Raw genomic sequence first — 131,714 nt, 5'->3', positions numbered from 1 at the left:
CAGAGCCATCCACTCTTTTTTGACTGTAGTCCATGTTTTATCACACACACACACACACACACACACACACAACCCTCCCTGAGATAAAAGCTTCAAGAAATAATACTTCCCCTCATGTTAACTGATATTTGTCAGTATTTAGTTCTTTTCTATTTCTCAGCCTGAACTCAGTTCTGTTTTATTGTTTAATTATCTTTTAAAATAGTAAAAACTATTTCAAAACTTGGTCAGTGAGCCCTGACCGGTACGGCTCAGTTGGTTGGACATCGTCCTGCACAGCGAAAGACCACCGGTCTGATTCCTGGTCAGGCAACATGCTCAGGTGGTAGGATTCTCTCCCTTTCGTTCTCCCTTCCCTTCTCTCTAAAAATAAATTAATTTAATTATTTAAAAAGTTAATCAGTGAAATACCTTGCTCCTAGCCGTATTCCACACCCCCATTCCCGAATTCTCTTCTCTTCTAGGAACTATAATTGTAGGTGTGTCTATTTCTCTTTTCATTCTGTCACAGTTGCGTATGTATTTTGATGATCTGCTCTCAGGTGCTTAACATTTAGCTCATTTATATCTTCTTGATGAAGGGACCCATTTATTCCTAATGAAATGGTACTTTTTTGTGACTGGTGATATTTTTGCTCTGAAATTTATTTTGTCTAATATTAATATTGCCACTCCCATTCTTAAAAAATATAGTGTTATCATGGTAAATCTTTTTTCTATTCTTTTATTTTTAACATATTTGTGTCTTTATATTTAAAGTGGTTTTCTTGTAGGTAGCATGTAATTGGGTCTTTTTTTTCTTGTCTGAAAATCTCTTGCTTTTATTTAGTATATTTAGGCCATTTACATTTAATGTGATTATTGATGTGGTTAGGTGTGAGGCTATCACCTTGTTATTTGTATCATCTGTTTTTTGTCTCATTCTTTTTCTGCTTCCTTCTGCATTGAATATTTTTGGTGATTCGATTTTATAATTTTTGTTGGATTTTTAGCTACAACTCTCTGTGGGGCTGTTTGAGTGGTTGACCCTGCATTTGTAACATACATATTTAACATGGCAGTCTACCTTCAAGTGACGGTATAGGACTGCATGTGTAGTACCAGAACACTGCAACACGCCCTCGCGCATCTTCCCCCCTGGGCTTTGTGCTATTGTTGCCATTTTACTTCTACATGCTACCATTTTTATTTTAGACAGCCAATTACCTTTTAAGAAGATTTAAATGAGAAGAAAAAAATCTAATATTCACCCACATTACATTTTTGTTGCTCTTCGTTCCCATGTGTAAATCCTTGTTTCCATCTGGTGTCATTTGCCTTCTGCTTGAAGGACTTCTCTGCACGTTTCTTGTAGTGCAAGTCTTTCCGATTTTTTCTGTGTGTCAGAAAAAGTCTTTATTCCATCTTTGTTTTTGAAAAGATATTTTCACTAAGTAGAATCTAGGTTGACAGTTGAAGTATTTTAAACAGGTTATTTTACTCTTCTGGCTTGCATAGTTTCTTCCTTCCTTTCTTTCTTTTTGCCTTTTCTTCCACTTTATTTCATATTCCCACCACAAAAATGACTCCTTTAATTTAAACTAAAAACCACGGAGGGTTCCTGAAAGGGTGGCAGCAAAGGAATGGAGGCGTCAAAGACTGAGGGGCCGGGGGTGGGGAATCTGTGAATCCTCTTGACTAGGCTCTTGAAGTTGCTGGGGGCTTGGAGCTACAGCTGGTAGGCCGTCGGGTGGATCTTGAAACCGTAGAGCCTGGGCACAAACTGGGTACTCAGGGTGCACCATGAACAGCATGTGGGGGAAACCAGTGCCGAGGTAGGCGTGGTCCGTGTGGTGGTGCCTTGATGACTTAGGTGTGTACACGTCCGTGCACTTGGGGCAGTCGAGCTTCACCACAGCCTCACCTGGGATGTCCGGAAGGCTGATGGGAGGCATGGGCTGGTTCTCACAGTACACACGCAGACAGTGGCCAAAGTCTCCCTGCTGGTATTTTTCCAACATCTGGGCAATGCCACGGTTGGTGAGGATATAGTGGGTGTGAATCAATCTATAAAGCATCTCAGCTGCCTGCTCCATCAGGTCACTCTGGTTCAAGTTGTCTTCTAGCTCTTCATCAGACTCCAGGCCCAAGATCATGTCTAGGGCTTGTCCATGGTGAGGCACCTGCTCACTGAGTCCAGTGAGGTTGAATTTGTCCTGGATGTAATCTTCATCCACTTCTCAGAAGAATTCATTGCCAGGGAGCCCACGGAACAGGAAATCCAGGACACCTCCTCTGAGCTGCTCATCTTCACGTCAGTGCTTGGACTGGGGGCCGGGACTGGGGTGAGGGAGGGGAGTTGCCACTTCCAAGGAAGAGCAGCTACGAGTAGAGGGCTAAAGCCCAGGCCATGGACTGGATCGCGGGAGGCAAAGTTGGCGTAGGAAGCGGGGAGGGTTGAGTAGAAAAGGGAGCTGGCTTGCATAGATTCTAAAGTGAAATCTGCTGTCGTCTTTTTCTTGTTTTTCTGTATACAATGTGTCTTTTATCTCTGGCTGCTTTCAAGATTTGCCTTTTTTTTTTTTTCTTAAAGAATTACCAGAACTGTTCTTTTGGCTTAGTCTTATTAAGGATTGCTCTTTATTACTGGTTTTAAGTAAAATGATTATAATGTACTTTGGTGTAGTTTCTTCTGCTTGGGGTTCACTGAGGTTCTTGGGTCTTGTGGCTTATAGTATTTATCAAATTTGTAAAAGTTTTGGCCATTCTTCTTCAAATATTTATCTTTCCCTCTCCCTTCTCTTTCAGGAACTCTACTTACATGCATACGAGCCCACTTGAACTTGTCCCACAGCAAACTGACACTCTCAGCTTTCTTTTCCCTTTCTCTTTTTATTTTCCTTCATCTTTCTTTTTGTGTTTTATTTTGGGTAGCTTCTGCAGCTACATCTTCAGGTTCACTGATTCTTCTTCCTCTACAGTGTCTAAGTCAGCTGTTGATTCCATCCAGGAATTTTTTCCATCTCAGACATTATTGTTTTCTTTTCCAGAAGTTGAATTTTTGTCTTTTTTACATCTCCCCTACATAACATGTTCAACATTTCCTATAATTTCTTAAATATATGGAATACAGTTAAAGTTGTTTTAATGTTCTTTTTTAGTAATTCTATCATCAGCCCTGACTGATGTGGCTCAGTGGATTGAGCACCAGCCTGTGAACCAAAGGGTCATCAGTTTGATTCCCAGTCAAGGCACAGGCCTGGGTTGCAGGTCAGGTTTGGGGTCTTGCAAGAGACAACCACACATTGATGTTTTTCTCCCTCTCTTTTTCCCTCCCTTCTCCTCTCTAAAAATAAATAAATAAAATCTTTTAAAAAAGAATAATTTCTATCATCAATGTACTTTCTGGGCCAATTTCAATTGGTTGATTTTTCTTCTCATTAAGGGTCATATTTTTCTGCTTCTTTGCATACTTGTTAACTTTTATTGGACACTAGATCAATCATGCTAGGTATTGTAAATTTTATCTTGTTGGGGATGGGATACAATTGTATTCCTATAAACATTCTTGAGCTTTGTTATGGGGTATGGCTCAATTATCAGGAAACAGTTTGACCACTTCAGGTGTTATTTTTATGCTTTGTTAGGTGCGGAGAGAGCAGCATTTAATCCAGAGCTAATTCTTCCCCAAAACTGAAGCAGAAATTTTCTACATATTCTACTCAGTGCTCTGGAAACTGGGCTTAACATAGTCAAAGAAGCCTCATGCTTTAATTAAGTTTGCATTATTTTATAAATCTGCGAATGAAGACTTTTTTGCACTTGTCATACATATTTGTTAAAATAAAGCTTTTCATTATGAGAATACTTGTTCTTTAATAGAAATCTATGAAATATAAAAAATCAGGAGGAAAACGAATCTCCTGATTTTCGCTCCCTAGAGATAAACCCTGTTAACATTCTGGGTGCTTCCTTTGCTCTCCTGGAAGCCACGAGTTTTTGTCGTCACAAAGGAGGGATTCTCCCCTCCCAGAGTTACAGAAACTTTTAACATTTCAGCAAACTTGGGGTGTTTTGATTAAATCAAAGAGAAAATAACCCATCCTAACATGAACTTCTTGTTCTCAAGGAGATTAAAATAACCTGGGAAGCCCTGCCAGCAGCCCACACCCGGCCCCAGACTTCTAGGCAGCTCCCAGGCCTACAAGTTTGTTTCTAGCATCGTTTCTTCAGATGTAATAACGTTAAGGAACTGCCAGAGAAACCCCCACCCTCTTCGGTTTTTTAGGGAGCCTTGGTTCATGGCTACACTTCCGGCCTCAGGGAAGGCTGTCCTCAGCCAAGCTGTGAAGTCAGCAGTTTACCTCCAGATTTTTCCACTTGAGGGACATTCGAGTGCTTGCCTTGTGCTGAGCCCTGTGCTTATCTGAGATTTTACAGAATGACTCCCTGCTCTAAAGGAAATCATAGGCTGGAGGGGGAGAAAGCACATAACCCAAGGACTATAATGCTGACTACACTGATCCTGTGTTGTTTCAAGACCTTGCAGGACTTGGAGGGACAGAAGGTAGGCAGAACTCTACCACGCCCTCTGCTGGGGGCATCAAGAAAGGTTTTTAGCTTTTTTTTTTTTTTACAAGAACACCAAACATACTTTATTAGCACAAACAAGCAGCCATAACAAGACACAGCAAGCAGAAACACACGTCAGCAGTAAAAGGGTTAGTGTTGCATACAAATATAGCTTTTCTTTTTTGTAGTCTTGGTAATAACCGTAGAGAGGTGAAATAACATTCTATAGCAGCAGAAACTAAGGAGCACTGACCAGTGGTTCCGAGCACATTAACACAAAAACACAAGAATGAATTTAACTGCTTTACTGCAAAATGCCTACGACAGGACTGTAAATTCAGTTTAATACTAAGAAGCAAACACTAGAAGTTGCTATTACTTCCAAAATAGCTCACCCAAGTAGTATTGCATACTATTGTAAGTGACAAAAAGGTGCTAAATAAAGTTTTTTTTACAGATACAATCATTGTACAGTAGCTTTTAAATCGGCAATTTAGGTTTCAGATTTTCTAAAAAAATGAACTGCACTGAAATTCTGTAATTGTGCTTAAGTAACTCAGCTGAGTTCACAACAAAGAGGCAAATACTGCCATCCGAATTACTAATTACAGTCTAAAAAGAATCTCAACACCAGCAACCACTGTAGTTACTATTATCTGACTTACTTGGGCATCTTCTAGTCTCATTTTCTTCATGGTTCACAAATTCATCGTGGGCAGACAAAAAGATCCAACTTCAATGAACTGACGATTAGACTATATCTGTCAACTTTTAAAAAAGCCCTGGCAGGTATGGCTCAGCGGGTTGAGCGCTGGCCTGCAAACCAATGGGTCACTGATTCAATTCCCAGTCAGGGCCCATGCCTGGGTTGCGGGCCAGGTCCCCAGTAGGGGGCGTATGAGAGGCAACCACACATTGATATTGCTCTCCCTCTCTCCCTCCCTTCCTTCTCTAAAAATAAATAAATAAAATCTTTTTAAAAATTCATACACAGGACTACATTACAGCACCTATTCTAAATGTTTAAGTAAAAGCACTCATTAAAGAAATAATACCTGAGGCCTTTATTTTTTATTTTTAAAGAGACTTTATTTATTTATTTTGAGAGAGAGGGGAAGGGAGGGAGAAAGAGGAGAGAAACATCAATGTGTGGTTGCCTCTCACACGCCCCCCACTGTGGACCCAGCCCAGAACCCAGGTATGTGCCCTGACTGGGAATCAAACCAGTAACCCTTTGGTTTGCAGGCTGGCACTCAATCCACTGAGTCACACCAGCCAGGGCAATACCTAAGGCCTTTAAATAAAATTCTATTACCAATTGTATAAATCTGAAACTTTAAGAACTATTATTTAGAAAACTTGGTTTACTCAAGAATAAACTATATCAGTACTTATATGCACTGCTCTAAGTGGCCAGAAAATTGAATTTTTTTCCAAAGAGGAAGGATGTCTTTAATTTTCGGACTTCCAAAGCTTGATTTATAGTAACTACAAACATGGCTACTTTTGGAAGTTAACAGAAAATTTCCGAAAAATAATTTCAAACATTAGTCACACTGCTGAAATACTCATTCAAGACTGATAATTTATTCTCCAGTAGGAAATAAAGTTCTTCACAGCAAATGCCCCAGAGTTGCCTCACTCAATAACTACAGCCATTAAAAACTAAACAGCTGGCCCTGGCCGGGTAGCTCAGTTGCTCAGAGGGTCGCCCTGGTACACCAAGGTTGTGCGTTCAATCTCTGCTCAGGACACATATAAGAATCAACCAATGAAAGCATAAATAAGTGGAACAACAAATTGATCTCTCTCTCTCTCTCTCTCTCTGAAACAAAAACCCCAATAAATTAAATAAAAATAAAAATAACAAATAACCAAACAGCTAAATTGGCAAAATGTTGTCTCTCTCTGTTGTCTCAGGGGGCACCGCCTTTATCTAACAGCACAGCACATCTGCTGGGTGCTGACACTAAGCCCGCACACGGCACCGAACAGCAGCACAGACGCGTGTACTTGCTAGAGGTGCACTGGCTGGGGCACACAGGGCAGATCTGGTTAATGCCCTTTGGAGACAGGATGGTTCACCTCGCCTTGACTGGCTCTCATTTTAATGTGAGAATGCTAACTTATTGTTTATAATGATACTCTGATATAATGATACTGGACTTTTAAATCCAGTAACACTGATGGTAAAGGAAACTCACAGGCAGTGCATCTGCAGCTTTACTGCACCACAGACAAACTGCGGGCTAAGAGGGAGAGTCCTAGTTAGTGACGTAGCAAGTTGGTTCAAAAACATTCAAGAACTGGGATCTGTATAATGTTCCAGAAGTCCTGTTACAGTGGAGGAGTGAAATTCACACGAGTGATGAACACCACGACTAAAGTTGTGATTCTACTGTTCAATTCAGGCAGGCGGGGATCTGTTGTAGTGTGGGAGCTCACAGAGAGGAGGACTTTTGCACAGTCCAGGAGCAAAGATGTACCTTCAGGTTTGCCTCTGAGAAGAGCTTCTGCTTGGCCCTGGCTGGTAGCTCAGTCGGTTAGAACGTTGTCCCGATACACCAAGGTTGCGGTTTGCTCCCTGGTCAGAAAACGTACAAGAATCAGACAAAGAATGAATGCATAAATAAGTGGAACAACAAATCCCAATCTCTCTCTCTCTCTTTCTCATACAAAGACACACACACACAAATCAATAATAAAAAATAAAATTTAAAGAAAAAAGAAGGGCCTCTGTTTGTAACCATCCGTCACTCTCCAGCAACAGAAATTACTGTAATCCGATGCAAACTGGCACGAGGCAGTGAGTGTGATCAACCTGTGTGCAGACTTTCCAAGCTCTGTGTCTGCTGGCACAGACACGGCTCTCTGCAGACACCTGCAGGTGCTTCTCCCTACGTGACTGCAGATACAATATGCCTGTGTCCTCTTCTGAGTCACAATTAGCTTGTGGAATTGCATAATTGTCCCTACCTATCTCAGTCATTCCAGGAGCCAAACTTTGGTCCTAGTTTACATAACAAATGAACCTGTGCAGTGGATTCAAATGTATGCGTTTGTCATTGGGAGGAGGTCAACCCCTTTTTCAATACTAAGCCATCTTCTCTCTCTAAGCTTATCTTCTTCATCTTCTGTAGAAGCCAAGGATGGAACAAATGTACCAAAAAATGTTGAATGTAGGCTCACAAGAACTGAATGCTGTTTTAATCACCTGCCATTTGGGGCCTAAACCTGAGCCGACAGGAAAAGGACATTTCTCAAGCATTTTTCAGAAAGGTGCATTTTTATTGGAAAAGAAGAGCTTTGGTCGCTTGTAAGTTTTCACAGGAAAACACAGGTCCACACTCCCCTGCACCTTTGTCTCAGAGAGCAACTTCTATGGGCGTGCGGGAAATGCTGTCCCTACTGCGCACGGAGCTTATACCATATTGCCTCTCTCTCCTCACTTTGACACCCGCTTTGAGTTCTACTGAACTTTTTATAAGAATCTCGTGAACTTTGTGTCTTTGTAGAACAGGAATGTTTTTTCTTCCCACCCCACAGAGCATGTCAAAAGTAGCAATCTCTTCTTGTAAGTCTTGCTCCCAGCTTGACATGTGATTCATTACCTGTTTCAACACTTATTTCAACAATCTCAGGAATTTCTGTGGCACAATTTTGGTTTCTCCTTGAAGAAGTCTTTGAAGGCTTTAACCCCTTTGGAAAGCAACATTTACTATAATGGGACTGCTTTCCTGATGAGGAGCCGAGTCTCCCACACCAATGTTTTTGTCTTTGACAAACATAAGTTGGGGTTCACCATGGCTTCCTCCCTTATGACTGAAGACATTCTGACACCTGTATTTGAAGTTATTCTACATTTCCCCCACTTTATCCATTGATTAGAAGATCATGACCAACAGCAGGAGGGGCGTTGGAAGGACAGGAGCCTTGAAGGAAACGTGTGGTTCCTCTGGTGCCCTTAACCTGCTACCCCCACTGAAACTTGTCCACTGGTTTTCATTCTTCTGGTAGAACCTAACTGTCTGTGACATCTTGATCAGTCCTAGAGATAGTGCATGGGAGACAGAACAAGACCTCCACTCTCCCATCCCACTCCTACCCTGGGCTGCCCTTCTCCTCTAGGAAACAGGGGTATTTTTATCAGTGGCCTGCAGGCAGGCCAAGACAGTGGCACTCATTTGTTAACCCTTTCTTGTGTGCCAGGCTGTCTTCCACACACTTCACAAAAGTTAAACACATCTTTCTGCACAACAACCTGTGAGGCAGAGCTGTTACTACTCTTGTTTTCTAGGTGAGGAAACTGTAGGACAGGAAATCGCTCTCCCCTGGATTCCACCTAAGATCCCTAACTACCATCTGTCTACTGCTTAGCATCTGCAACGGTGGAGTTTCAGGGTGACTCCAATTTCCAGCCTAGTAAGAGAGAAGGGTGGTGCCCCCCAAAAGGAAAAGAAGCAGGGCTCAGATGAAGGGCAGTCCTGTTTCCTGAGTGTATGAGATGGTGCAGATACTCTACAGGCATTACCATATTTCATCGTCACTTCCCCCCATGCCTCTTTTTATCCTCAAATTATCCTTTTTATCCAGGGTAAGACCAAGAGTTTGCTCGAAGTCACAGCTATTCAATGTCAGTGTCAGAATTCAAACCCAGGTTGGAAGCTAAAGAGTAGACCTTTCCTCTCCTCGGCGCAGCTTCGATTGGGGAAAGGTGGACTTCTGGTGTCTTTGAACTAAAAACCCCCGAATCAGTGCACGGGGTGCCCCTGTGTCTCTGCCTCCTCTCCTGCCCGCCTATACACACACCCTGACACCCCCAGGTTTTCATTCTCTCATTACATCCCACAGATACTCACTGAGCGCCTGCTGTGTATCTGACACTTCTCTACGCCCTGGGGATAGAGTAGTGAACAGAAGTCACTATCATTCCCAGGAAGAGTAGGGCAGCAGGACAGACAGACAGACAGAAACAAAAACAAAGGCCTCTCTCCCTCCCCAAAGAATCATTCTCAGATGCACTGCTGGGGGGCACAGGAACCTCACAGGGGTCCAAACAAAGGGAACACCGGGTGTGTCCGCATTGACAAAGTAAACAACTTTAGTGACTGGGTAACTTTTCGAAAGTCAGATGCTTTCCAATCACTTGCTTTCAATAAAATTAAATAAGGACCTCCTGATGGATCATTACAATAAGTTTTGATGATGATTACTATGTAATTGTTGGCACATTATTTGGAAGGAGTTTTTTTTTAAAAAAAAAAAAAAAACCTGAATGCTATTGGTATAGCCAAACACTTTACATTCCCATTTATTTATTTTGTGTGAACAAGTCTTCTTAGGCACTGCAAAAAAAAAGAAGAAGAAGAAGAAGAATAGAAACACACAGGACATATTGGGGAAAATCACCTACCACTGCACTGAGACACATCTGCAATAAAATTCCCTTTATCAAAAAGGGATGCTATCCGTTATTTTTATTAACCATGCAATAATAATACTTGCAATGACAGGTAAAAAAGGTTTTAGAGGGTCATGATCTCAGGAAATTCTTATAAATTAAATTTTAATGTGGAGAAATATTACAGACTTTCAAGGAAAAATTATATTACCTGAGGATAAACTTCTGTGGGAGGAAAGTAGAATAGAAATACAAGTTCAAAGAGAAAAGGGAGTAATACAAAATTTCTTGTAGTTAACAAAGTAATATTACTTTTTTTTCACATATAAATGGATGATGGCAGGTATCGAATTGCTATTGTATTTAAATTCCATTGGATGGCATTCAAAATTGTGATGTAACACTTTTATTTTAAAACGTCAATTTCCTTTCCAATTCATATGCATTTTATATAATTGTCAAGGCTACTGACCCTGGCTGGAACTCCAGTACAACCCGGAATGGAAGTGGTGAGAATGGACATCCCGTCTTGCTCCTGACCCTGGGACTGAAGACGTCCAGTCTTTCGCCGCTGACTATGCTGTTAGCTGTGCTTTTTTCACAGATGCCCCTTATGAGGTTGCGGAAGTCCCCTTCTACTTCTAGTTTGTTGAGTATTTTGAATGGGGAAAGATTCAAAAAGTTACTTTAGTGAGTAAGAAAGCACAATGCTTGATAGCTCAAGTTCAAGTTCCTTAGATGCCCTGTCCCTGCGATACCCCCAGCACCAATCACGGTGCCTGCACACAAAAGGGACCCAATAAGCATTTTTGGAGCAAACTCTCTCCCACCTCCCCCTTGATTTTTATACTCCAGTGATACTGAGCTGTTTATGGTTCCCCCCACACACACCATGCGGTCTTCTCTGGCTGGAGTTGTCTTTCCTCCCTTCTGTTCCCAGCTGATTCCTTTTCATGCTTTCAAAGGCTGCTCGGGTGTCATCTCATTCAGGCCTCTCTCCTCTCCCCTCCTCAAGTGCTGAGCTGAGCGGGCCTCTTTTTTCGAGCTCCTGTGGTCCCCTCTGCATCTACCACTGTGCACTGCATTCAATTACTCATGTGGCCACCCCCCAACCCCCACTAGACAGGTGATACAGTGTTCAGTTAAGAGTATGAATTTGAGAGCCTGGCTGCCCAGTTGCAAAACCTTGCCTCTTAATAGTTTGTGTGACTTTGATTGTGCCTCAGTTTCCTCATCTGTGAAACATGATAATAATAGTACCTATCTCGCAGGGCTGTTTGAGGGTTGAGAGACAACAGTGTCTAGTAAATAGTAATTATCATGTAAGACTTAGCTATTAAGTCCTACAGAGCAAGGCCTGTGATTATTTTTTCTTCTCCACTTTTCACAGCCCTCAGTCTAAGGCCTGGCCTGCAGTGGGCACTCAATAAACGTTTGTCCTGAGGGTGAGCATGGTGCAAAGTATCGCAAAAAAAAAGGATGTTGCCCATGTCGGTGTATTTCCCAAATTGCCTTCCCTCTGGCCCTAAGATTGCCAAGCTGGAGAAATGAAATCCCAGTCAGTACGGTGCTCTTCTCCTTAGGGCGACGTTAGAGACCTGGAGGTTTACCCACTGCTCAAAATAGGGAAAGGACTGCTGATTTTCAGTCCATTATTTGTATCGTCCAAGCCTGCATGATCCTTGAACAAGTCAAATATAGCAGAGGGTCTCTCCTGGCCTGGCGGCCACCTAGACTACCATGTCTCACGACGTTTGTAATTTACCTTAAAGTACTTTGGCCTTTATCCTTGGAATCGAGGCAGGAGAAGCATATTCTGGGTGAGGACTGTTCAGAAAGCGCCTCTGGGACTTCCAGACCTCAGATGCACTCCCAAACGCCCGTCTCGGCATCTCACACAGACACACTGTGAAACTTTCTTAACCATTCCCCCAGTGTAACACGCCCACATTGCTTCTTTTTTAACTGGCATTTTCAAAAACATCTACTTTTTCAAAAACAAATTACTTGGGCATCTTAAAACTTCCGGCAAAGGCAGGACCATGTTCGTAGCTGTCAGTGACTGGAAGTTACACCCAGGTGTAGCTTGTGTTCTAATCAGCAATTCCCTTGCCAGGAGAGGTTAGCGACCATTCTAATCAGGTGGCTTTGATAAAGTGGGTCAGAGTAAATGAATACCAACATTTTTGCCAATGATGGCTCTTTTTATTACAGCCATGACACGAATTAACGAACAACTCATTTCAGCAGTGAAATCCTGTTTTCAATAACACATCTGGCATTGATCGGGATTGGAAAAGGGTAACACAGTATAAGGGAACCTCCCTCTCTAGTTGCCTGATGACAACTACGTGGGTGACAGAGTCCTGCCCCTGGGATACCACTGTCCCTGCCTTGGGTAAACTTTCATTCAAGCTGTGGCCAGAGCATCCAAAAATAGATCCCAGAAGAATGTAGAGGTCATAAAAGCTCTTTTGTGTGTGCCTACTAATGAATGTTTAACAAAGGTTACTTTGTTTTCTTTATATCCCATGAATGATGATGTGGGGCAGGCAAATCCTCATCACTTCAAATTTCTCTGGCAGGTATTGTTCCCTGTGAAAAGGAACTAGGTGTGAGACCTGACCAGCTTAGGTCAGTTTGCAAAACCTTGCCGCTTTACCAGAGCCCTTCCAGGGAGCAGAGCAAGGGCCCTACCTGCCTCTGGAAACACCAATCTCTGTAACCTCCTCATTGCTAGAGAATATCCTCCCCTCTTCCAACTTTCATGCACAGCCAGAGCATCCAAAAGGACAAAGGTGAGACTTCAAAGACCTTACATGTTTCCTACCCATCCAAGCCAAAGCTTCTACTCTCTTATCTCCTCCACCCACTCCCCCCAACCTTTCACTCCAGCAGTTTCCTTGTGAACCTTAAGCTTTTATAGAACAAAGCCAGAAAGGGAGGTACCTCTAAGTAGCTTCTGTTCTCAAGCCTCTCCAGGGACCATGGAGGCCAAGAAGCTGGCTTGCTTGCTTGTAAAGTGCTAGCTGATTTGGGTGTACACTATAGACTGGCCAGACAGGCTTGTGCTAGGTATTGTTTGCCCTTCCATAATCACCCTCCGCCCTTCTCCACCCTGCTCTGTACCCGAGGAGGCTGGCTTGCATGGACTGTACCACCCAGGTACCCTTCTGACTTCCAGTTGGTTTTGTCGATGGGAGGCATTAGGCTGAGAGGATGAGGAGAGAAAGAAGTCGGGTATTTACTTCCCTGCTGGGCCATAGCTATACCCCTTTATCAAAGGGCACAGCTGCTGCCAGGCAGTCCTTTCCTCCCACTACAGCTCTCACGGGCCGAACTGTGTCCCTGCACAAAAGATACATTACAGTCCAACACGCAATAAGTACCTCAGGAAGTGGCCTTATTTGGAGACGCAGTCTTTGCAGGTAATCAAGTTAAAATGAGGTCACCGGGGTGAGCCCTTTTCCAATAGGACTGATGTCACTATGAAAAGGAGAAAATAGGACACAGACTGAGACACACATAGAGGGAAGACAACAGGAAGAGACACAGAGAAGACCGTCATCTACAAGCCAAGGAAAGAGTCCTCAGAAGGAACCAGCCCTGCTGACACCTACTGGCCTCCAGAACTGTGAGACAATGCATTTCTGTTGTTTAAGCCACCCAGTTTGTGGCACTTTGTGATGGCAACCCTAGCAGTCTCATACAAGCTGTTGCTATGTTCTGGTAACACCTCCACCCTTTGCCCCTTCAAGCGTAGAGGTGGTAAAGACTCCTGCTGTTCACCCCTGGATGCCGCATCATCCCTGTGGGTTTCCCTGAACCCTACCCACACCTCGACCCCTTCACTCAATTCTGTTTAATTATTCTGTTGAATGTGCACTGTGTTTCCTGATCCTCAAGTCTAGACTATAATTATTTCCCAATATACTTCACAAAACTGTCTCACAAGGGCAAGATAAAGTTCTGTTGGTGTTCTCCAATTATGCAGACATCTACTGGGAAACTTCTATCATTCAAAATAAAGTATGTGATATATTTGCACTTTCTTCTGTTATCCATTTCATCTCTCAGGACACTGGGGAAGCCAGAAGGGGAAGTGATACTTTGGATTTAATTCAAATCAGGACTTTGGACCAGGTGTAAGAGTTTGTGGTAACCAAGACAGGGAACATTGGGTGTAATGAAACATATCCTACACAGATTTCAAAAATTTCAAAGCATTAGTGAAGATCCCAGGGCAGTCTTTTTTTTTTTTTAATTGATTTTAAGAGAGAGAGAGAAACATCGATTGATTCTTGTTCGTGCCCTGACCAGGGATTGAACCTGCAACCTTGGCATATTGGGATGACATTCTAACCAACTGAAATACTAGGCCAGGACCCCAGAGCAGTCTTAAAAAGTAAGTAGTTCAAGGGGAATGGGATATTTTCAGGAATTAAATTCTGACACGGCCCACAAGCAGCGAAAAGTATGCTCTCTGGTTCATGTTCTCTGAATAATTCTGCTTTTAAAAGGACTTGCAGAAAAATAGTCGTGGGAGAGGATATTCATGTAACTGATAACGAATACCAAAAATGGCCACTACTTTTGAATAACTTTTGGAAGGGTAAAGTCCAGAATAGGACAAGCCCTGTGAAATTGGGGGTGGGAGGAGAAAGTGATATTTAAAGTTACCTTTAAAGCAAGAAGTACAAAACAAGGTATAGGCTTTAGAATAGGGGAAAAATAAATACCAACCAGCTTATATTAACAATTACGGAGATTTTAGAACAGGTGTGGAGAACTGAAGCATGCTGGAAGAATAAGGGGAAAAAACACGTAAAAAAAAAAAAAAGACAAATGGTCAATTTTGAGAACTTAGTCCAGTGAATTTAACATTGACTCTGGAAAAAACTTCAAGTGAGTTCTTATACAAAGGACTAGTAAATCCTGAGAGAGAAGCAATAGTCACTCAGAGTCAGAACAGGTATGACGGACTCATGCCAAACTAAACTTACTTCCTTTTTGATGGACCCGCAATGACCCATTCGGGTTTCCGAACAGCTTTCACGCTGTCCCTCTCGGTGTTGCCTCTTGTCCAGGCACTTGTCATAAACTGCACATCATTTATTGTTAGTGTTGGACACTGTGCTGGGCACTGAGATTACATAAAGAAAAACCCAAACGGGGTTCCTACCCTCACAGACTTTGCTTCCTGGTGGGGAATAATTTCCCAACTCTGGGATTTTTTTCTCAGCCTCCAGCTCTCTCCTGTTTTTCCTAAACCACATGTGGTTTTCCTGAGCTGGCAGAACCCTCAGACTCCAGGGCTTCGGCGTCTGCTCCAACTCTCCTTTTGTGCTCACGTAGAGAGTGGGGAGGAAACTGGGCTGCAGTTTTCCTTGGCCAACAGGTGTTGCCCTCTTTTGCAATATGCCCAGAAATGCTACAATTCAGGTTCCAAGCAACAGATACTAATCAGCTAATTTTCGAATTTGGCAAACCTACATTTCCAGCCTCACATTCCACTTCATCCCTTTAGTCATTACCAGCCCCAGCCCCTGCCTGTAAGTTTCCAAGTCTGTGCCTTTTTGCTCAATTGATTTTCTCATTCAGGAATGCCAGACATCTCCTTCTCCACCAATGGAAGTCCTACACATTTCCCAAGATCCAGCTCAAAAGCTGTCTCCTCCCAGACTGGACTGAGTTACTTTGCTCAATAAAATCCCACCCAAGCCCCCACGCTTGACTTGTGCAACACTATTGTACTGTCATCTTCCTTTCTCAGTCGATTAGTTGCTTGTCTGTCTTGCCCACTGGGGTCCTTGACTTCTTTGAGGGCAAGGGTCTTCCGAACTCCCATCCTGTCCAGCCACAGCACTTACAACTGGAGTTGGTAAACTAAGGCCTGAGCCAAAAATGGTTAAAATAATTGAAAAAAGATCAACAGAATAATGTTTTGTCAAAATTACATGAAATTCAAATTTCAGGGACCAAAAATATAGCTTTGTTGTAACACACAGCTCCTCCTTTCTATGACTGCTTTCGAGTTCCTGAGGCAGAGCTGAGCAGTTGAAAAAGAGATCTTAGGCCCACATGCCCTAAGATATACTATATGGCCCTTCACAGAAAATCCGTACTTTACAATAAGTAAAGATTTTACAATAAGGGTTTTATGATTGAGTCACTGGGTCCAGACACCAAGATTCTAAGTACATGTCCCCTCCAAGTTTTCCTTTCTTTGTGTAGTGAAGAGAATAACTATCTTGCCTTGAAGTTGCCATGAACATCAAATGAAATAACGCACTTAGGAAAGTATAAAAGCATCCTATAAAGATGATTGTGTTTATCATGTACTAAAAAGATGATACAGTGATAAAATGAAAGAAAAAACCCAAAACACTATTTTTATTCTCCCCTTCCTTCATAGCCTTCATTCAAACTTGAAATCATAAGAAAAATTCAATTTTTATTCTTTTTTAAGTTTATTTACTTATTTTTAGAGAGAGGGGAAGGGAAAGAGAAAGGGGGAAAGAAATACTGATGTGTGGTTACCTATCGCACGCTCCCAGCTGGGGACCGGCCTGCAACCCAGGCATGTGCCCCAACTGGGAACGGAACCAGGACCCTTGGGTTCGCAGGCCGGCACTCAATCCACTGAACCACACCAGCCAGGGCTAATTTTTTTTTTACATTCAATACCGTATTAGTTTCAGGTTTTGTATTAGTAACAGAAGAGTGGTTAGACAATCATATAGTTTACAGTGTACCCCCTGTATTTCCAGGACCCACCTGGCACAAGGTGGTCATTACAACATTACTGACTACATTCCCTATTTAAGAGACAACAGGGTTACAGGTTCCTTCCTTCCAATCTTCCTTTTGTGTTGCTCCCACTTCCTTTACTTCCTCAGTTGTAACTTCTGCCCTCATTTTCTTTATATAGTATCTCAACTGGTCCTCAGAGGTCTGCGAAAGCAGTGGGACACGCCTGATTAATCCATTTTACTGACCAGAAAACTGAGGCCAATCCTAGTTGGCTGCGGAGCTCTGACTCAGCACACAGGGGGCTCTCAAAGCCGCGCTTTTCGCCGTTCCTAAGGGGCAACCGCCCAGCAAACAGAACAAACCTCACCCAGTAGGGCTTCCAAGCTTCGTTCTCAAGTTCCTCTTCAGCGTTCACGTTCCATATTCTTTTCTCCCGGCTCCCCGCGACCCCATTCTTTACTGCGCCCCCCCTTTCCGGAGAGCAGGTGGTAGGCTCCGGCCTTAACGCGCAGGCGCGCGCCGTGTAGGCGGGGCGGGGCGGGAACTTGGGGGGTGGGGTGTGCGCGGGCTTGCTTTTGGGTCGCGGCGGGAGCGGGAGGCACCGCCACTCCAGTGCGCAGGCGCCTGGCGGTTACCGGTCTCGCCATGGAGCGGAAAGGTGAGCGGTGAAGCGGCCTTCGCCACGAGGGGCAACGGCCGCCGGGGCGAGGCCCGGGTCAGCGCCGGGAGCTTGGCCTAACCGTCGCAGTCCTGTACCCGGGTGTGCGGCGCCCCTCCACTGAGGTGGCGCCCCGCCTCTGGGCTGCTGGTCCGCGCCCCTCTGCCCAGGCGTCCTTCCACACCGACAGCCCTCGCCCCTTGTTCCCCACCAGGCCGGCCCGCGTCTTGAGGCCTCCGCAGAGCCCTGCTCTCCGCTGGCGAGGCAGATACCCGGCCGCCGACCCCCTGACCTGGACCGAGCCCCCTCCGGTGCACCCCGCCTGGGTGTGCTTTGCGCCCCGTGGGCCGCCAGCCCCCTGGCCGGCTGTCTCGCCGAAGCCGCGGCGCTCGCCCCGGAGCCGCCCCTTAGGCCGGCCCAGCACCCGGGCCTCGCGCCCCTGCTAGGTCTCCACCCTCACCTTGGTCGCCTCCTTTCCTCCACATTCGCCCTTCATCCATCCCTCTCTCCTGCAGTGCTTGCGCTCCAGGCCCGAAAGAAAAGGACCAAGGCCAAGAAGGACAAAGCCCAAAGGAAGTGAGTCTTGAACCCCAACATCCCGTTCGTTGGATTTCCTCCCACACCTCGTGTTTCACGGGCACCGGTTCGGGCCCCCTGCGGCCCGGCCACATGGCCTCCGGGCGGCCTTGGAGGGTCGCTCTCCGTGAACCCAGTGGAAGGGAGCGTCTGTTGCCGGAGGCCAGGCCTGGGTCCCAGCAGCTCCATCCCCGCTGGAAAGGGCCGTTGGAGGAGGACCAGTCAGAGCTCGTGCAGTCACTGCCTCCCCAACTCCGGAGGAGGCACCGCAGCCGCCTCTGGTTTGGGCCTCCCAGCGGAGCTGGTGGCTCGTTCCCAGCGTGTCCGTGAACTCTGGTCTCTTTTCCATACCTGCTTCCCCGCGTCTTAACTTGCCTCCCACGTCTGCACGGTAGGCCGTCAGGGGATTCTGAGTGAAGTCGCCGTTTGGTCTGCCAGGCACAGAGGAGGGCAAGGAGCTTTCCCCTGGGTTGGTCAGCTTCCTGAGCGTGCGGGCGCGTGGCCCTCGCCTGCGGGAAGTGTGCGGGCAGAGCGCCGTATTCGCGGCTGGTTTCTCTTACTGCTCACCCTCACGTCCTCCCCCAGAATTCGGCTGTTGGGCCCGCGCGGTGGGGCGTTCGGGTTGGGGTGTGCCACACGTCCGGGTTTCTCGGCGGGACGCCCAGCCCCTGCGCTGCTGTGGGCAACGTGCAAGTGGAGCCCGGCCCGCAGCAGCGCCCGGTAGAGGCTTCTGCGAGTGCGGCTCCGTCTCGAGAAGTTTTCTCCTGTCCTCACGTTTAAGTGCACAGGGTCTGGGAAATCGGAATTTAGACGGTTCGTATTCAGGAAAAAAAATCATTGTTTTCATAACACTTTCCCATTTACTTGGTGTTATGTGGAGATGTGTACCCTCTGGTTCTTTCCGAGCTGATGAAACGCATGTCAGAGGCTTTCCTGGGTCGCTCCTCCGAATGGCAGTGCCAGGTAGGGGGGTGTGGTTTGGGTGGCTTCTGATGTTTGAGGAGAGCACGTAATCCATAGAGTTAAGTGGTAGGTGGCCTCACCTCTTGCTCCATTTCTGTCATCTGTCTTATGAAATTCTTTATTTTGTAAAGTGCTTGGTAACCAACACATTTAAATGTGGGCTTGTGTGTGTTTGCCTCTTGGTTATCCATGTGTGGATTAGTCGAAAAGCGGTTTTTAATCCCAGGTCGGTTTGATGGAAACAGCAAGGGGCTAACCTGGTTCTAGCCTGCAGCGGGAACTTCAGTGTTACTCATTTTCTTTTTGTACCTTATTTTTGTTATTCCCTACGGAGCTGATACTGTGTTTTAAGTTATGTTTTATAGGCATTTTTGGACGATATAGGGAGATGGTGATTTTAGTATTTACTGTATTATTTAGCAGTCCTCTGTCCTGGTATCTCCACATGGAAATTAATTTTGATATTTTCCTGAATCAACCTATAATTTGGGAGGTGTATGTATAGGTGATCATGTACTTTGTTTTAACATGTATGTGTGTGTGTGTGTATATGTGTATACACACACACACACACATTTGGATTACCTATATAGACCATATGTCTTATTTCTAAAGCTGAATTATATGTACTTTGGATGATCTGTTACTCATTTATTACTGTGAATAACCTACTTATTTCTGTTCTTAATTATTTCTGTAATTATACAAAAGCAAGCAAATAGTACAGATAATCTATCAGTTATTTTGCTGAGTATTTAATCCTTTGCAAACTTTGACCCCTGAAATATATGTGAATGAACTGACCCCGTTTACTTGTAGTGTCAAAGGTGCTTTATTTTTTTGTCTTCAGTTAATACCTTTTCTTGATAACTTTTTTCCCCCTTCCTTTTAAGTAGCTGGAATGTCTTAATTAACTGACTTGGTTAGCATACTGTGTCAGAAGGTCAGCCCCATGTGATTCAGGTAACTCAACTCTGTTCGGTAACTCCAGACCTGCAGTCATTTTGCAAAGGCGGGATGTTAGTTACCAGGAGATCGATCAGGGAGAAGGTCCGACAAGGAAGCCTGCCGTCGAGTTTGGTTACAGTCAGATCTGGTTTGAATTTTGATTTTGCCTCTTTTTAGCAGTCTGACCTTGGATAACTTAGTTAAGGAAGTAGTCTTACATGTTCTTAATGTCTGCTAGCTCCGTCATAATGAAAACCGATCAGGATCTGAAGTTACGAAAACCAAGTACTTAAGTGAAAAGTTGTAGAAACGTGAAAGTACAACAGTAATAGCATCCTGGTAGTTTTTTCCAGACACTGTACTCTCACTAACATTAACTTGGTGGTCATCCGTATTTGCTTTACAGGTAAGGAAGTCGAGATTTGTAGGTCACTCACTCTCTTATGAAATTGTAAAGTCAGGGTTCCAACCAGGGTCTGACATACCCAAAGCCCTAGGTGCTAACCACTGCTGTCAACCAAGTGACAATTTCTTTTAGTGTCTCTGAGGACAGATAAGAGAGAGGCTGGGTGAACAGAGACTCCTGAATAAGGGACCTCTGGGTGCCTTAGGTCGCCTTTCATGGCCCACTGCTGACGCCTCCAAAGGGCAGAACACTCCGTCTCCTTTGAGCCTTCAGTGTTCAGTATGTGCACCAATAGCTGGGCCTTTATCCGTTCGTCCTAAGGTTTTATAATTTAACACAGTTGCATTGCTTTTAAAATTGTTTTATGGAACATAATTCCAGGGTGAATTTCATATCTAATAATTTTATTACTTAGGAAGTTAATATGGATGGTACTTTTTCACTGTAGTTGCAGTTGAAGAACTTCGTGGATTTAGGATAAATTTGGTGGTAAAGTTATTTGAGCTGGAGAAGAGCTTTTGCTTATTCTAGTACTTAACTGCTCTATTGAGGCAGAGGGGAGATGGTTTTATTTCTTAATTTTCCAAAAAATGTGATGTTACATTAAAAGTTTAGAGGGAAAAATACAAATTTCCAACATTTTAATCTGGTAGTGAGTAGAGTACATAAACTTGAACCAATTTTTAAAAATTAAATGTTTTTAAAAAATTACTAGATACTTTTCAACACTGAATAGTGTACCTTGGAAATTGGTTCTACATCAGTTCCATATAGTGCAGCCTTATTTTTTTTTTAAGGTCTCTTTTTTTTTCAGTCTTTTTTTAAAAAAATATATCTTATTGCTTATGCTATTACAGTTGTCCCAATTTCCCCCCCCCCATTGTCCCCCTCCACCAAGTGCCCCCCATTCCCTCCAGCAATACCACCCCTCCCTTAGTTCATGTCCATGGGTCATGCATATACCTTCTTTGGCTTCTCTATTTCCTGTACAGTTCTTGACATCTCCTTGCCTTAACTACCTATTTGTACTTCTATTATCCCTATACCTTTTCCCCTACTTTCCCCCTTCCCCTTCCAACTGGTAACCATCCAAATGATCTCCCTATCTATAATTCTGTTTCTGTTCTGCTTGTTTGCTTAGTCTGGTGTTTTGGTTTTGGGTGGGTTTTTTTTTTTTTTTTTTTTTTTGGTTTTTTGGTTTTGTTTTTTTTAGATTCAGTTGCTGATAGTTGTGAATTTGTTGCCATTTTAATGTTCATAGTTTCGATCTTACGTTTCTTAGATAAGTCCATTTAACATTTCAGGTAGTAATGGCTTGGTGATGATGAATTCCTTTAGCTTTACCTTGTCTGGGAAGCATTTTATCTGCCCTTTGACTCTAAACAATAGCTTTGGTGGGAAGAATAATCTAGGTTGTGGGTCTTTGCTTTTCATCACTTTGGATACTTCTTGCCAGTCCCTTCTTGCCTGCAAAGTTCCTTTTGAGAAATCTGCTGACAGTCTTATGGGAACTCCTTTGTAGATAACTCTCCTTTTCTCTTGCTGCTTTAAGATTCTCTTTATCTTTAACCTTTGGTATTTTAATTATGATGTGTCTTGGTGTGGTTCTCTTTGGGTCCATCTTGTCTGGGACTCTGTGCTTCCTGGACTTGTACATCTATTTCCTTCTCCAGATTGGGGAAGTTTCCTTCCACCATTTTTTAAAATAAGTTTTCAATTTCTTGCTCTTTCTCTTCCTCCAGCACCCCTGTGATTTGAATGTTGGTACCTTTAAAGTTGTCCCTGAGGCTCCTTACCCTATCCTTGGGTTTTTTTTTATTCTTCTTTTTCTTCTTGCCTTTCTGAATATTTTTTCTTTCTTGCGTTCCAAATCATTGATTTGATTCTTGGCTTCATCCCCTCCAGTGTTGTTTCCCTGTAATTTTTTTCTTTATTTCACTTAGTGTAAGCTTTATTTCTGCCTGGGTCTTTTTTTATCCTTTTGAAGAATCAAATGAGTTCCCTGAGCATCCTCATACCCAGTGTTTTGAACTGTGCATCTGATAGATTGCTTATCCCCATTGCATTTAGCTCTTTTTCTAGTGTTTTGTTCTGTTTTCATTTGGACCATGTTTCTTCGTCTCCTCGTTTTGGCAGCCTCCCTGTGTTTGTTTCTATGTATTAAGTAGAGTTGTTTTGATTCCATGTCTTGGTAGTGTGGCCTAATGTAGTAGATGTGCTGTAGGGTCCAGTGGCATAGGCTCCCCTATCCCAGGCTATGAGTATTTGAGGTACACCCTTTATGTGAGCTGAGTACACCCTCCTCTTGTAGTTGAGCCTTGTTAGCTGTTGGCAGATGAATGGGAGGGATTTACCCAGGCCAGTCAGCTTGCAAGGACTGGCTGTGACCACTGACCACCAACCTCTGCCCTCCATGGGTGATCAGCTATTTAGGGTCAGGGTGGTGATGCTCTGAAGTGGTCTGTAGCTGTCCACTGGGGGTGTTGACCCTGGGGTTTCCTGGGTGGTGTAGGTCAAGATTGGCCTCCACCTGTGTTTTGCCCCAGGGCACCCAGCCTGAGCCGTAAAGCAATATGAAATGTCTACTACTTGTGCTGGGCTTGGAGAGTCCCAGACAAAGCCAAACTTTGACTTTAACCTGGCTGGCTGCTGCTCCTCCTGGCCTGGGGCTCACTGAAGCCAGCTGTTGCTGCTTTGTTAGGATTTAGGAAATTGTGAGGCATGAGCCAAGACCAACCATTCATATGGAAAAGCAGCTTGGGTGGGCCTGTAAGTTCAGTGGAACATAGTCTCTGGGGATCTCCAAGGTAAGTCAAACAGTGTTAGCCAGGTTGGTGGAGTCTCAGATGTGGCACTAGCTTGCTGGCTTTTGAGGGGGGTGGGGCAGTTAGAAAAGGGATAATGGTTTCTGCTCACCTTGATAGCAGACACTTCAGTTTCTGCCTGTATACCACTAGTGCCTTTCAAACTGCTACCTGGCGCTGGAGCTCAGAGGGAGTCTGAGTAAGTGAGTCTGTGTGTGGGATCTTTAAGAGGAGCTGCCTGGGGCTCCAGCAGTTTCTTCCACTGACTCAATCCCTGCTGCTTTTTGCAGCAGAAGTTTTGGGGACGTAGCTGTATTTTGCCATGTATAATGTGCTCCCGTGCACAATGCGCACCCATGTTTTGGCTCAGACTTTCAGGAAAAGAAATCTTTCATTTTAATTGTTTAATTCAATTTTTTATTTATATTTAGAAACAAAACCAATTATCATATTCCAGGGTATTATTTTGCATATGGATCTCGTTATTGCTTTCTAGAGTTACACTCTTAATACATAAGCATAAGTAAAAGAATTAAAAACATTTATGTATTTATGGAATTAGTGCTACCCATGTATAATGCACATCCTTATTTTCCCCTCAAAAATTTGGGCAAAAAAGTGCACGTTATACACGGCAAAATATGGAATCTTCCTGGCACTGGCACCCTGGGCTGGGGGTCTTGGTGTGGGGCCAGGACCCTACTCCCAAGATACCCCTCCTGAATTTTTAGCCACCACACATGGGTGTGGGGCCAGCCCATTCCACATCTGTGCCCCTCCTACCAGTCTGCATGGATGTGGTTTCTTCAACTCTGTTGTTGTCAGGCTTCCATTCAACTCGATTTTTGATGATTCTAAGTGATGGTTTTTCTACATTTTAGTTGTAATTTTGGTTCGCATCCCGCACTCAATTCACTGAGCTTTTAGTTGTAATTTTGATGTTGTGTGAAGAGTTGAGCTGTGGCTGCCTACGCCACCATCTTGACCAGAAGTCCCTGAAATTCTCAATGTCAACTCTCATGTCTTTTAAAAACTTGCGTTTTTAATTGTGTAATTACATTAGAGTAGGCCCTTGGCAAAACTGCATTTCTAGGTTTGCCCTTTTCAGAAATACTTTCTTGTCCTCTCTTGTTCCTCAGCAAGTTTATATATGCTAATAAGTCTTGTTATAGAGACATATCTGTTTGATTTTTTGAAATTTATTAATTCCAATGATCCATAGAATTAGAATTATCGTCTTTTTTTTTTTAAGCTTTATTGTGGAGTTTTTCAAATATATGCAAAATGAGAGAAAATGGCAAAATACGCTTTGTGTGACCATCTCAACTTTAGCAGGGACCAGCTGTGGCTAACGTTGCATCTACAAGGTCTCCCTGCTCCCCTCCATGTTATTTTAAAGCAAACCTCAGACAACATAGCATTTTGTAAGGTACGGACTCTTAATTTTAAAAAAATACAACTACAGCATTATTATCACACCTAAAAAATTTAGACAAGTCCTTAATAGTCAATATCCAAACAGTGATCAGATTTTCCTGCTAATTTTATGTTGGCTTGAATCAGGACTCATAAGGTGCTTACATTGCCATTGTTGGAAAAGTCTTTAATCTCTAGGTTCTCCATGGGTTTTGCTTTTGCCAGACTTCATAGGTGGCGGTGTGTACCTCTATTAGACGGCACCTACTGTCAGGTTGACTTCTGGGTGTGTGTGATATTAGCAGCCAGTGATAGTGTGATGTTAGTGTGATTGAGCTAGAAAACTGTCTAGGTGGATTATTTTATTTAGGGTTGCAGAATGGTGATCTGTTATTCTTGGATTTATTAACTGTCATTCTTCTGTACAGAGAAACTTCACCTCATCTTTTTGGTTACCTAAAGATATGCTTTGTATGTCTGAGAGACAGGAGAAATACTTGGTACTTTGCAGTTTTCAAAATAATAGGTTGGATTCCTAGTATCCTCCAAAATAACCAATAAAACTTTATTTTGAGTATAAGCTCGTATTTGTGGTTCACTCATTCGCATTTGTTTTTTTTGTGTTCAGCTTTATGGAGCTGTAACTTACATAAAATTCACCTGTTTAAAGTACACAGTTCAGTAATTTTTAGTGTGTTCACAGAGTTGTGCAACCATCATCAAGATCTAATGAGCTGTAGCCACTTCCATCACCCCAGACAGAAACCCTGGACGCACAGGGCTACCCCCCTTCTAGCCCCAGGCAACCACCAATCTGCTTTCTGTCTCAATGGGTTTTCCCAGTCTGGGCATTTCATATAAGTGGAATCATAGATACGAAGTCTTTTGTGATCACCTTTTACTTTGCATGATGTTTTCAATATTCATGGATTTTGTAGCATGTGTACTTACTTTTATTGATTGTCTGTTATTGATTTTATTGTCCTGTCTTTGGCCAGTGGAGTCCATTCATAATGGCCCACTGAGTCCATTTGACTTAATTTGAGGCATTTTTGGTAGCTTTGTGCATCTAATATGACAGTTTGTCCGAACTTATTTTGTACTTTTTGGGTTTTTTTTTTTGTTTTTTGTTTTTTGTTTTTTTTTTTTTGCCACAGGAAATAGCCCTTTGTCTAAGAAGCTTTCTGGGAACTTAAGATGCTTATCCCTACTGAGTTAGTCATTGTTTATAAGCCTTTTCTGTGATTAGAGCTGGGAAATAAATTGTGTTTTCTCTTTAAAAAAAAATCATGCGTTTACGTTATACTTGAACGTCAAGTGACCCAGGGACTTTTCTTACCCTTGATTTTATGTCTCTGTCTCCTTTTGCTTAGACTGAAACCCCAGTTCTCAACAGCACCAGCGTGGTCACTCATTTTCTTTTTCCCACGGGATAAATACCAAGTAGTCTCCGAATGATGGTGCCAGTACTGCCACCGCCAGTATGATTGCTGAAGAAAGTTTATGACTTTTGTTATTGTCCTCATCCTTATGGTACATACTTCACTGTGGTTGTAGAGTCAAATTACTGAGTTTTAAAGTTACATAGGCTAGTTCCTTGCTGAGTATTTATGTTACCACCTAGTTACACACATTTATTTGTTTCATTTTATATAATCTTTGGTCTCCTGAAAGATACCTAACCTTGCAGAATTTGGGTCATTTGTATTATTATTTTAAAGTGAATAACATGTCGTTTGTGGTTGTGTTGATATATTCTTAAAACGTGGCTTATGAAGCAGACTGTGAGTAAGCGACAGGGAGCATTGACCTTTAGAGTGTGCTGAGTGGGCCTCCTCTTTCATATCTAAAGAAGAACAGACTTCTTAGCTCTTAGTGGTTGTCTAGTGGGAAGATCAGTCCAGTGTTACCAGGTCATCAGAATTTTTGAGAGTCTCCAGATTGTCATATGAATGACAACTACTTAAATTTTTTTTCATCCATTGTAAACAAAAGTTTAGGTGCAAGATTTGGCTTAGAGCCTACACTCTGTCATTTCTGCCATAGAGTCTTCAGGGTGAGTGAGGGTCAGGCATTAATAGGCTTAATACTGTCTCAAGCACCCTCTCCTGAAATGACAGAAAGCACAGTAGTAGAAGAGCCCTGTGCTTCCCATGAAAGGATTAACTTTGGGAATTTGAAAAAGACCACAGGAGATCAACTATGAAGATCAGAGTATCCAGTTTTCAACTACTTTAGCAACAAATGACTTCAGAAAGTTACCAGAAACCACAAAATAAGTTAAATCTACTTTGTTCATTTTCAGAGAAGCATGGTAGCACTGGACACCAAAGTCAGTTGGCAGGAGCTAGGTAAATAAAAATCATGTTGATTTGCCACGACATGCCTCTAGTTGTGCCGATGAAGATTAAGGCCAATGTCATTGGTTACTATTGGGTATTAACACTTTTGGTGGCGTAAGTGCTTTGGCCAATATTGATATGTATTTCTAGGATAGCTTATCGAGGAATTTGAGAACACTTAATATATATTTTAACTACTTTATATAAAAATTGTCACCTATAGTGGTGAACAAACATTAGTGTTATAAAGTTTGACGCTAGTACCATGAATCACATTGATGATTTTTTTTTAAGATTTTATTTATTTATTTTTAGAGAGAGGGGAAGGGAAGAAGACAGAGAGGGAGAGAAACGTCAATGTGTGGTTGCCTTTCACATGCCCCCTACTGGGGACCTGGCCTGCAACCCAGGCATGTGCTCTGACTCAAAATGGAACCAACAACCCTTTGGTTCACAGGCCAGCACTCAATCCACTGAGCCACACCAGCCAGGGCATGTTGGTGATCTTTACATATTATTTAATTTACTCAAATTCTAAATTCCTTTTTCTGAGTGAGTAGCCATTTTAAACAAGGCTTCCAGTCCTTGTAAACTTTTCTTTCCGAAAATACTGGTGTAGGCTCATTTTGTAACTGATTATAAGTGTAATTTATGGGCAACAGTATTGTATCTTCTCATTCACTTTACTCTTAATCCCATTGCTGCTCTTCAGCCTGTGAATGTTCTCGAATGTCCTTCCTTTCAACGAAGTGGTTTGACCAAAGATGTCAGGTTCTGTCTACACTTGAGCTTGCTCCCTCGACTCTCCTACACTCCCTTTCTCTCTGCCTATGCCTTTGAGAGTAGATTTAACAGGGATTGCATTTTGCATTTGTCTTTGCCATGTTAACAATGTAATGGGGTAAATTAGGTAACCCATGCTCAGGCTTCTAGGCAGAAGGATGACACACTGTAGGTGTATCCTCGTGTGCTGTTTACCAGAGAGAGGTTTCTTTGCATCACACAGTCCTAGGTTCCAGTTTGCTTCCCACACTGCAGATGGTTGGACTTGGGCACCGCCATTTGACCTTCCCGCGTTGGAGCTTCCTTCTCTGCAAACAGTGAGGTTCTGAGGATGAGCTGGAGTACAGTACTCTGGTGACTACACCCTTCCACGTGCTTCTTCCTCACCTTCGGTAGGGTCACCTTTGAGTTTTGTGTGGCATTTCTTACTATTAGTGGTGTATCAAACCAATGGTTTTAACTTACCTGTTGGTATTATCTATTTATGTATCGGTATCAGGTCTAGTTTGGAGTATAGTCACCTAAAGATCAGGGATAGTTTATATTCAATTATTTGTATATAACACCTAATAAACTTAGGCATTCAGATTTTTATTTTGATGTTCCCAAACCCTAGCTCCAGTTTAAGATTACTAAATTGAGGTTATTATTTGAGCATGTCTCAGAAGTTAAATTCAGCCCTGGCTGGTGTGGCTCAGTGGATTGAGTGCCGGCCTGCAAGTCAAAGGGTGGCTGGTTCAATTCCCAGTTGAGGCACATGCCTGGGTTGCGGGCCAGGTCCCCAGTAGGGGGCATGTGAGAGGCAACCACACACTGATGTTTCCTTTCCTCTCTTTCTCCTTCCCTTCCCCTCTCTCTAAAAATAAATAAATGAAATCTTTCTAAAAATTACTTTAAAAAAAGAGATTAAATTCAGTTTGTCAGTTTGCAAAAGAAAGAAATTATCCATCGGGAAAAAGTATGTATGGGAAAGGTAGTAGGGATATGTTTAGCCTTTACTGAGCTCCACTGTCTGTGGGTACTGGAACTTAAAATAATATCTTACTAGATTATTGCATGAGATCAGGTGTTCCAGAAGGGACACAAAGATGACTTAAAACAGTCCTTCCCCTTAAGGGGTTTATGGTTTCTTAAGGAAGGTAAGTATACAGGTCTGCTTTTCTTCCGGTCTTATTTCATTTGCTAGGGTTACTGTAACAAAGTCCCACAAATGGCTTAAAAACAACAGAAATGCATTGTCTCACAGTTCTGGAGGTCAGCAGGGGTGGTTCCTTCTGAGGACGGTGAGGGAAGGATCTGTTTCTCTCCTTGACTTTAAGATGGCTGTCTTTTTACCTCCCTCTGTGTGTGTCTCAATCTGCGTCCAAACTTCCCCCTTTTCATTAAGACACTAGTCATAATTGGATTAGGGCCCATCCTAATGGATTTATCTTAATTTGAAGATCCTGTCTTCAAGTCACCTTCTGTACGTTAGAACTCCAATATATCTTTTGGGGGGGCACAGTTCAACTCTTCACACAGCCCCTAGAAGACAGTTCTCTACATTAGGAGACCCTACAATTCTTCACTCCTCAAGGCAGAAGGAAACAGAAGACTGACTTTACATGTAAACAAACTAGTTTATAAAAATAAGTTGCATAAATGAACAATTACTTGGGTGTTCCTTTTCCCATATTTACTACATGCAGTGCTAAAATTTGTGTATCAGGCACTGTACTAAGCATAGGATAAACATAACCTTTATAGTCCCTATGACGTAGATCTTTTCCCTGCCCTTATTTTACACACTAGGCAAAGAGTCTCTTGAATTAACAGTTTATTTAAAGGCGAGGGGCTCTGGTGAGCTGTGGAGCCACAGTCAAACCTGAGTCTCCTGACACCAGAGACCTTGGCTGGAACCACCTCTGCAGGGTCTTTTGTATCTGAAATGTCCTGCTACATTTTACCACCTCCTTGCCAGAGGAATTTTTCTAAAGTACTGCTTTTGGAGGGTCACTTTACTGCTTAAATCTCTTGATGACTTCCTTTCACATAAAATACTTCAGTCATTTAAAAGTCTTCACAGTCTAGTTCCAGTCGGGCACTGGTGGGGGTCGGGGTGGGGGGGCTGTAGTGGACTTCAACTGAAGAATGGGGAGTAATAGTGAAAGATGGAGGGGCAGATGGCCTGCCTTGCGTGTATCCCTTTTCCAGGCGTTTGTGCTACCACGGTGAGCAAAATAAAGTCTGTCCTTGTGAAACTTACATTCTGGGAGCACGGGGAGGAAGACGATAACGTGTCAAGTGCTGAAGAAAAGTAAAGCAGGGTGAAGGAGGTAGGGGAGCCATGCAGCCAACTGCTCTTTTAGATACCGGGGTCAGGGAAGTTTTCTGAAAAGTTAACACTAACCTACACCTAGAGAGAGAAAAGGTCAAAGGTGGGTTTAGGTGGCAATGAAAAGTCAGGTCATGTAAGGCCTTGTAGGCTATGGGGAAAACATCTGTTTTGAATTTAGCGATTGCCTAATATTGGTGCTTTATTAAAGATCACCAATTTTTGATTCAAGTGAGTCTAAAGTGTTCCCTGTGGAAACCTAGGCTGCTGGGATTAGATCACAGAGTGCCATCTAGTGGCTGTTTACCGTACATGTGGGTGAGCCTGCTAGAAAGTAAGCAGGCTGTACAGGAGTTTGCGTGGCCCCCTCGGTCGGATGTAGTAAATGGAAAATGTGGGTGCCTGACAGAAACCTTCATTTATTAACTATTTGAAAGCAGGTTGCAGACATTATGCCTCTTTACCCCTAAGTACCCTGTGAATTCCCTTAGAACAAGGACATTCACTTATATAATCACAATATAATTATCAACATAGAAACAGATTGTTTCCAGATCTGCTGCTGTGGCTGCCTCATCCCAGGACCCTTTGTTATGAAGAGCTACTAGTTTGCTGTGGGTCAGATGTCAAGAACTTGAAGTAAGCAAGGAGATTCTTAATTCCTTATCTTTGGATTAATCGAGGGATAGCTTTAATTCTTAAAAATAGAAGGAAGGGAATACAGCAGTCCCCCTTATTTGCAGTTTAGCTTTCTGCGATTTCAGTTTCCTGCAATCGACCATGGACTGAAAATACTTAATGGGAAATCCCAGAAATAAACAATTTTTACGTTTTAAATCGGGTGCTATTCTAAGTAGCAGGATGAAATCTCACACCGTCCTGCTACATCCAGCCCGCTGCCCAGCGTATCCAGGCCATACACCTACCTGCCCCAGGAGTCACCTAGCAGCCTTCTCGGTATCAGGTCACTGCTGTGCTGTCGCAGTGCTTGTGTTAAAGCCACCTGTATTTTACGTAATAATGACCCAAAAGCCATTCACATAACTTCTATTACAGTATACTGTTACAATTGTTCTACTTTATTTTTAGTTATTGTTGTTAATCTCACTGTGTCTAATTTGTAAGCTTTGTCTTAGGTAGGTATGTGTAGGGAAAAACATAGTATACAGCGTTCTGTACTATCCACCGTTTCAGGCATCCACGGGAGCTCTTGAACATATCCCGATGGGTAAAGGTGGACAACTGTACCTTATTTTCAAATCAACTCTATTGAGGTGTAATTTACAAACAAGGTAGTGAGCTCACTTTAAGAGTGCAGTTTAGTATATTTTGACAAATGTGTGCATTCTTATGAGCAGCACCCCAGTCAAGGCTAGGCCGTTTTTATCACTGCAGGAACCCCACTGTGTGTGTTCTGTCTCACTCTCCCCATCCTGGCCCTAGGCAGCTGCTGCTTCTGTCAAGGATTCGTTTGGCTGCTCAACAATTTCATATAAGTAGAATTGTCCTATATGTACTCTTTGGTGTCTGGCTTCTGTTCAGCATAATGATTTTGAGATTCGTTTGTGCAGGTTACATGAGTTAGTAGTTTATCCCTTTTATTGCTGAATGCTAATCAATTGCAAGAATATATCTCAGTTCGTTAATGTCTTTTCCATTGGTTGACATCTGTGTTTTGTTTTTTTTTTCCTTCTCTTTGGGCCATTATCAATGAAGTTTGTATTAATTCTTGTGGCAATCTGTGAGTGTACATATCTCTCATTTCTCTAGGATTAGAAGTGCTGGAATGTGGTTGAGGTCTATTTAATTTCATATAAAACTGCCAAAGTTTTCTAAAATTACTGCTATTTAACATTACTACTAACAGTGTATGAGAATTTCAGTTACTCCACTTTTGATTTTAATTTTTACTTAAATTATTTTTCCTTGATGACTAAATGCTGGAAGCAACAAGTCCTTTATCAGATATATGTGTTGTATTTTCCGTATCCTAAGGATATCTTTTTTAAAACAGAGATTTTTAAATTTTGACAAAGTACAGTTTTTTTTTTTAAATTTTTTCTTCCATCAGTACGTTTTTTGTGTTTTAGGAAATACTTGCCTCCTCTAAGGTTGTGAGGGTATTTTCTTAAGTTTTGGTCTCGAAGTTTTAGAGTTATAGCTTTTACATTCATTTCTGGGGCAAGAGAGGTAAGTATATCTTTTTTGTTATGTTTTCCTATAAAATACAGAGAAGTATATTAAGATTAAAATCTTCAGCCCCCATGCACATGCCCTTGAGAAATCATAGGCATTATATAAACTCTGTTTTAACATATTTATTATAGATGTTTCCTGAGTCTACATGTAAATCTTTCCCAGTTGACTTAATTTTATTTTGGTATACTTTAATAAAATATTGACATTTAAGTTACCTTCAATTTTATAGTATTACAGATGGAGTTAAACTAAATATTCTTGAATATATTTTTACTTACATTTTACTTTTATGCAGATACTTCTGTGGGATAGATTTCTAGTAATAAAATTTCTAGTCAAATGTTTTACCTATTTAATATCTTGCCTTTTGATCTAAACGGTGAAATGCCCTCAAAATATTAAACTTGTTTACTCATATACTGTGGGTGTTAGTATTTGCTAAAACTTCATATTGTTAGCAGTTTTAATGTCATCTTTAATTTTTGTCAAATGTCAGAAGGGAAAATTGTCTCAGTTTCTCATTTCCTATAGAGCTTTTTTTCCCCCTCTTGTTAGCCATTTTAATACTATTAAAACAACTACCTCTAAGGTGAGGGTTTTAATTTTGAACAAAAATTTAAAAGTTAACTTTTAGATCTGAATTCTGAGTACTAAATCAGACTGAGAACATTTTAAAGGCCTCTGATGCCCTTCCTCATGCTGTTTGTATGTTAGTTGCTATTCCTCTGGCCAGGAAAACGGGGCCCAGATAATGGGAAGTGGCTGCAGGAATGACCAGCTTGCAACAGTGGTGGCCAGCACTGGGAGGCAGCCTCCAAGGCTGAAGCACCCGTTCATTTGGCGGAGCCAGAAAAATTAGGTGGAGAGATGACAGGCCCTAGGAGAACATAAAAATGAGGTCAATAAGAAAGCATTTGCTTTTCATCAAATCAGTAGATAAAATAACAATGTAAAATTGAAGGGTGATTATAAATTTATTAATGGCGCCAAAGAATTAAGTCTAAGTCAGAAAACTTTTGAATACCTAGGAGTTACAAGTCAGTGTGTAAAACAAAAATGAATAAGACACAGTTTGTGTCCTCATGAAAATTATAGTGTAGTTTCAGGTTGGTGATGGCAAAGAAAAATTAATGTTGTTACACAAATATTCTGCCTAATAACTGAATCTGACCAGATGTCAAAACAAAACAAAACAAAAAATACTACATTCTTGAGCTAATGTCTACTTCATAAAAGGAAATGTCGGCTTCGGTGGTTTACAAGTGGAATTTGTAACTATACTAGATTTTCATAAGCCACAAGAAAATCATTAATCATTTATTTCCATGTCAAGAAAGTGGGTCTGATGCCTTGTTGTGTATCTCATTTTTTTAATGCTTCAAGTTGTCAATCACAGGAGCAACCTCAACTTGCAGCAGATTAGAAATAACAATACATCTGTGTAGAATATTAATGTTTTTAAAGATGACTATAAAATGTTTAATAAAATATATATAATAGAAAGCACAAGAAGAGTTTCTTTCTAATCCTTTTTCCCAATTTTTTACCCTGAGAAATTTCAAAAATACAGAAGAGCTGAAAGACTAGCACAGTAAACACTTGTGTACTCAGCCTTTTGGGTGTGTTAGATGTGCGCGTGTGCTTTCTCAGACCTATCTGAAAGTAAGTTACAGATACCATGACGCCTGTACCTGAGAACTTAGGCTTCCTCTGGCTAACAACAAGGATGTTCTTTACATATTTTTCTTAGCTGTGATAGTACTATTATTATGAACAATAATTGTTCACTATCATTTACAGCCAGTTTATATTCATACGTTGCCAATTGCCTTATAAATGTCTTTTGTGGTTTAAAGATTGTTTCAATTAAGGGGTTTTTTTAGTATATTTTATTGATTATGCTATTACAGTTGTCCCATTTTTTTTTCCTCTTCTTTATTCCCCTCTGCCCTGCACCCCCCTCCCACCAGCATTCCCCCCTCTTAGTTCGTGTCCATGGGTCATACATATAAGTTCCTTGGCTTTCCATTTCCTATACTATTTTTAACCTTCCCCTGTCAATTTTTTGCCTACTATTACATTTACCTACTAATGTTTCTTATTCCCTGTACCTTTTCCCCCATTCTATAACCCTCCATGTGATCTCCATTTCTGTAATTCTGTTCCTGTTCTACTTGTTTGCTTTTGTTTTTGTTTTTTTAGGTTCAGTTGTTGATAGTTGTGAGTTTATTGTCATTTTATTGTTGATATTTTTGATCATCATCTTTTTCGTAGATAAGTCCCTTTAACATTTCATATAATAAGAGTTTGGTAATGATGAATTCCTTTAAATTGACCTTGTCTGGGAATCACTTTATCTGCCCTTCCATTCTAAATGATAGCTTTGCTGGATAGAGCAATCTTGGATGTAGGATGTAGGTCCTTGCTTTTCATGACTTTAAATACTTCTTTCCAGCCCCTTCTTGCCTGCAAGGTCTCTTTTCAGAAATAAGCTGACAGTCTTATGGGAACTCCTTTGCAGATAACTGTTTCCTTTGCTCTTGCTGCTTTTCAGATTCTCTCTTTATCATTAACCTTTGACATTTTAATTATAATGTGTCTTGGTGTGGTCCTCTTTGGGTCCAACTTCTTTGGGACTCTCTGAGCTTCTTGGACTTCCTAGAAGTCTATTTCCTTCTCTATATTGTGGAAGTTTTCTTTCATTATGTTTTCAAATAAGTTTTCAATTTATTGCTCTTCTTCTGGCACCCCTGTGATTTGGATGTTGGCACTTTTGGAGATGTCTTTTATGCTGTTCATTTTTTTGGAATTATTGTTTCTTCATTCAGTTCTGGTTGAATGTTTATTTCTTCCTTATGTTCCAGATCATTGATTTGAATCCCAGATTCCTTCCCTTCAGTGTTCATTCCCATGGATTTTTCTTTATTTCATTTAGTGTAGCCTTTACTTCTTCCCTTACGGTTTTGCTGTACTCGATTTCTCTGAGCATCCAGATCACCAGTGTTTTGAACTCTGCATCTGATATATTGGCTATCTCTGTTTCATTTAGTTCTTTTTCTGGGATTTTGTTCTGTTCTTTCATTTGAGCCATATTTCTTTGTCTACTCAATTTGGCAGCCTCCCTGTTTTTATTTCTGTGTATTAGGTAGAGCTGCTTTGATTTCCTGTCTTAGTGTACCTGTTAAGTTGCAAGGGGCAGAGCCTTAGGTGTTTGTCAGTGTGTGGGGCAACCTGATTCCATGCTTTGTGGCTCTGTGTGGGGGTAGGGGTCGGAGAGGGCACAGTGCCACTGCCTGGCTTCACTCACCGCATTTCCAGTCTCTTCACCCACTCCCCTTATATGACTGTCACCCTTCTAACTGATGCCCTGGCGATGGTTCCCAAGTGGGTGGGTTTGCTTACGTTTTAGGTCTGTGCGGGGCCCTTTAAACAGAATCTCCTGAGAAACCGGCAGTTTCTGCTGCTACCCCAACCCCCACTGGATTTTACAGCCAGAAGTTATTAGGCTTTATCTTCCCAGGGTGCTGGAACCCTGGGCTGTGGGGTCTGGCCTGGGGCTGGAATTGCTTGCTCCCAAGGTCTCCCTGCCAGTTTTTGTCCACCACATGTGAATGTGGAACAGCAGCTGCTGCCTCTCCAGTGCCATACCACGTCCTCTCTGCCCTGTTCCTGGCTCTGCCCTCCTACCGGTCTGGATGAATATGGCTTCTTTAAATCCTTGGTTGTTGGACTCCCATATAATTGGTTTTCTAGCAATTTTGGGTGTTTTTTATTTTGAGATTAGTTGTGGTTCATGTTGCACGAGGAGGCAAAATGTGTCTACCTATGCCTCCATCTTGACTGGAAGTCCCACATTTTGGTTTTGATGCCACATTTTACTTGCGTATCCCTTAACTAATTCATAGGTCTATTCTTTTTGTCTTTTAACTCTCACACTAGCTTTATAAGTGATTAATCCACTACCTTTATATATTTACCTTTCTAATGAGATTTATTCTTTTATATGTTTTCTTGTAATTAGTATCCTTTCTTTTTAGCCTAAAGAAGTCAGTTTACCACTTCTTGTAAGGCTGGTTGACTATTTGCTTGTCTGGGAACAATTCTGTCTCTTCTTTAATTCTGAATGATAACTTTCCTGGGTAGAATATTTTTGGTTGGAAATTTTTTCTTTCAGCACTTTCTCAAATTGTGACTAAGTACACATAAAGTTTACCATCTTAAGCATGTTTACATGTAGACACAGTTCGTTGGTTTACATGTAAACCAATGTATGTATGCTCCCATCGCTGTGCCGTCATCTCCACCACCCAGAGTTACCACCCGTAACTCTGTTCATCTTGTAGGACTGCAACCCTACACCCATTAAACGGCTTCGAGTCCCTGCTTTCAGTTCTTTCAGGTAGATACCCAGAAGTAAAATTGTTGAATTATATGATAATTCTGTTTTTAATTTATAAAAACACCATGCTGTTTTTCATAGTGGCTGTGCCCTCCTTAACATTCTCACCAGCAGTGAACAAAGGTTGCAGTTTCTCCACACCCTCACCCACCTAGTTAATCATGTGTATTACTTTAGAATGCATTATTAACAGCTAATATTTGTTAAGCACCACCTATGTAGAATTATGCTAATTACATTAAATGTCGTTCTCACAGCAGCTGTTACATCCATTGTGTAGCTGAGTCATCCGTGAAGCTAGGGATCTGAAGTGACTCACAGGCACACACCCTACGGACAATAAGGACAGGGGTTCGTATCAGGCAGTCACCCTCCATAGCCTGTGTGCTCCTAACCGCTCCATCACAGCCGCTTCCCGGAAGCAGACTCACTGAATCAAAGGATGTGAACATTTCAAACTTTAAACTGCCAAGTTTCCTCTCAAAAAGGCTTTACCGATTTTAATGCCATCCATAGCATGAAAGAATGCCCCACTCAGTCCCTCCAAATCCTTGTCAACAGGTGAAATTAATCCTTTTTAATTTCTGTCACTGGACATTAAAAAGACCCTTGTTTTTATGTTTCCATGTTTCTGTTGATTTTGAAATCTGTTCATGTGTTTACAGACCACTTGAATCTTTTCCTGAATTGACATGTTAGTTTGAGTAAGGTAAACTGCTGTATGAGTTTCCTATTGCTACTATAAGAAATCGCTACAATTTTAGTAGCTTAAACGGACACAAAGTTACATGTCTTCTAGAGACTGGGGGAGAATCTGTTTCCTTGTCTTTTTCCGCCTCTAGTGCTCATCGGCATTCCTTGGCTCACGGCCCCTTCCTCACGTTGTTACCATGTCTCACTCTAGCCTCCCAGACTCCCTTTCGAAGGGCCCTTCTCCCAAATAGCTAGTTTCCCCCTGATTATTATAAACAGTCATGTTTTTCTTGTTTTGAAATGCTGTGGTTTTTTTTAAATACATATTTATTGATTATGCTATTACAGTTGTCCCATTTCCCGCTGCCCTCACTCCACTCCATCCTGCCCACACCCTCCCTCCCACATTCCCCCCCTATAGTTCATGTCCATGGGTCCAACTTATAAGTTCTTTGGCTTCTACATTTCCCACACTATTCTTACCCTCCCCCTGTCTATTTTCCACCTATCATCTATGCTACTTACTCTCTGTACCTTCCCCCCCCTCCCCCTCCCCTATTGACAACCCTCCATGTGATCTCCATCTCTATGGGTCTGTTTCTGTTCTAGTTGTTTGCCTAGTTTGCTCTTGTTTTTGTTTTAGGTGTGGTCATTAATAACTGAGTTTGCTGTCATTTTTACTGTTCATATTTTTATCTTCTTTTTCTTAGGTAACTCCCTTTAACATTTCATATAATAAGGGCTTGGTGATGATGAACTCCTTTAACTTGACCTTATCTGAGAAGCACTTTATCTTGCCTTCCATTCTAAATGATAGCTTTGCTGGATAGAGCAATCTTGGATGTAGGTCCTTGCCTTTCATGACTTGGAATACTTCTTTCCAGCCCCTTCTTGCCTGTAAGGTCTCTTTGGAGAAATCGGCTGACAGTCTTATGGGAAGTCCTTTGTAGGTAACTGTCTCCTTTTCTCTTGCTGCTTCTAAGATTCTCTCCTTCTCTTTAATCTTGAGTGATATAATTATGATGTGCCTTGGTGTGTTCCTCCTTGGGTCCAGCTTCTTTGGGACTCTCTGAGCTTCCTGGACTTACTGGAAGTCTATTTCCTTTGCCAGATTAGGGAAGTTCTCCTTCATTATTTGTTCAAATAAGTTTTCAATTTTTTGTTCTTCCTCTTCTCCTTCTGGCACCCCTATAATTCGGATGTTGGAATGTTTCCAGATGTCCTGGAGGTTCCTAAGCCTCTCCTCATTTTTTTGAATTCTTGTTTCTTCATTCTTTTCTGGTTGGATGTTTCTTCCTTCTGGTCCAAAGCGTTGATTTGAGTCCCAGTTTCCTTCCCGTCACTATTGGTTCCCTGTACATTTTCCTTTGTTTCTCTTAGCATAGGCTTCATTTTTTCATCTGGTTTTCCAACAAATTCAACCAATTCTGTGAGCATCTTGATAACCAGTGTTTTGAACTGTGCATCTGATAGGTTGGCTATCTCTTCCTCGCTTAGGTGTATTTTTTCTGGAGCTTTGAAGTGTTCTGTCATTTGGGCGTCTTTTTTTTTTTTTTTTTTTTTTTGTCTTGGTGCGTCTGTTACTTAAAGGGGCGGAGCCTTAGGTGTTCCCCGGGGCGGGGTAACGCTGGTCGCTGTGCTATGATGCTATACGTGGGGGAGGGGCTGAGAGGGAGCAATGGCGCCCGCTCCAATCTCCACCGTATTTCAGTTACTCCCTGTGCTACCCACAATCAAACTGGGCCCCTCTGGTGCTGGTTCCCGAGTGGGTGGGCTTGTGCATGCCCTAGGCCCCTAGGGGTCTCTCCAACGACCTCTCCTGTGAGGTTGGGAGTCTCTCCTGCTGCTGCCCCAACCCCCACGGGCGTTTTCAATCAGAGGTTTGAGGCTTTATTTCCCTGCACTGGAGCGCTGGGCTATGCGGTCCACTTTGCTCCCCGCCGTTTGTCTGGTTTATCTGTGCATGAATGTGGGGCCGCAGGGTCTGCCAGTGGTCAGACTGCCTGCCCCATTCATCCCACACTCCGCCAATCTCGGTCCCGCCACGGCCACGCGAGTCCTCTCCGCCCTACTGGTCTGGATGAATGTTTATTTTTTATTTCCTTGGTGTCGGACTTCCTTGCTGTTCGATTTTCTGGCATTTCTGGTTGTGTGAGGAGGCACAGTGTGTCTACCTACACCGCCATCTTGGTTCTCTGAAATGCCATGTTTATTCATTACTTAAATTCTCATATTTATTTGAGCCTGTGGCTAGATTTCATTCTAAGCCAGTTACCAGTGCTACAGCGTTTTAATTACTATAGCTGTTTATTCCAGCCTGCTATCTGGACTCCCCAGTTCCCACTCATTCCTCTTTTTTAAAATATTCTTGGCTATTTTTGCTAATTTCCTTTTCCAAGGGAAGTTTTGCAAAATACCCTGTCGATTTCAATTGAGATTACTTTTAATTTATAGATTACTTTCTGAAACATTGACATGCTTCTTTTGATTCTTCTCATCTAGGAATTTTCAGTAGCTTTCCTGGTTTTGTTTGTATATAACATACCCTTCAGGTGGTATGTTTCTTATATTCTTACAGTTTTATTGTGATTGGTATTGTAAATTTATTGCTTTTTATCTATCCATTACATTTTTTCTATTGGTTTTTGCTGGTGTGTAGAAACACTGTTGCTTTTTAAATTTGTGTGATAATTTGTGACCTGCTTATTACCTAAAACCTTGTATCAGTTGTACTGATTTTTCGGTTATTTTTCTCAAATTTTCTAGGTAAATAGCCATTTTGCAATGGTTGCAGTTCTGGTTCTTGCCTTAAATTACTATCAAAGACCGCAAGCATAGCTTTGAAAAGTAGCTATAAAACTGTGTTACTATAATGAACATCTGTCTTTTGTGGGAATGTTTCTATGGGTTTCTAGCAGATATGTTTAATTGAGTAAGCCTCTCAATTTAATTAGTAAGTTTCTTCCTATTTATCAAGGGTTTCAATCTTGAATTTTATTAAAATGTCTTTATAATTTTTGTATGGTCTTCTGTATGTATGAGGGCGGACCCCCCAAAAAAACAGAGTTTATATATTAAAAAACTGTACTTATTCTTACATGTTTTTTAACTTTAGTCACCTTCAAAGTGCTCTACATTTGATGCAATACACCTATCAAGATGTTTTTATTTTCCACTGCTCAAAACAGTTTTTTGAATTTGTTGATTTTAGTGCTTCTGCCATTTTTTGTTTCACCTCTTCCACATTGCCAAAACATTTCCCTCTGAGGACTTTTTCATCTGGGAAAACAAAAAAAAGTTACTGGGGGCAAGATCAGGTGAATAGGGAGGGTAGGGCAAGGGGTTGTGCTGTTTTTGGTTTAAAATTGCTGAACACTCAGCACTGTGTGGGCAGGTGTGCTCATAAATCACCCATCATGAAATTGGCAAAGGCATTGAAAGAGTCATCAAAAAAAAATTCATGGAAGCCAAAGGCAGCCTCTCACAACAACGCCAGCTGATACACTGAAACAGATGACAGATGGGTTCCTGGAACACTCGCCTAGCAGGGGAAGCCTCTGCAAGGGGCCCGCCCTCCAGAAGATAATTCTGGTTTTTGGGGGAGTCCCCCTCATATATTAAGTAGTGGATAACTTTACTAGATAATTCTGAGTTTGAATTATTCTTTTATGTTTGCTTGTGACTTAAATATTCAGTAATTGTACATGAAATTCATTGGTGAGACTGATGAATAGCTTTCTGTTTGTTTCATGTGTGTGTGTACCTGCGCGTTATTCTTCTGTGCTGTGGATGTTGGCATTGTTACAGTGACCGCAGACTAACTGGACAGCTTGTCCAGCTCTTAGGATGTACTGGAACAGTTCATAAAAAGAGAACTACAAAATTAACTCTTCCTTGAAAAATAGTAGTGTTTAACTTAAAACATGTCTGGACTTTATTTCTTTGGCTAGGGGTAGGTCTTCAGTTTTTTAATCTCCATGACATATCCTTTTGGGATTTTAAAAAAGTTGTTTTTGGTAGAAGCTTGTCTATATTTTATTAATCTTTCTCAAATAATGAACTTTTGATTTGCAGTTTTAAAATTTGTATTCCTTCTATTCTAGCTCATTATTTGTTCATTTAATAGCAGCTTTTCTTGTTTTCTAACTGGTATATGCATGGTGATAAATTTTTCTCTTGAGTAAAACTTGAGTATATCACAGATTTTGATACACAGATCATAACAGGTAATGCACTCATTTTGCAATTTAAAAATCTCATTTCCACCCTGGCTAGTGTGGCTCAGCAGACTGCATGCTGGCCTGTGAACCAAAGGGTTGACAGTTCGATTCCCAGTCTAGGGCATATATGCCTGGGTTGTGGGCTAGGTCCCCAGTAGGAGGCACATGAAAGGCAACCCCACACTGATGTTTCTCTCCCTCTCTTTCTCCCTTCCCCTCTCTCTAAAAATAAATAATAAAGATCTTTTTAAAAAATATCATTTCCTTTTTTAAACAAATCCGTCAGGATATTTTTATTTTATTCTACAGTATGCCCAATATGGGAATTATTTTTTGGATATGTTTGGAAAGAATGGTTATAAAGTTATACATACAAATATACTGATTTAGACCAAGCTTGTTTGTTATTTAAATTGTCAACACTTTCCATTTATTTGAGCTGTTTATTCTCCATAAAACAAACAGATAAGTAACTTACAGGAAGTTTTTGTGCAGGTACAGATTTTTTTTTTAATGAATTAAAGCATGCAGTTGAATCTTTTCTGCCCCCCCCCCCCATATTTTATGGTAACGCATGATTAACCTCAGGCAATACAAAGTCACTTTTTGTGATAATTTGATGGATAAGGTCAAAAAGATTCCCAGCTGTGTGATATGCTTCAGCAAAATCTCAGGACAAAATTTTAATACAAGCCATGTGTTGAATTCATGCGTGAACCTGAAGGTAATCATAGTTAATATTTTTTAAATAAAATATTTGATTATACAAAAAGAATAAATGATAAAACAATAGCTCCTACCCAGCTTAAGACATAAAATCTCTTTACCATACACCAGATATCATGTGTTTCCTCCTTGATCATATCCCTATGTTACAGTTTCCCTGTAGAATATTGAATTTGTTGTGGATTTTTTCCTCAGCTTTTTTTTTTTTTTTTGAGCTATAATGAACATATAATAATTGTACATTTAAAGAGTGCAACATCCTGATGTGATACATTTATGTTACAATACAGTTACCATTGTGGCCAATAGTGAACATCTCCGTTGGGACACATAATTTCTATAGTGGCAGGAATAATTAAGATCTAGTCCCTTAGAAAGTTTAATGTTTGTAGTACAGTTTTGTTGTTTGTAACCACTGTACTGTGTATTAGACCTCCAGGAATTATTTATCTACTTGCAGTTCAGTATTTCTTTATATTTTAACTTTATTTGCCTTTTTGTATGTTTTTTAACTGGTTGAAATGATACATTGTATATATTCTGCAACTTGCTATTTTTACTTCATCTTATGTTTGTGCAGTTCATTATGGTACATGTGTCGCTAGTTCATTTTCACTCTTGGGTATAATGTCTCATTGTGTCAGAATACTGCAACTTATATATTCTCCTCTTAATGGACATTTGGTTGTTTCCTGTTTTTTGATTATTACAAACAAGATTGCATACATTTCTGCTAAGGCATTCATACCAGGATAATAGTAACAGCCAAAAAGTGTACATAACCCAATTGTCCATCAGAACTGATGAATAGATAAAATGTAGTATAATTGTAATGGAATATTATTCAGCCACAAAAAAGGAATGAAATGCTGATACACCCTACAAAATGGATGAACCTCAAGACTGTGCTGAGCTAGAGAAGTCAGTCTTGAAAGACTACATATTGTGTGATTCCATTTATGTGACTTGTCCAGAATAGGCAAAGTCATATAAACAGGAAGTAGATTGTTTCCAGCGTGTGAGGGAATGGTGTGAGGGTGATTGACTGCTAATGGGTTTGGGCCTTTTATGGGGGCGATGAAAATATTCTAAGTTTAGATTGTGGTGTGATTACACAACTCTGTGAATATACTAAAGCCACTGAATCATATACTGTAGATTGGTGAATTTATGACATGTGAATTATATCTTACTAAATAAGTTAAAAATAATTTCTAGGGCAGTGTTTTTCAGACCCAATCCACTAGTAGGTTATAAAGCAATTTAGTGGGTCAGTAAAAGACTCTTTTTAATGAGGTTGCTCATGTAACTAATTTGAATACATAAACTTATGAAATATGTAAGTGAAACCTCATAAATAGCATATTCTTCATGGTAATTATGAATATACAATATTTACCCACAAAAAATGAGTAAACTTTTGTTCAAGACTTTGGTTTTACTATTTGTTTGGGTAATTAGTGATTGGGGTGAAGGATGCTTAGAAGAGAGGGTTATACCAGAAATGGAATCTACGCTGAAAGGATCCTTAGAAGTAAGAGGAAATGCTCCCATTTGGCTTTATCGTCTCTCTGTTCACACTCTAGAGTTTCTGTGTCACGTCTAGGTTGGAAACGTAAGAACAACAACACTATTGAGCTTTTATGCTGCTTTCTGCCTTCTTCCCAGGCTTTTGCTTTGGTTCTGTTCTGTACCCTAGCCAAGTATATTCCTGTTTCTGACATTACTGGTATTTTGGTCAGGTTGTTTGATTACTTTGAAAGCATGCTGCTATTAAAATTTGATATGTTATCCATTTTAGTTTACATTAGATTTTGTAGATAGTACTAGGTTAAATTTTATATGCTTTGAGAGCTTTAAAGTACTGACAGTTTTTCCTTCTGAACATGGATAGAAAATACTTGAGACATGAAATAGGTGTGAAGGAGAAATGAAATAGGTATAAAGAGTTTAAAAGCATAGGCTGGAATTTTATTTGCTTAAAGATTTATTTATTTATTTATTTTTAGGGCAAAAGGAAAGGAGGGAGAAAGAAAGGGAGAGAAACATTGATCAGTTGCCTTGCAAATGCATCTTAACCAGGAACCAAACCTGCAACCCAGGCATGTGGCCTGGCTGGGGATCAAACCTATGGCCTTTTTCCTTGTGGGGTGACACCCGGCCAACTGAGCCACACTGGTCAGGCCAGACTGGAATTATTTTCAGTCTCTCCTTTTGTTGTTCCGAGAAGAATAGTTTTTAGTGTCTAATGTTAATAAGTTGAAATTTCTGATTCTTTCATGCTACTTTTAACACATCAAAGTTGCAGTGATTTTGAATTCTTTAATTATGTCATCTTAATCACCCTCATTATTTAATATTAACTGTTTCTCTTTTCTAAAAATTTATCTTTTTGCTTTTGTTTTTTGTCTTTTTCGACAAAGGTTTTTTTTCATTTGTTTGATGTTCCTTAATGGACATGGTATTTAAAATAAAATGTAGCATTAGTAAAACTTGGGCAGTTTGACAAAGCCACTGGCAAAGCAAGGATGAAAAGGAAACTAAATTGTATCCTTAAGATAAAAAAGAAGACAAGTACATCATTGAAACAATGTAGGAGTCTGTAACCAAAAGAATATTCAACAGCAAAAAAAGTTGTGGGAAATTAAAAATACAGTAGAAATTTAAAAGACAACACAAGTTAGGAAGGTCACTCTAGAAAGTAGAAGAGAAACATGAGAACATCAGTGAAGTTGGCCAGAGGTTCCAGGTCCAGTATCTGAAGGAATAGTTCCAGAGAGAGGAGGCAAAATGAAGGGGATTAAGTTTTCAGTGAAACACAAGAAATTTTATCAGAATTTAATGAATCTTTAGTTTGAACGTAAACAGAAAGTACTTAGAAAGATGTATTTTTTTTTAAAGCCATTCAGGAAATTTCAGAAAATGGAGGGTTAAAGGGATGATTCTTTAAAAACAAAAAAGTACCTATTTTGAAGCTCAGAAATCAGAAGGCTTGATAATGGATTTGTCAACAACACCACAGAAAGCTAGAAGACAACCATTTATTTTATATCGGACTGGAAGTCAAAGATGAGGATAAAATAACGGTATGATACATCTTAATAAATTTACCTACCCTGAACTCATTCTTCAGAAGTTACTGGTAAATATGGACTATGAAAAAAATGAAGGATTAAAAATTAATATTCAGTCAAGTCAAGATGGCAGCATAGGTAAATTGGGTACTCGCCTCCTCCTCCAACCACATCAAAATTACAACTAACCTCCAAAACAACTATCATGCAGGACCACCTGAAATGTACAACTAGAGAATTAAAGAAGAAGCCACATCAAGTCTGACAGGAGGGGGAGAGATGCTGAAGGAGCTGGTCCTATACCTATGTGAGATGGATTAAAAACTGGGAGGGATATCTTGGCTGTGGAGGTCCTGGTCCTACACCAGGCTCCCAAACCCAGGGTTCCAGTGCCAGGAAGAGAAGTCCCCATAATTTCTGGATGTAAAAACCAGTGGAGACTTGAGGCTAAGGTAGATGGAAGGCTACTATAGTGCCAGGCAGTTCCTCTTAAAGGTCCCATGCATGGACTTACTTGGACTCACTCCCTCTGAGCTCCGGTGCTGGGGCAGTAGCTCAAAGAGCACTAGAGACATATGGGGAGTCTGATATCAGGATGAGAGCTTGGGGAGACTGCTTTCTCCCAGACAGAAGTGCTAGCAGAGGCCATTGTTCTTTTGATGAGCCCTCCCTGCACAGAGCTATCAGGTGGATGCCATATCTGAGTCTCCATCATCCTGGCTCACATTCTTTGCCCTGCCCTTGTGATTCCCTGAGCCCCACCCAACCCAACTTGTAGGCCCACCCAAGCTGTTTCCGGTGGCTTTTGCATACAAATGGCCTGTCTTGGCTTGCACTTAAGATTTTCCCAAAGTCTCTCAAACAAGCAGCATCTGGCCTCGGTGCATCCTGTACCTCTTGCTTGGTGGCTGCAGGCCTGGCACTAGTAGCAGCCAGCCATGATTCACAGGTTGGCCTCATCTGGGCACCTCCAAGCCCAGCAGAAGTAGCAGGCATCTGCAGGTTGCTTTGTAACTCATGCCAGGTAGGCCCAGGCAGAACATCAGCGGTGGCTGTCCTTGGCCCGCACCTCCCCAGAGGCTCCAGAGCCAATGTACCCAGGGGACAGCTTCAGACCATGTTGAAGCACCACCACCCAACTGCTTCCAAAAGTGACACACTCAAGGGGCAGACTCGGCAGGCACCAGAACCCCAGGATGAAGTACATCCTGGTATCTGGGGTGGGCCCCTGCACAGCTGATCCTCCATGGTGGTCAGAGATTGGTGATCAATAGTTGCTGCCACTCCTTGCATCTGATTAGCCTTGCAGTAAATTGCTCCTATTGACCAACAGCAATCAAGGCTCAACTACAAGAGGAGGGTGTACCTTGAATTCACAGCTAAAGTGATTGGGTAACTGCCAGTGGACCTACAGAACACCTACTACCTAAGGTTACTCTTCCAAGCCTTCAAGACGTAGCTGCCCTACCTAATACATGGAAGCAAACACAGGGAGGCTACCAAAATGAGGAGACAAAGAACATGGACCAAATGAGAAAATAGAACAAATTGCCAGAAAAGAAGTAAACAAAATGGAGACAAGCATTCTACTAGATGCGGAGTTCAAAACACTGGTTATGAGGATGCTGCATGAACTTAGGGGAAGAGTAGATGAATTAGTGAGAACTTCAACAAAGAGAAAGGAAATATAAAGGCAGAACTAGAAAACAGAAAGGAACCAGTCATAAAGAAAGAATACAGGGAATCAACAGTGGAGTAGACAAAGCAGATGGTCAAATCAGAGATCGTGAACAGAAGGAAACGAAAACACCCAGTGATATAACAGCAAAAACAAAAACGAATCCCCCCAAAAAACATTTGAGGCTAGTGTAAGGAACCTTTGGGACAACTTCAAGTATACCAACATTCGCATCATGGGGATGCCAGAAGGAGAAGAGAGAGCAAGAAATTGAAGACCTTTTTGAAAAAATGGCAAAAAGCTCCCAATAAACAAAAGCCCTGGACCAGATGGCTCCATATTTGAATTCATTTTTCATTAATTCAATTCTTAATGATTGAGAGTAGATATGTCTGTTTTTATCTTGCCATTTCCTTTCTGTTAAGCATTAAGTTATTCCCCTCTGCCACCCCCCAAAATGACAGAAAACTTCCTAACTTGGTGAAGGAAATAGACATACAAGTCCAGGAAGTGCAGATAGGCCCCAACAAGATGAACCCAACGAGGCCCACACCAAGACACATCATAATTAAAATGTCAGTGTTAAAGACAAAGAGGGAATCTTAAAAGCAAGAGAAAAGCAGTTACCTACAAGGGAGCTGCCACTAGACTGTCAGCCGATTTCTCAACAGCAACTTTGCAGGCTAGAAGGGATTGGCAAGACATATTCAAAGTGATGAAATGCAAGGATTTACAACCAAAAATACTCTACCCAGCAATACTATCATTTAGAATTGAAGGACAGATAAAGAGCTTACCAGACAAGAAAAGGTAAAGAAGTTCGTCACCACCGAACCAGTATTATATGAAATGTTAAAGGGACTTATTTATGAACAAAAAAATGGCACTAAATACATATCTATCACCAACTGAATCTAAAAAGCAAAATGAGCAAGCAGAACAGAAACACTCTTAGATACAGAGAACATTTTGACGGTTGCCAGATTTGAGGGGGGTGGGGGATGGGTGGGAAGATGAAAGTATAAAGAAGTACAAATTGGTTGTTACAGAATAGTCAGGGGAATGTAAAGTACAGCATAGAGAATATAGTCAATAATATTTATTAAAAAAGATGGTGTAAATTTATTTAAAAACATTAATACTTAAGTATAAATTGTGTATATTTTAAAGAAATTTAGAAGTTAAAAAGTAATGTTTTTTTCCTTAGGTATTGTTTTCCTGTTGATTTTGAATATAAAGATTTTCTCCTATGCCAGCATGTGTCAGGATGGAGACTTGCAGTATTTCACACTGTGACGTACAATTTATCATTCAGTTTTGAACCATTTAACTGAGACAAATACTTAGTAATGTTCAGTTGTGTAACTAAAAGCAAAGACAAAGGAATCAATAAAATTCTTTACAAATATACAGGGTGCGGTACAAATAATGCCCCTTTTTATTTCAAAACCTTTTGTTACAAAATTATAAGCATGTAATTCTGTAACATAACTATCGCACTCAAGTACACCACACGACATTTTAGGTGAAATGTTCAAATTAAAACCATAAATTATTATGCCATTATTGCCCTACCAATCATATTCAGGCAGGCCTTACTTCTGCCAGGTCCTGTCTCTGCTTCAAAAAACATTTCAGATGTTAAAAACAATAATGTTTAAACATTACTGCTCTCATGATACTTCTGAAATTCTAATATTCCAGCATTTTCGTGTCTGGTTGTCACTACTTATATTTCACTGCTTTTCAAAATATTCACAGTTGCACTTCTTACAATCATATTTTAATTCTAAAAGGCAAGAAGCCTGAAATCAGACAGTCTCTTTTAGAAATTCATCTTAATCTTAAATTTGGGGATGTTCATTCAAACTTACTATTTTTACTTAGGAAAGTGGGCCTGATAGTTCCTTACTAAATAAGTTTCCCAAAGCCATGTTTTCAGTAGGAAGGAACACATTAAACCATGCAGTTTTAGACCTACTTTTGTGTTCCCTGGGAGACCAAAAAAGTACCAAGAATCAAGACAGGTTGGAATGGCCACCAAACATCTAAATCCGAGTCACTAGTCATACTTGCCGGGGTGTTTCTTAGGTTCTATCAGCCCCTACACCTGGCTTTGCTGTAGTTACTGCTATTATTTTTTTGTTTCATTGAATCTTTTGGAAAGAAAAACAGTCTGATCAAACAAATTGATGAAAAGGTAAATAAAATATTGAAAAATTGGAACTACAACTACCGAAAGAAATGCTCTGTACTCTGTTTCTTTTGCTTGAAGCTTATCAAGCAGGCAGCTAGTAAGTGTTAAAACCCGAATGTAAATCCAACCCTGTACACAAACATTTTAATGTAACTAAAGATGGCATGTGGAGAAAGGAATCAGTAGAAGTTTTTAATGCATAATAAAATGAGATAATCACTTTTGCCTATCAAACAAGCTACGTTTTTTTAACTTTGTAATACCAGAAGTCTGTATGTGGCTGGAGATGCAACTCAGCATAATGCAACCCTTGGCCACAGACTGGAAGGAAGTCATCCAAAATGTTCATTAGTTCAGAGTGGATTTGTTATAAAACCAAAATTCTTTCCAAGGTTGCTGCATTGAACATGTTATTTTTATAAATAGGGAGAATATTTCTGTCCTTATCTTGTAATTTGACTTTAGGGAAATAATTCTAAGTATAGAATAAAGGTGATTCAAAAATGAATCAACAGCTTTATTTTTAGTAGTGAAAAATTAACAAGTTATATATCCAGCTGAACGGAATGTGCCAAAGTGGTGATACTTCTAAGGGAAATATGTAAGATCTAAGAGATTGCATAGAAATGAGGAAAAGTTTACAATGTAGAAGGAAAAGCAGGATACAAATTTTTTATGTAGTATGTGATTACAAATATATTTTTAAATAAAAACACAGCAAAATAATGAAAACCTAATAGTGTTATCAGTGATTATGTTTGGATGTTATGATTCAAGTACTTTTTTTCCTTTTACTTTTATATACAGGGAGTGGCAAAAGTAGGGTTACTACAGCTATTTGTATGAAAAATGTACTAATTAATAAATAATAATACAAGAATAAGCTGTTTTGCATACTCACAACTGTAAACTTACCTTTGCCCTATACCGTATTTTCCAGATTTATTTAAAGTCCTATTTTCTTATGTCCATTTGGATTGAACATGTTGGTATTATTTCTTAGATCTGAAACTCAGCACCGAGGCTCTGCTCCCCACTCTGAGAGTGATCCGCCAGAACAGGAAGAGGAAATTCTGGGATCTGATGATGATGAGCAGGAAGACCCCAATGATTATTGTAAAGGTAAGGCTTTCTGTAAGGAGAGGCTAAGTAAGACATGATCCATATGTATGCAGTTTCTCATTTGAATATTTGCTCTATGAGTATAAAGTACCCCTCATTTTTAATTAAATTGTTGGGGTACCCTTGGTTAATAGGATCATAATCCATTTCAAATGTACATTTCCATGATACAAGATCTGTATGAGTATTGCGCTGTGTGCCCACCATCTGCTTGCTGCTTACTGCATTTTTTCCTCTAAGTATAGGAAACAGTATTTCTTCAGTTTGACTCAATTCATTTAAAGCTTTGTTTTATATTAAATCTGTTTTTACCTTTTATTCTCCTTAAAAATAATAGTTCCCATTTCCTTAGAAAATTCCAGAAATACATTAGAAAGAAAATGCTATCACTCAGAAGTAACCAGTGATAAGATTTGGTATGTAGGCTTTTGCAAAACACCTTTTTTTTTTTTTTTTTAATTCATTTATTTTTAGACAGAGGGGAAAGAAGGGAGAGAGAAAGGGAGAGAAACATTAACGGCCTCTCACGTGCCCCCTACTGGGGACCTGGCCTGCAACCCAGGTGTGTGCCCTGATTGGGAATCGAACCAGTGACCCTTTGGTTCACAGGTTGGCACTCAATCCATTGAGCCACACCAGCCAGGGCTGCAAAACACCTTTTTATTACTTGTTTCTCATAGTGATGGTTGCTAAGATGAGTTAAACTGGAATTATAGATACTTAAACTGTGTCATAAGATTGCCTGTATGAGACTTTCTAGTATTCTTTGGTAGGAACTTAGAATGTATCTTACCACCTAGGAGAGCCTGGTTCTTCTTATTCTCAGCAGGCAAAGATAGATGTTAAAATTTCTTTGATTCCTGCCACCTTAGGAAGCCTCTTCAGGCCTTCCTGGGTTTTGTTGTGTTTTAGATAAGCAAATCCTGTTTAAGTTAAATAAATGGGATTCCTTGATCTCCCTCTTAAAATCCTGAAACTTGAACTATAAATAGATTTATATGTTTAGATAAATCTGCTGGATTACTGACAGGCAAGAATATTGTGATACGTAACCTTATTTTTGTTTGAGGATGACTTATTTTTTTAAAGTATCTATTGCTTGTTTCTGCAAAGCATCACTTGCTCCCTCTAAATCATTAGTCTTATTCGCCAAGATTTTTTTGTAACATGAGCTCAGTGATGCTATATGGCAACTTGACTTAAATTTTTCTTCTGTTAAATTGATAGTATAGAAGAAATTAATTTTTTATTTTATAAAAGATACATAGCTGTTGAAAAATAGGATATGGGGTAACCTTTTCATACTACTTAAGTAACTTTCTCTCCTGTTATTCCTTCCAGGAGGTTATCATCTCGTGAAAATCGGAGATCTCTTCAATGGGAGATACCATGTGATCCGAAAGTTGGGCTGGGGACACTTTTCAACAGTGTGGCTGTCATGGGATATTCAGTAAGTGTCAGTGGTCCCGCAAAAGAACTAGTTAGGTAATGGCTGCATGCGCTTGTCTGATCTTCCAGAGCCGGTCTGCCTGCAGCTAACTAGACTGACTGCTTGATCGGAGTTTTGTTGTGGATGATCTTTGTGTTCTTGAGCAAATGACTGTTCTCTGGAGAAGAAGACCTTAGAGGCAAGACGTTAATTAAATTAGTATTAGTACGACACTTAGAACTCCCATATTCAAAGCACTCAGGTGTTCAAGTGAAAGTACGGTATGTAAATTCATAATTTTTTTTACTGGAGTACAGTTGAATTGGTTTACAAAAAAAAACAAGATGATAGTAATTACCTACCCTTTTTGCTCCGGATTGACTTTTTAAAAAATCAGTTGCCCATGCTTTTATATAAGGATTTCTGGTACCAAGAATTAATCAATCAGACTCAACTTTATTACGCACTGTGGCCAATAAGATGCTACTCTATTATATGACCTATGTATTTGTGGGTCAAGACAGGACATTGGCACTGAACGGCTACTGTTGTGTTGACTGTCACCATATTTTATTTTGACGAACTAAGGGAAAAGAGATCAGTGCCCCTGACGAAATTCTTGCTGTACACCAGTTGAAGATCGCTGTTCCAGACGAACCTGTGTGAAATTTTCTTGTGTTTTCTTTTGGTAACAGATTTGCTCAGCTATACAGTCTAAAACTATCCTCTACATACAAAATCACAGGTAGTTAATATTGAATGTTCACCTAAAGTGCGCTGTCTATTTTTGATGAGACAATTATTGCTATATATGCACTTTATTTTTTTATCTCTTTTTTTGAGATAAAAAAATATTTATCTTGAGTATTTCTTCTGACTTTTTATATCAGGTATAGCTTTTAGCCTTTTAGCTTTTGCCAGATAGACAGGATACTTCTGATTTGGTGAGGTTTCTCCCCTTATTTATTCCCTTTTCGTGGTTTTACTTGGATTCATAGAGACATTGAGAAGGCAGATTTTAACTTAGAGAAAATGTTTGGTTAGTGGCGTTACCCAAGAACAGATTTTCTTTCTGTAAATTAAGTCTGGCCGGTTAATCAATAGGTACAAGTGATCCCACAGAAGTAGCCTGTGTTTGAGTACAGGGAACATAAGAGTCAGTATTGGGACTTCTGTCACTGTCTCCCATTTACAGAGAAATCGTAGCTTCCTAGAGGAAGGGAGGACATTTAGTTAACTGTCTATGTTTGTTTCTTAGGGGGAAGAAGTTCGTGGCCATGAAAGTGGTTAAAAGTGCTGAACATTATACTGAAACAGCACTAGATGAAATCCGGTTGCTGAAATCAGTGAGTATTATTAGATCATATGTGTGAACTGCAAAGCATTCAATAAATAAAGTTTTAATTGAAAAGACATATGAAGTACAAATCGTTTAACTTGGCTAAAATTTACTATAAAGTTCCAGTATCTTGTACTGGCCAGTGTGGCTTGGTTGGTTGGCCAGTCCTGTAGCCAAAAGTTTGCAGGTTTGTTCCCAGTCCAGGTGCATACGGGAGGCAATCATTGTTTCTCTCTTCCTTCCTCTCTACAAGCAATTAAAAAATGTCCTCAGGTGAGGATTAAAAAAAAAAGTTCCAATATCGTTAAAGATGTACGGAAGACAACAATATTTACACATTCTGTGCATGTGGTAGGGGGCTGACGGAATGCACCGTCACAGGAGTTCCACCTATATACATATGGGAAACTTGCAAATAAAAGTGTTTATTGAGCATGTTTTATATGCCAAATGCCACAAAGAATGTTCTTTCCTACTGTGGTTAAAACAAAAGTTTTACTAAGAAATATATAGTATCTATTTTATGGTTTAAGATGTTATAAAAATAAACATTGCAGTTATTAATTCCTTTATACCTGGAAATATAGGTACATTTATCAAGAGCTTATTATTTTATATCCTCCAACTCATCATTTTATTTCTTTTGAGCCTTAGATTTTCATTTGTAAGGTAGTGATTTAGACCAGGAGAGCTCTAAGGACATACTTTTCAAAATGTCAGTCTGTGATGGAATAAGGAGCTTGTGCCCAAAAAGTAAATTAATGTACTGCTTCCTTCATTGAGAAAGTCTTCCAATGAAAAAAAAAAATCAGCTGAATAAACAGTGTGATTGGTGCTGTGGTTGGTTTGCATCCTGCAAAAGCTTCTTAATTCCTCATGGCCTCGTTACCTTTGGTTAATTTTGGAGACACACCTTGAGTAGTAAAATGGTCAATTTAGAACACTAGTGTGTTGGATACATTTCTTTGTGAATTAAGTTCTTTGCCTATTTGAGTTATTAAAATTTTAATATGTTTTTCCTAACAGATTTTTATGAGCTCTTTCTTAGAGTAGTTAATCTTTTGTTACATTCGCTTCAGGTAGACATTTGGTTTATTTCATTGCTTTCGTATTTACTAAATACTGTCTTCCCCACTCTAGGTTCGCAATTCAGACCCTAATGATCCAAATAGAGAAATGGTTGTTCAACTACTAGATGACTTTAAAATATCAGGAGTTAATGGAACTCATATCCTTTTAAGAACCTATTTGAAAATAAATAAATCATGAATTAACTATCCCCAAAAAAGAGCCAGATTTGTATAAACAGGATTTTTTCTCCCTTCTCAAGGCAAACTGTAATCAAATTCCTTTCTTTTGTTACAAATTTCTGACCAGAGATGTGAATCATGTCTATCTTTGAATGTTGTGATATTTCTGCATATTGCATTAGGCTTTTTTCCCTTTTCAGCCCAATTAAACCAAACCAAAGTCAAAAAAAAGAACTTTTTCAGAAAATAGTCTTGTATTACTAAGCAAAGATTCTGTGATTTTTATCAATTAGCACAGAAATTTTAATGAAACTAATTTTTCATGGTAAATATGGGGTAAACAGGAATTTAACATATATTATTATCTATCTACCAGGCCTCAACATGGAAGAGAGGTTGTACATGTAAGTTAATGCTTAAAATCTAAATAGTTGTGATTGATCACATACTATTATAATGAAAAAACTGGCTTGTTTTATGTTTTTATTTGGATTCTTAGAATTTTAGAGTTGGGAGGAAGCTCAGCTGGTTTTCTCTTGAGTTATTTTCAGAGCAATATGCATTGAACAGCTGGAAGGCTGTGTGACAGCCATGCTGATAAAGGCCCATCAGATTTGTCAGAATAAAAGAGTCTCACTCGTATTGGAGAGGCTAAAACTGCCTGTTCATAAACTTTAAAATTGTAAAGGAAACACATTTTAAATCTCGTTCTATTTTCCTGCATGTGTGGCTTCTCTTAACATTCTCAGTTACTAGTGATGCTCCTTTTTCTTTAAGGAGGCCAGCTACATGTGGCTCTAGCATTAGGTGGACTATGGTAAGAGATTTGAACAGAGAAGCAAGAAGAAAAGATGAGAAAGCAGAACAGTTAATATTGTGAAAAGATTGTATCATTCTGAAGTTAGTTTTGAGTTATTTCCTTGAAAAAGTGAATATCACATCCCCATTCTCTAAGGAAAACTTTCAAGAATCAGTCCATTTTTTTATTACATGAAAATCTTTTATTACAACATTATAAGCATGTAATTCTGTAACATAACCATGTCACACTGAAGCATGCCATATGACATTTTAGGTGAAATGTTCAAATTACTGTCCATCTTGTGCGAGACACTTATGTACCCTGCCAACCACACTCAGTGGTGTTACTTCTGCTGGACCCTGTATGTTATATTGAAAAAATATTATGGTAGGGTTTTGCTTGCTTCCTTTCTTCCTTCCTCCTTTCCTTCCTCCCTTCCCTCCTCCTCCTCTCCCTTCCTTTTTTTTTTTTGATTTTGATCTGCCATTTTTTTTAATATATTTTATTTATTATGCTGTTACAGTTGTCCCATTTCCCCCCTTCACTCCACTCCATCCTGCACACCCCCTACCTCCCTCATTCCCCCCCTATAGTCCATGTCCATGGGTCATACATGTAAGTTCTTTGGCTTCTACATTTCCTACACTATTCTATAGACCTCCCCCCGTCTATTTTCTACCTACCATTTATGCTACTTATTCTCTGTACCTTCCCCCCTCTCTCCCCTTCCCACTCCCCTATTGATAACCCTCCATGTGATCTCCATTTCTGTGGTTCTGTTTCTGTTCTAGTTGTTTGCTTAGTTTGCTTTTGTTTTTGCTTTAGGTGTGGTTGTTAATAACTGAGTTTGCTGTCACTTTTACTGTTCATATTTTTTATCTTCTGTTTCTTAGGTAAATCCCTTTAACATTTCATATAATAAGGGCTTGGTGATGATGAACTCCTTTAACTTGACCTTATCTGAGAAGCACTTTATCTTCCCTTCCATTCTAAATGATAGCTTTGCTGGATAGAGCAATCTTGGATGTAGGTCCTTGCCTTTCATGACTTGGAATACTTCTTTCCAGCCCCTTCTTGCCTGTAAGGTCTCTTTGGAGAAATCGGCTGACAGTCTTATGGGAAGTCCTTTGTAGGTAACTGTCTCCTTTTCTCTTGCTGCTTCTAAGATTCTCTCCTTCTCTTTAATCTTGAGTGATGTAATTATGATGTGCCTTGGTGTGTTCCTCCTTGGGTCCAGCTTCTTTGGGACTCTCTGAGCTTCCTGGACTTACTGGAAGTCTATTTCCTTTGCCAGGTTAGGGAAGTTCTCCTTCATTATTTGTTCAAATAAGTTTTCAATTTTTTGTTCTTCCTCTTCTCCTTCTGGAACCCCTATAATTCAGATGTTGGAATGTTTCAAGATGTCCTGAAGGTTCCTAAGCCTCTCCTCATTTTTTTGAATTCTTGTTTCTTCATTCTTTTCTGGTTGGATGTTTCTTTCTTCCTTCTGGTCCATAGCGGTGATTTGAGTCCCAGTTTCCTTCCCATCACTATTGGTTCCCTGTACATTTTCCTTTGTTTCTCTTAGCATAGCCTTCATTTTTTCATCTAATTTGTGACCAAATTCAACCAATTCTGTGAGCATCCTGATTACCAGTGTTTTGAACTGTGCATCTGATAGGTTGGCTATCTCTTCCTCGCTTAGTTGTATTTTTTCTGGAGCTTTGATCTGTTCTTTCATTTGGGCCATTTTTTTTTTCTTGGAGATCCTGTTACGTAGTAGGGGCGGAGCCTTAAGTGTTCACCAGGGCGGGGTAACCCTAGTTGCTGCACTGTGACGCTGTATGTGGGGGAAGGGTCCGAAAGGGAGTGCTGGCGCTTGCTCTGCTCTCAGTCAGCTTTCAGTCACTTCCCCTGCTACCCACACGCAAATCGGGCCCTTCTGTGGCTGAATCCCAGGTGGGTGGGCCTGTGCACCTTCTAGGACCCTGTGGGTCTCTCCAACAAACTCTCCTGTGAGGCTGAGAGTTTCTCCCGCTGCTGCCTCAACCCCCACAGGTGTTTTCAATCAGAGGTTTGAGGCTTTATTTCCCCGAGCTGGAGCCCTGGGTTGCACAGTCTGTGGCCCCGTCCCCCAGCTGCTGCCTCACTGCCAGCTGCAGCCTTGCCCACCCCGCTCCACAATCTGCCACCTCGCTGGGTCCGTCAGCCATTGCCTTGCCCTGTCCTCTCTGCTCAGCTGCCCATCTCCACCCCTCCTACTGGTCTGGATAAATGTTTCTTCTTTATCTCCTTGGTTGTTGGACTTCCATGCAGTTTGATTTTCTGCCAGTTCTGGTTGTTTTTTGTTTTTAAATTGTTGTTGTCCTTCTTTTGGTTATGGGAGGGGGCACAGTGTGCCTACCTACTCCTCCATCTTGGCTGGAAGTCCAAGAATCAGTCCACTTAAAAACCGTATCTTTTGTCTATGATGGTCACTTTTTAGATGGCTTACTGTTTGTTTGGGGGTGGGGAGGTCCAAATAAGAAGGCTAACCAAGAAATAAAAACATATAGGATCTCATGATGGCCATTAATTCTGTTTTTGTATTATTTGATCTTGTATTGTACCACATTTCTCTAATTTGGGAAGGTTACAAATAAGATGGTAGAAATATTCTAAATAGTCTCCTTTGTAATACTGAGTGGCTTTATTTGACCCAATGCAAGAAGGCTTTTTAAAAATTATTAAAATATCTAATAGATTTGAATTTCAAGCTCCAAGATATTTTCAAAACATTACCAGATGGTTACTCTGCAGTTTCTATCCACTGAATTACTATTTTGCTCATTTCTCCCTTTGTCCTTAGCCACTTCTCTCTGCCCTTCTTCCTACTTGTCTCTCAGATATTTTGGCTACTGTATTATCTGCTGCTGGAGATTGAAAAGGGTACAACTCAGAGCGTTGAGTTAAGAGTTAATGGGTTATTCTCTTCTCATCTCTGTTCACAACACAGGCATACTTGCATGCAATTACATATTCGGGGGGGTGTTGTTTTGGGGGGATTTGTATACTGCTTTTTCCCTGGAGGACTATCTTTTCTCATATCAAAATATAAAGAACCATGAACTAGAAAGTTATGTAGACTTCAATATAAATAGGTTTGTTCTATTTGCATTGGGTGGTGAGAGGAGAGAAGAGACAAACAACAGCTAGCTGGTCTATACGTAATATGGGACGTTAGCCAGTACATGTCTTTATTGGCTACCTGTGTGACCTACTGTGTTTTTAGGATATTTTTTGCCTCTTTTGTTAGCTCCTCTTGTTCAAAATGCATTCTAAATGTGCCTCTTACTTATTTAGTGTTCACCCTTTTGTTTTTTTCTTGACACCCTCTCCCCAAGAAATCTTTTTTCATCTATCCTTTTAAGTATATATTATTGATTATTCTGTTACAGCTGTCCCAATTTCTTTTCCCTTTGCCCCTCTCTGCCTGGTACCTTCCTTCCCTCCAGCATCTCTCCCCCCAACCCCTGCTTGGTTCATGACCATGGGGCATACATATAAAAGTTCTTTGGCTTCTCCCTTTCCTATACTATTCTTAACATTCCACTGTCTGTTTTGTTCCTACCAATTATACTTCTTGATTCCTGCACCATTTCCCCCTCCTTACCCCTTCCACCTCCCAGCTGATACCCTCCAAATGCTTCCCATACCTACGATCCTGTTCTAGTTGTTTGCTTAGTTTGTTTTTGTTTTTTAGATTCAGTTATTGGTAGTTGTAAGTTTGTTTAGTAAGTTTGTTTAAGTGAGTTTAATGTTAATCATTTTTAATCTTTTTCTTAAGTAGGTCCCTTTAACATTTCATGTAGTAATGGCTCGGTGATGATAAATTCCTTTAGTTTTACCTTATCTGGGAAGCACTTTATCTGCCCTTCCATTCTAAACGATAGCCTTCCTGAATGGAGTAATCTTGGTTGTAGGTCCTTGCTTTTTATCACTTTGAATACGTCTTACCAGCCCCTTCTTCTCTGCAAAGTTTCTTTTGAGAAGTCATCTGACAGTCTTACGGGACCTCCTTTGTAGGTAACTATCTTTAAACGTTGGCATTTTAATTGTGATGTGTCTTGGTTGGGTCCTCTTTGGGTCCAACTTGATTAGGACCCTCTGTGCTTCCTGAACGTGTGTGTCTTATTTCCTTCACCAAATTAAGGAATTTTTCTTTCATTATTTTTTCAAATAGATTTCAAATTTCTTGCCCTTTCTCTTCTCCTTCTGGCACCAGTATGATGTGAATGCTGGGCCTCTTGAAGTCATCCCAGAAGCTGCTTATACTATCCTTACTTTTTTAGATTCTTTTGTCTTCTTGTTGTTCCCCGTGGTTGTTTTTTGCTTCCTTATGTTCCAAATCATTGATTTGATTCTTGGCAAGATCCACTCTACTGCTGTTTCCTTATAAATTGATCCTTATTTCAATTAGTGTAGCCTTCATTTCTGACTAGATCTTTTTTATGCTGTTAAGGTCTTCACTGAGTTCAGTGTTTTGAACTCTACACCTGATAGATTGCTTATCTCCATTGCATTTAGCTCTTTTTCTGGTGTTTTGATCTGTTCTTACATTTGGGCCATGTTTCTTTGTCTCCTCATTTTGGCAGCCTCCCTGTGTTTGTTTCTATGTTTTAGGTAGAACTGCTATGACTCCCTGTCTTTGTTGTGTGCCTTAATGTAGTAGATGTCCCGTAGGGTCCAGTGGCACAGCCTCCCCTATCACCCAAGCTATGAGTATTTGAAGTACACCCTTTGTATGAGCTGAGTACACCCTTCTCTTGTAGTTGAGCCTTGTTAGCTGTTGGCAGATGAATGGGAGGGATTTACCCAGGCCAGTCAGCTTGCAAGGACTGGCTGTGACCACTGACCACCAACCTCTGCCCTCCATGGGCAATCGGCTATTTAGGGTCCGGGTGGTGGTGCTCTGAAGTGGTGGTCTGTAGCTGACCCTGGGGTTTCCCAGGTGATGTAGGTCAAGGTCAGCCCCCACCTATGTTTTGCCTACGGTCACCCTTCCTGAGCAATCTGAGAAGGTTGCTACTTGTGCGAGGCTTAGAGATTCCCAGACCAAGCCAGGCTATGAAACTAATCTGGCTGCTGCTAGTGCCCAGCCTGGGGCTCACTGAGGCCAGTTGTTGCTTATTTGATAGGATTTAGGAAGTTGTGAAGCATGAGCCAAGACCAAAGATTCATATGGAAAAGCAGCTTGGGTGGGCCTATAAATTGGGTGGGGCAGAGTCTCTGGGAATCTCCAGGGCTGTCAAACTATTAGGTTGATGAAGTCTCAAATATAGCACTAGCCTGCCCACACCATGGCTATTTGGAGGGAAGGCTCAGAAAGGGTACAGTGGCCTCTGCTTGCCTTGATGCCAGACACTTCAGCCTCTCCCAGTATACCACTCTGCCCTTCAAGCTGCCACCTTGGTGCTGGAGCTTAGAGTAAGTTTGAGTAGTTGAGTCTGTGTGTCGATTCTTTAAGAGGAATTGCTTGAGCACCAGAAGTTTCTTCCACCACCTCAATCCCCACTGGTTTTTGCAGCCAGAAGTGGGGACTTATTTTTCTGGCACTGGAATCCTGAGCTGTGGGGACAGGTGTGGGGTGGGGCCTGCTCACTCCTGAGATATCCCTCCCAAATTTTTATCCACCACCCATGGGTGAGAGACCAGCCCATTTCGCATCTGCACCCCTCCTACCAGTCTGGATGGATGTGGTTTCTTTAATTCCAGTGTCAGACTTCCATTCAACTCTATTTCTGATGGTTTTGAGTGATGGTTGTTTTATATTTTAGTTTTAATTTTGATATGGTTGTGCAAAGAGGTGAGCCCTGTCTGCCTGTGCTGCCATCTTGACCAAAAGTCTCATCTTTTTACCCAATTATTTTTGTAAGGAATCTGCATTTTTATAAATCCTGGTGGTATATTTCACATATACAAAAAGTAGAATAATGAATCCCCATGGATCCATTACCCATTTCAGGCATTGTCAACTCAAAACCAATATTGTTTTGTCTGTGCCCCCTAATAATTTTGTGACCGACATTAGATACATTATTTCATCCATAATTATTTTAGAATGTATGTCCAAAAGACAAGGACTCTCTTAAAATACAACCTCAACACAATCATCATACCTAAAAAAAATTGGGACCAGCTTTTTAGTCATTGGTATCTAGTACGTACTTCAGTATCTCCAAATGCCTCGTTTTTTCTTTCAGTTTTTTTTATTCTTACTTGAGTCGGGATCCACATAAGGTCTTTGACAGTTTATTATTTGGCACATGAAAATGTTTCAGGGTCGTCTTGTACATGTCCTCGCCAAACCTGGAATGATCCGTTTCTCTAAGAAGCCCTAATTCCATTGAGCAGGAAATGGTGAACAGAATCCAAGCATTAGGAGTGCACTTCGCTGCTGGTTTGATCGCTGCCATTAATTTCTTTTGTGATTCCTTGACCTATTGTAAGGAGCAGTGCCTTCATTTCTTTTTCCTCCTCCCTTTTCTAGAGTCACTGGAAATTGACCACTGCCGCTTACTCCTGGGGGTTGTGTGAGCTGTTTGGTTGGTTGGCTTATATTTTTTCTGTTTTTTACTTTGGATAGTTTCTATTGCTATGCCTTCAAGTTCACTAATCTTACTCTGCAGTTCCTTATGTGCCATTTATCCCATCCAGTATTTTTTTCATCTCTCACGTTGTGCTTTTTATCTCAGAAGTTCAATTTTGGGCCTATTATTTTATACTTTCTGTGTCTCTACAGAAACCCTGGCTGGGGTAGCTCACAGTTCATTAGAGCATCGTCCCAGTACACCAAGGTTGCAGGTTTGATCTCTGGTCAGGGCACATACAAAAGTTAACCGATGACTGCATAAATGTGGAACAAGAAATGAATGTTTCTCTCTCTCTAAAATCAATACATTTTTTAAAATTATATAATACAGCTATAAATTTAATTTTGTCTGCTAATTCTAATTTCTGTGACAGTCCCGGGTCATTTTCAAATGGTTGAATGTTCTAATTTTCAGATAACAATTTCCTGCATCTTTCCTGCCTGGTAATCTTTGAGACATTGTGACTTTTTACTTCCTGGCTGCTGGGTGTTTTTTATTCCTATGCGTCTTCTTGAGCTTTGTTCTGGGAAGCAGTTATGTTACTTGGAAACAGTTTGGTCCTTTTCAATTTTACTTTTATGATTTGGTAGATGGATCTGGACCAGGCACATGGATCTTTGGTAGATTGGGTAGGTCTGATCACTACCCAATGCTCCATGACTACAAATTTTTCTAGTCTTTTTTTAAAGTTGAAATATATTTGACATACAATACTGTTAGTTTTAGGTGTACAACATAGTGATAATACATAGTACAGTATTGTGTTAAAACTGGAAGTTTGTACCTTTTGACCACCTTCACCCATTTCCCCCACCTCTGACAACCACCAATCTGTTCTGCCTATCTATAAATTGGGGGGGGGGGTTGTTTTGTTTTGTTAAGGTTCCACATATGAGTGATCTTTCTCTCTCTGACTTACTTCACTCAACATAGTGCCTTCAAGGCCTATGCATGTTGTCACAAGTGGTGGGATTTCCTTTCTATGGCTGAATAATACTCCATGGTGTGTATATACCACCTCTTCTTTATCCATTCATGCTGTCCATTCCTCAATGAACAGGTAGACTGTTTCCCTGTCTTGGCTGTTGTGAATAACGCTGTAATGACATGGGCGTCCAGATATTTCTTTGACCTATGTTTTCATTTCCTTCAGATAGATACCTAGAAGTGGAATTGCTCTTTCGTATGGTAATTTTTTTTTTTTTAAGGAAATGCCATACTGTTTTCCATAGTGTCTGTACCAATTTACATTCCCACCAACAGTGCACAAGAGCTCCCTTTACTCCACCAACTCTTCACCAACTCTTGTCATCTCTTGTCTTTTTGATAACAGCCTTTCTGACAGATGGAGGGCGGTATCTCATTGTGGTCTAGATTTGCATCTCCCTGATGATTGGTGATGTTGAGCACCTTTCCATGTACCTGTTGGCCATCTGCATGTCTTTGGAAAAATGTCTATTCAGGCCCTCTGCTCATTTTTTAATCAGATTGAGTTTTTTTCTGTTGAGATATGTAACCTTCTTACATGTTTTGGACATTTGGCCTCTTACCAGGTATTTTCTCCCATTCTGTAGGTTGCCTTTTCTTTCAGTTGATGCATGCAGAAGATCTTCAGTTTGGTGTAGTCCCACTTGTTTATTTTGGGTTTTTTTACGTTTGATTTTGGTGTCAAGTCCGGAAAAATCATTGTCAGACCTATATCAAGGAGCTATCGCCTGTGTTTTCTTCTAGGAGTTTTATGGTTTCAGCTCTTATGGTTAAGTCTTCAATTTATTTTGAGTTAATTTGGGGATATGGTGTGGGATGGATGGTCCTTGGCATGTGGCTATCCAGTTTTTCCAACCGTGTATTGAAGAGCCTGTCCTTTCCATGTTGTATATTCGTGGGAAGGACAGTCTCCTGTCATAAATTAGTTGACCATGTATGTGTAAGCTGATGACAATTTTGCTAGTCTTTTTGATGAGAACACACACTGTTGGTGCCCTTTGAGAATGCTGGGCACTATTTCTTCTAACCCTTCCAGGTGATCTCTGTCTGCGTCTGGTAGTTTCCTCCTATACCTGTTCTGATGAGCACACTGCTAAATATGTGAGGGGGGCCATCTACAGATCTGCAGGGCTCTCTCTTTCTGCAGTTCTCTCGTCTCTCGTACTGGTGCCTTATTTTATGAACTATAGCTGCCTTAGTCTCTCAACTCCATGTGTTTAACCTAAGGGGCCTGCGTGGAAAATCTCAAGGCAGTAAAATGGGACAATCGTAGGCTTCAGTTCATTTTTTACCTTCTCTCAGGGATCACTGATTTTATTGCCTGATGTCCAGGATCTTAAAATCTGTTGCTCTGTGTATTTTGTCTGCTTTTGTTGTTTCAATCAAGATGGTAAATCCAGTTTCTGTTATCCCATCTTGGCTAAAACAGAAGTTCCTAGCTGTATATTTAATTCCAACCAGTTTTCCAAAGTAGTAGCACCATTTTACACTTCTGCTAACATGGTATGAGAATTTTAATTGCTCCACATACTCACCTACATTTGGTCATGTTAGCCTTTTTATTTTAGTCATTCTGGTGAGTTTGAAAGCATCTTACTGTAATTATGATTATGTTTCCCTGAGATAGTCATGTCCGTTTAATCTTTAGAACAGTTCTTACTTTTCAGGGCATTGACTTGTTAGGAATTCAGGCCAGTTGTTTTGTCTCTTGATTTGGATTTGTCTAATTGTGTCCTCATAGTTAAACTCAGGTTAATCATTTTTGTCAGTGCACTACATGGAGATGTTTTTGTTCTTCTCAAAGGGCACATGGCATAAATCTGTGCTTATCATTGGTGCTAAGTTTTGATCAGTAGGTCTCGGGCAGCCATTTCCAGATTTCCCTGTAAAGGTAAATGGACCTTTTCCCTTAAGCAGTCCATGGGGTGATACTGTGACAATTTTTTCCAACAGCCTTTCATTCAGTAGTTTTAGTACTCACCGATTTTTAACCTGAATCAGTTATGACTGTAGTTGTTATAAAATGGCAATTTTCTATTTCTGTCATACTTTGTATATTTATTACATGACTTTTTCTCTAAAGAAGATATTTCTCTCCTCCTAATACATACTTACTTTAGTATCTATTTGGACTCATCCTACTTTTAGTTTTAAGTTAATTTATAACCTCACTCTTTAAAATGTTCTCAACTTTGGCTAGTGGTATCCTATTTCTTCTTGACATTTTTCCTGTTGGCACGTCAAGGTTCACCCTGGATTTGGCCATTTCCTCAAGGATCCAGGTTTTTCTTTGGTGGAGAATCTTATGTAAAACCAAAGTCTGGCCACTAGGTCATTATTACGTATTCATGTTTTGATTTTCCAATTTATGTAGAAGCTTCTAGAGATGGAAGATACCAACCTCTCGCTACTAAAACCCCTGCTGTGCTCTGTGTACTACTAGACTTCAAGCGTTCCTGCTGTGCGCCAGTGCTCACACGGAGGGACCCGAGGCGGCACTGGGGTCAGACCGGTTTTGTGAACGACAGAGCGTGAAGGACGTCCGTTTCCTCTGTTGTTTAAGATGTTGACATTTTCATTTTGAGGGTTAAGTTTTGGTACATTAACTTTTATAGTTAAAGGAGAATTTCTTTTTCCTTCCATAGTTTTATTGATAAACCAACCTATAAGAATTTTTCATTTCTTGGATGATTTCAGTTATTGAAGCATACCGACAGCTAGATTTTTTTTTAGTCAAACACTAACTTTTTATACCTGAAGAATAATACAATAACAATTTCATTGGTGTGGGACACATTTTGCTTCCCTGTTTCCTCCTTAACAAACATCCAGATATCTGCATGGTGTTTGAAGTTTTGGGCCATCATCTGTTGAAGTGGATCATCAAGTCCAATTATCAAGGGCTTCCACTGCCTTGTGTCAAAAAAATCATTCAGCAAGTATGTATCGTAGTGGTATTTCCTGTTGTTTTATATTCTTCAATGTCAGCAGTTTCCTATTTCCAATAGAAGTTTTATTTGAAAAACTAGGGATTTTTGTTTTAATTGCTAAAATCGTTTTATTCAGCCCCTAGGGTTAACTGTATTTATTCTGTTTTTAAATATTTTATTATAACCATTCTCCCTCCCATTCATCTTCTATAATAATTAGAAGAGGGGCAGCTCTGTACAGTTCCTGATTGGGGGAACTTAGAGCTCTTATTCAGAAGTTCTGGTTGCAAATACTGATTCTGTGTTAATAAAGAATTGCTATGTCAAATTGTTACAGTCTTTTTATGTAACATTATTCATGGGCATTTTCTAATACTATAAGTAACTTTCAGTGTTCAATAAAGATGTTTACTATCAGGAAATAATTAATACTTCCAAGGGCAAATAATTTGGGTAATGTGTTTTGGTGGAAAGATCTCCAGACTGGGAAGCAAGAGACCTCAGTTCTTTATCAACAAGGAAATGTGAATTAAAAGATGTCTAAATCTCTTTCATAACCTACATTTCAATACTTAAAGGGCATATTGACCGTTTATTCTTGGCCTTTATAATGTACTTAGTTAAAGATATCTCCAAATAGAATTAATTAGCTTTGTAAAACTTGGAAGAACTTTTTATTATAAATAAACTCTTGCCTTCGTTCGTAGTTCCAGTAATCTTTCTGAGGAAGTTTCTTTGTGCTTTAAAAAATGCTTTATTCTCTGTGGAAAACTACCACATCGTTTTTATATTTTTATTTTTTTAAATGTTATATTGTGATTTCTTCCTCCTCCAGAAGGACTAGTATTTTGTGTTTGCGAGTCTCCTGCTCTCTTGCATTCAGGTGCTACAGGGCCTGGATTATTTACACAGCAAGTGCCGGATCATCCACACTGACATTAAACCAGAAAACATCTTGTTGTCAGTGAATGAGCAGTACATCCGGAGGCTGGCTGCAGAAGCAACAGAATGGCAGCGGTCTGGAGCTCCTCCACCTTCCGGGTCTGCAGGTAATAGCTTTTGGGCTTTGGCTTCATTAGAAGTTGTCAGGTAGTTAAGTGAAGTACCACTCATTCATTTAACAATAAGATACAGTAAGTGCTTATGTGTACAAAATAGTCCCAGCCCTCCAAAGACTTTTTTCATTCTCAGGATTGCTTCCACATGGGAGGGGGAAGACTGCGCACATTCTGTACAGTTGACCCTTGATCAGCCATGGAGTTACACATGCAGACCCCCTGTACACTCACAAATTCGCTGTGCTAAGTCACGGCCAAAAGCTTTTCTAGAAGCCACATGCTAGCCTGAAAAGTGACTGCGTGCTGGGGCATGTGTTGAAACTCCCAGCAGCAGGTCTAGATGAAGAACACGTGTCCTCCATCCTGGGATTGACGGAGCTCTTTTATGCAAACAGATTAGGGAGGAAAGATTTGAAAGAATTCAGCTATAGGCCCAGGCTCAGTTGAAGCATCATCCCAGAAACTGAAAGATCGCAGGTTCAATTCCTGGTCAGGGAACATGCCTAGGCTGCAGGTTCAGTCCCCAGTCAGGGCACGTGGGAAAGGAGTCAATAGATGTTTCTCTCTCACATTGCTGTTTCTCTCCCTCTCTTTCTCCTCCCTTCCTCCCTCTCTCACCAAGCCTGTCCTCGGGTGAAAATTAAAAAAAAAAAAAAGATTTTAGCTATAAAGGTTTAGTTCTGGGATAGGTGCATAGTCCAGAAAGAATCGTTTGCTCTTTAAGATGTGCTGGGTGCGACTGTCTGGAAAGAGCGTGCTTAGTAAGCAGGATGCAGTGGCGCCTGGCGGTCAGCTCTCAGGCTGTTGTTCTCTCGGAAATAGCCACCTGGAGGTTAATTGCAAGTTTCAGCATACATTCAAGAATGTTACTCTGTCAGTTTGGGCTTGCAGTCACTGATTAACCTCTCATCTCTTCCTTTAACCCTCCTGCCTGCTGTAATTTAATCTGGGACATCTTGGAACTTTTTTTCTTGCAATTTACCACTTTTTGACTCCCCCAAAACTTAACTACTAATAGTCTACTGTTGACCAGAAGCCTTATCAACAACATATAGTTGATTAACACATGTGTTATATACTATACTATATCCTTACAGTAAAGTAAGCTAGAGATAAGGAAATCATTAGTAAGAGAAAACACATTTACAGTATTTTAAAAATCCTCAAGTATGTGGACCCATAGTTCAAATCTGAATCTACTGTGTGTGTGTGTGTGTGTGTGTATATATATATATATATATATATATATATATATATATATATATATATGCTGATTCATATTGTTTCAAAATGTTTTCTATTGTTAGTTGATGGCCATTTTTAATGTGTTTACCTCTTACCATGATCATACATGCTCATTTATGGATCAGGAGCAAGATAATATTACTGATCAGAGCTTGAGTTTAAGCACTGACGTGACAGACATGGTTTGAATCTTGGCTTCATCATTGGCTGGGCCACTTGACTTCATTTTCCCCCCTGCAGGAGTTATTGGGATTAAATTTCATGTTAAAGCAGTTGGCAGTGTGCCTTATAGTATTGTGTGGCAAATTAATATTGGCTACTATGATTATGGTAATTTTTTTTCCATTTGCAGTACAGGTTTCAATTTTAGTAGTTCAATTATATTGAGGAGCTTTCTTGATTGATCTTCAGGTTGAAGTATCAGTTATCATAGGCTTCCTTTAAAAAGGAAAACTCAAGAAGGGGGAAATGGGAAGTTTTTGAGCATGGAGTTTTGGGGAGGTTTTTCAAAATGAAGAGATTCTAGAAATTTTACACAGCGGTAGTGCATACAGTTACCACTACTGAACTATACACTTAAGAATGGGTAAGAGGGAAATTTTACATGTTTTTATCACAATTTAAAACTTTTTTAAAGAGAGATGTAGATTCTACCCCCTACCTAAGCTAAACTAGTATCCATGGTGTGCCACTCTGCTCTTCAGACCGACACGGGATACGTGGGAGCGTTGGACATGAGAGTCCTGGGTGAGGGGTCGTTGCCTCTCGTACTCCATTTTAAGCATTTATGAAGGAATGGGATTTTAGCAGCATTAGTAGTGGAAACCAGAAATAGGGGCTTGGCTCTCCATATATTTATGCTATCTGAAGCATTTAATTTACTTAAACTTACTTTGTCAACTTTATGCTTTATTTTTTTTATTTTAAAAAAGCCATGTTGTTTCTACCAAAGGTGCTTATTAAATAATTGTTGCTACAATATGAACTGTAAGTTTTGGTATGGTATCTGTATGAGCATCACTTTATATTGCCTGCTGAATGCCAGGATTCTTACTTGGTTTTCTTTTCTTTTCAGTCAGTACTGCGCCCCAGCCTAAACCAGTAAGTATAAGGTGTTTCCGTATTTAATTCTGATCTATGGGCAATAGGCAGGGGTTCTTCTGTTATGGATAATCACTGTTCGTTTAGAATTTGAAAAACAAAGAAAAAATATTCCTGCGCTTCTATAATTTCCTTCAATAAATTCCCATGCATCTTCCACAAGTTGGTAGTGGTGCGGCGTCCATAAATTTAAGTGTGTCTTAGAGTACACCAGCCCCACAGATTGCTCAGAGGGCCACTTTTGTTGTTGATTTTGTTTTTATGTACTTTAATAAGAGCGTACACATTTTTTAAGTTAATGAAAATGTTAAGTGCTATGTTAGGGAAAGAGTGACATTTGATTAGGAAGTAATTAAAGTTAACAGTTATCTCCAACTAGGGGTAATGGATTAGCCACCTGAAGGCTTTATCTGTTTGTAATCTCCGCCCAGGCTGACAAAATGTCAAAGAATAAGAAGAAGAAATTGAAGAAGAAGCAGAAGCGCCAGGCAGAATTACTAGAGAAGCGAATGCAGGAAATTGAGGAAATGGAGAAAGAGTCGGGCCCTGGGCAAAAAAGACCAAACAAGCAAGAAGAATCAGAGAGTCCTGTTGAAAGACCCTTGAAAGAGAACCCACCTAATAAAATGACCCAAGAAAAACTTGGTATAAATAGAGCATCACAAAAATTACTTTATAGCAAACTTTACTATTATCGTTGTTATATATAGTGGTTTCATGCATACAGCACATCTCTGGGGGTGTCCTTCCTTATACAGTAAGAGTACAGAACTTGTCATAAATGTTAGGCAGGTGATATTCTAATGTAATTTCTAATTTTTCTCAGGAAATGCAACATAGACTTCATTTAGCAATTGGGTAAGGATAAGAGGATCTTTGTCCTTCCATAAATAGGTTTTAGATGTTCAGTCATGTTTTTATGTAACCATGTGTAAGTTCTAGAAAGTGTTTTGATCTCATGGAGAAAGGTTTCTGTTCTTTCACTCCTACACATACACATACACCCTTTTTGTCTGTTTGTTCCTTAGAAGAGTCAAGTACCGTTGACCAGGATCAAACACTTACGGAACGTGGTGTAGAGGGTGGTGCAGCAGAAATTAATTGCAATGGAGTGATTGAAATCATTAATTATACTGAGAACAGTAATAAAGAAACATTGAGGCTTAAAGAGGATCTACATAATGCTAATGACTGTGATGTCCAAAATTTGAAGCAGGAAGCTAGTTTCCTAACCTCCCAAAATGGAGACGACAGCACATCTCAAGAAACAGACTCTTGTACACCTGTAACCTCTGAGGTGTCAGACACCATGGTGTGCCAGTCTTCGCCAAATGTAGACCAGTCATTCAGTGACCGGGACATCAGTCAGCTGCAGGAAAGCATCCGGGCGGAGATCCCCTGTGAAGAGGAGCAAGACCAAGAACATAACGGACCACTGGACAACAAAGGTACCTGTGCAGACGCACCTCCCCAGTACTCCTGCCTGCATAACATATTCATGAATTTCTAGACTGAAAGTGCCATGGGGTTTGTAAATAGCTTTGCAGCAGGTGTCCGAGTTACCTTCCACGTGTAAATCTGTAGATAACTTCAAATATTACTGGTTGTGTTAATAAATGCACAGCATTTCACTTGCTGCCGTGAAGGTTTTAATTCTGGAAACTCAAGGTGCTGCTGTACTCCTTTCATCTTAGATGGGGCATGGTAGGTTCCCCTTGGGATCGGCGTGTATTACCTCAGAGTTTTACTAACCTTTGGGTGCTTGTGTGTTCATTGAGCGGTCTTGCTGATGATGCCTGTTGTCTATAGGAAAATCCACTGCTGGAAATTTTCTTGTTAATCCCCTCGATCCCAAAAACGCAGAGAAGCTCCAAGTGAAGATTGCTGATCTTGGAAATGCGTGTTGGGTGGTAAGTTGAGCTTGTCTCAGCGCTTTGTTTGGAAGGGACTAGTAATGGATGACCCTTTGGACTTAGTTGTGCTAACAGAAGAAAACATCTTCAGTTCTATACCCAGATTTCCAACTCACATTTTAATGAATGTTTTTTCACTTCTTTCTTTTAACCTTTTTTTTATGGAAAAGTTTAAATGTGTTTATTGAAGTAAATGTAGAGAACGGTATAATGAAGCAACCCTACCCAGGTAGCGTTTATGGTCAGATCACCTGTGAGGTTATTTCGGTCACTGGACTTGTCAGGTTTATATAGGATCCCTTTTTTATCCACACATGTGATTTGCAAATAGCTTGATCTTTAAAAATACTATACTTTTGCTTGTCAGTCATGCATGTGTATAGTTTAGAGACAGTTATATAGGTTTTGGTTCAAAAATCTGCCCTCCCTTTTCCAATTTTTCTCTCTCCACATAACCATACTTACCTTCATGTCACTAATAAATAACTTGGCTATATTGCTCCCAATTCTCTTTTTCAGCTTTAGGTATTATTTCCTCCTCCTGAAAAGTAAGACTAATCTACCACCACCTCGCCCATCCCCAACTTCAGTATTACTTTTAGCTAGGAATCACTCCATGTTTACATTATTAGGGCTCTAATGCTATGCTTAGCTTAACGGAGTATGTATTGTGTTACGATTCCTTTTGCCTTTCTGCCTAACACTGTATTTCATTGCTTAACCATCTTTGTACACTTTATCACTTAATTCTTCCCCATGTTTTCACCCAGTGGTGTAAATACTTACACTTTAATACATACAAATATCATGGTATTCTTTCAACTTCTTTTTTCCTAAGGAGCTCTCTCCTGGAACTTGGGAGTCTAATCTGTGTTCATCATTTGGTTGCCGTATAGGCCTACTGCATTTCTACCATTTGGGATTTGCTTTACTGGCCTCTTAGAGATTGTTTACTCTCTCTTCCTGCCCCCTGTCTTCTGTCTCTGGTCTCTCTTGGTTTGGTTTTTGTTTAGTTGTTTCGGAGTACATACACTTTAGCAGCTTCCTAAGAAAGGGTGTGTGAGATTGGGCGGGCAGAGCGGGGAACCTCGAATGTCTGGTAGTGTTTTTATTCTGCTTTTACAGTCAGTGGGCTGGGTGTAAAGTTCTAGGTTGAAAATCATTTTCCCTCAGAATGGTTGTCATTTCTCCATTCATTGTGTTTTAGTTTCCATCTCGCTGCTGCTAAAGACCAATGCCGTTCTGGTTCTTGACTTCTTTGTATGAAGCCTTTCCCCCAGGGAAGTCTGTAGGACCACCACTTCACAGCAGTGTGCCTCACGGGGCCTTTTCTGTCCATTCTGCTAAGTACTCAGTAGTGAAACTCTGGTTCTTTGGGTTTTCCTCGTTCTTGATTTTTTTTTTTTTTTAATTCTCTACGCCTTGGTCTCTGTTTTCTAGTCTGAAATCTCGTTAGTCAGATGTTAGACCTCTGTGCAGTTGCTCTCCTTACCTTTCTGTCCTCTTTTCTGTAATTTCGTTTTATTTTCTGGGAGACTTCTCAGATATGTTTTCAGCCTTATTTCTCTCATTTCCCTTTTATATTTTTACTAAGAGTCTTTTGTTTCTCTGGTTGTCTCTCAGAGGATATTAATTATTTTTCCATTTTTGACATTTTCTTCCTATGAGATATCTTGTTGCAAGAAGTTATGGGAAAGCCATTTGGAGGCTCTGCCTGTGTGGGTCTTGTTGACTGTTATTCTTTTGTTTGTTTGTTTTTTTAGTTTTCAATTACAGTTAACATGCAAGATTATATTAGTTTCAGGTGTACGACATAGTGATTGGACATTTATATAATTTACAAAAGGATCCCCCTGATAAGTCTAGTCCCCCCTGGTACCACACATAGTTATTAAATATTGACTGTGTTCCCTCTACTGGACTTTGTATCCTGTGAGTGTTTTTTGGAACTGGCAGTTAGTATATCTGTCAGGCTATTTCATTTCATCCTCAGATGTTAGGGTCTCTGTATCTTTCCTCACTTACGGTCTTCCTCAGATCTCCCACCCAGAGAGTAAATGCCTGGCTGCTTCCATCTGGAAGCTGAGTTAAGCAAGAAAATTCAGGATTCAACATAAAATTACATGCAGTTACCTAATTTCCCTATTTGCAGAATGCTACTGTCCCCCAACTGTGCTGAGTGTTCTCCAGAGACCCTGTGTTACCCACTGCAGAGAAAACCTCGAAGTGGTCCGTAGGCCAGGGAAGGGGCTGTTAGAATACATCAAGCCCTGTGTTCTGGAACTCTGTTTCTTTAAAAGATACTTTAAAGTAGTATCCCTGTACTGAACCCACCTTTGTTTCTACTTCCAGATACCACCAAACCCTTAGCCTTGGAAGAGGTGTGCTATGGTATACATCACATTGCTTTCCAGCTTTTCCAGTGGCTTATTACTCGGCTTTCTTGGATCCACTAAGATATTCACCAAAGATCTCTCTGCTTTCCAACTTCTAAATTTGATTGCTCTTCTTTGTCACTCTCAGTCCTTGTCAGTTAATGCTTTAAAAATTAGCACTGGAGAGTTTCAGGGGTGAGTGGAAATGTGTGTATGTACCCAATTCACCTTTATTTTTGTTAATACTTGACCTCAGTTGTTACTTACAGAGTCTTTGTAAGGCGTTACTGAGGCACATGAATAAAGACAACCCCTTTAAACAGCATGTCCTTTTTTCTAAATGTGTCACCTGCAGTTCATTTCCACTTCAAACTCAGTATCAGACCCTTTGTTTTCCTTTAAAACCATTTCCCTCTCTTAAGTCTCTTCGTTTCTGTTTTTGTCAACAGCCAGCCAACTCTGTAGGCCTCCACCACAGAGTTGCTTTTGGCTTTTCCTACTCTCTCCCACATGTAGCCATTGAATATTTTTTAAGTATATTTTATTGATTATGCTATTACAGTTGTCCCATTTTTTTTTCTCCCCTTTATTCCCCTCCACCCTGCAGCCCCCATCCCACCAGCACTCCCCACCCTTAGTTCATGTCCATGGGTTATACATATAAGATCTTTGACTTCACCATTTCCTATACTATTCTTAACCTCCCCCTGTCTTATTTTGTACCTACCAGTTATGCTTCTTACTCCCTGTACCTTTTCCCCCCCATTCTCCCCGTCCCCCTCCCTGCTGATAACCCCCCATGTGATTTCCATTTCTGTGATTCTGTTCCTGTTTTAGTTGTTTGCTAAGTTTGTTTTTGTTTCTTTGTGGGGAGGGGGGTTAGGTTTAATTGTTGATAGTTGTGAGTTTGTTATCCTTTTACTGTTCATAATTTTTATCATCTTTTTCCTAGATAAGTCCCTTTAACATTTCATATGATAAGGGCTTGGTGATGATGAACTCCTTTAGCTTGACCTTATCTGGGAAGCACTTTATCTGCCCTTCCATTCTAAATGATAGCTTTGCTAGATAGAGTAATCTTGGATGTAGGTCCTTGCCTTTCATGACTTCAAATAGTTCTTTCCACCCCTTCTTGCCTGTAAGTTTTCTTTTGAGAAATCAGCTGATAGTCTTATGGGAACTCCTTTGTAGGTAACTGTCTCCTTTTCTCTTGCTAATTTTAAGATTCACTCCTTATCTTTAATCTTGGGTAATGTAATGATGATGTGCCTTGGTGTGTTCCTCCTTGGAACTCCCAACTTCTTTGGGACTCTGAGCCTCCTGGATTTCCTGGAAGTCTATTTCTTTTGCCAGATTGGGGAAGTTCTCCTTAGTTATTTTTTCAAATAAATTTCCAATTTCTTGCTCTTCCTCTTCTCCTTCTGGCGCCCCTATGATTCCGATGTTGAAACATTTAAAGTTGTCCCGGAAGTTCCCTAAGCTTCTCCTTGATTTTTTTTTTGAATTCTTGTTTTCTTCATTCTGTTCTGGTTGAATATTTATTTCTTCCTTCTTGTACAAATTGATTAGAGTCCCAGTCTCCTTCCCTTCACTGTTGGTTCCCTGTACATTTTCCTTTATTTCGCCCCTCCTACCAGTCTGAGTGACTGTTTCTTCTTTAACACCTTGGCGGTTGGAGTTCCATACAGTTGATTTTCTGGCAGTTCTGGTTATTTTTTGTTTTTAAATATGTTGTCCTTCTTTTGGTTGGGCAAAGAAGCAAAGTGTATCTACCTACACCTGCATCATTGCTGGGAGTCCCTGAATTTTTAAGTTGTGCTTTTTTGTGTGAACGTCCTTGGATTTCATTCTTTCCACTCCAGTTTCTATGGCCTTGTTCAGATTTTCATTCCTAAGCCTATATATCGCTTACCACCAATAACAAGATTACTAGAATGATGTTCTCAGAAGGATAGGTATTAAATCTTTGAGTGGAATTCACCAGTCCTGCATGTTATCCTGGACTTGATTTTTGAGAGATTTTTGATTACTGTTTTAATTTCCATACTAGTGATTGGTCTATTCAGATTTTCTATTCATGATTCAGTCTAGGAAAGTTGTATGATCTAAGAATTTATCCATTTCTTCTAGGTTATTCAGTTTAGTGACATAGCTTTTCATGAGCTTCTGTATTTCTGTACTATTCATCATATAACTTTTCATTTTTTATTGTATGTATTTGAATCTCCTCCCTCCCCCCCCTCCTTAAGTGAGCATGTCTAAAGTTTTATCGTTTTAGAGAAATAGCTCTTAATTTCATTGGTCTTTTCTATTGTCTTTTTAGTCTCTGTTTGATTTATTTCTGTTCTGATTCTTATTCCTTCCTTTAGGTTTAAGGTTAGAATATCTATTTGAGATTTTCGTTTCTTGGGATAGGCATACCTCATTTTTAGCTTCACAAATGTCACATTTTTTACAAATTGAAGGCAAGACCCACCACCAGCAAAATGGTTAGAATTTGTTTTATTGTGGTCTGGAACCAAACTCATAGTATCTCCAAGGGATTCCTGTGTTGCTGTAAACTTCCCTTTTATTGCTGTTTTTGATGCATATTCCATAGATTCTGGCATGTCATATTTTCAGTTGTCTCTGTGTTTTCTGGGATTTCTCCTTTGATTCTTTTGTTGCCCCAAAGTTGCTGAATAGCATGTCGTTTGATCTCCACATATTTGTGATTTTTCCTGCTTTCTTCTTGTAATTTATTTCTATTTTCATACCGTTGTATTCAGAAAAGATACTGGATATGACATCACTCTTAAATTTCCTGAGACTTGTTTTCTGTCCTAACATGCATTCTACCCTTGGAATGTTCCATGTGCACTTGAGAAGGATGTGTATTCTGTTGCTTTCGGATGGAATGTTCTGTATATCTCTATTAAGTCCCTCTGATTTATGTGTCATTTAAAGCCAGTGTTTCCTCGTCAACTTGCTCTCTAGATGCTTTATCCACTGGTGTAAATGGGGCGTTAAAGTCTCCTACCACTGTTATGTTTCTGTCCATTTTTCCTTTTAGGTCTGTTATTTGCTTTATATACTTTAGTGCTTCTGGTTTGGTGCATATAAATAAATGTTGTCTTTTTGATGGATTGTCTCTTTTCTTATTGTATAACATCCATTTTTGTCTGTTGTTACTTTTTGTGACTTGAAATCTATTTTGTCGGATACAAGTATTGCTACACTCTCTTTGGGATCCCATTTGCTTGGAGTGTCATTTTTCACCCCTTTGCCTTGAGTCTTGGTTTATCTTTTTCAGAGAGGGGAGTCTCCTGAAAAGGCAGCATATTTTTGGGTCTTGTTATTTAATCCATCAAGCTACTCTGTGCCTTTTGATTGGTGAGTTCAGTCCATTTACATTTAAGGTGATTATTGATACATAAGAAGTTAGCGCTGACCAATTGTTCCTTTTCGGTTGTGTGTTCATTGCCATATTGATGTAGCTATTGTTTTTAATGATTTTTCTCCCTTCAACCTTTATGCTGTAATGGAGGTCTTAATCCCATATTCTGTATTAGAGTTGCAGTTTTTCTGATTGTATCGCCTTACTTGATGTTTTTTGTATGTTTGCCATTTTATTTCTAGAAGAAGAGGTCCTTTCAACATTTCTTGTCAGGAGTCTGTGGGGATGAACTCCCTCAGCTTTTGTTTTGTCTGGGAAAGCCTTCCTTTTTCGTATCTACGGGGTAACTTAGCTCCGTGCATTATTCTTGGCTGGCAGTTTTTATGTTTCACTGGTTTTGATAGGTCATTCCACTCCTAGCCTGTAGAGTTTCTGCTGCAAACTCTGATGACAGGCTGATGAGAGTTCCTTTGTAAGTTACTTTCTTTGTTCCCCTGGCTGCCTGTACAGTTCTTTCTTTATCGTAGGCTTTTGACAGTTTAGTAGAATGTGTCCTAGAGCATGTTTCTTTGCATTGAGATAATTAGGTTTCCTATGACCTTTATGTACGTTCAGCTCCTCCAGGTTTGGGAAGTGCTCATGTGTTTTCCTTAAATAGGCTCTCTGTCTCCTTCTCTTCTCCTTCTGCCCTTCCTGGTGGAGCTGGGCAGTTCTCATAGTTCCATTTTTTTTTAAGTCTTAGTTCTCTCTGCACTTCCACCTGATTTATTTCTAGATTTTTATCTTTGAGCTTGCCAGCTCTCTTCTATCTGGTCTGCTCCATTTCCAGTGTATTCTTTACCTTATTTTTGAGTTTTTCAGGTCCAGAGCTCCTTTTTGTTTGGTTCTTTTTTAGAGTTTCACTGTCTTTTGTAAAGCACTCCTTTTGTTCATTAATTTTATTCTTGAGCTCATTGAGCTGCCTTTTTTAGTTTTCTTACATCTCATACGGTTTCTTCGTGGCAGCTGTTTTGGATTCTCTGTCATTTGGATCACAATGTCAACACGACACTGAGTTCGGTTTCTGGATGAATGTCACTCCATTTTTGCAATACGTGTTGCCATGATTATTCCTGGTGCTTGGTCCCTCTGCTGGTGCATTTGAAGTAGTGAACACTTTTCTTACTTAGTACAACTTTAATTTTAACAATTCAACACATTGGTCATTAGAGGCCTTTTTTGTTTTCCAGTGGGTGGTACTATAGCACAAATTTTTGGTTTCTATAACCTGAGCAGACTCTGGCTATATTTACTAGCAGCTTCCGCCCTCCACAGCTTCTGCCAGACCTGTCACAGTGTGTCTCGGGAGGTGTGTGCTTGTAGCTGCTTCTGCCTCCAGGGTCACTGGTGCCTTCCAGAGTTGTCTGTCTCAGACACTGCCGCTGGGGCAGGGCAGCCAGGGCTGCAGGCACCGCTGCAGCGGGGGAGGGAGCCAGTGTTGCTGCTGCCTTTCCCTTACCTGGAGGTGGTGGACATAGTCACAAGCCCCTTCTCCACTGCTCACTGGGGTTGTGGACTCACCTGCCATTGCGGAGCAGGGTATCAGGCACCGTCCCTCCTGTTCCCCCAGTTCTGCCTTTCCTTGCATTCCAGTACACCCACCTTCAAGATGTAGGGCTGTGTGGATCTGTCATGCATCCCATCCCAATGCGCTGATCAGAGGAATCTCTGTTGAGTTACAAATGTTCCATTCATTGTAGGCTAAAGGGGGAGGCCAAGGGTATGCCTTACTCTGTCATGATGCTGCTGTCGCTTCAGGAGTTCTGCGTAGGTGCTGTTTTGTAGGGTTCTTGAAATTTGAAACCTAAATCTTAAAAAGAAATTTTTATTCTCTAATCTTTGTATATTAAGTTAAGCTTCACTAGTTTGCAAAAATAATTTGGATTAGACTGTTAGGCAAAGTGCTGTTTGGAGCTGTTAGCTTCAAAATGATACTTTAAAAACTACCTAAGCCCTAGCCGGTGTGGCTCAGTGCATTGAGTGCCAGCCTGCAAACCAAAGGGTCACTGGTTCGATTCCCAGTCAGGGCACATGCCTGGGTTGGGGGTCAGGTCCCCAGTTGGAGCTACAAGAGAGGCAACTACACATTGATGTCTCTCTCCTTTTCTTCTTCCCTTCCCCTCTCACTAAAAGTAAATAAATAAAATCTTTAAAAATAAAAAGGAAAGAAACTAGCCAAATAAAAACTTTGGTTTAGGGAAAACTTCAGAGAATTTACTTTAATCTCCATTATTAAGCAATAATGACTTGTTACTTTTTAGAATAAATAAATTTTAAAATACTGTTCCCTTCTCCGTTTCCTCAGCATAAACACTTCACTGAAGACATTCAAACACGGCAGTACCGCTCCTTGGAGGTTCTGATAGGATCTGGCTACAGTACGCCCGCAGACATCTGGAGCACGGCGTGCATGGTAATGCTTGCCGCCCTGACCTTCCCTTGTTGTTTGGTAACAGCTTGCCCTGTGCTGTTTGTTCGTGTCCACAGAGCAGCATACTAACAAAGTGGAAAGGTTTTTTTGTGTGTGGCACATCACTGGTACTCTTAAGTCCTCTGTCTGGAGAGGTCTGAATTCAGAAGCTAGTTGTAAACATTTAGCTTTCCATTTGGTTCCTGCCAATTCCTGTTAGGTGAAGAAACCAAATGTTTCTTACCAGTTTGGAGATGGGGGTGTGTGGAGGTGGATTGAAAACAACTGCTCTGAGGTGGTGTTGCTTTTGATTGGGTACAGGTACCCTTACCCTTTCAGCTCTGCTCTTACTTTCAGATTAGGGAAACCCCTGGAAAAAGTTTCAGTCTGTACAGTTCAGCAGTTACTCGGAGATCTTTGTACCTCATTAGATGTGAAGCTCAATCATCCGTGGATTCCTAAGTCACTGCTTGGTCCTTGGCAAGCAGCTACTCAAGCGAGTTAGATTTAGTGGATACCAGATGATTTCCAACAAATAGCTTCGTGTTAGAACATGCTACACTGTTCACGGAAATGAAGTGTGCGCTTCCCTTGTTACTGTGTGTTTACTTGTCTCTGTTCCGCTGGGCTGTAAGTGCCAGGCTGGCAGGAATCACATGTGGCGGACGTAGCAAAGTGTCTGCTCAAGGCCCTGGCACATCCGGAGTGGGCGTTTACAGTGCAGTTCTGGTACAGACCTCACAAGTTAAGGGAGCCGTTCCCCACAAGGCCGCATCAATTCAGACACAGCCAAAAGCTCCAAGTTTCACAAGCCACCTGCACTTCTGACCAACTGGCTGCAAATTTGGGGATTCCACTATTATTTCAGATGCAGTGATTTGCTAGAATGACTCACAGAACGGGAGCTCATCATGAGTCACCTCATTAGCATAAATTTAAGTGTGGCCCAGGGTTCCACAATGAATAACAAAAGGTTCTCTTGTCACTTGGAAATACTAAGAGTTTAGAGGCTCTATCCAGGACACGAGAAAAAAAGACCAATTCTTTATTATACAGCAGTACTTAATATTTGTGGATCATCAAATGAGTAAGCTGAGCAAAAAAATAAACCAGCATTTTAATAAACATGTAGTACTCATAGTCAACTCTCTGGAAAACTTGAAAGAGAAAGGACAGGTTACAAGCCTCTACATGTTTGAGTCATAGATTTCTCGACACCTGCATTCCTGAAATTCCAAAGGTAATGTTGCCAGTGGTTGTGGATAGCGAGAAAGGCATTTCACAGGCCCGTGCGCAGGATACTGGTGCGGCAAGATTTTTCCAGGTGGAAATTGAAGACTGCCTTCGGGTTCCCAGTGTCCCTTTCTGTCCCTTTTGCCATGGAAGAAGTCTAGCGGTGTCTGCAGCAAGGCCAATGTGCAAGAGTTTCTGTTTCAGGCAGCTCAGTCTCAGTCCCTGTGCGGGTAGCGCAGCGCTGTTCCCAGGCTCTTGCCTGAGCCTGTGCTTACACAGCAGCCAGACCCACACGGTCACTACAGAGAATGTGCAAGCAGAGCGAGTGCACGTTCCTGAGGGGGGGGGGCTTCCTTGTTGTGGTGGGGTATATTATCTCAGGATTGGGATGGACCAGGTGCTTTTTCAAAATAACCAAGCAACTTACCGAGCTTCCGTGGGCTTTTGATGGGTCCACCCCGACAGCCAACTGATCCCTTTCCCAGGTTAGACTGACAGGCCTCTGTGGGGAAGGCCGGGGTGTCAGTCCTCGGTGGGGCAATGCTGGGGTCCCCAGGAGTGTGTGAAGCTGTAACTTCTGGTGAAGCACACAGGCTCCTGCTCCCCAGCCCATTAGACTCCGGAATGTCCGGTTCCCTTTGCCTGCTTCCTTGTTCATAACTAGCTGCTCATCCACACTGACGGTGATGGAGTTAAAGCCGTGTTGTTGATATGCCCTGAATTTATAAGTCATTTTGTTGTGGCATATCATTGACTTTTAAAGTGGGCTGCTGTTTGAAATGAAGTGAGGTTTGGTGTTGTACACACATGATGAAGGAACATCGGAGGAAAATCTGACTTACTTTGTGCCATACTTTAAAGCTTTGAATTTGAGGGATTTGATTTGAATTAATTTGTTAGAGTAAATAAGCGAGAGATACCACCAACTACAAAATACAGCTAGTTTACAGATAGCGCCTGATCTGTTATGATGATAAGTGGTTCTTAGTAGTAGGTTGTTTGAAGGCAGTAGGTCCTGCTTGCTATGTAACATAGCTTCTACTATGTCAGGCTTAGGAAGTGAGGCCAAAGAAGATAGAAGAGATACTAGTGTTAGCCTTGCTCCCTGTTTGGACCAGCTCACATGCAAGAATTGTCTTGACCAGGGAAGGAAAGCATTTATTTGACAGGAGACAATTTCATGAGAACTGCATCCCGTTTCCTGCCCTGCCCCCCACCCCACCCCAGGCTTCTCTCATTCTGCTGATAGATGTGGAAATGTTGCCTTAAATTTGGCCATAGCCAGAGAATAAAAATAAATTGTGGAATATCAGAAGTGCCTGGAGAGCTGGATCCTGCATCCATTGTAATGAATTGATGGACTGGGACCCTTTCTGAGAGGTGAAGGCACAAGCTGTGAGATGACCTACACCATTCAAGACTACAGAGTTTAGAAGGGCAGTTCTGTGAAGAAAATCAAGAATCAATAAAGAATAGATGTTAAATTTTCCAAACATTCTGTGAATCTTTAACATAGAGTATTTCACTGCCCTAAAAATCCTCTGTGCTCTGCCCATTCATTTCTCTTTCCCTCCCTCCCCAACCCCTCAATCCCTGGCCTCCACTGATCTTTTTCTGTCTCTATAGTTTGCCTTTTCCAAAGTGTCATATATGTGAAATTATACCATATGTAGTCTTTTAGGCTGGCTTATTCCACTTTGTAATATTCATTTAGGCTTCCTCCATGTCTTTCCATGGCTTGATAGCTCGTATCTTTTTAGCACGATATAATTCCATCGTTTGGGTGTGCCAGCACACTGGGTTCTGTAGCTGACCTCGCCTGTGTCTCTCACTGTCACCAGCACCCCGAGTGATGTAGAGTGTAGAACCGGCGCTCTGGTCAGTGTGAGACAGGCCTAGGGGTAGGGATTGGGGGCCCTGGGCTGTGGGGTGGGTTTTGCCTTTCCACTTGGTCACAGTTTTCTCATCTGTAAAGGAGGGGCGTTCAGCTAGGTATTCTATTATCCAGAGCTTCTGCTGCTTTTTGATTCTAAGGTGATCTTTGGTTTGGTGTGTGTTTTGCTGTTATCTTGTTTTAAAAATTGTAACTACTAGCAACTACCTTATGTTTCAAAAATAAAGTTCTCTTGGAGAACTTCTGATTTAAGTACCTAGGTGGAGAAAATTAGAAAATGTAAGGTTTTAGAAATTATTCTGTATTTTTTTTTTAATTTTAATTTCAGTATCTTTATTTGAACTCTTACTACGAGACTTAAAAAAATTAAAGTACTAGTTTCCGAAGAGATTAACAAATTTTGATGAGTAAGAATCACAATTTGTGCCTGGCTGGTGTGGCTCAGTGGATTGAGTGCCAGTCTGCAAACCAAGGGGTTGCTGGTTTGATTCCCAGTCAGGGAATGTGCCTGGGTTGTGGGCCAGGTCTCCAGTAGGGGGCACATGAGAAGCAACCACACATTAATGTTTCTCTCCTACTCTTTCTCCCTTTTTTCCCCTCTTGCTAAAAATAAATAAAACTTTTTTAAAAATCACGATTTCTTTCTGTTCTGCCTTGGGACTGTGAACCTCAGGATGATTAGGGGGTAGCACAACTATCTGCTCTGTCACTGTGGTTCCGTTTCACAGTGAACAGCTGGAATGTGAAACAAGCTAAGCCTAGCAAGGAGCCATATATCCCTGACATTTTAGAGGTAACCGAAAACTTCTGGTTTTATGGCTTTGCTCTGGGTGGTAGTACAGCCCAGCTAATACCATTTCGAGAAAGGCTGTCTGGTTGTGAAGCTGCAGAATGTGACACTGACAAGCCACCGAGACCTAAACGTGGGTCTAGGCTGAGAATGTGCCCCAACTGAATCCCTGCTCACCTCTTGAGATTGTCTGGACTAGTAGTGCCGTTGTCGATCAGAATTAACCCGCAACTAGCACTTGACTTGTAACTACACTTGTATATTGATAAGGTTCTTTTAAAACTGTTCTGTTGATGTTCTTAATCCATTATAATTAATGAAAAGTTAATACAGCCCCATCAGTCAGATGCTGTCTTTTCATACTGCTTGGCATTTATTCCACAGGAAATCACCTTTTCAGACATTCTTGAACACTGTTTATACGCGGTTGTCTTATGATAGGAGACATGTGCCTTCCTTTTCCTGGTTGGTGAATGCTAACCTGCTGGTCACGTCGATGATGAGTGGGTCCTGGCTCCATTTATTTACACTTGATCTTTTCCTGATATTCTATAGGACTAGGAATTGGGATCTCTCTATCTGGGATAGTTTAAGGAGTGCTTTCCAAAGCAAAACTTTAAAATGTACTTTTGGCCAAACACTAAAGAGTCATAGCTAGAAAAGCATCTGAATTTTTTGGTTTCGATATTGGACATAGAATCTCAATTTCTAAGAAACCAGTGTAAAATTATAATGTAAGAAAATTAAACCTGCTTTTCTCATGAAAATTTAATAACGTAAAACCACCTTCTTATCCAGCTGTGTCCCCTCCAAGCAAAAGGAAAACTCAAAATCTGAATTACTGACTTGGCACAGGGGTGAGGGTGGGGGGTATGGAATAACATACCTATTGGTATTAACTGAGTTGTTGCTGTTTTCCTGCTCCGTTTTATTAAGATACAGGTGTAGAAGGGAAGCTCTTTAGGAGTAATTTCCTAGATACTTTTTAATGATTATCTACAGGTTACTTAATATTGCCAAATAAAAATAAGCTTCCCAAAGGACTTTTTTTTTAACGTTTTTATACACTATCCACTTTTTCTTAGGCCTTTGAACTAGCCACAGGTGACTATCTGTTTGAGCCTCATTCGGGGGAAGAATACACTCGAGATGAAGGTGAGTCCCCGTAACTGAGGGCGTTCGTGTGTGGTAGTTGCTTCCCACATGTAGCTAATAACATCAGTGGTTAGTACCGAGGGACCTAGTCCTCTTAGTGTGCTAAGTATATATAAGTCCCAGAAAACCTAGAAATATAGGACGCTTTATATTAGGTAATAGATATACTAGATATTTTATAAAGGACCTAATAATAGGATAAGAGGAGGCCACGATTGGTTAAACCAAAATTTTCATTCTTCTAAAACATCTAGTTATCAGTGGTGATTCACAATTTACTGTTTGAATCTACCTGTTTATGAACTTGTTGCTCAGTTATACCTCCAACTTTATTTAGAAATCAATAATTTTAATATACAGAGACTACTATTGAATGCAGAGACTATATCTTAATTTGTCCATATAAATTCTGCAACATTTAGCACTCTTTTGTCCCCTTTATGAAAATGCAAGCCATATTTTTTTTCTTTGTAAATGCTACTAACATTTAGAATTCCATTTTGAAACAAAATGTTATAGCCCTTGCTGGTGTGGCTCAGTGGACTGAGCGCCAGATGAGTTGCGGGACAGGTCCCTAGTTGGGGGCACGCAAGAAGCAACCAACCGATCGGTATTTCTCTCCCTTTCTCCCTCCCTTCCCCTCTCTCTGAAAATAAATGAATAAATAAATAAAGTCTTTTTAAACGGCCATTATTTCCATTTTGTGGTAGCCGGTGGAAGAGTCCGAGCAGTCAGTCGCTCTGTCTGGGAGGCTGCCAGAGCCTCCAGCCGATTGTGTGATTTCTGTTTTTCCTATCATGGTGGCATCCCAGTAACTGGAAGAGATAATAATGTGAATGAAAAAGCTATTAAATATTTTATCTTCTTTTATATAATTCAGGCAGCTTTTGTTTTCAGGATTGATGGGATTACTTTGAGAGAACACTAGCAATGTACCCTCCCATCGTGGAAAATGAGTCCTTTGCTTTTTGTGCTTTCCTTGGTGCTTTGGGAAATCGAGTTTTTATGCTCTGTTGCACAGGTGGCAAACACGAGGCCTGTGGGCCGAATCCGGCCCTCCGCCTTGTTTTATCCTGCCCGGCACCTTGTTTCTACCCAGCGGCAGCCACGCTCTCGCTTAACTATTAAGGAGTAGTTACATCTATACAGTTGTATCAGCCCTTTGAAGGCAACGGAGAGGCTGATGTGACCCCTGGTGAAAATGAGTTTGACACCCTGCTCTGTAGAACAAGAATGCTTTCTATTCTCACACTGAGGTCCTCTGAGATACTGATGGGCTGCATTGGTAGGGCCCACTGATATTCCCAGCTAGTGCTTCTCAGAAAATGCTGTGCTGATTCCCACAGCCAAATGCCTGTTACAGTGGGTACGGTTTGGACATGTTTTCTATACATGAGCTCTGTGTAAGAAAATATTGTAATTATGACCTCTGTATACATTTTACTTTCCCTGTTCTCTACTTGCTTTTTCCTGGATTTTATAAGTTTGGGGCTATAGATTTATATTGTTGTAGAAATGCCCTACTATATCTGTTTGGAAGGAAAATTAATTTTTTTCTCTTTACTTCCCTAGACTATAAATAGTGTGTGTGGTCCAGAACACATGTAGTGGCTGGAATTATTTTGTGTAGGACCTTATGCTACCAAACCTGAACATTGGAATGTATGAGAAAAGTCTCAAGTGAGGTACAAGGGGGAACCATCCACCCTAGATACTTAGATCCTAATTTTTCCTTCCTGTACCAGTCAATACTAAGAGTCTTTAGATGAAACCTCAAACTACTATAATTTGGTCCATAAGAGGAGGAAAAAAAAAAAAGCCAGCCCTCGTTCCCCCTGGCTAGTACATGCCATTCATTGCAGATCGCAGTGTCACTGGGGCCTGCGTGACATCTGCTGTGTTGTCGCTGACGTTTCACAGCCCTGGCTCTTGGGAGAATACCGGATAATCATTTTGCCTATCAAATATATCAATCCAGGGATTAATTGATAAGCCAGTTAATCCAGTAATTAATTGGCAGGTTGTTGGAATTAAGTGTAAATAACAATTTCAGGGGGAAAATAATCCCTTGGTATAGGAAAAATAGAAGAACGAAGGTTTTACTAGGAAGTTTACAGTAAGATAGACCACAGTCTCAAAATGAATTTATACAAAGATACTTACTTGTAAGTTCTGTCTAAAATTGGCAGAAATTTCTTGGCAGCCAAGTACTTGTTACCAAGCCACAAATTCAATTAAAACTGCCCACAGGTTATAGGAAATTCATATAGTAAAGCCCTTTTAAAAAGACACCAGTAAGTTATTTACATGAGAAACAGATATGACCCCAAACCTTCACAAATTCCCAGCTGTGTAGTTGTCTAGCATATTATTCCCCGAGAAGATACATTATTGGAACTTTGTAAGTGGGGTGTTTTTTTTGACAGTGATGAATCTATAACTACAGGATTAAATTCATTATAAAGCTCTTGTGGCTAGGAGCCAGCACTTTTAAACCCTCTTCATATCCTTGTTTTCGTCACCTGCCTGTAAGTGTGGCTGCTGGCTGGCGGCAGGCCCGCTTCTCGATGCAGACTGCCCGTGTCCCTGTTGGTGCTCACAGTCCGTGTTTATGCCGTGACAGTTACCAGGCACCACGTGCCTGGGACATTTCAGTGGCCTACAAATAGTCAGGTAGCTGTACTTTAAAATGTTAGTGCTTGGTTTACTTAAAAAGTGTGATTTATTTTTAAAAACATGCACGCACACCAAGACTGTACTAGACTAAGATGTGGGTTTTCATTTGCATTCGAGCTCTCCTTAGCCCTGTAGCTTTAAGGAGGCCATTTATTCTCTCTGAAGTTCCATTTTCTCATCTTTAAAATGGTGTATAAATCTTTTGCCTGTTGTACAGGGTGATTGTGGAAATTCATATAATCATATGTTAGTGCTTTAATCATCGTGAACATTTTATAAATAACAGTTCTAGAATGTCTAAAAGCACAGTGGTACATTTTTTTACCTTTCCTAAAAATCCCACCTGAACTTAGGTATATAGACAAAATAGAAATAAAAGTGTAGATAAGCCTCTAAACTCCAGAAGGTACATGCCAGCAACGGTCAGGTGACCAGCCACCTGAAATAATTCTTGGCCTTCCCAGTCTCCCTTGAGTCGCCTTAGTTTTATCTGTAGTTACTTTTAAACAGCTAGTCCTTGAAAAGCTGTTCATAGAAAAACCTCTTGTACAGCCTGTTCTCGACCCTGTTCTTCATACCCTTCTATTTTAGACCACGTTGCGCAAAATATAGAGCTGATAGGCAGAATTCCAAGGTGCGTTGCCCTCGGTGGGAAATACAGCACTTCCTCAGTCACAGAAGAAGTGTGTTAGCATGAGTTTTCAGCTAGGCCCCGGGGACACAGCGGCAGGAAGCGGAGCACGCACACCAAGATGTTTTCACTTACTGCTCATGCCACTGGAGTGGGCACCTGCTCTTTTTATGGTTTCTGGAGTCTCCGTTAGATGGATAAAGTCGTCGTCTTCCCACTGAGGACAGAAAGCAAGCCTGAAGTGCTTTACAGAGACGTGTGCATGCTGCACTTTCTGCCAGTGTCTAGAACTGCATTTGTTACTCCTCTTATGTATGTCTTGTCCCCCCTCTTGAAATGTTTAAAACACAGATCACATTGCATTGATCATAGAACTTCTGGGGAAGGTGCCTCGCAAGCTCATTGTGGCAGGAAAATATTCCAAGGAGTTTTTCACCAAAAAAGGTAAAATAAATGTGTGTGTGTGTTCCCAGACATTAAAGGGCAAAAGTGTTTAAAAACTAAGAGGTAAGTACAGCTGGGTATATGTTCCCGGCACCTACAGAAGGATGGTCTACTCAGCAGAGAGATGAAGTAGTGTGGTCAAGAGCAGAAGCTGGAGCCAGACCACGGGGTTCATCTCCCAGCTGCTCCACTAGTTATGTGGCCATTGACACAACCTCAGCTCTCTGATTTCTCAGTGGGGACCTGGTAGGGTTTATGTCATATTAAATTAGTTACTCTGTGGATAGTACCTGCACGTAGGTGGTTGATGACTCCTACACAGCACTTCCGGAAAAGGGCACGTTTTTGCTAGCCTTTGGCCTAACCCTGCCTCCGTCAGAGGGCAAGCACGGGTTTTGGTTTAAGCTTAAGGTCAGGACCGCATCTCTCTCACCCTGTAGCCCACCGACACCTCCCACAGCCACTTCAGCGTCAGTCGTGTGGATTAATTTTGTACTTTGTGGTTTCCTAAGTTTGTTATCACTTAGTGAAGGAAACAAAGATAACTTTTCAAATTTTTGACTCGATAATATATGTTGGCATATTTAAATATGTATTTCTTTTGCATTTCAAATAAAGTTTAAAAGCTGAAATGTGGAAAACCTGACTCAGAAGGGACTAGAAAACTGGCCTTCTTTTTCCCTTTTTGCTATGGTTCCCTTTTCCTCACAACTTGTACACAATTGCTGAGAAAAACCATTTTTCTCAGCACTGACAACAAGCATACTCAGAAATATTTCTTAATGTTCCTCGTTTGGGAGTGAAGTGCTTCATGAGAGTTCCTGCTTGTGTGCAAAGTCAGAGTAACGGCATGCCCGTTCCAAGCAGGGAATTAAACAGGCACTCACTGCCCCCAGAAGAGGTGTGGAATAAGCATTGTGTAAGAAGAAATCTTAAAGCCGCATTTACATTAATAAGCCACTGATAATTGCCTTAATCTTTTTTAAAAAATGTTACATCAAAGAAGCGAAAAATAGATTGATGTTCTAGAATATTCATTTCAGTAAATACCTAGTTCCTGATAGCCTTACCCAGTTTGACCAGGGCCAAGATGAAGTGAATGGTGAAGTGGACAAATTTTCTTAAACTTTTAGGCCCTCGTGAAAAATGGAGGCGCTTACTTCCAGGGAATGCAATAGGAAGAGAGGTGCTTTGTAAATGGAGGGTTAGATTCTGGTGGCAAAATTTGGTTCTTTATGGAGTACCTGGATTTCCAGAGTCTTGTCACTTGTCAGTGTTGGTCAGTTCCTTTTGTGCTGTTTTTAACCGTAGGTGACCTGAAACACATCACGAAGCTGAAACCCTGGGGCCTTTTTGAGGTTCTAGTGGAGAAGTATGAGTGGTCTCAGGAAGAGGCCGCTGGCTTCACGGATTTCTTACTGCCCATGTTGGAGCTGATCCCCGAGAAGAGAGCCACTGCCGCTGACTGTCTCCGCCACCCTTGGCTCAACTCCTAAGCCCCAGCCCAGCACTGCAGCAGAGATCACGGGCGGACCCTCCAGCCCACTGCCCCGCCCCTCCGAGCATTTCCCCCTCCCTGTTCAGGGTGAAGCTCTTCCTTCAAGGGTTTCTAGGGGGGTTTTTGTTTCTGTTTTTTAATCTGACATGTTCATTTGGGTTTGCTTACTTGACCCTGTGGAGATCCCCCCACAGCCATTGGGCATCCTAGGTGAATTTGGCCTTGATTGGGCTTTGCCAAAGACTAATGGACTAAAATATGGAACAGCCTCTCACCCTGTACCCTTGTCTTTCCATTAGGACATCCTTTAAATTATAAGCAGCCTTTTTAAAAAGAGCTATGAAGATGTATGAGCTCACCCTTTTCCTCACTGACTCTGAGAGTCTGATTTTCTAGTGCGCACCCTGCTGTGGGCACGCGGGGTGAGGAGGGGAGGGGCTGCTTCTCTGTACGGCAGAGACATTAAACCACGCTGTGTCTGGGCTGCATCATCTTCCTGGGTTGTTTCTGTTCTCTGCCTTCATGTTTTGTCCTGCGACTTCCAGCTACTTTTTTAAATGAGCTGTCTAAACACCAGATTTGGGTACCATTCTGTCACTGTTTGAAATACTGTCGTGTTCTCTTCATTCTTTAATAACTCTGAGAGCCTCGAAACTTGTGTCTGATTTTTGATGGAAACCAAAACAAGAACCATTGACGAGTAATTTCTTCACAACCTCAGATGTTCTGCAAACAGTCCTTTCCTATGTGTCTCCTGTAACCTAACAGCAGTCATTTTGATCGGCTGTTTGGGTGGTGTTGGTTTTGTTTTTGTTTTAATCCCTGGCTGGCACTTGACTCAGTCCACTTGTGTTTCTTGCCCCATAATGGAGGAATGCAGGCTGACTCTAGAAAGGAGATCTGGACCTCAGGTTTCCCATCTAAGAAGAAAATGTCTAGAGTTCTTCTTTTTTTTTTTCAGGCGGTCCCCAGACACTTATTTACAGCTTCCACTTTGTCTTGTCCAAACTGTAGCGCTAAAGCGGTCTCCCTCTGTGACTTTGCTGTTTTGATTTTCGCAGAGGCCTCAGGTCCTAGGTGAAATCCCAGGCTAAAAGAACCGAGGGAGGGGTGGGATGGCACTTCTCATTTTTCATTATTTTGAGGGGGGGTGTTTGTTTTTAGGTTTTTTGTTGATTGGTTTAACATTAGCCATTCTCTGCTGCTATTTCCTTGTATAATGTAAGTTTTTAACTGCAATTTTGAGATGATTGAGATGTACTTGAGGCTTTTTCTTTTTTTTTTTTTAATAAGAAAAGGCTTTATGAATCTTAGGATGAGTCTCTTAGACTTGCCCTAGACTACGTATTCCTTGGGTCAGATTGAAAAGCAAAAGGAGCATGACGGGTCACAGCCGCTCATTCAGCTCGGACCAGGTGGGCCTTGGGGGTACCAGCATTCCCCAGAAGCGGCTACAGGACTCTGGTTCACAGAAGGCCAAGGAGCTGCACCTTGAAGCTCTACTAGCAAAGCTACCAATGAGACTTGGGTAGCCAACTTTCTATACCGGAATTAGAATGTAGAGTCTGTCGTTCATCCACCAATGGTGGCAAAGGAAAAAGTGGTACAATTATGCAATCCATTTAACTCAAACACATTACCCTGAGTAACTGGCTGGCCATTCATCGGATCCTTGATTGGGTAGTCCTGAAATCAGACATGTTCCTATAGAAAGAATTTTAAGTGAGGCTGTCTATGCACCTATCAAGAATAAAGAGAATAAAAAGATTGCATCAAACAACGGCAGGGAAAATTCTCCAGCAATTCTACTCCACTTTGGGTTTTCAGTGATGTGTAAATATACTCAGTACACACACACACACGCATCTAAAGCAATAGCAGACCAGAACTGAATTCTACACTGTAAAATCACAATTGTGGAATTATAGGAATTCTGGGAATGATATTAAGGGGAAATAACCAGAACACAAATAGAAGGCCCCATTTTAACAATTGACATGAAAAGAGCTTTTAGTAGGAGAACCTATAACTTCATTTTGGAACCATTTCTCATGAAATAAGGGCTTTCCCCACCATTTAAGGAGCCAGATGAGTTAGAAGGCATAGAGAGAGGCAGCTGTAGAATTTGATCTTCCAAGCACCCCGTGTACCTTTATTGAACTTAATCATAATACTGTCGAATTGCCATGGTCTCACTGAAGGATTTCTATTTGCTGTCAGTTCAAAATAAAATCCTGAATACATTTTTATTCTTTCTACTGGATGCATTGTCTGTTTTCTTTGTAAATGCAATACAATAAACAATTTAATAACCTACATGTTATCAGAAGCTGTGTGTTCACTCACTGCCCAGCTTGGTTTGGCCCACGCTTCAGATTAGAAGGGATTGGTTCGGTGTGGTTTTTTATGTTAAATACGCAGCAAAACTGTACAGCCTGAACACGCGCTATCTTGAAGGCTGTGTAGTGTTTCTCGTGTCTTAAATTGGGGTTGGGGTGGACTAACAGTACATTTTGGGAAATTCTGAGAGCATTCTTATTCCCTACATCTGGCAGCATTTGTCCCAGAATATTTTGGGTGTGTGCCCCCCCCCCCCACAGGTTACAATCGTTGCGTGTGCAGAATGGCAAAGGTGTGTGAACTCGGGCTAAGGCACTGGCATGGTGAACACGTGCACACAGGTTTCGTACGCTTGTCCGATTCACTCCTTGTAAATTCTCAGATGCAATGGCTGGGCCAGAGCGTAGGCACGTTTTATTGGGGCTTTTAATAAGTGCTGCCTGACTTACGTAGAGGAGAGTTGGGCTCCGTCCCTGTGACCAAGAGTGTTTGAAAGGGCCCATTGTAACCTTGCTCATTTTGTTCCTAATAGCCAGTTTGCCCACAAAAGGGAGTGTCTCGCAGTAATTTTCATATTGGGTCACTAGTGAAGGCAGAAACTTCTTTCATGGATTTTACTGCCCGTTTGCACTTTTTTGGTGATTTACCCAGGTTACCCAGCTTGCTTTTGGTGTGCTTCCCTATTTGGTGACTTGGCAATGCATTTTTGTCTTTTTCTGTCATGTTTTCTAGTCTTTGCTTTTCATTTTTATTTCTGGGTTTTTTTAGTGTTACTCATAGAAAGCCCTTCCCCATCCCTGAACTACGTAAACTGTTCTGGTTCATTTGTTTTCGTTGTGCTTAAGACATAGTGTGTTCATATTATGGTGTTGACCATAATGGAACCTGTTTTATTTTAAAACTACCTAAAAATACTAAATCAGGATTTATCAGACCAATATGTCCACAGACTGACCAATCTAACTTCGTGTTAAACATGTGGACACAGAGTTCAGAGGGTTTGGGAAAACTTAAGTGCTATCCTTGGAGAACTTATCATCGCTGTCCCTAAAGAACCAGCAACCTGGGGCGGGGTTACAGCCCCTCTTAACTTTCCATCTGCCCGCATGTCCACAGGGAAACCGTTTAGTCACTCGGGGTAACAAAAAGATTTCATTACTGCCCGTTCTTCCCCTCCCCTCACTTTTTTAATCCTCACTCAAGGACATGATTTCATTGCTTTCAGAGAGAGGGAAACAGTGACAGGTTGCCTTCTCGGATGCGCCTTGACCTGGGGGTTGAACCCGCAACCATTCAGTCTGTGGAACGACGTTCCAACCAACTAGACCATCCCAGCCAGGGCCATTCTTTCATTTTTGAAGCCTGTAGAGTTCCATGTTGACCTTACAAGGCAAATGATTTGCTTTTAGACTACTGTAGCATAGAAAATTGGTGATTTATTGATAATCAACTTTTATTTGCTCCCAAAATCAGGTCTTTTAACACCAAAGAAGCTTTGTATTTTGCCCACCAATTTGGTGCCTTTGGAGTTACCGAGGCATTGGTGACAGCCCTTCGGTCTTCCACAGCATTCAGAGATAACATGGGGTCCTTCGGCCCTGCTGAGGAGGAATCTCACTGCTACTGTCTTGTCTGTAAGAGTTGTGATTAAAAAATACATGTGATTACAACGAAATGTACGATAGGCGTTTTTCTTAAACTCTTTGCACAGATACTAATCCACACCCAGTCACGAAATCAGAAATACCCCAGTGTAAAAGCCAGAAAACTTGAGGTCACAGTCAGTGTTAAAAGTTGGAATTAAGCGAGTTTACATTAGTACCTAGTTCCATTGCCCACTGTGGCATTCCTTACAAAGGGAGGTGATCGGCTTGATTTTATTTTCTCCTGAGTTCACTTTTATCACAATCTGCTCTCACATCTGTAATTCAGATCTAGCTTTTGCCCGTTTTAATACAGTAACAAGCTGTGTCCTCCAATTGGCAGGGCTGCACTGTGTTACAGAAGATACGTCGGCTGCCTACGATTCGAGCTGTGTTCTTCGAAGTTACGCCCCTAAGATTTGCATTGGTAGCTTTGGATTTGTTAAACATAGAGGAAGGCACGGTCACTGTGGGGAATTAGTGGGCCCTACTGTAAATCCTCTTGAGGTTAGATAACGGAAGTGGAGAGTTTTGAGGGTTAGGGCCCTTCTTTCATCTTCCGCAACTTTATTGTAAAACAAACATATCCACCAGCAGCATGTGAGGTTATGAGGATCTAACACTTGTTCCAATAAAACGTTCTGGTAAGTGCCCATTCCAGCAGAAAATCAGAGGAGTTAATTAGACACAGAAAATAAAGTTATTTGAAAAACAACCTTTAACAGGACCCCAGTGATCCCCACCCTGTCATTCACACACTTGTGTAAGTACACTTGTAGCCCCCTCGCCTTGAATGTGGGCTTCGTCCTGACAAGGTGATGGCAAGCATGGTGGGATGTCACTTCTGAGATTGGGACACACAAGGGCTGTGGCTTCTGCGTGCACCCTGTGGGCTCACCTCGGAGCCCTGGCTCTGGGGCAGCAAGGTGCTGTGTGAGTTACCACTGGGCTCGGGAGCACACGCCACGTCCTAATCGCAGCCCTGTGAGAGACAGGTAGAGACGCTTGGCTGAGACTTGCCGGATCCCAACCCACAGACACTGAAATGTGTTCAAGCCACTGAGTTCTGGGTAACTTGTTATGCAGCAACGGTTAGTACAGGGATGTAAGGCAATGAAAGTATTTGGGGTATCCTTCCAGTTCACGTTTCAGGTGTAAATGACTAGCCCTTCCTCTGTGAGCCATATCTGCTCAGGCTTGGTCATTGTTGATGAGACTTGGGCATCACAACCATCCCTAGCCCCCAGCCCAAGACCGGCAAGCCAGAAGTGAGTGAGGAAGGAAGGCAAGGTGGTTAGGAGTGCTGGTTTTATTGGCTTTCCATATACTTCCAAAGGTGAGATGTGAGGTGCCCGTTAAGAATTTATTTAAAGGTAAAGCCGCTTGAGAGAGCTGAGAGGCACTTACTAGGTATCGACAAAAATCATTACTGTTAGTGGACAGGTTGAATTCGAGTTTCCTTGATCATAAAGCTGAAGGGGCGCCGCTGGGTGGTGCCTCCTTTGCATACATACCGCTGCCCAGCACTGGAGCAGCTCACTGTTCCCAGGGAGAGCAACGCAAGCTGTTGGCAGGTGCACCTGAAGCCTCCAGAAGCTTCTGTGAATCACCATAGTTGCCATTTCAGTGAGAAATATTTTGACAGCATAGAGGCTTTCAGAAATGTTTTTATTTCTTGCCTCCTATAAAAAGTAAATAAATGAACAAATATAGCTAGAAACTCATAAGCTACAGAACTTGTGAAATTCTGCTGTTCATCAAGCTTGCATAAAGTAGGTGCCTGGCTCTGAAATAACCTTATCAGCACAAGAAAATACGAACAGACTCATGGGCGGGCAGGGACAAGTGTGGCGACTGTGGGGCGGAGAGGAGTGAGTACAAGGGTGACACATGGTAATGGGAAAAATACAATAAACTCACTGAGCCGCTTTTGAAAAAAAAGATATGAATACGGTTATTACAGTGCATTCTGAAAGTTCCCACCGGCAACCGGGACAGTGCTGGGAGGCTCTCGTTCCTCACCCATCCGAACGGGAGCAGAAATGGACACATGGTCCGAGGGCGTTGGTTAAAACGTCATGTCCTACGGCCCCAGAGTAAGACACCTACTGTGTGCCATGTCCCTGACTGCTGCCAGGTCAGGCTACAACAAGATCCATTAAAGCTCTGTTCAGCATCTACCCCCTCTCACCTGTGAGGGAACAGCGCCCACGTTTGTCCTTTCCTGAGTAAATGCCTGAAGACCAGGAGACACCTGTTCCTCAGGGCCATTCACAGCAGAGTCACCAAGTCCCTGTCACTACCCACCGTCCCCAGGTAGGGAATGGCCTGAAGACCGAATCGTCTTGCATTTGCTACAATGCCGTATTATCCAAACTGAGTTCCCCTCTGGGTGCTGGCAAAGACTCACCGTTTAGTGTGCCAAATCCGAAGTGTTTTACAAGAAATGTTTTCAATTACTATTAACAAATTACTTGAACACATGTAACAGATTTCTGAATCTGGCAGCCAGTTCTGACTAGGTCAGTGAGGGCATTATACAGAGGTGTGATTTGGGGTTCCAAAGGGAAAAAAGTCAATTTACTCTCAAGTTTTTACACTCTATGTTCACCCAATCTTTATTAGACTTCCTGATGGATTCAGGTTCTGGTGGCTTCTCTCTTCCTTACCCACCTCCGAGCATCTATAACAAAAACAAAATGTGAGGAAGGAGAAGCAAAGGAACCCCTAAACCTCAGCCTGAAATGATCCACCTTGCTTAGCTGCCTCTTGTTCAGACGCCCCGCAGAGCCGGTGGCGGTCTTTGGTGTGCCTTCAAAGGACGTGTCCTTGGTGGATGGGGCTGCGGGAGTCTCAGACCTGCAGGGCCCCAGATGCAGACTCATTCCGCCTTCTCCTTCCGCAGAGGAGGCCTCAAGAGGGAAATGCGATTTGCAGATATGAAGGGATAGGAAGAGAACTTGGGTCCCCAGGCAGGAGAGAGGGACCTGTGTCTGCATATCGTTGACGGGGGTCACTGCACTTCTGCTTCACCTGACGGTTTTCTGTAGACAGTAGGCGGCCCCGGCTCCGGAGCGCTCCAGGTTCCAGTCCCGCAGCGAGGGCTTCGGGACTTGCTCTAGCAGCTGGGGACAGGGATGCTGGGCAGGAAGTAGTTTCATCTGTGAAGAATACCATTCCCTCATTTTCCAGGGTCAGGGAAATAGGTGACCTGTGATATTTTTAAAAACAGCAAAAGAGTTTAAGATGATAAAATTTGATACTTTAAAAGCCAATAAAAACGAAAAACTTCTCCATGGATGCTCACATTTTGATTCATTTCCCCCCAGGCATGCAATCTTCCTCACTAGTGTATAAGAGAGTACTCAATGTCCCTCAAGAAAAAAAAATCATGTCCATTATAATGTAAATAAAATAGAGAGCAAAAAAAGGGGGAACTCAGTAATTCCACTCCAGAATCTATCAGAAAGTTATCTATGGCAGCGATCCAAAATGGCTACTAGCCAAGGTCCGGTTTAACAATTAAATGGCACACCAGTGCTCTGGAGTTGGCAGCTTTTAAAAGACTTCCATGATGAACATTGGGGAGATACCTATATTCTAATAGTTTGCTACTCAAAGGGGGCCCCCAATTCCAGCACCCATCGCTGGAGAACTGGCTAGGATGCAGTGTCTGGGCCCCACCCTGCGGAGTCAGAGCCTGCACTTCAACAAGAATCCCAGCTCCTTGTGTGCTTATTAAAGTCTGAGAAACATCTTTGGTGGGGGGTGGGAGCTGCAATGCTGATTTATAATTATTCCATCTATGTGGTCACAGATTGGAAGTTAATTTGCAAAACTGTAAACAGTTTATAGTGAGATATTCCTCCCTACCCACACAAAGTGCCTGGCCTGCGGTATGTAAATCCTTAATCAATGACAGCTATTAAAGAGCTGATACTGTCCTGGGCTTTACTTTTCCTTTTTTGTTTTTAAGATTTTATTTATTTATAGAGAGGGGCAGGTAGAGAGAAAAAGAGGGAGAGAAAGATTGATCGGTTTCCTTCCTCATGCGCCCCAACTGGGGACCAGGCTGGCAACCCAGGCATGTGCCCCGACCGGAATTGAACTGGCGACCCTTTGCTTTACGGTACAACACCCAACAGAGCGGTGCCGGCCAGGGCTGTGCTGGGCTTTTCTTTCTTTTTTTTTTTAAATGCATTCCTTAATTTTCTTGTTCAATCACATTTTGAAAACTTAAAAGGCAATGAGGATATTAATATGCTGTACTTCCTTCGCAACCATACATTAAAACTGCTTAAATCGTGTTTTTCTTTTTGCCTCAGCTATCAGGAAGCATAGGGCTGAACTTAATAACTCAGTACAGTAACTCTATTAGCCTCGCTTTCTGGAATACTTGTTTTCCTCTTATGGCTTTTGTTTTCTATTTTGTTAGGTTCTTCTAGTGTATGTCTTACAAATCACTTCAAATTCTTTCTGAAAATCAGGATCCAAATGACAGTAATGAGTTCGAAAAGTTGTTCTTTTTTGCCAAACTCCACAGAAAGATGAGTTTATCTTGCCTGTTTTAAATTCTTTCTTCTCTCCCTGTTCTTTTTCCACTTCTCAGGACACCAGTAAAACTAAAGCGTTCCTGTTCGCCCCTCAGTGAAAGGCTCAGATGCCAGCTAGCTCCTCCTGTTCCCTAGGTCATCCTCAGGCCACCTCGAAGCCCCTACAGCTCAGTCTCATGAGTCATTCCACCCGATGATTAGGTAAGGAAGCAGAAGCCACAGCCCGTCCAAGGTCGTGCAGACCCCCCCACCAGTGGAATTACTCACCGACCCCTCAGCTGCCTCAGACTTCCTCTGCAACGACAAAGAGAAGGAACAGTGTTTATTTACAACCAAGCCTTGTTGTCAGGAGAATTCCCCAACAACACCTCTTACTCATTCTCAAGAAAGCTTGCACTCTTTGTTCATAACGTTTATCATCTTGTAATTCCATGTGGCTAGATTGTCTCCATTATCAGAACCTAAGGTCCAATTCAGACTCCTTCCCTCACCACTGCACCCCCAGGGCCGGAAACTGTTGGAGGGCAACTGAGCACAGGAGCTGTTACTGGTTGGGCAGATGGACGATGTAAGAAGTGGAGATACTAGAAAGAGGCGGAGAGAACGAATATCGATTAATCCCCTATAACATGCAGGTGTGGTTAGTGTTTTGTATGCACTCTCTAATCCTCAGCACAATCTTTTATTTTCCTTGAGATATAACCCACTAACATAAATTTTACTCCACCTGGTTGTTTTAAGGATATTCACTCGGTTGTGCAAGCATTGCTGCTACCTAATTCTAGGACATTTTCGTACAAGGAGCTCTGTGCCCATTAGCGATCGCTCCCAATTTCCCCCTCCTCCCAGCCCCAGGCAACTACTACCTTCTGTCTCTATGGATTTGCCTGTTCTGAACATTTTTTATGAATGGGATCATGCAATAATTGATCTTTTGTGTCTGGCTTCTTCCACTAATTGTAATTTTTTCAAGATTCATCCACATTGTAGCAGTTTCCAGTACTTCATTCCTGTTTATGGCTGAATAATATTCCATGGTGTGGATTTATACATATTTATCCATTCATCAGTCGATGCACATCGGGGTTGTTTCCGCATTTTGACTATTGTGCTACTATGAACATTCATACACGAGTTCTACGTGAACATGGGTTTTTGATTTCCTTGCATATATACCTAGGAGTGGAATTTCGGGGTCACATGGTAACTCTATGGTTAGCCGTTTGAGGATGGCCATCTGTTTGCCACAGCAACTGCGAAATTTTACATTTTCACCACCAGTGCATGAGGGTTCCAAGTTCTCACATGCTCACCAACACTTCCTCATCTTTTTTATTATAGCCTTCCTAGGGGGTGTGAAATGCTCTCTCATTGTGGTTTTGAATTACATTTTGCTAATGACTCATGATGTTGAGTATCTCCATGTGCTTTTGGACACTTGTAGATCTTTGAAGAAATGCCTGTTCAAATCCTTTGCCCATTAAAGAAATTGTGTTATTTGTATTTTTATTTTTGAGTTGTACGAATTCTTCATTTGTTCTGGATACTAGATTTAGAATTATGATGTGCAAATATCTTCTCCCAATATGTAAGCTGTCATTTCACTTTCTTGATAGTGTCCTTTGAAGCACAGACGTTTTCAGTTTTGATGAAATCCAATTTGTCTATTTTTCTTTTGGTTGTTTATGTATCAATTCTCATGTCTAAGAAACCATTGCCTAATCCACGGTCATGAAGATTGCCATTTATGCTTTCTTCCAAGGGTTTTATAACTTTATATCTTACGTTTAGATCTTTGATCCATTTTGAGTTAATCTTATATATATGATGTAAGGTTGATGGTCCAACTTCATTTTTTTTGCGTGTAGGTATCTGGTTACCCCCAGACCATTTATTGAAGACTATTATTTCCCCATTTACAGGTGTTGGCATCTTTGTTGAAAATCAGCCCTAGATGTTGAGTTTATTTCTGGACTATTTATCTATTTATTTATTTATTTATTCCATTATCATTTGCCCCCGCCATGGACTCTCAGATGCATTCCATTGATCTGTGCGTCTGTTCCTTTGCAGGTTCCACACCATCTTGATTACTGTAGCTCGGAAGGAAGTTGTGAAATCAAGACATGTCCACCTTCTGACTTTTCCTTCTTCTTCAATATGGTTTCAGCTATTCTGGATCTCTGGCGTTTCCGTATGAATTTTAGGATCAGTTTGCCAATTTCTGCAAAAAGCTAGCTGGGATTTGGGTAGCTATTGCACATAACCAGTAGATCAGTTCAGGGAATATTGCCGTCTTAACAATACGAAGTCTTCTGATCCATGAGCATGAATGTTTTCATTTATTTAAGCCTTTCATTTTCTTCAACAATGGTTTACAATTTCTGTGTATAGGCTTTGCACTTCTTTTGTTACATTTTTTTCCCATTGTATTCTTTTTTATGCTATTGTAAATGAAATTGTTTTAATCTCTTTTTTAAGATTTTATTTATATTTCAGACAGAGGGAAGGGGAGGAGAGAGAGAGAGAGGGAGACAAACATCAATGTGTAAGAGAAACATTGATTGGCTGCCTCTCGCATGCCCCCAACAGGGACCTGGCCCGCAACCCAGGCATGTGCCCCGACCAGGAATCCAAAAGGTGACCTTTTGGTTCGCAGGCTGCCACTCAACTCACTGAGCCACATCAGCCAGGGCGAAACTGGTTTTTTATTCATTTTCAGATTGCTCATTGTTAGTGTACACAAATCCAATAGATTCTCAATATATTTGTAATTCATTATTTTTTTCATCCTCACCCAAGGACACTTTTTTCATTGCTTTTAGAGAGAGGAAAGGAGAGAGAAACATGAATGCAAGACAGAAGCATCAGTCGGTTGTCCCCGCACGTGCCCAACCCGGGGATTGTACACACCCGGACCAAAGATGGAACCCACAACCCAAGTGTGTGCCCTGGCTGGGAATGGAACCCAGTCTTTCAGTTACCGGGCGACGTTCCAACCGAGCCACCCCAGCCTGGGCACAAATCCAATAGATTTTTGTATGTTGCTCTCAAATCCTGCAACCTTGCCAAAGTTGCATATTAGCTTTAGTAGTTTTTTCATGGATTATTTAGGATTTTCCATATACAAAATCATGTTATCTGTTAAAAAGATATTTTTACTTCTTCCTCTCCAAATGCAACTTCTTTTATTTATTTTTCTTGACTAATTGCCCTGGTTGGAAGCTCCAGTACAGTCTTAATAGAAGTGACGAAAGCAGACATCCTCATCCCGTTCCTGAGCAGAGTCTTTTGGAGGAGGTTACCTAACTCCCTGGAAATGAGCTCAGATCAGGAAACCGAGGGTCAGAGACGTTAAGGAGGCTCTGCAAAGTCACACAGCCGGTTCACGAGGGGGCCAAAATTTAAACCCAGCTCTGACTGCAAAGCCCATCCTCATTTTCCGTCGCTCCCCTAACCCCTAAACGGCAGATTAGCCACTACGCACTCGTGCAAGATTCACGACCTCTCCTCAGTGTCCTTCCCGGTGAAATGGGGGCGCTAACCGCCGCTCCGCTACCCCGTTACCGTGTGGCATAAATGAAACAGTGAAGGCGGACGTGAACCTTTCTCTGTCCATGGGCCTTGTGGAAATGGAAGGAAGGAAAGGAAAGTGAATTGACATTCTGATTAGTGAAGAAAGTGTCAAAGGAACAAAGCCACTTCTTTATAAGAAAACACTTTAAAGAGAAATTAATGTGAATAAAATTTCATTCGAGCTAAAAGAATCCCCTCTGAGAAAAAAAGAATGCAACTGAGTAATATAAAAATGCTCCATGCGCGTGTCCAGGCGGATTTAAAGGTGGCCCTTGCAGCCCAGAGCCAGGCAGCCTGCCTGTGGAGTGCCTGGGAGAGCCCCGCAACGCAGAAAGTCGTACAGGGTGCTGGGGTCCCCGCCTCCCTCCTTTCCTCACAGGGTTGCTGTGAGGGTTCAATAAAAATGTCCTCTAAGAACAGACCTTACATCACTCCTGCACGTAGAGGAGCTCTATAAATACTAGTTCCATTTCCTTTCCCTTTACAGGGTCAGCAAGGGACCCAGGCCCTAAGCATCCCCAGGACCCAGGAGCTGTAGGAACCTGCTACAGTAGAACTGTATCTCTCTCCTCTGTCGGCCTTGGCCCAGCTCATTCTGCTAATTTGGTTTCCATCTTTAACCACATAACTCAGGTTTGTGAATCTCTCTTCTTTCACTTCCAGAGAAGGGTGAGATGTTTCCAGTTACTGCCCTGTGGAGAAGTGGGCCCCGGGCTGAGCCAGAGAACACCTGAGTCCCGTGATCCTCCTTGCTCCCACCTTTCTGTGAACATGTCGTGGTCTCCCTCGAAGGCTTCAGGTGCTTCCCTGGGAAGTCTTTGGTCACAGGGGAAAAGGGCGTTTGGCAGTGTCTTCTAGTTCAGGTTCAAGGGTGATATGAACACAGCTATGGGGAATGGAGACTGGAGAGGTCTCTGGGGTGTGACAGGCCCCTCAGAGTGGCCACCTGCTGGGAACAGGCACTTCGGGATTCACAGGGGGTGAGACAGGCCCTGCCCTATATCACAAGGTGATAAAATGTGTGTGCTGAAAAGGTTAGCGCCTCAAGAGAGAGGAAGAGCCTATGAGAAACAGGAGCCCTGGAGGAAGGGACGCCATTGGGAAGTGGTCGGAGGAGGCTTCCCAAAGGGTCAGCCTGTACATCCAGGGTCGGCTGTAATGGGCTTTTATGCTTGAGGGGTAGGATTTGGAAGACAGGAAGCTGAAACAGGATGAGCACATGGAGACCCCCAAGGCTACCCTCACCCCAGGGGGTGCCGTCCAGGAGCTGTCCCTTCGTACCCTAACCTTTCTCCTTCCCCAACAAGTCATTCCTTCTGCTCACGTGTCACCCACCTAGCAACCCCCCAGCGTTACTTCAGGAGCCATCCTCTGGGCAGCTTTCGAGGGGAGGCCACACCTGGCTCCGCAGGTGGACCAGGAATCTCCCCGTACACCCTGAGAACACAGGGGGCAGGAAAACACCATTTCACAGGGAACAGCCTCTGCCCTACAGGCCTGTCACCGGCCATATTGCAACCCTCCACTGGACTTTGGCCTCTGAGACAAGAGCTGTGTCCGATAGGACCTGGTGTCCCCACCTCTTGGCCAGAAGCCAACTCTCGGTGACTGGCTGAGAGGAAGCCCTAGCTCCCGGGGGAGGGCAGGTTACCTTGTCCATCGGCCTTGTAGTCGTCAGGGAGCAGCTTGTCCTGCCGGTAGCCCAGCACGAAGGCCAGGAAGGAGAGGATGAGGGCGTCTCCGATGCTGAGGATGGCCAGCATGAAGGCCCAGCGGATGGTGCAGTGGCCCAGCGTGTACTTGCCCGTCTGCTCCCCACACATGCGCCGCACCTCACTTGAGTCCCACCCATCCGGGTAGACCAGGCAGCCAATCATCAGGCCTGTGGCTGAGGGAGCGAGGACAGATGTGTGGGTCTGGGTGTGCTCAGCCTGCCACCTCCCACCTCACATCACTGCCATCCTGTCACCGCCCTTCTCCTTGCGCTAACAGCCTTGAGAGGCACAAGGGGCAGCTCCCACCATCCTTCTTGTAGAGCACAGGGGAGAAAACTGAGGCTCCAAGAGCTAAAGCAGCCTCCCTGGAAGCCAGCGGGCAGAGGGACAGACCAGAGAGCCAGGCCCCGCAGCCCAGGGCGCCTTCTGCCACAGCAACATGGGGTCCAGCCAGGCCCGCAGCCACGCTCCTCACTTTGGACTTGACGAGGCACCACCTAACCTTGCGTCGAAGCCCCCCCAAATCTGGTCCCGGCCCAGAGAACTCATCACTCCTGAAACGTATGTACTTTTTTTCATATTTCAACATCTCTGAAATAAGTATAAGGAGAAAGCTTCAGGCCATAGTTTAATTACAAGTATCGGGTTGGCCAAAAAGTCCATATGGTTTTTTTTTCCGTAAAATTAAAGACACATTTTTCGTTTTCACCAATAACTTTCTTGATTTGGATATTTTGAGTATGTTGACTATCTCCCACGTGGTGTAATTTTGATTGTTCTCAATTAATGTCTCAACGACGTGATCGCTATCAGCTTCAACTGGTCCACCCGACTGTGGAGCATCGACCAGTGAGACCCTCCAGCACGGAACCTCACAAACCACTCCTGACATGTTCAATCAGTGACAGCCCCTTCTCCGGACACTGTACAAATCCTTTTTTGTGTTTCAGTTGTCTTTTTACCTTTCTTGAAGTAATAAAGCATAATATGCTGAAAATGTTGTGTTTTCTTCCATCATCAAGATTAAAATGGCTACTTAAAAATTCACCAATTTTGATGTTTTTTAAATGCATGTTGATATGACAGCTGTCACAATATGATCTAATAAAATTGTTTCAAATGAAGTTAAAGACAACTAAGCACTTACTAGAGCCATCTCACGGAAAAAACTAAACAAACTTTTTGGCCAACCCAATATTTTATAGCACATAAAATAATGGTGTGTCCTGAAACTCAGGTGTCTTAGATTCAATGACCACAGGAAGTATCCCAGCCCTGTCTCTGACTGCTTCCTTCCTGAACCTTCCATTCAAGCCATGGGGTCTCCTCATTCTTACCCAGGACAGCACAGTGAATCTAAGAATCCCCTGGAACGTGGGTTTTTAAAGATGCTGATTCCCGAATCAGGGGTGGGATCAGAAACCACTTTTTTTGTTTGTCCTCACCAAGGACATGCCTATTGATTTTAAAGAGAGGGGAAGGGAGTGGGAGAGACAACAATGGACTGCCTCTCATATGCTCCCCAACCAGGGACCGAACCCACAACTCAGGCATGGGCTCTGACCAGGGACCAAAACCACGACCTTTCAGTTTACGGGCTGATGCTCCAACCAACCGAGCCACACTGGCCAGGGCCGGAGCTCTAGGTGATTGTCTCAGGAGGAACAGCTGGGAAACCTCGCCTCAGCCCTGCTTTTGCTAACTAGCTGTGTGGCTCAGAGCAAGCTACTTACACTTTTTTTTGGTTTTTGCCCGTTTCCTCATTTGTAAAACAGGGATAAGGACAGCCCCCATCTGTTTAGACTGCAGTGAGAGTCAGATGAGTTAATGTTGGAAAATGCTCAGAACAGCGCCTGGCACATACCCGGCGCTCGTGCCTGTTATTCCCCTTATGCCGCCCTGTGCTTTCACTGACGCAGTATTCACAGCCACAAAGTCCAGTCCCCCTCCCCCACTTGGCCCATGCCTCGTCACCAAAGCACCACCCCACCCTAGCTGCACAGGAGGTGACATAATCCTGGGGTGTGACCGCAGTGACCCGAGCACAGTGGCCGTGCAGGCAGGGGTGCCTTCTTTCCCACCCCGGCCCTGCTTCCGCAGGCAGGAGGGTCTTTAGTCTCAAGGCTGTGCCTGCCCAGGAGCCCCTCAGAGAAGCACCTCGCAGGACCCAGAGTCACCTAACGGGGGCTCGGCGTGCTCCTGTGAGGAAGGCCAGCAGAGCAAGCAAACGCGCAGGGAAGTGTGAAGAGCAGGGTCCCGCCTTCCCCGCTAAGTCTATCAACCCTGCTCTGTTTCATAGGAAGAGCTCATTTATATTGTTCTTTTATAGGTCACAAAGCACCTCCTGTAGCATTTTGCTCTTGACCCTGACGATAGGCCTGTGGAGTGGGCCATACATTAATGTCCCCTTTTACAGACTGGACACAGGTCTCCGAGAAACCAGGTGACCGGCCCAGTCATCCAGCTGCGGCAGAGCTAAGACCTGAGCTCAGGGCTGCTTTCTTGACCTCAGAGTCAGTTCCCTCTACTCCCAGTCTGTGACATCTCTCCAAAGAGCTGAATGTGTCTAGTGATGACATTTCAGACATAGTGACAAGCTAAGAAGTGTTTCAGGAGGATACTGAGGTAAAACCTGTGGGCTTCCCCTCTCGGTATGAGACCGGCCTTTGGTGCCTGTCATGGCCCCTGGATTAACTGGGGTGGTGGTGAGAGAGACACACACTCACACACACGCTCGTGCATAGGTGAGTGTGGACAGGAGCCACCCCTCTGTACTTTTCTCCCCAGCGCTTCTCCCCTTGGCCCCTCCCCCTTCCACACTGTCTCCCTCTGGGGGCTCTGGGAAAAAGCCCAGGGCCTCAGACTTGGGAACAAGTTGTCACTACAGGCACCACGGCCCTCTGTCAGCACCCCACCCTTCCACCTCTGGTCCTGGGCACTGCGGGATCAGCCCCATTTGTGGTATCTCGGAGCTCTAAGTAGCGGCCAGCATGGAGAAAGGTATTAGGCACATTTACTTACCCTTTCTGACTTCCATTTTCTCACCTGTAAAACAGGGATAGTAACACCCGGCTCAAAGCAGGGTGATGAGGATTAAGTGTGACTATGTACAGAAAGTTTACTACGGTGTCTGGGACCTGGTCAGCGGCCAACTGCTGTTGCCGTTGCTCTTGTTGCCGGCATCGAAGGCAGATGCACACAACCTGGGTGGGCACAGATGTCATCAGAGCTGTTCACAACTATTCCAGGTGCACAGGAGGATTCTACTTCCTTGACCCCCTCCCTCCCTTGAGGTTAGGCGAGGCCATCTGACTTCCTGTGGCCAATAAAATGTGTGCGTTTCTAGGCCAGAGCGTTTGACAGGTGGGGGAGACCTTCTAGAGCCTCCTGCCCCTCTGCCGTGACAGACGATGCTCTGTGAGCCTGGGCTTCAGTAGGGAACAGTGAGGGCGGAGCCCCCAACTGATCCTCAGCGAGTGTGTACCGTGAGGGAGACATAAACCTTTATTTTAAGCCACTAAGATTTGAGAGTTGTTTGGTACTGTGGTATCACCACAGCCATCCTGACTGATAAAGTTGGTAGTTGTGATTTTTACATTTCCTGAGCACCTGCCGTGTGTCAGGCACTGTGCAAAGTGTTTTGCATGCATTATATCACCCCAGCCTCCCAAGAACCCGGTGAAAGGTGATGCTGTTGCTACGTTAGACAGATGAGGTCGCCAAGACTCCGAGACAAGCCACTTGCCCTGTGAGCGTTTCTAGGAGCTGGGACCACTCTCAGCCTGCCCCTGGCATCCAGAAGCTCATCTGCTATGGTTAAGGCACAGCCCACACGGGTCCAGTCATCAGTCCTCTTTCCCTTCCCCTGCTCCCTTTCTTGGTCCCAGGCTTCTAGCAAGGTCAAGCTAGCTGGTTAAGGCCTCTTCAAATAGATGCATCTCCCAGCTGCCGGCTGTGGGACACACCGCCTCCTGCTCCCTCCCGTGGCTCATCTTCCCTTCCCCAGCTCAGAACAGTGGAACTTGACACCACCTTCGCTCTACCCCAATGTAAATGTTTCATGCGATGTTCCCCAGCCACCCCTGCTAACAGTGTCTCCAGTTCCGTGACCCAGAGTCTGGCTCAGATGGCCAGATGACCCCTCCCCCACCCAGGCCCTCCAGCACTGCCCGTTTGGCAAATGACACCTGTTGCAAGAGGTTGGGGGAGGGGCAGTGCAGAGAAGGAGAGGGATGGTTGTGTTCCCAGCATCCCACGACTCTGCTATGCGGGGCCAGATGGCAGCATGCCAGGGTCTGTTCTACCCCACTTCGTCACAAAACTGCTAAATCTTCATTCTCCTTCTTCCTCCCACTGCCCACCGAGTCTTGCTTCATCCCTACCCCAGCCTTTCCCTCATAGTATAGAGAGAGAGACTACAGAGTAAAGGGTTATGGGGCTGCAGGCAGCTCTGAAGGCTGGTGAAAGGCCTGGGTACAAGACTGGAAATCAAAGTTCTGTCCCTCACTACCTGTGTGCTCAAAGACAAATTAACCCCAGGAGCCTTATGTGTGAAACGGAAGGAACACCCACTTCACTGCATCGCGATGTGGCTGCTGCAGATGACGTGGGCGAAGGTACTCTGCAAATCGTTACACTACGTTAGTGTGCGACTCTGCCTCCGTTCTCCTAGGTGCTTGGTTGCCAGCCGATCTGCTCTAGCTTGGCCAAGTCTTACCATCTCTCTCAGCCCCAGATTCCTTATCTATAGTTGAGGGGCAGGGGACTGCAGCTCTCTGGGGTCCCCTCCAACTCAGACTGGGGTCTCCAGATTATATGTTAATTGTCTGGGATTCTGATCCATGTTTCATTCTGCCTGTTCAGGATAACACTGCTCCTCATTCTAGTCAACCGCGGCAGAGCAGTTCCACTCTTGTCTGCAGTCCCCAGCACTGCCTCGGACATCTCCCCAGTGCGGACAGGCTGTGCGCAGTCCTTGGGGTGCGGAGGGACCAAGGGCTGCAGGACAAAGTCCTGGGCCATCTCTTCTTGGGCTCCAGAGGAGAGTAGGAGCAGCTGGCCCACTGAGGCCTGCCTGGGCTGCGGAGGTCTTTCCTCTGAGTACCACAAGTTACCACCTCCTTACATGGTTTTAAAGACCCTAGACAGCAGTACCCGCCTCCACATCACAAAACGTCTCCCACCTACGGCCTCAAGTACGGAACCCTATACTTGGGAACAGAGACTTTCATTCCACAGTGAAAGAGGGAACTGAGATGCAAGTTTCTGTGGGAGACGTCACATGCAGCAGAGCATCCTGAAGCAGTGACTGACCTTACAGTCTTCTCTGAGAGCAGTTTGGGGGAGGGGGGAGTGGGGAGGGCAGGACTCTGGGGATCCTTAAAGGAGAAAGAGCAAATGCACTGAAGTGGGTGATGTGGACATCTAGAACATGCCTGGCTGGCATCGCTATTCTGCCATGTGGTTGGGTCGCATTCCCACATAGCTGACGATGGAAGCTTTCTTTTTCCTTCCTCCCAGAGTGGCCACAGCCTCTGGTGTAATAACCTGGGAGTCTGGACACCCGATTTCTTCTACCAATTGGCTGACTGCTCCTGGGAAAGTCACTTGCCCTCTCTGGTCCTCAGTTCCTCAACTGCAAGATAAGGCGGTTGAACAACTTGGTCTCTAAGGTCTTTTCCATCCCAGGCGTTCTAAGAGTCCCTCGTCCTCTGAAGCTTCGGCAGAGCACTGACTAGAGCTGGGCTAAAGGAGGACAGCTGAGTAGGAGACCCAGAGCTTCCACAGAGGATGGGGTGGTGCAGCTGCAGCTGTGGCCTGGGGTGGGCCCCCACCTGCCCACCCACTGTCCCTGCTCACCGGCAGCCAGCTGCATCCAGGCGCAGATCTTGTAGACTGTGGCGGTGTTGCAGACGAAGAACAGGCTGAAGCAGATGATGGAGCCAATGATGAGGAACATGGCCAAGGCCACAAAGAACATGGCAGTCTTGAAGGCTCTGGAGGGGATGGAGGAGAAGTCCAGAGGGCCACCCTTGCAGATGAGCTCAGAGGAGAGCACGTTGCCCACGCAGTAGGAGAATAGGCCGAAGTAGCCTGCCTGGGGTGTGTTGACGCTGTCCCCGATCCAGTAGGGCTGGATGAACAGGGCCATGACCAGCACGGAGAAGCAGATGGTGAGCGTGCCCCACATCACGCCGACCGCCCGCGCGTTCCGCACGTAGTTGGTGTGGTAGATCTTGGCGGCCTCCTGGGCAGGCAGCAACTTCACCATGGTGAGGGCGCAGGGGCCTGGGCTGGGACCTGGCTGGGGCCTGCGGGCTGGAAGTCGGTGTCTGTGCGGATGGGGGCCCAGAAGCGGGTCACCCCTCGGCCGGGTTTGGAGAGGAGGCTGAGGTCAGGGCACAAGGCGAGGGTCCCTCCAAGGTAGAGGAAAGAGAAGAAACAAATAGGACGAGGAGGACGATCTTGGCTTCTTCAGGGAAGCTTGCCCCGGTGCCTGTGTCCGCTTTAGCCGACCTGTCTCTGGTCTCCGGCCTCCTCTCAAGCCGGTGGGGATTTCGGGCCTGGTGGCGCCGCCCCGCCCCCATTTCCAGCTCTGGGCCCCGCAGAGCTCCGCCCCCTTGGGCCGGCCCCGCCTCCCTCCCTCCTTGGCCTGCGCCGCTTCAGCACCGCGGCCAGCGCCCCCACCCCCACCCCGGAGGAGGGGCGGGCCGGGCGGCCACGGGGTGCGGGGCGGGGCCGACGCCCCTCTCCGCTCTCCAGAGCGAGGACTGGGGTTGGGAGGATGGGACTGTGGCTGTCACGTTCCTCCCGCTAATTCCTGCCGCAAAACCGCGTCCTGAGCGCTGCCCCCATCCCATCCTCCCCCGACTCCGCCCGCCCCGGCCTGCTCCCCGGTCGCCCTCCCAGAACCTCTAATCCTGCAAAGAGGCCAGCAAAGCCTCTTCTGATTTTATCTTCAGGTCACTGGTTTCTAGTTCCTATCTTTCAATAAACAGTTACTAAGAGTCTACTGTGTGCTAAACCCTATGTTGGAGGATAGCTTCCCTAAGCAAGCGCCACAGAGGTAACAAGGTCAGGGCCCCTGCCCTGGAAAACAGTGAGATATTTCCACGTAAGTAAATATGCATGGTATTTAAATATATGTTATTTATAAATGCATTATTTTATAATTATTTATAAATACATTATATACATTTGTATTTATATCTATAAGTACATTATTATAGTATAGTTATTTATAAATACATTATATATATATATTTGCAATGCAGGTTGATAACAGAAGCAACTACAACATACGTGTTCCTTATGGGATTTCTCAGACCTTAATACATGCTTTTTGTTTGATACAATGTCTTTCTCTTCTTGTTTATGTTTTTGTTGCATATTTCTTCCCCCCCCTTTCAAAACATACATCTTTCTCCAGATTTCATAGGCAAGTAGATGGTTAGTGTAGAGAACTAGGAAAATTCATGAAAGTTACAAAAAGTAAAAATCACTCAAAACCCCGATATCAGGAGCCAAGGAGAAAAAAGGTGATCTTTTATTTTTAAATAAGAAACATTATTTATTTCTGCTCCCTTCATACATCTTATTGTTCAGGAAAGTCTTACATGCACATCTGAAATAATGGTGTAAACAGAGTCACGCGCTCTGTTTAAAGGCAGAGCACCATAGGCAAAGCTCATCAGCTGTCCAGAGTTCTCGGCTTATAGGATCTTGCTTCCTGATTTTACATTAATTTCTGAAATTCAGAAATGTTATCTCCAAAATGTGTTAAAAGAGTTGTAAAAAAAATAATCACTCTATTCAATATTACAGTTGTAGAAATGGAGTATATTTTCTTTAAGAAATTAAAAACTGAGAAGAACATGTCACTGAGCATCATTGTTGTATTAGTGTTAGGTGTAGGTCAGCAGGAAAAAACGCTGTAATAAGCTTGTCTCTTTGACACCAAGAAGATACTTTAGTCCAAGCTTTAATATGTGCCCCATGTTGTCTACAAGATGCTTCTTTTCTGCTGCTCGCATCCTTTCCCATATTTCATATCAGAGGATTGGTGCATCCTTTAAAACGTCATCAACAGGAACAAATCCCGCATCCACAGATGTCTTTGCAAAAGGCTCTCTAACCCACCAGAGAGCCTGGCAGTTTCATTCTCATGAATGCTCGAGCCGTGGGAAAGCTCAGTAGGGCACAGACAAACCCACTGACTAGAACAAGAAATCCACTGAGTTTTGGAGTGTTTGGAGCATTGGATCGGTCTAGGATTGTGAAACCTACGCCTCCCATTGTAGACAGGAAGCTGGATGCAAGTCCTCCCATAATATATTGTCCATTACTCTGTAGACCAAGAAAACTGCTGGTCTCTGATGCCCATGTTCATCAGTCATGGAGCCAACATGTAGGGGTCCAACGATAACATTATAAATTATTCCTCCAGTGATGAGGAAGTAAGATGCCGCCACCATAGCATGCACGGTCATGGCTGAGGGCATGTGCACCCAGGGCAGCTTCTTCAGCTTCAGGTTGGGCCATTTCAGCACTAAGAGTGGGACTCAGCACAAAGTCTCCACATTGGTGGCAGCAAGGGCAGCTCTCAATCTCAAGCCACAAATGATCTTCAAAAGATAGACTTTGGGCCTGGCTGGTGTGGCTCAGTGGATTTAGTGCTGGCCTGCGAACCAAAGGGTCACCGGTTTGATTCCCAGTCAGGGCACATGCCTGGGTTTCAGGCCAGGTCTTCAGTGGGAGGTGTGTGAGAGGCAACCAAACACTGATGTTTCTATCCCTCTCTTTCTCCCACCCTTCCCCTCTCTCTAAAAATAAATAAATGAAAATCTTTAAAAAACAGAAAAAGATAGACTTTGGCTTTAGAAAGATCTGGATTTGAGTCAGCTCTTATTAGCTAAGCGACCATCCATGGATGTAGCTTCTTGGACCTCAGTTTCTCCATGTGTAAAATGGGGATGATAATATTTTCTATCACATAAGGACAGGTAAAATATTATGTATAAACTCTTTAGCCCAGGGCCTCACATATGAAAGTGCTCAAAATGTTTACGTTTATTATTATTATTTATTATTATTATTACCTCCGTTACCATTTTGGTGTATCTCCCTCCCTCTGCACATATTGCTTACATAGCTGGATGAAAATGTATAAACAATTTAGTATCCAGTTTTCCCACTTAGCATTACACCATTAACATTTTCTTATATTACTATTTTTTTCAAAAATATTTTAATGTTTGTGTAATAATTGTTTAATCGTTTCCCCTTTTGGGGGGTGTTTTGGCAGTTTCTGGTTTTTCACCATTAAAGAACCCTGCTGCCCTGGCCACTGTGGCTCAGTAGGTTGGAGGGCTGTCCTGTAGAGCAAAGGATTGCGGGTCCTATTCCCAGTCAGGGCACATGCCTGGGTTGCGTGTTCGGTTCCCGGTTGGGGCGCGTGCTAGAGGCAACCGATCAGTGTTTCTCTCTCACGTCAATGTTTCTGTCCCTCTCTCTCTCCCTCCCTTCCTCCTCTCTCTAAAATCAATAAGCATGTCCTCAAGTGAGGATTAAAGAGAAAGAGAGAGAGAGAGAGAGAACACTGCTTTGAACATATTTGTGCTGTTACCTATGTTTCCTCTTTCTCTTAAATCTCTGGTTTTGTGACCAGTCTTCACCATCAGACTGGAAGTTCAAGAGCATAGCCAATGTCTCTACCGCCAGACTGGGAGCTTCCCCCGAGTAGGGGCTATTCCCCATTCGGAAAAGGCCTTAGACTGCGGCCAGGCCCTTAGGGGCTGCTGGACAGCCTCAGTTTGTCCTGTTCAGCATTGCTCCCTGGCCTCTGACAGCAGCCCCTCCTGCTTCCTGAGGTTTGGGCGGGCAGCCAATCACAGGACATGCAGACCCTAGACAGGGCTGGGGAATCCGAATTAGTGGAGAACTGACAAGAGGAAAAAAAGTTGTCGCAGAGTCAAGTCATGGCAACATCCTCAAGGAACAATCCATGAGCTCCTGCTACTGGGAGTTTCGAACCTAAAACAGGTCGTCGCCCTGTTCCTTCTTCAGCTCTGTGACCCACCCAGTATCCTTCCCCTCCCTTCCCTTTTGCTGTCATTAGCCAGAGTAGGTTTTGACCAAAGGGTTGTACCTGATCCAAATATTGGCACCAGAAAGCAGGGTTCAGGCCCAGGCCTCGGGCCAAAAGCTCTGAGATTCCCGTTTAGGTTCAGCTTTGAGAAAGCAGCAGCCCGTGGTACACAGAGGGGAAACAGCTTATCAAGTTGTAAGCTGCTGCAAACACCAGGGACCACGTGCCCTCTGAGGTTCACCGTGTGGACTTGGCCATGGACTGACTTATAGGGAATGAAGAAACCAGGAACACAGAATGGGGTGGCTGCTTACAATGGCATTGACTAATGTCAAGCAAGACAAGCTTTAATGTCTAGATTATTGACATTTAAAGGAATTAAATGAACTTCAAGACCTTTATGGGATATGGCCCAGAGAGTCTGATAAGGCTGGTTGCTGCAGGGCGTAAGGCCATTAAAATATTGCAAGACTTGGGGAGTGTGAGACCATGAGCAGCAAGGCCTCAGACCCCATCCTGCGTGCCTGAACGGTCAGACCGGGTCACCTGAGGCGCTGGTAGAGTCCTTACCGGGCCCCTGGCCCCTGACCAGGGGAGCTAAGCCAAAGCCCCTGGTACCCCTCTTACTCTCCAAATAATAAATCAAAACCAGTGTTACGTCCCCCAGGGGGTTGTAGAAATTAGTCACTATGAGCGACTGGAAAGAGGCAGGAGTGGCGACTCCCATTTCTATTGGTTGTTTTTGTCACATTGGTTGTTTTTGGTTTGGGCTGACCAGCATCCTAACCTCCTTCCTATGTGGGGGTGATGCCCTGCTGTGTGAGTCCCGGGGGGCGGCTGGGCCTCTTCTCTCCCTGAGGAAGCCCCTTCCTCTGCCCGTTCTAGAGAGTCCTGACGGCGTGCCGGCACGAGTTAGCAGTGGACCTCTGTGGCATGGCACAGAGTGGGGGAAGTGTTCTGTGTATTGGTTGTGGTGGTGGCCACATGACGTATGTGTTTGTCAAAACTCATAGGACTGCAGCTACAAAGGGTGAATTTCACTGTGTTGATTGTACTTTACTTTCTTTAAAGGGGGATTACTAATGTTGGTTGTTAGTGGGGCGCCACACCCTGACTGCCCAGAGGAGGGGCGCAGAAGGAGCATGTGCAGAACTCAGACGTGCCTGGGCTGCCGGCTGCTCCTGCCAAGTCCAGTGCAAAAATGAATGGAAGGGGGAAACATATTAATGTAGACCTCAGCCACCCAGCACAGGGGCAGGCCCATCAAGGGCCCAGATAGCTCAGGAACAGAAGGTCTGAGTCGCTGTCTGACATAAAGAACCCTGGTCAGCAGAGGTGCTGGCCCAGAGTGCGGGAACATGGGATGTGGGATAGAGGATGAAAGTCGTCAGTACTATCCGCAGCCAGGTGGCATCTGCAGAAAGGACTCTAGTATCTGCCCAGTTTTCTTTTTTTTTTTTTAATTTTTAAAAAATATTTTATTTATTTATTTTAGAGAGAGGGGAAGGGAAGGAGAAAGAGAGGGAGAGAAACATCAATGTGTTGTTGCCTCTCACGTGCCCCCTACTGGGGACCTGGCCTGCAACCCAGGCATGTGCCCTGGGCAGGAATCGAACCAGCAACCCTTGGGTTCATAGGTTGGTGCTCAATCCACTGAGCTACACCAGCCAGGGCCCAACTTCCTTCCTTGCCGTGTCATGTATATATTTTTATATCTTATACTTCTCTTCTCTTTCTTGTTTAACTTTACAATTTAACCTCTAAGCTGCCGAATGTTGAGATGTGGCCATGACCAAAGTAAAAGGACAACCCTGGGGCGGTGACTGCTGAGACGCTGGACCAGTCACTACACCCTGGTCTTACAGAGGGTGGGTGTGACGTGTTTGCTGGGAGCTCTGATGAGGAGCAGGAATTATAAACCTGGAAAAACGGGCTCGTGTGATTATTGGCCCGCTGAAGGGAGGGACCACATTAAGAGAACAGAGCACAAATTTCACTGGGACCAGAAGGATGAGGTAGAACAAGAGACACCTTCGCCGCAGCCACAGAAGACCCAGAAGGTCACAAAGACCCCTACCCCTGCTTCCTCAAAGCCACGTCAGCTTCACCCCACACTCAGTCCAGTCTTGGTCAGGAGCACGGGGTGCTGAGAAGAACCCGAAGGCTGAGTATTGAATTAAAAACAGACGGGCAACCTGGACGTCGCCGTGAGTCTCGCTGCCTGTCCTCACCTGAACACGATGCAGGCTGCAGAGTCAGAGAAAATTTAAGTTACAACTATGGCGCACCCCGCTGTAATCTGAGCCTACTTCTTGGGGAAGAAGCACACAGTGGAGTTGAGGAGGTATTCATTGTTGTTTGCCTAGAGTCCTTCCCCTTTTCTTTGGTAACAGAACCCCACTGTATTTGGACAACTGCCCCTCCCCATTCCATGAGGCCCAGGTGGGGCTGTCCTTCCAGGGCTCTGCCCAGGGCAGACCCTGGCTGGGGGTTGGAGGACACAAGCTAAGTCAACCAGAGTCTCTGGATGGGGAATCTGAATCGTGAGTGGATTCCCTGTCTGCTGCCTGCTCCGACTCCTGGGTTGTCACACATCCGACCTTGATCCAGAGCTGTGAGCTCTTTCCCAGAATTGAGATGTCTGTGTCTGTGCCTTAAGCAAAGGGGACGTGTGGTAGGGAGACAGGGGAGTGTCAGGCCTTACAGGGGCAGGAATGGGAATGGTGTGTGTGTGTGTGTGTGACCTGAACCCAGAACTCCATCCGCAAGTCAGGGCACGGCTGCTGCTGCTTCTTCCCAAAAGGCTAATCCATCCTTCCTTCCCTCTGCTAACCAGCTTTTTCGTTTTCCTCATCAGCTCATCAGAAAATCGCCTTCCTGGGCTTCCCTAGTTCCATGTTTCAGACCAGCTCGAGGGCGAGCTGTCGGGCGGTGTACCCCTGGGAGAGGCACTTCGATCGGCGGCCCGTCCCTGTCCAGTCTGTGGGGGTGGGGAGCAAAGAGCTCATTTCCTAGCGGGGCGGCCAGGGGCCCACCGCGTGTGTCTGGGGCACAGCTTGAACAATGGAGGCTGGAGACACCCAAGAGAGTTGGCCGTGTCTCTAGGCCTATGGCCACCGCGTCCCAACCCCACTCAGCAGAAGGCATGACACCACCCCAGTCCCCAGCATCCCAGGTGGTAAAACTCGACCGGGGCAAATTTTGCTTCATTTTTGTTTGTTTTTTAATTGAGGTGCAGTATCTACATTACATAGAGTAAAATACTCAAACTGAGGCACCCGCTGGGTGGGTTTTTACATGCGTGCTACCAACACCCCAGATCCAAATTTAGAGCGATCCCGACACTCCAAGAAGGCCCCCCCTGCCCCTCCCGGTCGGTACCCCTCCCAGAGGCAACCCTGAAGATTTTTATCACCTTAGGTTAGCTCTGCCTCCCCTTGAACTTCGAGTAAGTGGAATCGCAGTCTGTATTCACTAGTCTACGGCTTTTCTCACTCATGCCTGTGAGCGACACCCCGTGACTGCATGTGGGAACCAGAACCCAGTTCTTTTTTGAAGGGGAAAATCCAAAGCAAAATACTCCTTATATTGGGAATGGGGTGGTTACCCCTTAGGAGATTTTGGTACACAAAGTACTTAATTCTTACTTAACGTTTTGGAAGCACAAACATTGCCAACGTTCTCTTCTCCATGGTCTTCATTTGTAATGAGAAAAACTCCGTTCTCTCTCCTTGGGAAGTTGGCAGTGACCAGCTGGAGACAGGACTGATGCGTCTTCACAGCTTCACTCGCAGCTAGAAATAGCTCCTCCATTCCTCCTTCCTTCCCAGCCTTCTAGCCTCGACTTGTGGGAGGCGAACCATAATTAGCTTCCCCATGGCTCAGCTCACAGCAGTGTTGGGGTAAAGGGGGTGGAGGGAGCAGAAGGGGCCAGGATGAGCTCATTGGAAAAGTGCTTTTAAACACCGAGTTCCTTAAAAATAAGAGAGGACAGTGTTCTTCAATCAATGATATTTCTGTGTCTCCAGAATTGGGCGGGTTTCTCTCACCTTGAGGGGCTCCCTTACCATAGATTCCATCCTCCAGTGGTGTCAGGGGGAAGGGAGGGGCGCAGGACCCAGGCGGAGCACCCGGACGCCAGGCACTTCCACAGGGGGTCTACATACACTGTGCTTCTATAATGTTAATTTAATTTTAGGTTTTCAATTATAGTTGACATGCAATGTTGTATTAGTTTCAGGCACATGGCACAGCGATCAGACGTTTGCATAACTTACAAAGCGATCCCCTGGCCAGTCTAATACCCACTGGGCACACTACGTAGGTTTTTCTATATTATTGACCGTATCCCCTAGGCTGCCCTGTACATCCCATGACTGTTTATAGCTGCCAGTTTGTGCTTCTGCATCCCTGCACCTCTTCCACTCGGTCTACGACGCCACCCCCCCCCTCCCCCCGGCAACCCTCAGTTTGTTCTCTTTACTTATGAGTGTGTTTGTTTGGTGTGTCTGTGTGTTTTGTTTTGTTAGAGTCTGCGTGTACGTGAGGTCCTGTAGTATTCGTCTTTCTCTGTCTGACTGATCTCACTTAGCACGGTACCCTCTAGGCCCATTCTTACTGTCACACCCCATACACTGTCTCATTCAATCCTGACCTGGTGAAGGAGCCCTCATCCTCCTGAGAGAGACGAAACAGGCTCGGGGAGCTTACAGATTTAAATAACTTGTCCAAGGTCATGCAGCTAGTCAGTGCTGAGCTTGGAAGCCAAGTCTGTCTGGATCGAAGCTGTGCTGGAAGCAACCCAGTCTGGGGCCTCCACCGTGGAGCCGTGTCCCGCTGCCTGGGCCGGGGAGGGCGTTCCTGGCTGCAACAGCCTGTCATCCTGGGAAAGCTGCTCGGGTCCCACACCTGAGCACACCCAGGCAGCTGCGCCCTTCCCAGCCTCCAGCCCCTGGGCCACCTGAGGCTCACAGATGGCCTTGGGTAAGGGGCGAGGTGAGTCTTAACTGAAGGGGTGAGTCTTACATGCTGGAATTGCAGATATTAAATAAAATTTTAAAAGAGAGAATCATTTGAGAAGGACTTCCTAAGGGCCTCCGAAATTACTCTTGGAGAGAACCCCCACACACACACACACCACCAGTGTAAGGGTGGGAGGAGGCACACCCAGAGCCAGGGCACTGCCGCTGGCCAGGAGGCTGCAGGGCTGGTCCGCAGGGACCTGGGCCTGCCCTAAAATCCCCAAGGGGGCCTGGGAAGGGTGAGAAGTGGGGAGGCTCAGACCCTCCTCCCCTGAGCCTGGCACTGCCAGACACCTGGGTTTGGGTGAGGCCAAAAGCATGGCCAGCCTGGAGTGAGGCAAGAGAGGTGCTGAGGATGAAAATTTAGGGAGGTGCTTACATGCTGGGTGCCTCTCTTGCCTCACCCTAGTCCCAGCCCTGCCGAGGAGTGAGGGTTCCAGAGGTGAGTGACAGCAAAAATAATAGCAGGTAACACGCACTGCTTACAGGTGCCAAGCCCTGTCCTAAGCTCTGTCTATTAACGTGTACTACGTATAACATATTAATTCGCTTGACCCTCATAGCTCTTGAAATTATCCTTACTTGACAGATAAGGAAACTGAGACTCAGAACAGACAACTTGCCCAGCTAATGTTCCAGAGTCCACACTCTTAGCCATGATGCGCTATCACCACCCCTACATCCCCCCAGATGTGAAAGGCGCCAGGTGCCCAGTTGCCACCCACTCACTTTATCAGGCTCCCCTCCCCCGCCCTCCCCCCCAGCAGTGTGGCCACAGCTGGGCCTCTGCTCAAGGCAGGCCCTGCGAGATGGGGTAGGTGGGTCACATGTGGACAGGGCCCTTTTTATAGCCCCACCACCCCGGCTGGCTCTGTCTTCTGTCACCTGCCCTGCGGCGACTACTGACACCAGCTGAGCCCACTCATCATGGAGAGGATCCTTGTCCTCCTGCTCGTCACCCTCGCTGTGGCCTATGCGCTGCCCGGCCCCCGGGGAATCTTTATCAACCTGGTAAGAGGCTCTTTAGGAGGGGAGTCATCTAGACCCCCCCAGTGGGAATTTTTTTAAGCTTGGTTCTTGACCTCCGATGTCCCCACTGGGGGCTGCCAGAGGGCTGGGAGGTGAGGCATCTCTTCCTTTGCTGCCTGTGCCCTGCCCTGTGCCTCTGCCCAGGGGCCCTGGAAAGGGTTGGCACACACTCAGCACAGTGGTTTGATCTGGCTAAGGGAGCTTTTAAAAACCCAGAGCCCTAGGTGTCCCCCCCTAGAAACACTGGCTCAGAGCCCAGTGTTTAAAAACTCCCCCAGCGATTCCGGCTCCAGCCCGCAGGGCACACTTCCTGTGTGCCAGACGCAGCTCTAAATACCTCATGAATACTTACTCAGTCCTCACACTAACCCCCGAGACAGGTGCTATTATTATCAACGCTGTTTCCAGATGGAACGCTGGCGTAGGGGAAGGTTAGGCAACCTGCCTGAGGCCACACAGCTAGAATGAATTGAGCAGGGATGGAGCTCCGGGCTGAGCTCCACAGCCACACTGCCTCTCGGAGGGCAGACCAGGGAAAGCCCCTTTGGGGCCACCCATCCCATCCAGAGGTTCTTAAATCAGTTCCATGCCTGCGCTTGGGGGGCGGGATCCCCCTGAGATTATGTGCAAAAGTCTGTGGGGGGAGGGAGTTTTCCAGGGAGATGGTCCTTAATTGTCACAGGCTCCTTGCGCAAAGGGTGTGCACCCAGAGAGGTTTGAAGCCCCTGTTTGGGGCCATATGTGCACCTTCCAGGGGAACAGAGGCAGAGTGCGGGCCAGTGACTTTCCCAGGGTCACCCAGGGAGCTGGTAGGGCGGCAGCACCAGAAGCGGGTGTCCCACAGCCCAGGACTGCTTCTGCTCACCACACTGCCTGACTCTCACGGGGTGGGGGTGGGGTGGGCAGGGAGACACTCTCAGGGGGGACCCCGTGGAGGGAGGGGTCCCGGCTGATGGCTGCCCCGGCAGGAAGAGGGCGAGCTCTGCTTGAACAGCATCCAGTGCAAGAGCAAATGCTGCCACCGGAGAAGTGGGCTGAGCCTGGCCCGCTGCGCACCCCAGGCCAGCGAGGACAGCGAGTGCTCTGCCAAGGTGGGTGCGGAAGGACTGTGTGTGTGTGTGTTGGGGGCGGGCAGCCCAGAGCAGGAGGGCCCTCGAGGCTTGGGGATGGATTCAGAGAAGAGGGTCAGCCTGGATCTTGGACAAGAGAGGAAGGTTAACAGGCTTCAAAGCACGTTCCCATCCCATGGCCTCTCAACTGACCAGAGATGGGCGGGGGCAGGGACTTGGTGTCCACGTTTCATGGATGGATAAATAGAGGCTCCCCAGAGAGATGTAGTTAGAAGGAGCAAATAAGCCAGAGTGGGAACCAGAACCCGAGTCCTCCAGGCCCACGAGCCCCCTGGGGGGGGGGGCAATTGGGGGGAGAAGCACCATCTGAAAAGATAGATTTCCCACTGGTTACTGGGGTCAGGCCCAAGGCAGGTGATGCCCAAAGTAGCCCCAACAGCCTGTGACTCCCCTGGTTCCCTGTCTCTGCAGACACTCTATGGGGTTTACTACAAGTGTCCCTGTGAGCGGGGCCTGACCTGCAAGGTGAACAAGACCATCGTGGGCTCCATCACCAACACGAACTTTGGCATCTGCCAGGATGTTGGAGGCTCCAACGAGTGAAGCCAACCACCCGCCCTGCCCCCAGCCCAGGGTAGTCCCTGACCCCTCTCCCCGGCTGGCCACCGCTCGGCTGGCACCGCGGCTTCTGATTGGGTTCTTGGCAATTAAAGTCCCTCCTGCAAACCTTCCCCAGGCTCCTGGATGTTATTGCTGAGTTGACGTCTTTCTTGATGTTCCTCCCATCAAGGCTTTGTCCTATCAGGTCAGAGGAAGGAGGGACGGGTCTGATGCTGGGCAAGATGAGTCTGCACAGACCGGAGGTAAGGAGGTGAAGCAGACAATGCTCCATTGCTGGGGAGCAATCACTCCGTCCTGAGGTGCCCTCCTCACCCCTCGAGTTCTCAGGACAGACAGGCAAACATGGGGTGCACGTAAATACACACACACACACACACACCCTTTGGTGGGGAGTTATAAGAACCCATATTCTTTGCCCTGCATCAAAGCGCGCCTGTCCCCACGCTGAGTTCATGCCTCTTTTCTGGGCCCAACTCTCAGATGTGACAACCAGCAGACTCAACCCACGCGTGAAGGTCAGACCATTGACATTGCTGTGGGCTCCCTGTGCCTGCACACCAAACCCTCACCAAGATCCTGGGAGAACCTATTGTCTCCACTTTACAGATAAAAGAGACTAAGGTTTAGAGAGATTAAGTACCGTGCTCAATGTCACAGAATTAGAAAAAGTTGTCACTAAACCCACCTAATTCCACCCCCTTCTAACAATTCCCTGTCCTTTCTGAATTATCCATACCAAAACAACGGGGTGGAATTGCAGGGAATTCAGTTTTGGCTTACTATAAAAATTTCATACCTTCTGGAGCCACCTAACCTGGGGCCCCCCGTCTCTGAGTGGAGGCTCACTGGCCCCCCAGTGGGGAGGCTGCCGAGGAGAGCCACACCAACACTGGGGAGAGTGAGCTAAACGAAAGAGATGCTGTCCCAGCCCCAGGGTTCTGTAGTTCTGGGAGCAACGAATCCTTTGAGTACCCATTAGATTTATGAATTAGAACTAGATTCGGCTGTAACAGAAAAACCTAAGTAACTATGGTTGAAACAAATAGGGGCATATATTCCTCATGAATCAAGAAGTCTAGAGACAGAAGGTGCTGGCCTCTGTTGAGGGGATGGCAGATCGGCCATCGTCCTGACCTGCTCACAGTTGGCAAACGCCTTCCCAGCAGCTCCTGACGTGATACCCTCTCACTACATGCCGTAGGGAGCACGAGGCAGACGGTGGGTGGGATGGGGGTGAAGGCAGAGTGTTTCTCGGAGTGTACCTTCCTATCTTGCCCTAAAGCCTCTGGGCAGATTTCTCCTTATCTCTATGTCTACAACTAGGTCCCCTGACCACCTCTAGCTGCAAGGGAGGCTGGGAAAGCAAGTATTGGGCAAAGGCATGGGATTGCCATCACCGGCTTAGACTAATCACGGTCCCTGTCCATGGGCTGCGCACATACTACCCAAACAATATTGGGGTTCAGTTAGCAAGGATGGGGGCAAGGCTGGCGACAGTGTTACCACGCCTGAGTTACTGCTCAACCAGAGGGGCTTTCAACACCTTAACCCAGTGGGGGGTCTCAGGCCCTGAGGCAAGGGGGGGTCATATTCCTCGGTGCCCAGATTCGGTCTGCACTCATTCACTTCTTTACACAACTACTGAGTGGCACAGTGCCCAGCGCTGTGTCACAGACCCTGGGGGACACGAGGAAATGTCCTTAGTTTCCAGGAGTGAGTAGGGAGTTGGGCTCTGCAGAATGTAGTGGTCCAGACCCCTGTTCCCCTGTATTAAATCCTTTCCACTTGCAATGCCTGGAGTGGTGTTTCCTTTTCTACACGGAACCTGGCTCGTACAAGACTGCTGGACAAGGGGAGGCTCGGGTTATTGTCGCTATTGTTCAGAAGTATCCTTCTCTCACTAAGCCTTACGCCTGGAGAAGTCACTGTTTTCTAATTCCCATAAAGATGTCCTAGAGGGTCCTGACCAGTGTGGCTCAGTTGGTTGGGCATCATCCTGCAAAGTGAAAGGTCACTGGTTCGATTCCCGGTCAGAGCACACTCCTGGGTTGTGGGTTCAGTCCCTGGGCGGGGTGAGAGGCAACCGATCAACATTTCTCTCTCACATCAATGTTTCTCACCCTCTCTCTCCCTACCTTTTCCTCTCTCTAAAAATAAATAAATAAATAAATATTTTTTTCAGAAAAAAAGATGTCTTACAGGCTATAGCCTTGCCATTGACACTTTCCACGTTAACAGCTGACTCCCTGGAACTCTCCATATTGCTGTAACTTTTCTAGAGCTGATAGATATTCAGCAATAGAAGCAGAGGTGTTTGCAGCCTTGAGTCCATAAAACATTCGTAATGCTGCACCCCGGAGACCTGCACTGTCTAATGTGGAAGCTATCCGCCAGCCACGTGTCAATCCCTTGACTTGCGGCTCATCTTGTAACAGGGTGCAGCCAAGAGGGGGGCCCCGAATAGGGATTTGTAATGGGGTCCAGAACTCGAGGTGTCCAGGAAATATTAGAAAAATATATATAGGATGTCCTCACCCCCACAAGTCTGAGCTGGGGAAGGGACACGTGGTGCAGGGCCATTCAGAGCTGTTTTGTACAGTAACAGCTGTGCAGCTAACCCCTGGTGTGGTCATTTAACGTATCTATAACCTTTAACTGGTTTCATGGATGCGTTAAATAGCTGTGGCCATGCTTTGAGCCAAGGGGATGGGAGTGACTCCATCCAAGATGTAACTGGGAGGCAACGCCCCCTGGTTATAACACCTGTGTGAGAGCTTGGAGAAGATTGGCTCCATGCCATGGGGCCACACCTGCCCAGACTTACTATGGCAGCCCAGTAAAGCTGGAAGATTGCGCTAATGCTGGCAGGTGTAACTCATTGTAGGAGGAGTCAGAAATGGGGCTGCAGAGGAAGACTGGTGCTGGGATTTAAACCCAGGCACGGCAGCCATACTCAGGAGAGAATCACAAGGCTTTGGTGGAGAAGAGGGAGGGGAGGATCATGTGGCTTTGGCAGAGTGGGGACCCCGTGGCGGCGACACAGCTGATGGAGCCGGGAGCCTGAATCACAGACTTCTACTTCTTTTCCTGAGACACGGTACCCTGGCCTGGGCAGAAGGAGAAGGAAGGACTGTGTGCATCTGTGAGTATTCTAAAGGACTAGTATTTTAATGAAAACATTAAGTCACTACTCTAAGTCTGTATAACTTTTAAATAAATAATTCCTTTCCTTTTCACCAGTCTCTGGCATTGAGAGACATCTCTCCCTGGTGGCTAGCAAGGCGAACCTAGTGGGGGGGGACCCCCAGAGAGAAAGGGGGGTCCTTTCGGTAGTAGTATATCATTCATCCCCCCAGTCTGTTCTGTAACAGACATAGTTAGCTGCTCTCCTGAGACTCTCAACAAGAGTTTCCAACGAAGACTCAACTGGGCTTTACCACAGGGCTTGGTGGGAAGTTGCGGGTGATGTGCTCCCCTCCACCCCCAACTCCCAGTGCTGTGGTTAAGCCAGAGCACACAGCCCTGGAGGAGTGTAGCTCAAGAGAGAGCTCCCTGCCCTGGCCGGGTGGCTTGGTTGTTGGAGTGCCCTCCCATACACCAAAAGGTCGCCAGCTAGGTTGCAGGTTCTAATCCTGGTCAGGGAGTATACAGCAGGCAGCTGATGGTTGTTTCTCTCACATCAATGTTCCTTTCTCTCTAAAACCAATGAACATATCCTTAGGTGAGGTTTTTTGTGCGGTTATTTTTTTTTTTTAAGAGAGCTGCTTAGCAGTATACCATTAGCTCTAGGTCGTGCCATCCAAGCTTCTCTTGCTTCATGAAAATAATAATAAAGGCTTTTGCGGCCGCAAGTCATTCCCACTATAGATTCTCCCTTTGGCCTTTAATAACAGAGCCCCGGCTTTTAACTGGGCACACGAATACCCAGATGAAAACTATGTGTTCCAGGCTCCCTTGCGGCTATCTGCAGTCATGGGACCAAGCTTTTCCCAGGTGAAAATAATTCAGCTGTTCTTGGCCATGCCCTTTTAGGAAGGTTGAGCATTTGCTATCTTTCTACCCTCTTCTTTCTAACTGGAATGTGGAATCAGCAGATATGGTGATGAGACATCTTCGACCATGTGAGGAGAAGAATGTCCTAGGACAGAGCTTCCCCACTAGTGTGTCTGGAGATGCCCACCCCCTCTGCCCTCGGATGAGCCTCTTTCAGGCCCCAAAGCCCTTCCACTTTTATCCCAAGGTGCTGGCCCCACCCCTGCACATGACCCAGGCTAAGCCAATCAGTAAACTCCACCATAATGACTGATTCAGGGGTGAGTTTGCAGACTTAGTCGATTCAACCACAATCAATCTTAGGATGTTTGCTAAGAATCCTGGGATAAGATGTTTCCTTTCTCTGGAAAGCACAACACGCATATGTGAGGTGGACCTCTGGTTAAGTGCCTGCCCTCCAGAGCCAGACAGCCTGGGTCCAAATCCCAGTCCCAGCCAATACTGTGAGCCCTTGAGAAGGGTTATTGAGCCTTAACTCCCTATTTGTAAAATAAGGATAGTTATAGTGCCTACCATAACCTTGTAACAATGAGTTAATATAGATTAGAAAGTGCTTTGCATTATGTCTGGGACATACTAGGTTCTCAGTAAACCCTAGCTGTTTTTATTAGCTGACATCTGGAACTTAGTGGCTATTGGGAAGGAATCCAGCCTGAGGGCCACGGAGCTGCTGGATTCAGCCAGACCTGAGGCTGTAACAGTGGAAAATTGTAATAGTGAGAAGTTGTAACCCATCCCACCATTCTTTGGACATTGTTTCTCTAAGTGCTAACTCTGACTAATATGTAGCTTGTTTGTATAAGAATCCTAGGAACTAACTTCAAAAGATATAAACTCTGACTTCTAGGCATCCCAGCTCTGGTAGATTTACTGGCCTTCAATCATGAGCCGGGATAACTAAACAAGGATGATGCACCAAGCCATCACTTGCCTCATCAGAATGGACTGTGCTCGTCTGCAGGTAGAGAACTTTGCAGCCCCCTCCCTCGATCTCTTTGTTCTGTTCCGCTCTACCTCCTTATAAAAACCTCTTCCTGCACTGACAGGGGCAGATGGGCTTTGAGATGTGAGTCTCCCATCTTCCAGGTTGCCAGAACCTGAAAATAAACCACTTTACATCAGCACCTGCCTCTCAAGCATTGGCTTTTGCAGTGACAGGCAGCCAGGCCTGCATTTAGTTACAAGGCCTGCCCTGGATGTCTAGTTCTGACCACCAGTGAATTCCCTCATCATTTGGACCAATTTGTTGTTTGGGTTTTTTTTAAGGTTTCAAATGGACATTTTTTCTTCAATCATGGCATATTTCAATGGGTACACAATGCTTTCACTTGCCATCAATTATGAGTTGGTTTTAAGACAATTCATTACGACACCAGGTGGGATGATCACGGATCTCCCCCTTCCTTTGGATGCTCTGCCAGCAGGGCCCGGCCCCATTCTACCCCAGTGGGCGTGGCTGTGTGTGTCCCTGTAGCCACACAGAAAGGGCTCCGCTAGCCGATACAGCGCTACTATATTTGTCATGGAAATGCGCTGTCCATTTCCAGTGGACCCGCCTTGCCATTATTTGCTGAATGCTTCACACTGGGAGATGACTCAGTGTGTTTCTGGTCAGTGGAAACATCGCGAAGCTGAAGACAGAGCTGCAGCAACTGCAGCTGCTGGTTTGTTGGAACTTCAAGTATCCTTGCCTTTTTTTTCCCCCTGCTTGCAGCAGAAAGAGTCCTCACGGATGCCCCCCTGATGTGGCCTTGCTCTCTGAGCCTCAGGGAGCAGAGACGTCAGTGCACCAGGCCCCTTTCCCACCACAGGCCCTCGCACTTCATTTCTGCACTTACGCTTCACACACTTTCTCACAAAGCTCTCTCTACGACCTCCACCCTTCGCCCCCTAGCAAAATATACACGTACTCCCATTCAGTCCCTCCTACCACACACCTGTCCACGGGCACCTCAACATCAACTCCCCGGGCACATTCCTCAGCCCTGCCCCTCCCACACAGCCCTTCATCCCAAGACTTGGCCCTTCCTGGTCCCAGCCTCCTCTCACCCACACACCTGCCCCTTCCCTTCCTGCAGTACTGGCCTGAGGCCACTATGCCTGAGGCCACTAGACAAGGCCAAACCCATGGGAAGCTCTTTCACACCTCCAGTCTCCCCATTCACCCACCGATGCCCCTCCGCCCCGCCCCACACCAATGAAACAATCTGTAACAGGTTCCTTTTCCCAGGAAATGCAAACAGAGGCCAGAGCCAGGGAGGGACTTTAATGTTTCAGGAGCTGAATTTTGAGCAAGGTGGGGACTCCCAAGGCCCCTGGCCCCAGGGGAGGGAGGGAGGATGGTGGTGAAGAGCCCACATCTTCCTCTAAATCAGCTGGCACCGGCGAGGACAGTTCAGGTCCTTGGATACACAAGCCAAGCCCAGTTGGCAGGGGCATAGGATGTTGGTGGCTCCCTTGGTCTGTGGGACGTGAACATGAGAGTCGGGGGTCACAAAGGTGCAGGGAAGAAGGGGGAACAGGAGCAAGAGCACAAGAGATGGCGAGGCAAACCCGGGCTCTGTCAGCCCTACAGCTTACAGCTTCATGACCCTTGGTGACTTGATGAGCCTCTCTGCCTCAGTTTCCTCGTTTGTCAAATGGGGGAAATAACAGGAACCCACCTCCTAGGGTGATTATGAGATTACATGAAATAAATGAGAGCAAGTGCCCATAAAGAAAAGACCCTCCTGCCACTTTTCTGGAGAGTTGGGCCAGGACAGGGGCCTGGCTGGTCCCTAAGGGCACTGGCAGCTCCCCAGATGGGACGTGAGGGCCAAGCATGGCCTCCCTGCAAAGGTGTGGGCCCAGGTTCAGATGACAGAAGACCGAGCAGGAACATTCTGCTTCCTGCGTTTCCACCAGCCAATAAAAGCACACTCGGCTGAGCGCACCAGCGTTGCCAGGGTCACACATTCCTCCCAGCAACCTGGTGGGCAGGCACTTGGGCCCCGTTTTACAGATGAGGAGACTAAGGCCCAGAGAACAGAAGTGACCAGCCTGAGGTCACACAGACGGGGTGGAAAAGCCAGGATTTACACTCAGGTCCAACTCCACGGCTGTGGTCCTGCTGCCCCAGTGCCTTGCTCCTCTCTAGAAGTGAGGCCCTTGTGGTAGGGAGGGGGAATTGCTGTGGAGGTCTTTTCCCACCTACTTGGCTCAGTAATGCTGGAGTAGAGATAGCTCATTCATTCATTCAACCAACATTTGTTGAGCACCTATTATATGCAGGCACTAGGCTAAGAGGTAGGGGGTTCAAAGATGAATATGCTGCAATCCTGCCCTTGAGGAGCTCCATGCAGTGGCGGACACAGACAGAAGGCATGGCCAATCAGGGAGACCCATGCCCTGCTGAGGGTAGGAGCTGAGGGTGTGGGAATTCCAAGGAGAGAAGGCTTATCAGAGGGAGCGCCTGGTATTGCAGGATGAGTAGGAGTTTGCCAGGTGGAGAAGGGGGAAGGGCACCCCAGGCAGAGGGTGAAAAAGCAGGTGCAGCCATATGGGTAATTTTTTTTTAACTTTTCCCACCCCACTTGCCAGAAGGAGTTGCCCCACCCCAGAGCCTCACCTGAGGCAAGCACACCATGGCCCTTCTGGCCTTGGGGGCACAGAAGGTGCCACCGTAGTCCAAGTTCATGAGGCAGCAGTCACTGTAGCACTCGGAGTGGTGGGAGCACCGAGCCCCGTTCATCTGTGGGGACAACCTTCGAGTCAGCAGCTGTGTGGGAGTGTGGGGGAAGGTTCTTGGCATTGCCAAGGTCCCAGGGGGCCAAGAAGAGAAGCCTGAGGTGGCCAGCCCCAAGTCCCACCCCCACTGCATGTGCCCCTCCCCTCCTCCTCCAGCAGCACTCAGGAGCAGGGGGGAGATTGAGATCTGGGAGAATTTGCTCCCCTAGCACAGGCCACCCTTTGGGACCCACAGAAATGAGGGGCTGCTGGGAAAGGAGTAGCAGAGGGAAAACGCTAAATCTCTGCTCACTTTTAATAGCAGTGTGGGCAGAAAGTCTGGCGGGATGGGGGGTGGGGGAAGAAAGAGGGAAAAGAAGAAAGAATCATTGTGCCTAGAAGTGGGGGGAGGGAGGGAGAAACTAGAGCAGGTGTGGAAGGTATGATTGAGGGCGCAGGCTGAGACAGTCTCAAGTGGGCGGGCTCTAGGTGGGGGAGGGAGGGGAGTAGTGCTGCCATACGTCACTTTCTTTTACCTCCAGAGCCACCAGGGAGGGGAGGCAGGGCTTTGACGTCTGTTGGGAAACATCAAGCTTCCATCCAGCCTGGAAACAAATCCCCAGCCTGGGGTGGGAACCACCCACCACCACTTCTCTCCCCAGACCTAACCGGTGCCTTCTGGCTAGACTGTGACACCTCAGCCACCGCCCTCTATACAGTGGGAGGTTCGAAATGCTCTTTGACTCACCATCAACCCCCTTTTAAACTGCGGGAAGGCACCCCAGCAGGGGAGCAGGACCCCGGCAAGGAGCGCCAAGGCTGTGGCCATGGCCTTGGGCTGCAGAGGTCCGGTGGGGCGCACGGGGCTCCGGATAAACCTCCTTCCCTGACTTGTGACCCGGCGCCCCCGGCTGGAGGTGGGGACTGAGGAAGTTAATGGTCACAGGTTGCCCAACAAGGAGGGAAAAACTGAGCTGAAGCCCTTTCTAGCGCTTGGGGAAGGAATGCAATAAGGCGCCCCCCCACCCAAGACCTTGATTCAAGCCTTGGACAGTCCAGATTTTATAGATTTAAGGGACCCCAGAGGACTCTACACATATTTTACAATACTTCCAAATAAAAACATAAAGCTGTAAAATAAAACTTTATTTTGAAAAATTATGCAAAACTTACAGACTGAAATGAAAATAGCTTCCTTCTTGATATTCTGACTCTCCGTCTGGGGTCTGCACCAAATTCCCCCCTCCCCTCACCTTTTGGAGAAACAAGCGGACCTCCAGTGCTTCTCATGCCCTTTCCAGGCCCCGTCTTGGCATCTGTAGGAATTAGGAGGTAAGACAAGATGCCTCTTCCAGTTCTGGGGAGTGGATTACTTGTCGAAGGGTTTAGCTGTGAAGTGTGGGGTCAAGATGGAGAGGAGGAGAGAGGAAAACTCGGAAGGAAGAGGAGGATGAAGGGTGAGCGCTGGCAGCAATCAGTGGAAGCGGAGGGAGGCAGGCCTTCCTCACGGGTTCCCCTGGATGAAACTCCCACCTCACCCCACCCTTGCTGCTTCTGCATTTAAAAATGTGCTCTTAAGAAAAGATCTGAGGGCCATGTGTGGGTGGGGGCGCTATGAGTGAACTGTGTCCCCGCAAATCCACGTGTGATGGTATTTGGAAACGGGCCTTTGGGAGGTGTTGTCTCTCCCTCTGCCCTGTGAGGACACGGGGAGAAGGCAGCTGCCTGCAAGCCTGAGAGAGCTCTCACCAAAACCCAACCCTGCTGACACCCTGATCTTGGACTTCTCCAGAACCGTGAGAAATAAGTTTCTGTCATTAAGCCACTTGGTCTCTGGTATTTGGTTATGGCAGCTGAGCGGGCTAATATGGGGGCTTAGGTCTTTTCTCTAAGAAAACAGCCCCCACTGTACTGAGAAGGTTGGGTTTTTGTTTGTTTGTTTGGGTTGTTGTTTAATCCTCACCTGAGGACATTTTCATTTGTTTCTTTTTTAGAGAGAGAGGAAGGGTGAAGCACCCATCGGTTACCTCTGTACACCCCCAGACCGGAGATCTGTGCTGCCCACACCGGGGTCGCAAGGACCCGGACCAGGGATGAACCAACAACCCAGGCTTGTGTCCTGACCAGGGATGAACCCACGACTCTTCAGTTGCAGGACAACACTCCAACCACTGAGCCCCACCTGCGAGGTCTCAGAAGGTTCTGTGTCATTATCTTGATTAGCCCTCCCTGTGTTAGTCAAGGTCATTAACACCAGCTTTCACAACTGGGGACTCCTGAAGTTTCAGTGGCTTGGCACAACAATGCTTTATTTGCCACTCACGTAGAGCCTCTTATGGGACAGGAGGCCTGTCGTCTCGCAGCCACACCACCTGGAACACTGGCCTCTGGGGTCGTTGTGGAAGATGGAAGAGAGAGATGGAGGAAGCACCTGGTCACTTAAATGCCTCAGCCAGGTGCAGCACAGGACTCTGCCACTCACAGACCGTCAGCTGAAACCAGTCACACGACCTCACCCTTCTGCAAAGGAGGCTGGGACAGAAAGGGAATCTGGGAATATTCAGTATACCTGTCATTTCTGCTGCATCACCCGTATCTCTGCATAATAGATGAAGAACCCAATGGGTCAAGGTAGGGTAATGTGCCCACACGGCACAATTGTGCTGCAGAGCCAAATACAAACCCCAGGGCATTCTGGGTGCTGAGCCTACGTTCTTCCCACTCCCCTACAATGCCTTGGGTGGCCAGATGGCCTTGTCCTCTGTCCATCAAGGGACTCCTGTCAGCCCTGTGTCCCCTCCCTGCCATGCTCACAGTCCAAAACTCGCTCCAGACCAGGGGCCTGCAGCTTTGGTCAGCTAGTCAGTCATCTGTGAAGTTCATTGTGTCTCG

The 131,714-nt window shown here is 43.6% G+C and overlaps 4 protein-coding genes, 1 long non-coding RNA gene and 3 pseudogenes across 6 annotated transcripts; 2 read left to right on the top strand and 6 right to left on the bottom strand.

The window, feature by feature from the left end:
• Nucleotides 1-1,570: 1,570 nt before the first annotated feature.
• On the bottom strand, nucleotides 1,571-2,287 carry LOC112302444 (casein kinase II subunit beta pseudogene; annotated as a pseudogene).
• Nucleotides 2,288-5,633: 3,346 nt separating this feature from the next.
• On the bottom strand, nucleotides 5,634-8,432 carry LOC112302353 (suppressor of cytokine signaling 5-like; annotated as a pseudogene).
• A 3,744-nt stretch (nucleotides 8,433-12,176) lies between these two features.
• On the bottom strand, nucleotides 12,177-17,210 carry LOC123479477 (uncharacterized). Its single transcript, XR_006655106.2, has 3 exons — nucleotides 17,073-17,210; nucleotides 13,342-13,438; nucleotides 12,177-12,547 (listed from the first exon to the last, which is right to left on the bottom strand). It is a non-coding gene; the product is annotated as an uncharacterized lncRNA (long non-coding RNA).
• Nucleotides 17,211-17,335: 125 nt separating this feature from the next.
• Nucleotides 17,336-91,667, top strand: SRPK1 (SRSF protein kinase 1). Its single transcript, XM_053913749.1, is given in 16 exon segments — nucleotides 17,336-17,684; nucleotides 17,687-17,939; nucleotides 50,105-50,223; nucleotides 51,565-51,673; nucleotides 52,911-52,998; nucleotides 54,132-54,224; nucleotides 65,479-65,580; nucleotides 66,455-66,620; nucleotides 68,950-68,975; nucleotides 69,407-69,620; nucleotides 70,004-70,423; nucleotides 70,785-70,885; nucleotides 78,984-79,091; nucleotides 84,091-84,160; nucleotides 87,819-87,911; nucleotides 89,223-91,667. Coding segments are annotated over 16 exon segments (2,481 nt in total). The 5' UTR covers nucleotides 17,336-17,350; the 3' UTR covers nucleotides 89,408-91,667.
• A 3,157-nt stretch (nucleotides 91,668-94,824) lies between these two features.
• On the bottom strand, nucleotides 94,825-109,931 carry LHFPL5 (LHFPL tetraspan subfamily member 5). 2 transcript variants are annotated; one of them, XR_006655152.3, is made up of 5 exons: nucleotides 109,096-109,931; nucleotides 103,173-103,409; nucleotides 98,213-98,239; nucleotides 96,146-96,603; nucleotides 94,825-96,075 (listed from the first exon to the last, which is right to left on the bottom strand). XR_006655152.3 is itself a non-coding variant. In XM_024558089.4 (4 exons), exons 1-3 carry the CDS (start codon nucleotides 109,505-109,507, stop codon nucleotides 98,229-98,231), a joined length of 660 nt encoding a protein of 219 aa, XP_024413857.2. In that variant the 5' UTR covers nucleotides 109,508-109,931; the 3' UTR covers nucleotides 94,826-96,603; nucleotides 98,213-98,228. The 2 variants fall into 2 exon arrangements, 1 of the variants encoding a protein (XP_024413857.2); XM_024558089.4 differs by having other exon boundaries at nucleotides 94,826-96,603.
• Nucleotides 109,932-111,366: 1,435 nt separating this feature from the next.
• Nucleotides 111,367-112,992, bottom strand: LOC112302446 (oligosaccharyltransferase complex subunit OSTC-like; annotated as a pseudogene).
• A 6,196-nt stretch (nucleotides 112,993-119,188) lies between these two features.
• Nucleotides 119,189-121,173, top strand: CLPS (colipase). Its single transcript, XM_024557590.4, has 3 exons — nucleotides 119,189-119,355; nucleotides 120,342-120,464; nucleotides 120,915-121,173. Exons 1-3 carry the CDS (start codon nucleotides 119,272-119,274, stop codon nucleotides 121,044-121,046), a joined length of 339 nt encoding a protein of 112 aa, XP_024413358.1. The 5' UTR covers nucleotides 119,189-119,271; the 3' UTR covers nucleotides 121,047-121,173.
• A 6,205-nt stretch (nucleotides 121,174-127,378) lies between these two features.
• On the bottom strand, nucleotides 127,379-129,700 carry CLPSL2 (colipase like 2). Its single transcript, XM_053914301.1, has 3 exons — nucleotides 129,571-129,700; nucleotides 128,725-128,847; nucleotides 127,379-127,579 (listed from the first exon to the last, which is right to left on the bottom strand). Exons 1-3 carry the CDS (start codon nucleotides 129,649-129,651, stop codon nucleotides 127,484-127,486), a joined length of 300 nt encoding a protein of 99 aa, XP_053770276.1. The 5' UTR covers nucleotides 129,652-129,700; the 3' UTR covers nucleotides 127,379-127,483.
• Nucleotides 129,701-131,714: the final 2,014 nt, after the last annotated feature.

The sequence above is a fragment of the Desmodus rotundus genome, chromosome 11 (assembly GCF_022682495.2).
Source record: "Desmodus rotundus isolate HL8 chromosome 11, HLdesRot8A.1, whole genome shotgun sequence".
Taxonomy (NCBI): Eukaryota; Metazoa; Chordata; class Mammalia; order Chiroptera; family Phyllostomidae; genus Desmodus; species Desmodus rotundus.
The sequence above is the reverse complement of the archived record's forward strand: the minus strand, read 5'-3'. Positions and strand labels throughout refer to the sequence as shown.

Excerpts from the sequence above, each read along its gene's own strand:
- LHFPL5 (XM_024558089.4), bottom strand. The coding sequence starts at position 109,507 with ATGGTGAAGTTGCTGCCTGCCCAGGAGGCCGCCAAGATCTACCACACC. Across the intron at positions 103,410-109,095 it reads CTGGATGCAGCTGGCTGCCG|CCACAGGCCTGATGATTGGC; the intron begins GTGAGCAGGGAC and ends TCGCTCCCTCAG.
- CLPS (XM_024557590.4), top strand. The coding sequence starts at position 119,272 with ATGGAGAGGATCCTTGTCCTCCTGCTCGTCACCCTCGCTGTGGCCTAT. Across the intron at positions 119,356-120,341 it reads GGGGAATCTTTATCAACCTG|GAAGAGGGCGAGCTCTGCTT; the intron begins GTAAGAGGCTCT and ends CTGCCCCGGCAG. Across the intron at positions 120,465-120,914 it reads ACAGCGAGTGCTCTGCCAAG|ACACTCTATGGGGTTTACTA; the intron begins GTGGGTGCGGAA and ends CTGTCTCTGCAG.
- CLPSL2 (XM_053914301.1), bottom strand. The coding sequence starts at position 129,651 with ATGGCCACAGCCTTGGCGCTCCTTGCCGGGGTCCTGCTCCCCTGCTGG. Across the intron at positions 128,848-129,570 it reads AGTTTAAAAGGGGGTTGATG|ATGAACGGGGCTCGGTGCTC; the intron begins GTGAGTCAAAGA and ends TTGTCCCCACAG. Across the intron at positions 127,580-128,724 it reads CCATGGTGTGCTTGCCTCAG|ACCAAGGGAGCCACCAACAT; the intron begins GTGAGGCTCTGG and ends CACGTCCCACAG.